The 144179-nt window shown below is 39.8% G+C and overlaps 3 protein-coding genes and 1 long non-coding RNA gene across 14 annotated transcripts in view; 1 reads left to right on the forward strand and 3 right to left on the reverse strand.

The window, feature by feature from the left end:
- SLC35E3 (solute carrier family 35 member E3) overlaps nucleotides 1-224 on the reverse strand; it is a 15674-nt gene extending 15450 nt beyond the window's left edge. For all 3 annotated transcript variants that reach the window (XM_058557671.1, XM_058557672.1, XM_058557670.1), the window contains exon 1: nucleotides 1-224. This exon is cut by the window's left edge and continues 200 nt beyond it. In XM_058557671.1, coding sequence (XP_058413654.1) covers nucleotides 1-202 — 202 coding nt within the window. In that variant the 5' untranslated portion in view covers nucleotides 203-224.
- A 3390-nt stretch (nucleotides 225-3614) lies between these two features.
- On the reverse strand, nucleotides 3615-51303 carry NUP107 (nucleoporin 107). Of its 7 annotated transcripts, XM_058557674.1 has the most exons (30): nucleotides 51151-51300; nucleotides 50323-50500; nucleotides 49695-49842; nucleotides 49402-49493; nucleotides 48542-48628; nucleotides 47764-47879; nucleotides 45041-45185; nucleotides 38180-38283; nucleotides 35188-35315; nucleotides 33435-33483; nucleotides 29271-29342; nucleotides 28777-28865; nucleotides 26732-26810; nucleotides 24892-25005; nucleotides 21907-21997; nucleotides 21412-21488; nucleotides 19545-19604; nucleotides 18732-18877; nucleotides 18579-18627; nucleotides 15663-15732; nucleotides 15228-15346; nucleotides 14474-14512; nucleotides 14019-14169; nucleotides 13592-13704; nucleotides 12873-12975; nucleotides 12243-12403; nucleotides 11265-11390; nucleotides 10727-10840; nucleotides 5930-6097; nucleotides 3615-5559 (listed from the first exon to the last, which is right to left on the reverse strand). In XM_058557674.1, the coding sequence occupies exons 4-30, from the start codon at nucleotides 49475-49477 to the stop codon at nucleotides 5452-5454; spliced, it is 2754 nt and encodes a 917-aa protein (XP_058413657.1). In that variant the 5' UTR covers nucleotides 49478-49493; nucleotides 49695-49842; nucleotides 50323-50500; nucleotides 51151-51300; the 3' UTR covers nucleotides 3615-5451. The 7 variants fall into 7 exon arrangements, with proteins under 7 accessions (XP_058413657.1, XP_058413658.1, XP_058413659.1 ...); XM_058557675.1 differs by lacking the exon at nucleotides 50323-50500; XM_058557676.1 differs by lacking the exon at nucleotides 49695-49842.
- Nucleotides 51304-51601: 298 nt separating this feature from the next.
- LOC131415827 (uncharacterized) lies at nucleotides 51602-87424 on the forward strand. 3 transcript variants are annotated; one of them, XR_009222516.1, is made up of 3 exons: nucleotides 51602-52930; nucleotides 83498-83629; nucleotides 87159-87424. It is a non-coding gene; the product is annotated as an uncharacterized LOC131415827 (long non-coding RNA). The 3 variants fall into 3 exon arrangements; XR_009222517.1 differs by lacking the exon at nucleotides 87159-87424 and adding an exon at nucleotides 85286-85625; XR_009222515.1 differs by lacking the exons at nucleotides 83498-83629; nucleotides 87159-87424 and adding an exon at nucleotides 68157-70240.
- RAP1B (RAP1B, member of RAS oncogene family) lies at nucleotides 71008-115683 on the reverse strand. Its single transcript, XM_058557680.1, has 8 exons — nucleotides 115591-115683; nucleotides 80432-80514; nucleotides 79367-79435; nucleotides 78202-78258; nucleotides 77330-77470; nucleotides 75460-75603; nucleotides 74663-74779; nucleotides 71008-72347 (listed from the first exon to the last, which is right to left on the reverse strand). Exons 2-7 carry the CDS (start codon nucleotides 80486-80488, stop codon nucleotides 74693-74695), a joined length of 555 nt encoding a protein of 184 aa, XP_058413663.1. The 5' UTR covers nucleotides 80489-80514; nucleotides 115591-115683; the 3' UTR covers nucleotides 71008-72347; nucleotides 74663-74692.
- Between the last annotated feature and the right edge of the window lie 28496 nt (nucleotides 115684-144179).

A 144179-nucleotide genomic window follows, 5' to 3' on the forward strand; every position in this document is an offset into this window, starting at 1 on the left:
CAAAGACGTCGAGCTTCTGGCAGACGTAGAGGCCCAGCCAGGTGACCACGAAGTGCACGAGCGTCAGGCTCATGTTGGGGAAGCCGTGGTGCACGTAGATCCACTTGTTGAGGAACACGATGCAGATCGACACCAGCAGGTTGAGCAGCAGCCCCGCGGCGATGCGCCCGTGGCCGCGCACCCGCTCCGCCAGCGACGCCATGGCCCCCGCCGGTCCGCCGCCCCCGCCGGCCTCACGGTCCCGCCGGGCAGCCGCAGCCGCGCGCACATGCTCCGCCACCGCCCCCAGAGTCTCGACGACGCGGCGGCACGCCCGCCCCGCCCCTTCCGCCGCCCCGCCCCTCCGCCCGCGGCCACGTGACTCGGGGCGCCCGCGCTTCCGCCCCGAGCTGTGGGCCGGCCGGCCTCCACCCTGCGCAGGCGCGTTGGGCTCTGGGTACCCAGCCCGGAGCTGGCCTGGCAGCGCCGGGCGGGGTTGGGACCCTTCCTGATGTCGGCGTTTCGGGTGTGACAGTTGACTCCCCCTGCTGGACAGCTCCCTTAGGCCGGCGCGGGTACCGCGCGGACACTGTCGGCCAGCTTTACGGACGAGACAGGTGCTGAGCAAACTGAGTCCCCGCCAGGGAAGGGAAAGCATTACTTCCTGAAAGCATAAACATTTTATTTAAAAAATCCGAACATACGGAAGAGTAGACAGTATGGTGAACCCCCAGATACTCATCATGGTTAGTAAACTGTTCAGATTTTCTTCTTTTTGAATCAGTGTTTGGCTTTTTAATGTTCTAGAAGAGTATCCAATTTAAGTGTTCTCATGTGCTTGGTTCGAGTTGTATATAGTATGCTACCATATTTTAAATTTATTTCCTCTGTTGTTATATCACTTTACTTATTCTAAACATTGTGCACTTGGGTTTCTTTGTCCCTTGATTAGCCTTGCCAGTAATTTGTCTATTTTATTGGCCTTTTCAAAGATTACTTCTGATTTTTGTTTCAAGTCATTACTGTTTTCACGCTTTTTTTTTTTTCTAATTTCTTGACTAGCATGTTCAGTTCAGTTATTTTTATTTAAAAATAAAAGGATTTAGGGTGTGAGTTAAGGCCTGAGAATAGCTCTGCCTGCAGTCCTCAGGACAATGTATTATTCTCATTGTCCTTAATTCCTGAGTAGGCTGATTGACAGTCTTAATTTCCTCTTCGATGTAAGAACTGTGCCAGCGTTCACTGACACACCTGCTTTGTGCCCTGCGCTGTACTTGGCACTTGGGAGGTAACGGCAAGTGAAACCAGACCAGACCCTCTCACAGAAGTTAGTGAGGGAAGACTGGTACTAAAGAATTATAAACCGTGACAAACGAATGTTCTGGTGACAAAATGGGGTCCTATGAACGTACCATAAAAGAACTTGACCTAAACGGGGGGGGGGGGGGGGGGGGGCGGTAGGTAGTCAAGAGCTTTCCCAAGGAAATGACTCCTGAACTACGATTTGAGAACAAGGAGCAGTTAATCAGGCAGGGTCGGGGTCCAGCTCTCCTACCGTGGTCCTCCTGATGCGTGTTATCCCCTAGCCCGCCACCAGACTCCAGCAGCTCCCGCTGTCCTGTACCTTTTCCGTGTGTATTTATATTGCCATGCTCCCTTCTCGTTTGGATCCAGGGGACCCTGCCTGAGCAATGCTTTACAATGTCTACCCTCCCCTGCTCCCCAGTTAAGAGCCTAGACACCCCGTCTTCATTTAGCCTACTCAATTCATGTCTCCTTGTGATTATAGATTTGGACTGATAATCTTAGCATGGATGGTAAATTATGTTTTTATCACTCTATTTGTTACAATATTTGAAAATAGTTAAAATATGAACTCTGAAATTTGGGTTAAAAGATAAAAATATCTAGTGGATTCCAGCTGCCAGTTGGGTTAGGGTCATTCCAGGCCTTCATGAGTCTGACCTCGTCTTTGACACCCATCCCGTTTCCAGTGTTCCAGAACTGGTCCGTCTCCAGGCTGACTCAGTCGGTTCAGTGACTTTCTCTGCCTCCTTCACCAGAGCACAGGAGCCCTAACCCTTAGTCTCCTGCAATGTGATGATTGTCCTTATTCTTATTTACAGATGTTGAAAATAGAGGTTCATGGCTGTTATCTTGTGGCTAGAATTGGATGAGACTAACACTCAAATCCAAATTTCTCTGGCTCCACAGCCCACTTTCACTCCTTTTTATTATGGAAAATTTCAAACTTGTGCAAAGTTAAAATAGTGTGGTGAGCAACTGCCATTCTTATTTCATGTCTGCCCACTCCCCACCCGTCCATTTGATTTTTAAAACGTAACTTGACATTCTTTCAAATGTGCAAATCTTAAACTGTGCAGTTTTTGACAAATGGATCCACTTGTGTAACCTACACCCCTGTAAAGATCTAGAATATTTTTCTTTTCTTTTTTTTTTGTGAGGAAGATCAGCCCTGGGCTAACATCTGCCAATCCTCCTCTTTTTGCTGAGGAAGACTGGCCCTGGGCTAACATCTGTGCCCATCTTCCTCCACTTTATATGGGACACCGCCACAGCATGGCCTGGCAAGCAGTGCATCGGTGTGCGCCCGGGATCCAAACCTGGGCTGCCAGCAGTGGAGCACGCGCACTTGATCACTACGCCACGGAGCCGGCCCCTGGATATAGAATATTTCTATCACCCCACAAAGTTCCCTAGAGACTCCCTCTACCCCACCCCCACCCCCAAGGAAGCCCCTGTTCTAATTTTTCTTCACCATAGGATAGTTTTGACTGTTCTAGAACTTCATGTAAATGGATCATACAGTATATGCTCTTCTTGTGTCTAGGTTCTTTTGTTGAGTAGATCAGTTCTTTCCTTTTAAAATTGCTGAGTAGTATTGTTTTGTATGAACATACCACAGTTTGTTTAGCCATTCTCCTACTGATGGGCATTTGGGTCATTTCTAGTTTGGGGCTATTATAAATAATGCTATGAATACTTCTGTACAGTGTTTCTGTGGCATTTATTTTCATTTCTCTTGGGGACATATGTAGGAGTGAAATTTCTGGGTTATAGGGTAGGTGATTCTAAGAAATAGTCAAAACTTCCCCAAAGATTGTTCCATTTTACATTTCCCCTGGCAGTGTATCACTCACGCTTGCTCAGCATCCTTGCAAACATTTGGTGTTGTCAGCATTTTTATTTTAGCCCTCCTGATGGATGTGTAGTGATAGTTCGTGGTTTTAATTTGCATTCACATTGATTTGAGCACTTTTTCTTGGGCTCACTGGTTATGTATATGTCTTCCTTTATAAAGCACCTGTTCTAGTATTTTGTCCACTTTTTTTGCAAATATTTTCTTCCAGTCTGTGGCTTGCTTATTTTCTTAATGGTGTCTTTGTGAGCACGGTTTTATATTTTGAAGTCTAGTCAGTTTTTTCCTTTATGGTTATTGCTTTCTTCTCTTGTATGGGAAATCTTTGCTTACCCTCAGGTCAGAAAGATATTCTTTTTCTTAAAAGCTTTACAGTGGTAGCTTTTATATTCAGGTTTACAATCTGTCTCTAACTAATTTTTGTATATGGTATAAAGTAGGTGGCAGGATTCACTTAGTTTCCATGTGGATAGTCAGTTGTTCCATCACGATTTATTGAACTCCACCCAGATCTTTTATCTTGAAAGTTTTAAATCAACAGAAAAGTTGAATGACTAGTATAATAAACACTGCTGTGCCCTTCACATCGATCCATTAGTTAACATTTTGCCCTATTTGCTTTATCTCTGTTGACTTTTATGTTAAAGCTAAACCATTTCCGAGTGCAGACTTCACGACCTTTAGTCTCTAGATATTTCAGCGTTCGTCTCCTAAGACTAAGGACACTCTCCTTCCTAGCCACAGTACCACTGTCACACCTAAGAAAATCAATATTAATTCAGTCTACCAACTAACAGACAATCTGTTTTCTTGCTGGAATTTTGCTAGGAATTGTGCTCAACTTGTAACAATTTGGGGAGAACTGACATCTTGACTACATGAGTCTTCCAGTTAATGAACATGGTGTGTCTCTCCATTTATTCTGCTCTTCTGTGGTTTCTTTCATCAGTATTTTGTTGTTTTCAGCATACAAATCCCATACATGTTTTGTTCGAGTTATCCCTCCATATCAGTTCATACTGCTCTCCCTCATTTTTTAAATGGACGCCTGGTGAGGTGTAAGAATTCAAGAGGCTTTGCTGAATGAACATTTCACCTCTGGATCACTTTGGCTGGCATAAATCCAAACTTGAGGCAGAACCCGTTGCCTCTACACCTCCTCCCTGCTGACGCCAAGAGGCCAGAGTTAGGACTGACTGCTGCCCTGGGTGCAGGACCCAGCACCCACCCCTGATTTAAGCCAGAAGGCCCCGAACCTAGCTGATTAGAAGCAGCCATGGCATTTATACTTAACAATGCAAATCGTGACCCCATCCCAGCCTCCTGAGCCAGACATCTCCAGGGGGAGCATCTATAAATAGGAACTGAACAAACTCCACAGGTGATTCAGATCATCGGCCAGCCGTGGGAGCTACTAGTCTAGACCATGTTTTCTGTCCCAGTCTCGCTCTCTCCCATTTGTGAGCCCTGCGCTCTCGTCCGTTTGGCACACTTGCTGATGCACAGACGTGCACTCACCAGTTCTAGGCCTTTCTCGTGCCGATTCCTTAATCTGCAGTGCCTTCACCTTCCTGTGCTTTATTCTCTTTGCTAATTCAGTGCTTTACTTAGACCCCAGCCCAAATCCTACTTCCTTGGAGACCTTTCAGCTGGAAATAGTTTCTTCCTGTTCCGATGACCTGCATTTCCCCTGCTAGGAGGGCTGGAGGGCTGGATTCGACCTCTCTCACTCTGTACCCCCCGTCTCCAGTGCTCACTGTGTGCCAGGTGCTACACTCAGTCCTTCCACGCTTCAGCTTATTTTAGAGCAGGTCTGCTGCATGAGAGTTAATACACTAGAAATGTCTTCAAAGTAAAGAAAATAATATTCTTGCTATGTTCATCTTCTTCACTGTAATATTTACAAAATACTAAATTTTATGATAAATGACAAATTACATACCTGGCTTAAAAATGAACCTACTTTCCATCCTCTTTATAATTTTAAGATACAGAGTACTTATGATCACAGGAAAAAAGTGGGATAATAGGAAATTTAATTTCTTATTACATAATAGATAATCCTGGAATTTCTAAGAACAGAAAATTTTAATTTTATATAATTTTATTAATAAAGAGAAATAGTGATATAATACATTAAATTTTCACTGTCACCATAATATTCTGAAAAGTACAAAATTTAAATGTCTAAATTTTACAAACATTTTCCCCATGATAATGCAAAAGAAAAAACCCAGTAATTACAAATATGTATATTTTACAAAAAATTCCATTTATCATGGAAATTAGTGAGATTACAAAGAGCAGATGAATTATGACTGAATTTCATATCCTAATGGATCAAGTCCCTGGTCTAGGAGCATTAGAGAGGATTCTCTTAACTTCTGTAGCAATTTCCTTAGTTCTTCCTTAGAAAATACCTGATTTTAAAAAAAGAGAAAAAAGTTAAGAATGAAAGAACAAAGAAAAGTATGAACTTAGAGTCACCTAAGCAACCTGATTAGCTTAATACGAGAAGAAATTCCTCATGAAGACTTATGCAGCCAGAGGCCAGTATATTAGCAGGGTCCAAGAACTTCAAAGCTATTTCTCTGAGCTAGTCTATGTACTTCTAACTGCTTAGGAATGTATACATATTTTGGAAAAAAAGGACAAACATTATAACCGGACCATTGTTTTAAGAAAATCTAAGAACAGCTAAAAAATATAAACACATCTCACAAAATTAAATATTATTACAGAGTTCATCAAATTACTAAAATTTGCAAATGCAGATGCTCTGGAACTCACCAGATACAGCTTGTGGCGCTCAGAGGACACCATGTCTGCTAACTGCAGGCACTCCTGATACTGACCCGTGCTGTGCAGTATGGTGTGAAGCAGGAAACACAACATTGGCAGACAGAGCTTTCGCAGTAAAACCATCTGATGTGTTCTTTCATGGTCTTCTTCAGCATCCTACAGACAGACATCAAGGAGTTGTTTTAAGAACTTTAAGCTAAATACCCTTATAAAAAAGTCAAGTACTGAATCAAAACTGAAATGCAACAGGTAGAAACTAAAGAGTTTCTCCAAAGCTTATCACGCCCATTAAAAATAAGACAAGGCCAGGTTCAATCATGGTATCGAGTGGACAAGATTGTTTGGCAAAAAAGCATGAAGATGAAGAAAATACACTACAGAGGAGTCACACGTCTGATAATGGACACAAAATGCTTCTGAATTTGTATTTCTAATAAACTTACTATGTCTTGAATAAAAACATGCACAGAAAGACTAAGAGAAACTGAAGACCACCAGAGCAAACATCAGAACAGAAAACAATCCCCACCCCTGGACACGGGCAGATGGAGGTGCAGACAGGTCCAAGGAGGGCTGAAGACCCACCAGACCACAGCAGGGACCGCTGTCATGGCGGGGAGAGATGTGCAGGGAGGGACAGCTTAACAATACAATGAAGGAGACAGAACTGACAGATATATGAGGAAAACTTAATGTAGAGAAAACAATTATCATTTCTTATAACTATACATGGATCTTTCTAGAAAGTTATGTGGAAGTAAGAGTGCAGAAGAAAAAAAAAGAAAAGTACAGAAGAACAGACCATTTTATGCTCACTATATCTTCTTACCACACATTTGAAAACTCAAATAATAAAAAGGTACCCAACTACACTGAAATTTCTGAAATAATCTTAAACATAGGAAGGAAATCCACAGAACTCATGGTGTAAAACAAAACAGAAAACAGGAGAAGCTAAACCAACAACTGGTCCTTTGAGAAGCCTAATACGACACCTAACAACTTTTTAAAAAGGCGGCCTTAGAAGTTTGGAAATTGTTTTTCCGGATGACGATTATATTAACCACTAAAAACATCTTCCTGTGAGAGGCTATGATAAGTTGCTAAAACACTTGTCAAAGGCAGACATAAGTGGAGGTGTGAAGCAGCACGATGTCACTGTAATTCTGCCAATGAATAACTGTACTACCTTAGTCTGACCTGGGTCAGGTTTCCACACGCAGGAAAAACCACTGTCCATCAATCTTTTAGTCTTGCTTTGAGAGATACATAAAAGCAGATATTAAAATGCATGCTTTGCCTTTCTTAGCTTTCAAAAGGAAAGCACCTCCATTTCTTTTCTCCAGTAGGCACTTGCCACCTACAGAGGTGGCTTTAACATACCTCAAAGTCTCACTCATAATTCATATTAGCGATCTCTGCAGGAGCGTGTTAAGAGTGAGAGGACTGTTTCTTTCTGGGTCATTCCATTTGTGCTCCGATGTTGTCTTTCCCCTTATTCGAGAGAGGCAAAGTACCCTTGGCTCCTAGACTCCTTATCACCTCAAAGTGGCTGCAGGATTATTAACAAGCTCATCTCACAGGGATGGATTCTGGACCTGCTTCTCCTAAATCCTGCTGCTGCCAAATGTCAGGGTGTGTGACAGGGGTCTCTTCTGATGACTATAATGGATCCCCACACCAGCACGTCAGCTGCTGTCAGCCATTCAGAACCACGCCTGATGGGCCCAGCAATGTGCCACAAGGAAAAGGGAGTACATTCTTCTGCCACAACCTATGATGTTTTTCTCATCTGAATGAACAAAAGCTTTAAAAAATCCTGTAAATAAAAAAAATGAAAAGATCCTTTCCATCATGGACAAATAGTGTCTCATATGTGAGAAAAACTCAACACATAACTGATATGTGCTGACAGCAGGAGTTGACCTGTCCTGATATCACAGGTATCCCTAACATGGAGAGTTGCATTCACCGCAATGATGTAGTGCCATTCATTTACCAAATACTTCCTGAAAGCCTCTTATGTTCCAGGCATTATTTTAAGTGCTGAGGCCAGAGAAATGAAGAAAACACCGTTGCTCCCTTCCTGAAGGTTACATCCTAATGGGGGTAGACATACAAAATGCAAATAAATGTACATTAGATCAGGGAAGTGCCATGAAGAAAACTAATGCAGGATAAGGACACAGAAAGTGACAGGTGGGGGCCTGCCCGTGGCGCAAGCGGTTAAGTGTGTGCGCTCCGCTGCAGCGGCCCGGGATTCGCCGATTTGGATTCTGGCTCGCACCGATGCATTGCTTGTTAAGCCATGCTGTGGCAGCGTCCCATATAAAGTGGAGGAAGATGGGCATGGATGTTAGCCCAGGGCCAGTCTTCCTCCGCAAAAAAAGAGGAGGAGTGGCAGATGTTAGCTCAGGGCTGATCTCCTCACAAAAAAATAAAATAAAATAAATAAAACATCAAAAAAAAAAAAGAAAGTGACAGGTGTGTGTGTATATGTACACATGCTATTTAGGATGGGGTTGGGGTGGGGAGGGTCTCTAAAGAGAGACGACATTTGAGCAGACTGCTGAAGGAAGTAGGGAAGCCATCCATGCAGACATCTCGAGGAAAGAGCGTTCTCAGCAGAGGGGCAATAGCAGAGGCCCAGAAGGCTGGACCATAGTGAGGGGAGAGCAGCAGGGTGCAGGACTGGGGAGGTAGTCAAGGTCCAGTGTGTGTGTGATCCTGGACGTCAAGAAAAGAACTCTGGGTTTTATTCCAAGTATAATGAGAAGCCATCAGAAGGTTGTGGGTAGGAGAGTGACATCTATTTCATTTATTTATTCACTGTTTATTCATTATTTCATTCATTTATTCATCTATTTAAAAGGACTACTAGCTGGTCTATATGAGGAAGGGACTGTAGAAGAAAGAGTGGGAAGCAAGGGAAAGACAGTTGAGGCTTCGACTAGAATGTGGTGGAGGCAGAGGTGGTGCCAAGTAGGTAAAGATGACCTGCCCGCTCCATCCTCCTGCCCCCACTGTCCCCATGTGCACCAGCCTCCAGCACCAAGGGGACCATTCTCCAGTTATGTAAACACCTGAGGTGTAGACATAGGGGACGGCGTAGACTGCCAGGGCGATCTTGTACAGCTATGCCTTGCACAGTGGTGGCTGGCCAGGTGAGTGAGTGGGGGCTGTGCTCTGTCCTACAGGTCAGGTGCACTTGGCATGGACTCTCTCGATATAAGAGAAGGGGTACTATTTCCTAATTCTTATACAAGTGATGTATGTGCTAGCAGGAGCCTTGAATAATTTCCTACTTTGTTGAACATGTAAGAATATTAAGCTAAACTCAAGCAAGGTGACTCAAAATATCATTACTTATCATTTGATTGTTCAAGAAGTCTCTTCCCTCTAGATTAGATTTGAAGAATCGATTGAGACTGAATATTGATTTTTACATGTTTGAGAAAACAAAATGGTATCATTCATTGCCTTCCATTTGAACTCCATTTTTACAATATGCCAGACTGTCTATTTTGTGGCTTTCATGATATAATCTACTAAGATTAACTAATAATTCGAGTAAAGATTTATGTATAAATAGGGCACTCAAGTCTTCAAAATTTAAATGACATTTAATTAGCTTTTTGCAACACTAAAATTTTATCTCCATGAGCACCAGCATGAATTAGAAGAGAAAAGTTTAGCTTTAGGAACCTGCTAAAGCTTCAAAACTATTTATGAAGTCAGCAGAGTTCTAGTATGAATTTAGGATAAGAAGTGGAGACGGTTAAGGTAATTACTCTATCAGGAATAGTAGCAAATAGGGGCTCAAATCGTCTCCTATGCCTAATGTTTTTGCTTCTGACCAGAAAAGGGAAGCCAGAGGAGCCAGAAACATGTAGTAGCCAAAAAAATAGGAGTGACTATATTGAGACACAGGGAACGGCGGAAGGGAAGATACCAAGGACACTCCTTGGTTTCTCTGTTCAAATAACACACCGAACAGCCAAGACCCCAGCATTTCAATTCTCCTTGCACAGATCACAGGTCTGCAGGGGCAAAACGAGTCACTCACTGTTTCCGCCACGCCCCAGGACCGGCCTCAGTCTTCCCCTCGCCTGACTACTACCTGCCTTCCCCCCCCTCAGCTCATCCAGATTCTACCCCATTCGTGCAAGACTCAGCGAAATGCTGCACCTTTCAAGCATCCTGTCCAGATCTCTTCCAGGAAGAAGCAACCTTTTCTTTTCTTGAACTCATAAAATATTTAATCTATGTGTTTGTAACTGGTTCTCAACCCAGGCTACACATTAAAGCTCTCCAGGTGATTAAAAAAGAAGCCCAGGCCTACCTCAGATGAATTAAATCAGAATCTCTAGGGGTGGAACCCAGTACTTTTTAAAAGCTCCTCAGGTCATTTAAATGGATAGCTCAGAGGTGAGAGCCACTGCTTTATATGTGTCTTACTCAAACTATCAGACTTATTTTCATATCCCTAAATTGAGTTGAATACATGTATAATTAAATTTTTAGGTCCTGACTTTTAAAAAATTAGATTTTAGTATTCTGAGTGAACATATTAAATCTGCAGAAATAGTTTACCCAAGAGTCAAATATTCCTATGCCCTAGCTAGTATCTTCCGTTTAGGCTTAAATTATGGGATGTTCAGTTGTAAGTACAATGGTTATATAAGATCCACAGATACTCCTATTCAGAGACAGAACTTTTAAAAAATGACATAGTTTGTTTTTTGGTTTGTTTTCTTTTAGTTATAAACCATGCACACAGCTTACCTCTCTAACATCCACCATCCACCCTCCATCAACAAACAACAAGACGTTGTACATTTTCTCCTTCACATCAGCAGTGAGAGCATCCAAGTGCCCTTTCCAGATGCTATAATCCATCTGCAAAACAGACACAGAGTAGACATATAGTGGACTGAAACCAACAAAGGATGGATTTGCAAAGAATACACAGGAATATATACAAGGAACATCATTCTAACGAGCTGACATTCAGTCAGCCAAATATAAAAATAAACATCGACAGACTGCAGGTAAATAAAACACTGCTGTTAACTTCGTAAATGAACGCTAATGTCACCTGAAGCTATGTTTCGTTTTATGTTTTGTATGTTTATGTAACTTTTATGTTTCGTTAATTATCTACAGAAAAGTAACTAAACAGATGGCTCTTTTTCAAAGTGGAACATTAATAGGAAGATCGCCTGTTACAATAGGAATATCACTGCTGAAGAAATGACCTCTTCACATACATGACGTGTATTTTTAAGCTGCAGCAGACATGTCTCATCTATATTCCACTTACTTCATATTTCTTTTCTTTGTGTTCGTGAGCCACTTTCTCAGTAAAAGTTGCTTGAGGTGTCAAAGTAGGTTTTTGTGGAGCTGAATTCATATGCTTAAACCACTCATTAAAGGTTTCATGGGCTTCCTAAAATGTAAAATAAAATAGAAAAAAACAAAAAAGAAATAAAACTTTTCACATATGTTCAACAAAGCTTTTAAAACTTGGTTATTAGAAATAATTTTGCAACATCAAGAAATAAAACTGTTTAATGTTTATTTTTTATGCAAAAGAAAATCATTGTGAATAAATGTTTTGTCAAGTGACAAACACCAGCAAGGTGTATATATACATGTGTCTGTGTATATTGTGTTTTCTGGCACCTACTCCTATCTCAGCACCCTGACCACATATGTATCTTGACATTCATCACCCTGTGATGTCGTCACTCTGTGATGTCCTTATTACCCTGTGATGTCATCACCCCGCGATGTCATCATCACCCTGTGACGTATGCACGTTTACATGTCTGTCTTCTTCACTAGCCTGTTCTAGCTTCTAGAGGGCAAGGATGGACAGCTGTCCACAAATTAACCCCTAGAACCCAGCCCAATGTAATCACTTCATTATTTGCTGAATGAATTTTGAATAAGTATGTTGTTATTTTAGTCATAACAAATATAGAATATCTTGCTTTTCTCAGTTATTGCCAAAAGCAGAAATATTAAAGTTGAGCCAAGCATTCAAAGAATCTTAAGAAAACCTAAGTTTCAGACATCACACACTGTCCACCATGGGAGATGTTCTTGGTCAGTCAGCACTGAAGGCTAATGAAGACCAGGTCATGACCTCTATGCCCTGTGGATCAGTCAGTACCACAGTCACAAAGGAGATAAGATGGTCAATCACCACTTCTGGAAAAATAGTTCAAAGTCTGAGAGTGAATCTGAAAAATCACCATGCAGACAGGCACGTTTGTGGTTTTCTTTACGATCTCACCAGATAAGCTCGAATGCACAAATGTTCTCTGATAGCATTATCATCTTCGGCAGGAAGTGGACTTTCCATTCCTTGTTCCTCCCACTGATTGTAGATTTCTGCTATAGAATCCTGAGGAATTTTCACAAATACTTCTTTTGCAGCTTCGTGCTTTTTTGATGCTGTGAAAAAGAGGTACAATTTTTCAATATATATGGATTTCTATGTAATGGTTTAAAGGAGTCAAATCACTGGTTTGCAACTTTTACAGTCAGCTGTAACCATTTCAGGTCCCAAGATACTTCTGTGAAAGGTCTCGGCGATCTTTCTACCTAATGGCTGGGCCTCTTCCTTATTTCAATGTGAGAGTCACAAAAGGATTCATTAAATGCAGTTACTTTTACATACTTATTTGTCTTAAAAAAAGCAATTACATTTTTCAAAGCCTTAAGAGTATATGCAAAATTGAGGCGGCCATGAAAATTCATTGTTAAATATGTTCTGTTTCATAATACTGGGTTTGATATATAAGAGTTGCTGATCTGTACCCTCCCCTACTGGAAGGATTAGAAAAACAAAAAACAATACAAAGTTCAAGAGTACATGGATTTCAACAAAAACTTTAAAAAAGAAAATAAAAATACAGCATACCCAAGAATTTCCTCATTATTGCATTGCCTTGTTTTAGTGCTTCCGCCCTCTGTGCTGGGTCAAATACCAACCAGTCAATTACATCAATCTTCAAACGGTCCTCCTATTCATTTAATTGAAAAATAGAAACATCAACTGTGTTTTTTCCTAAGATATTCTGCAAATTATAGAATTAACTTACACCTGGCACTTCTAGTGAACATCATTTTCCCTTAAGTTATACAAAATCATGAAAGAATCTAGCTTTCTTCGCTTATTTTCACATTTAATGGCTCCCTTTTGGATTACAGAGAAACGTCCTAGACCGTGACTCTGGCATCATATATTCTGTGTACTACCAACCTAACCACAGGCCTCCTTTAAGTGCTACTCTCAAGTTTTTTTCTTTCCTAGATAAAACTTTCTATTCTTTTCTGAAAATAGGAGTAAGCAAGCTACTGCTATAAGAGTTAGTGACTGATCAAGTATCTAGAACAATCTGATGAGCAAAAATCCAATGCTCAGGTTTTTTTTATTAAAGAAGCTTCCTTTAAGATAATACTACTATAAGTAATCCCTTACCTAAGACCTTAAATTTCCTGTCAATTTTTATAATTTAAAAGGTTTTGGCTGACAAGGAGAAATGCTTAAAAAAAGAAAGAAGCCAGAGTATTTGAAGGCAGAATTCACCAGAGAACAACCTGGGGGAGCATCAGGAGTTACATAACACCCCCCATCACCTCAGTAGTGCCGGTATCCAGGGATGGGGCCAGGTCATGATGACTGAATTCACCGTTGTCTTTCTTTCGAATATTCTCAACTACAGTTTTTGTTATAGTTGCAATATCCAAATCTGAAGAATTTTTTGAAGAGACAAAAACAAGAATTAATCAGTCATAATGATTTAGTAAATTTGGGATAACAATTTTTTAAAACTGTAACGTAAATTATGCAAGACATTATAAAAGAAAATGACAAAATTAAAAGACATTTTACACGAGTTACAGTTATCAGTTATTTTATTCCTAAAATAGAATTTCGTTGAACATTTGATTCTTTTTTTTTTCTCAAGAAAAATAAGATGTACAACTAGAAGGATAAATGTCACTAAAGCCAAATGATCATCTGCCTGCAAGGCCCAATAGAGGAAGCGCTAACCGTTTCTACCTGCTTCTTTGGCTAATTCCAGGCAATGGTGACGCTGTTCAAACTCTGTAACTCCTTCCAAAAATAACGCATACTGGGCAACAGCCAGGTCTTGAGGCAAATGACAGGTGTAAAATGCTATGAGATTTGTATGTTTCTCATTTATTAAAAGCTAAAAAATAGAAAAGATCAAAGTATGTCAACAATACAAGTTCTAGGATCAGCAGTGCTTTTTAAAAAGTTTACTTCACAATTTCAAACATATTTAGGAGAGAGTCATACAGACATGGATTTGTGCTGCTATAAAGCATAATTTTAAATTGAAAAAAATGTACTTAAGATAATTAAAAGATTTCTGATGGATTCTGATGACTTGCCTGCCACTGGGTAATAAATTATCATTCTGATTTTTGTTTTCATTAAAATAGTAAAAAAAAAAAAAAAAAAGAATCAAATTGTGGATTCTCAAAGTTTACCTGTATGTATGTCTTTAAAACCTCAATGGAAACTTCTTCCTTCATAGGAAAAAAAGATATAATTCAGTTATAAACACAACTGCTTATGCGTACCAGCAAGATATCTAATAAAAATTCTGCTATTAAATGATTTAGTGATTTTAATATTTACCATTGAGCAGTAACTGTATGCCAGCCTGGGTACTTAGCAAAGTTCATGTATCGCCTGATTTAATCTCACCCTAACTCTCTGTGGGTGGTTACTATGACTGTTCACATTTTACAGAGGAAGAAACCAAGACCTACGGAGGTTTTATTTGCCCAGAATTACAAAGCTAGAAGCTGTTGAGTAAGGATGGGAACCCAGATTGTTACTCCAAAGCCCAGGCTTTCAACTACTCTATCATTCTGCCTTCCACACATGCTCTGAAGAAAATGTGGAAAGAAGAAGACAAAGGTTTAAACTCTCACAGAGAACTTAGGCTGGTTCAGTTAGCAGCTTTAGCTGGTTGATTTAGAGTTGGATATTGATGAGCATTAAAGTTACGAATTTACCAAAAACCAGGTAACCATCAGCATTCTGCAGCCACGGATTGGAACCCTAACAGGTCACAACAGTCAGTTATCACTGAGGGACCATATGAGACTAGAGAGAAGACTTCTGCACCATTATCACCGTTTCTAGAAAACAACGACAGAAAAGCAGTGTGTTTTCCTGATGATGGGTATACAGCAACAGCCTTGCAGGGAAGGGTAAACGGTTTGTTTTATTTACTTTGGTCTGTAGTCCCAGCGTTCGAAAAAACAAAATGAGGTGAGTCATGAAGCGAAGGAGGTGTCCAGGTAGATTATTTCTGCTTTTGGAAAGCCACTTGCTGAACTCATCCATCAAACCTATGAGCATCAAAGCAAAGACGCAGCAATAGGGTAAAAATCAAAGGAAGAGAAAGAAACATTACCAAGAACACTGACTGAATTTCCACAGTGCAGTTAAGTCACTATCTCATTGTTAATAACCATCATACAAAACAAACTCTGGGTTAAATTCAAACTTTCTAACAGTTAGCTGAACAGCTGCACTCAAATAGGCGAATATTTATAAAGACTAAAAGATGTGGTGAGTTGTATGATTGTTTTGGTAACTTTTTACAAAACTACTATAAGAAAACAAAGAACTCATACAAAGTAAAATAAAACTATAATATCTTACCATCAATGTCTCCCAGGATAAGGAATTTTTGAACTATATGATAATGTTCTTGATTCTCTTCCAGAACTCTCTGAAAAAATTTTTACATTTTCCATAAATCTTCTGGTGTTCACTCTGTAGTATGTATTCATTGTCAAACTAAAAATGTCAAACTTTTTGAAATAACATATACAAAGAGAAAGTTGGAAATAAAAGATCTTCTGAGATCAAAAGAGAATAAAATGTGGGAAGGATACTGCCTTTGGAATATACTCAAGGCTTACAAATCCAGGACTGAACAATATCTTTGAAAGCAGAGAACTGTGATAAAACAATTTAATCTCTGTGAATGTTATTAAACTTCCATTTTTTATATATTACTACTGTGTTCCTTGGCACTCCATGGTGGACCAGAAAGGAAGGGCACTCGTGACTCAGCGAAATGAACTGTAAGGTTTCTTTCAACATGAACACACTTCTTAGAAGCATTCTTTGGGTATTCTCTGCCACACGTGGCACCAAGAGTAACACAACCCATCACAACATAATTAGACAGAGTTTAAAAAACCATTTACGAGTAACCTGCAGCTGGATTTTTTGAAGCAAACAGTTTATTTTTTGTCAAATATTTTAAATTTTTATTTGGTTATCTAAATTTTCTTTCAGCATTTATTCTTTTTAAACATTCAAGCCTTTGCTCCATCTGGAATTTATTTTAAAACATGGCATAAGTAGGGATCTAGCTCTGTTTTCTTTCCGGATGGAAAGTCAATTACACCCACACCATGTATCTAAATAAACCATCCCTTTTCCTCTAAAATGAAAGGTCACTCTGTCACCTGTTAAGTTCTCAAATACACTTGGATCTGATATGGGACTTCTGTGTTCCACTGATCTATTTGTTCCTGTGCCAATTCTATACCGTACTGCTGTTATCTTTATATTAAGTTTTATTAAGACAAGAATCCTGTAACTATTGTTCTTTTCCAAATTTTCTTCCCATTCTTACTTATTCTTCTGTTTGGAAATTTTCTGTCTAGAAATAATCCCCCAAAGCATTAGCTTTCTATGTTAATTTTGGAATGACTGACATTTACATTAAATCCTCTCATCCAGGAACATGTATATATTTATTCATGTCTTTCAATAAGATTCTATAGTTTTCTTTATAAAGGCCTTCAAACTCCTGGTTAATTTTATTTCTAGATATCTTATAGTTCTGGTCTATAATTTAAATGGGACTTTTTTGGGGGGGGCTATATCCTTTTCTAACTAGTTGTAACAAGTACAGAAAGGCTATGATTTTTTTTTCTTGAATTTAGATACTTTAACAAATTCTCTTATTAATTCTCTTATTAATTCCAGTCACTTACTGAGTCTTGAGTTCCTAGATTTATAATTTTATCATATATAAATGTTCTCCCCTTTGTAATATTTATATCTATTCCTTGACTGTCTTATTTTATTTTCATTAGCTGGAACCTCAAAATAATAGACTGCTAATAGACATTTGACAGAAAAAGCATTAATTTCCTTACTTTACAAAGAGTTCATATACAAAAATAAGGAAAAGAAAAAACCCAGCAGAAAAATAGATAAAAAATCTGAATAGGAAATTCGCAAATGGTCACTAAACAGGAAACTCGCTTAGTCTGTGAACAGACAAGAAAGGTAAGCAGCACACTGAGCTCTTCTTCCCACCTAATCCGACGGATTGGCACAAAATCAAAAGGGTGATGTTTGGGACCTCTGAGAATGCAGGGAAATGAGCACATTAATAAATTACTTGTGGGGGGCCGACCCCATGGCTTAGCGGTTAAGTGCACACACTCCACTGCTGGCGGCCCAGGGTTCGGATCCCAGGTGCGCACTGATGCACCACTTCTCCGGCCATGCTGAGGCCACGTCCCACGTACAGCAACTAGAGGGATGTGCAGCCATGTCATACAACTATCTACTGGGGCTTTGGGGGAAAAAATAAATAAATAAAATTAAAAAATAATAATAATAATAAAATAAATTACTTGTGGGACTATAAATTAACAGCTACAACCTGGTAATTAATATAAGCTTTAACGCAGCAACCCTGCTTTCAAGAAACTTATCCTAAAGAAACAGGACTGGTAGATAAGCATATAGGTATACAAGAATGTTCACTGCGGTGCTAGAAACAACCTAAATATCACCAAAGGAAATGATTTTAAAAATTATACATCATTCTACAGAATATTATGTACCTATTAAAAAGAATAAGTTAGGTTGTTAAATCCTTATCCACTAACCTGGAGAGAGTATCATTAAGTGAAAAAAAACCCCTCCAAGTTGTAGAGTAATGTATGCAGTACAACGTGAAAAACAAAAACCAAAATCCTACGGTGGAATATCGACATTATTTACACGTACTTGTGAGAGTGTGGAAAAGGACACAGAAGGGTACGTGTCAATCTGCTTTATCATCTCAGGGGAATGAGAACAACCACAAAAGGGTTTAGAGAAAGTGTTTATAAAGATTTTACTTATATTTTGGGATTATTTTGTTCCAAGGACATACAGTATTACTTTGGTTACTTAAAATTTTTTAAAAGAATATTACTTTAAAAAATACTAGATTATTTTGAGATCTAGGAAAAGAAAGCCTGTTAATTTTCCATTATGTGTTTTAATTTTTCAAAAGGAAAGGGATAAATTAGCTTACATGTATACCATATATTTAGATGAAACCAATCCTAAACCAAAGAAAGAGGAATGATGTATTACTTTAAATACATCTAAATACTTAAGCTTCTTCCTTTTAAAGAATGTCTCTCATGTGTATAATAGATGAGGAAAAGGAGGAGATGACAAGGTTTCACACACTTTTTGCCTTTCTGCTACCGTGCACAATAGCGTAACATTTATTGTTTCCTATTCCAGTTATCCTAAAATATTCATATTTACCTTTTTATCAGTAGCCTGAAGTTCTTCAAAAACCTTTTCTAAGGTCCAACTTTGAAAGAAAGAACAGGAAAGGGATAAAATAATATTAATAATATGAACAAAGGCTACAAATACAACTTCACAGAGCATACTACAAACCAACAACAAACTCACTTGGCTTCCAGGTACTCTCTAGGGAGTTCTTCCGTTTCATCCAGAGTCATGACTGATGTCCGGACCTCCTGTTCCACCAGACTGTCCACCATCACCCGAAAGTAGGCCCACACTGTGTCTTCCCAGGTGTCACAGACAGGAAGCAGCTTTTCCCCCATGCCAAAACAGAAACACAGACAGTCAACAAAAAGAAAGGAAAAGCAGTTACATCCACTGACGTGGACTATAAAGTCACTATAATGACATAAAACAGTGTGGATTGTAAAATATCACATTAAATAAACTCCAGCCCCCAAAAACCACATCTTCTAATCTTCTAAGAAGTTTGGTCTATTCAGATTTTTTTCCATACTGAGTTCACAATAGCATCAATTTTCCATGCTGATATAAGATGGTGTTTCAACTAATTATTATAACATCCCTCAATATAGCTGTAAAATGTAGGGTGCAGGGGGGTTGTAAGAAGCATACCCACAAATGTTAAGACCATCCACACAGTCACTGTGCCTTAGTGGTACACTTCTGAATAAAGCTATGGGTACTATAAGTCATCAATAGATGTATGCCATCATTAAATTTACAATTCTTAGAAACTGAAGTCTGATTTCATGCATTAAAACATCATTTGACGTATGGGACACACCATACGAAGCAGCTCAAGCCACTACTCTATTTCATGATTATCTCTATCATTGATACTCTTAGAAAGTAGCTTAAGTTTATAAGATTTACTATATACAATTATTAGAATATGTTATGTATCTGATTTCATTCCATAGGAAAAAAAAAGAATTATTAAAATAGATTGCATACCTGCTTAAGATTCCCACTTAAAGCTGCATAAATTGCTCTCTCATATCTATTAAAAAGCTCCTGAAATACAATGAATATAAATTTGAATATTGTTTTTCTTAGTATGTCAGTTTTTTTCATAACCTGGAGTTCTGCAATGTCTTCTAACTGAACTTATTCACTTGATAGCTTCTAAATTTTAGTAAGATTTAGTGGGGTAATAAGAAGGAAGGACCCCTTATGATATAGTCAATGCTGAAATCTTCAAGAAAAGTCAACCGACTAAATTTCAAATACAGGGTGAGAGCAAATCCAACTCTAAAAGATGCTTTATTTATAACAGTCAAATTTTATTCCAGATAGAACCTGTAGAGAGGTGCTTTCCCCTTGCAGGTTTCTAAATACCTAATACTACCTGACACTGACCTAAGAATAACATCAGAACAAGGTACTTGGAACCTGCCATGCATCAGATTGCATCAGATTCCTAAGTAGAATTAATTATATTCATCAAATTATCCCATTCTACTTTCACAATCTATTGATGGCATTTCAGTTTTCTTTTCATGCAAACAAGAGACTTCAGAGACTCACTATACAACTGAGTCCTCATCAGCCATCTGTCTCCAGTCGCTGGTTCTGACCGTCTTGCTCCCTCCTTTCCACTCCCATCCATGCTATCCTAGGACAGGCCCTTAGTGCTTAATGTCTGAAGAATTCTGACAGGTTCCAAACTAGCTCCTTGGCCTTTAGTCCACTAAATTTTAAGCCTGTTTTCCACTGCCATGCTAATCTTCTTAAAACACTGCTGTCATGTACCCTCCGGGTTTTGATGGTTCGTCACTACCCAGGATAAAAAAGTTCCCATTCCTTAGAGCAGCACCTGAGGACCACCACTGCCAGTTCTTAATTTACCTTTTTCGATCAGCTTTCCCACTACAGTCAGTTCTGCTACAATGCTTGTTTTGAAAAGGTGAATTTGTTCCAATGCAACTGCTATATCAAGGAACAACTTGAACATAATGCTAATTTCCCATTTCCTTACACACAACTTCGTCCACAAGAAACACTAGATGAATACAGAAAACTACACTTAGCTGAACCAAGCCACTTAGAAATACACACAAGTGACACACCTCAAACATCTACCAGCTACCTCAGTTCACCAGGGGTGTTATAAGCTAAACGGATCTGCATCGAGTGTTACCATTTTCTGTCTGATTTCAGATAACCTCCTTCTACCACTTTACAATAACTCATAAGCTGCGAACCCTCTGACACCCAATTCCACAAGCAAACTTCAGGTCTTTTTCAAAGTAAAGTGCTATATTTATTGTGGTATTTATGTATCTCCCAATCATTTAACAGTGTGAAACTGTGCTACTGTTTTTAGTAAGTCTCTCTTTTTATGTATCACTAATGGTTTTTGAGTATTGTGTTCTTAACTCCATTTTCCCCAAAAGCTCTGTGGGTTTTCTGCAGTTTTGCATGCTATGATTTTTAGGAATGCATAGGTCGTGTCATAACCTAGTGCATCCTACTTAGAATTCCTTCTTCTTTTCATCCCCAACAACCCAAATCCTACTAATTTTTAAAAGTTCAATTCAATTCTCTCTCCTGGGAAGCCAGCCTTTAGCACAGTGCTTATTCTCAGAATTTGGTACCTCCTTTATATGTTTTCCTTATATCAGTGCTTAATTCTTAGTACTTAGTGTCTGAATAATTCTGATTAGTAGTTAAGCCTCCAACTCCAATCTTCAGTTTGACTGGAAGTTCTCTGAAAACAGGAATTGTAGTCTCACACTATGAACGTTTCACAGCGCCTTCAGCAGGCCTTCAGTTGATTAGAGTAGAAATCAATATCAGTAAATACTTTATTATAGCTTACATCTTCTGCCATTCTCCAACAACTTATTTTCCAAATACATCTGTATGGATTCCCTTCAACAGGCTCTAATTCTGTTCCTATAAAACAGTAAAAGAAATAAAAATTTTTTTCTTTTTGAGAAAGATCAGGAAGACCGGCTCTGAGCTAACATCTATTGCCAATCCTCCTCCATTTTTTTTTCCCCCCAAAGCCCCAGTAGATAGTTGTATGTCATAGTTGCACATCCTTCTAGTTGCTGTATGTGGGACGTGGCCTCAGCATGGCCGGACAAGTGGTGCGTCGGTGCGCGCCCGAGATCCGAACCCGGGCCGCCAGTAGCGGAGCACGCACTTAACCACTAAGCCACGGGGCCAGCCCCAAAAGAAATAAAATTTATAGTTTAAAATGAGATTGCTTTATTTCAACGATTTCTAAAAATAAAAGCTATACTTCACAAAGACTGACACTTAGGGCTAAATCTATCCCCAACTCTCAGAATAAAATCGACTACAACACCTCCATTAACATTCGGGTCATGGTAGAGCTTCCAGCCTTCAAGGGTCGCAGCTCTCCAGGCCTGACCACAACGTTTACAGAGTCGTTGCGCCTTTGGAAACAAGAAAGAGTGTTAGTCACACAGGAGTGCGGTCCTGAAGAGGCCGCTGTGCCGTTTGGGAAAGTAAGTACGAGTGCTGTCCGACAGGAGCCAACACCTCGGGGCTCTCACACCTTACAGAGAATAAGGCAGACGACCAGCAATGGCGCTTCTCTTTAACACCACATGCACAGCTCTCAGGGGTCTCTGCCTTCCTTTCTTTTTTTTCCTAATAATCCCTTTGCTCTTTGATTTGGGGCTCACCAACAGGTTCCCATGGTGCCCAGAGGCACTGAATTCCACTAGAAACAAAGGGGCTAAAGAGGCTGATGGCCCTTGATTTACATAAAAGTATTACAAAACATGGTTAGTCTCCACAATGACAGAGTGCTACTGCTCCTTCAGCTCCTCCCCCTCCCCCAGTGATATTTATGTTAAACGTGACCAAGCAGAGGAGCTTGACATACCAGTGAGGTAGATACATGTTGTGGGTCCATCTTCTCTTTAGGAACCATCTCTTTTCGATTTAGTTCATATGGTTTGGGTAGCTCTTATGATCCCATCTCTGAACTCCAGGGTTAGGCATGTGATCTAACAAGAACCACTCCCAGGACTCTTGCTGGAGATACTGGGAAACAGACACCCTCCTTTCGCTGGGATTGCTACCTTGCAGGAGGATGTAAGCCTAGAGCTGCTAGGGGCCATCACTAACACAAGGAGCGGCTTCTTGAGAATGAAGCCACAGAGCGGAGGGCAGAGCCAAGAGCCTAGGAAAGACAGTATCCTAATGACATCTTTTGAGTCCCTGGATCCTGCTTAAAGCCAGATATAACCCTCCACACTTCCCTGTTCCGCGAGCCAATCAATTCCCCCCTTGTAAGTAACTTGAGTTGGGTTTCTGTCACTTGAACCTAGAAAACCTGATTAATACAACCAGAGTTGTAAAGAGTATCAGATCCCGAACAGCATTCTGGATTTATGGCTTTTAAAAATTATGAAAGCTATGTAGCAACTTGGAGAAAGTTTTGATAGGCTATCTAAAAAGGGCAGGATAAAAACTGAATGTAGAACCTTAAAAACATTTTTCTAAGTGAAATAAGCCAGATACAAATGGACAAGTATTGTAAGACTCCACTTACATAAAACAGCTAGAATAGGCAAATTCATAGAGACAGAAGGTAGATTAGAGGTTACCAGGGGCTAAGGGAGGGGGACATAGGGAGTTACTGCTTAAGGGTTACAGAGTTTCTGTTTGGGGTGATAAAAGATTTTGGAAATAGATAGTGGTGATGGTTTCACAACACTGTGAATGTAATTAATGCCACTGAAATGTACACTTCAAAATGGTTAAAATGACAAATTTTGTTATATATATATTTTATCACCATGAAAAACAATTAATAGTGTAATATATCAATATACTGAATTGTACGGTATGTGAATTATATCTCAATAAAGATGATAAGAGAAACTTGAATGTATATTATGATTGTTACCACCCAACATGGGGCCTTCTGCTTGCCACAAGACACGCCAATAGTCAAGAGGCAAGGTGGTAGGAGAAAAAGGACTATTATGACAGCTTGCTAGCAGGAGGGAAGATGGCTGACTCATGTCCAAAAGAACCATCTTAAGGGGGCATGAAATCTTGCAGCAGTTATATAGGCCATTGTGTTATTGGGGAGGGGGTTAGGAATGTTGACCTTCTGGTGTTACAGACTGGGAGTGCCACACCAGATCTTTCAGTTTTCACTGATGATGGCTATCAGCATAGACTCTCTGTTCAGGAGTCATCACATTCCTAAGGAACTCAAAAAAGCAAAGTTATCATCTTATCACAGCTGGGAGGTACATGCACAAGCAGGGGTAATGAAATCTACAGAGCAGTTAGATCTCCTGGAGGGTGCATATCCAGCTGGGTTAGTTTGTCAGAGGTCATTCAAAGTTACAATAGAGTTTTTCTTTTCTACAATATGGCTTCCCTTATGTCAACCTTGTCTTGAGCTGGTATCATGATTACGATTATGCTGGAAGAGGTACAAAAGAAAAAGGGCTGTAAGTAGAAAGCCCACTATCTGTGGTTGTGTAAAGGTAGTGGGACCTTGAGGTTTTTCAAGCCTTCAGTAATGTGGTCATATTCTTGTTTTCTGTTTTTTAAAACGCATCCTTGTTTGCCATTGCAATTCCTAGTATCCTGCACATCACCTGGCAGAGTGGCTGGGACTTAAATATTTTCTGAATAAATGTGATACCAACGTCTCTTAATTAAGAAATAAGAATGATGCTTAATAATCCAAGACTCACTACGATAAGAAATTACTTAATATGTGCTAGTGGTCTGTAATACAGAAGGAACAGCACTTTGAACAAACACATTTCCGTCTGAAGAAGATCTCCAAGAGTGCTGCAGAACGCGTTCCACGAGGCTGGAAGCTCCTGTGCATGGGACTGCTCATCAGAGTGGACAGAGCCCCCCAGTGAGCCATCCAACAGATACTTAACATTCTAGGTGTAAGATCTGAACTACTACCAAGACTGTAGTTAAAGAGGTGAGGATAAGTCTTCAAATGCTAAATAGTGTCACCCAGAAGAGTAATTAGGGTCTGACTTATTCTCAACTCTTCAAAATCAAAGCCAGAAGTAATGGGGATACACCTGGCGTATCAGGAGGCAAGTTTGACCTCTTAGAAAGACTCTTCTATCAGAGTTGTGCAAACCAGAGGGCACTGCTTGCTGAAGCAATGTGTTTCTTATCACTGGAAACGTTCAAACCGGAGTTACATCCAGAAATACCCTGAAAGAGATTACCGTGTCGAGGAGGCATGCCAGGTGGTCACAAAGATCCGTTCCAACTTACAGAGGCTATGACTTTCTGAAATTGGACATGCAGGGTATCCATGATTTACCTCTTCTGTCATTCCAGCACGGATTAGAGTGAAAAGATATTTCAGTAATCTGACTTCATCTTCTCTATCCAGATCATCAAGGGGCATCTTCTGTCTCATGGGAGCATCAGGGTCCTACCAAAAAAAATTCATCATCCATAAATCCTTTGTACATACATTTTAAACATCATCAAGAGATAATAAATCTCTCCTGAGTTTATATACGGAAATAAATTCATTTACAACTTAGTTAAGTGACAAAGGGAATGAAAGTGTCACAAGTGTTCCCAGTAGCCACCCAACTATCCACTGCCCATTCAAAACAGACTCCGTGGCTACAGAGGCACATGCCGAGGTCAGGCAAGGTGGAAATACCACTAGCCCAGCCCAGCCAGGTAACACTAGAAACGCTACTCATAATTCAAGATGACCTGAATTTTACCCTGTTGTAGCAACTACATGGCTAAGTTAATTCTAAACAGAATTAGGAGAATGAGCACAGAGGAGAAACTGAAGCAATCACAATGCATCCTGTGACCAGAAAGTGCTTAGCTGGTACCTTCTGAGAACATGTGAGAAGAGAGCCCATTATGGGAATAATGCTATACAAAACACACCAATGCCCAAGAAAAATTTTTTAAAAACATATTTCTAATGAATAAATAAAACCCCCCTAAAGCAGTTACTGCTACCTACTACCTTACAGGCAGAAAGAAACGTGCCTTTAAACACCTGGGGTGACACACTGTCCTCACTTTTGCAGAGAGCACACGTGGTCTGCATGATGAAGTTCAAACAAAAAACGATTTTAATGTATCTTAAGAAAGGAAGTAATTCTTATTCCAAATGTTACTGAGTGTATGGTAATATGAATATCAAGTCAGAAAATGGAATGCATAATAGTCAATTGGCTACTTTAACAAATATTTTACAGACAGATACAATTGTTCAATTTTGGAACATGGTCTTTCTGGCAAAAGGTAATCACCACTTTCTAGATGTTAAGAGTAAATGATTTTCACTTGCCTGCTACAGGGTAATTTTGCTACAATTTATTTCAAGGTCTTCCAGTAGTTTCCAAACAATTTTCATCAAAAGCGACTTTTGTTACCAAATGGAATTATTTTTCAATTGTTACTTAATTCTCCCACTCTTCACTACAAACATTTAATTCACATGCCCCTAGCTGTCACAAAGCTCTATTCCTTTATTTCTACAATAATTAGACTCCTATTCTTTTCAAATCCACTGTTATTCTTAGTACTCATATCCTAGAATGACCTTTCTAACCTCAAGCTAATTCACAAAGCTTGACATTTTTTTCCTGCTTTCTACATAAAAGAGCTTTCATATGTCACCACCTTATAGTTGAAGAATCAAACCTTGCTATAAAATCAAAATTAATTTGTTTTTAATGCTGGCAAATCAGGAACACTTTCTATACCTTCTTTTTTTTTTTTATTTTTTATTTTCCCCCAAAGCCCCAGTAGATAGTTGTGTGTCATAGTTGCACATCCTTCTAGTTGCTGTACGTGGGACGTGGCCTCAGCATGGCCAGAGAAGCAGTGCGTAGGTGCACGCCCAGGATCCGAACCCGGGCCGCCAGCAGCGGAGCACGCGCACTCGACTGCTAAGCCATGGGGCCGGCCCTATACCTTCTTTTACAATTTACAATTCATAGGCCATGGATGTGTTCAAATACATTCCATCAAATTCAAATGCAACTTAGCAGTTTTAGTTAAATAGTATGTGCAAACCTTTGGGAAACTAAAACAAGGATCCAAGAGAAGAAAAGTTCTCAGCCTTTAAAAAAAAAAATCACTTCATTTTAAAGACAACTTTCATTTCAAAGAACACTCACCAGTTCAGTGACAAGAGGACGGACACTGCCTATATAAGAAGACAGCTGCCGCTGTTTTAAGGCATGCAGAGTATTTTCCCTGAGAGAACAAGCACAAATTTCTTTAAAGGAACAATTTTCATAGGTCCATTAAGAAAACATCAAGTCAAGTCAAAGTAAGAAAAAGAGCGTATGCACTCAGAAAAAACATGCAAAAATGCTAAGTATAAAAGGGCATTTTAGGGACCGGCCTGGTGGCGCAGCAGTTAAGTGTGCGCGCTCCTCTCTGGTGGCCCGAGGCGGACCGATGCACCACTTGTCAGGCCATGCTGTGGTGGCATCCCACATAAAGTGGAGGAAGATGGGCACGGGTGTTAGCTCAGGGCTAATCTCCCTCACAAAAAAAAAAAGGGCATTTTAGCTCAGATGACTAAAGACGTGGAACACTTTTTCACGTTCTTATTGGCCATTCATCTATCTGCTTTTGTGAGCTACCTGTTCACATCTTTGCCTTTTTATTGGGTTATCTTTTATTACTGAGTAGTGGTTCTTTATGAACTACAGGTCCTCTACGCTTCTTCCAGCCTGCGGCTTGCTGCCAATTCATTTCCTCAATGATGTCTTTTAATGAGAAGTTTTTAATTTTGATGAACTCAAATCAATCTTTGCCCCAGATTACTGCTTTCTGTGACCTAAGAAACACTTGCCTACTCCCAAGTCAATAAGATGTCTTTCTATGTTTTCCTCTAAAAGTTCTATGGTTTTAGCTTTTACCTTGAGGACTGTGATCCATCTTGAAGTAACTGTTGGGTATGGAGTGAAGGAGGTGTCAAAAGTTAATCTTTTTCACATATTAGTCTGGGTCTGCTTTGGAGTTACAATATTATATGTTACATGTATTTACTTTTAATAAAGTTTCTGGTCCTTTTTACTTCTTATACCTTAACTCATTTGAATGTGGCTCCTTCCCACTTTAGGGTAACCTAAAAGTTGTCTTAAAGATATGGTGGGAAATATTAAAAACTTTTTCAATTAAAAAAAAAAAAAAAATCAGTAAAAAAGGGAGACCAACTCATAAAAAACTTGCAAAAAGCTTAACAGGGCATTTTAACTTAAAAAAATTTTTTTCCCTGAAAATGAAAATTTCTCTTTATCTCAGAAAAACAACAACTACTCAAGATTTAATTTTCAACATTCAGTATCACTAATTTCCTAGTTAAGCAGAGAAAATATAATTGACTTGCAGACTTTGTTACCTATATACTACAGAATTCAGAGGCAATCTGAACTTTTTCTTCAAGTCTTGAAATAAACTGTCCCTTCAACCTAGGGGTGCTTTCTGGTTTCAAGGTCCTACAATAATTTATAGTATTGAAGGATGTAGGGAAAAGAAATTTAAAAAAAATCACAACTATCTAGAAACATGGCAGAAATGTCTTTTTGATGATTAAATGATGATTATCAAGAAAAGAAAGCACGGTGGTTGTTTGAAAACATGAATCAGACCATATAACGTTGTTTGAAAACCTTATATGTCCAAGGTTTCCCACCACATTTAGAGTCAAGTCTCAAACCCTTACCTTGGCCTGCCTGTGCAAGTCCTTTATGAGCTGGCTCCCTTCAATCTCATTTCCTCCCATTCTTTTCTTTGCTGTGTTCACACTGGCCTCCTCGTGCAAATACTTCACCTTCTCAGGGTCTCTGTAGTTTTTGCCCAGAACACTTGTCTCCGAGATTTCTGCACGGCTTGCCTCCTTCATTTCTTAAAAGCCCCTTACTCTTACTACCTGTTACTTCCTTAGAGAGGCCTTCCCTGATCAACTCTTCTGCCCATTATCATCCGCTATCCATCAACTCGCATTCTTTTTTTTTCAAAGCTCTTAATACCCAATAGGATATATGTTTGTTTATGTGCTAACTCTCATAAATAACAATAAATTCCATAAAGGCAGGGTTTTTATCTGTTTTGCTGATAAACTGAATAAGAAGAACTGAATAAATATTTGTTCAAAGATGAATAAACAAAATCAACGTTAACAGACAAACAATAAAAGTTTAGTGCTTACCAATATACTGATTTTGCATAAAACTCAATATTATCGGAAAAATCTCCAATCTCATCTTTGGCAATGCTCTCTAACCAATCTACCACCAGCTAGGAAAGGGAAAAAAAGAAAGAGTATTAACTATAAAATCTGTTAGCATTTTATTTGAGGTAGTACTCCTAGCCTTAATTTCAAAAAAAGTTTCTGATTCAAAAATACCAAGTTAACAATTTTTCCAACCACTATTTTTACTTTTTTTAAGATATATAAATATTATGGCAAAAGAATGAAATTTTCTATAGGAATAATACTGTTTTTAACAGGCTATTGCTGGAAATACCAGGGCTATGATTTGAAAACAAAGAACAGGGTTCTTAATGTCTTTTAATTTCAAATAAAAAGATCAAAAAGAAAAAAATTAAGAAAAAAGTTTAAATTAAAAAAACTTCAGTTCTTTTATGTCATTTACCTTTTCTCCATGTTTCATAGAAAATATTTAAAAATTCTAGTCATACCTGACTTTGTCGGACAAGTGAATCTCTCTGAAATAACGCTTCCACAACTGTTTTTTCACTGGCATTAGGAGCCTATTAAAAAAAGTTATTTAAAGGAAGGAAAGAAAGAAAAGAAGATGCTCTGAGAATATTATTTCAACAGAAAGGTAAAAGTGAATCTGAAATACGTATCTTTAATCACCCATAAACATTTTACCACACAACAAATCTGTATATTCATCTTTGAAAAGTTTTTATAAATAAACTTCAATTTGCAGCTGCTCTTACTTGATATTTTAATTCTTTGGATATACTTGGAATTTAAAAATTCTATCTCCCCAGAGATACTGTTTTAAGAAAAAATAAAACACAAATCAAAAGGAAACAAACAAAAAAATCATAATACAGGGCTGGATGCAGTCATGTGACATTAGAAAATTAACATTTAAAAACTTTAAAATCTTTTCATTCTACATAGCAGAAGTTGATAAATGATAAAAAGTTAAGAACAATCCAAAGCTCTTATGATTGACTTTAAAAGACAACTTGCTAAAAATATTAGCAAGTAATATTAAGCAGTATGTTAAAAGGAGAACATATGGTGACCAAATCCATTAATTAATCCATCTTATTCATGGGTTCAAGGAGAAAAGCCACATGAACATCTTGATAGATGCCAAAATGTCACTTGAGAAAAATATCTTCATAGATTAGAAATAGAAGAATATTTTGCTAATAATAGACTATCTAGTTGAAGCCTATAGCACATAACATACTTAACTATAAAGAGAGACACTCCTTTTAAAACCCAGAAGATGAAAAGAATAAGAATTCCTGTAATTATTCAACTTTACTTTGAAAGTTCTAGCTAATATATAAAACTGGAAAAAGAACTAAGTAGTAAGTCAAAGTCATCACTATTTGTAGATAATAGGATTGCCTACCTAGACAATCAATGGAAAACTGTTAAAACTAATAAGTAACTTGAATAAATAGCCAAATATAAAATAAATAATCTTCCTAGATGTGCACATCTCTTGGTTCGAATGAAATAAGTAATTGTAGAATAAATAAATTAAAAGATAGAAAAGATATTCAAAAATATTTTAGGTGAAAAACCAGATTAACAGACATGTGGTTGAAATAATTTATTATAAAAATGTATATTTATTTTCTACTTTTTTGACTACTTATAGTTGCTTCAAACATGAATTACTTTTGTAATCAGAAAATAAAAAGTAGAAAAATAATAATAATAAAATAAAAAGTAATTAAACCCCAAAAGAGCATCTGGTCTTTATGCTTTTAAAGGCATATTTTTACCAAGCCTTCAAAGAACAGGTAATTCCTATATTCTTCAAGCAGAGCACAAAAAAATGATGGAAGATTTATGAAACTGTTCTGGAGAGCTAGCACAATCCCAGACACCAAAACTGTATGAGGATAAGTCACACACAAAAGGAAAATATATTTGAGAAAGTTCTAAATAAAATAATAGCTAATAAAATTTAGTAGTATATTTAGGAATACATCATGACTCAGAGTTTATCCTATTTGAGGATAATTCAACATTAGGAAAACTATTAATGTAAGCCATTACATTAATAAACGAAAGCAGATATCTATAGAAGCTAAAAAAAATTTCACTGCATTCAATTCCCGTCCCAACTCTTAGCTACTTAGGAGAAAAAGAATCCTTAATCTGCAGAAAAACAAAAGCATTCTTATCAAAAGTCAGTAACAAGAAAAGAATGTCTGCTATTACTGATCTAATTGTATGGGTGTGCCTAAGCAAGGGACTAAGGCAAGTAAAGGAAATAAGATATTAGAAAGGATTAAGGGAAACTCACTATTTATAGATAATTACTGCCAACATAGAAAACCCAATAAAATCAAATGAAAAACTTACTGGAGCTAATAAGAGTTCCAAAAGATGGCCAAATATGAGCTTTACACATCAATCACTAACCTTCTATTTGATAGTAATAACTAATTAGAAAATGTAATAGAAAAGAGAACCCATTCACAATAGGATTTACATAGACTTTTATAAAGAGCACAAATCTATATAAACTATAAAAGGTCTAAATAAATAGAGAGATATGCGATGATCATAAATAGGAAAATTCAACATAGTAAAGATGTCATTTTCCCCAAATTAGTTTATCAATTCAATATTACTTTGATAAATATCCAAGAGGACTTTTAAAAGATGGAACTTGTAGGGGCCAGCCCTGTGGTGTAGCGGTTAAGTGTGCGTGCTCCGCTGCTGACGGCCCGGGTTTGGATCCCTGGCGAGCATGGATGCACCACTTGTCAGGCCATGCTGCGCTGGCGTCCCATATAAAGTGGAGGAAGATGGGCGTGGATGTTAGCTCAGGGCCAGTCTTCCTCAGCAACAAAAAAAAAAAAAAAAGGAGGAGGATTGGCATGGATGTTAGCTCAGGGCCGATCTTCCTCACACACAAAAAAATGAAAATTGTAAAGTTCACCTGGGAAAAAAGTGTGCAAAAATGTTTTTTAAAATGAGGAGGGAGACTTACCCTACAAAATATCAAAACTTCTGAGCTAGGGTGACTCAGGTGTATAGTACGGGCTTTCACATGAATCACTCAATAAAACTGGAAAGATCCATGTATACGTATGATAAATATCTGTTTGATAAATGGTGTTGGGATAACTGAATATCTATATGAAAAAAGCTAAATCTTGGGGCCAGCCAGCCCGGTGGCGCAAGTGGTTTAGCGCGCATGCTGAGCTGTGGCGGCCTGGGGTTCGCCGGTTCGGATCCTGGGCATGCACCGAAACACCGCTTTTCAGGCCATGCTGTGGCGGCATCCCATATAAAGCAGAGGAAGATGGGCACGGATGTTAGCCCCGGGCCAGTCTTCCTCAGCAAAAAAGAGGAGAATTGGCAGATGTTAGCTCAGGGCTGGTCCTCCTCACACACACACAAAAAAAAGTTAAATCTCTTGATTCCTTCATGCACAAACTTACTCCAAATGAATTCAAGAGCTTATTATGTTGAAAATAAGATTTAGAAGAAAACACTGGAGAATAGTTTTTAAGTAGGTAGGAAAGGCCTTCCTTAACAAGACACAAGATAGTGAATGATAAAGGAAAATACTGCAGGTGTGATCAGTTAAAAATGGAAATGTCTGCTTGACAAAGACCCCTTAAACAAAGTTGAAAGACAAGTGACAGAAAGGAGACTAACATGTACGAGGAAAGAATTAATAAGAAAATAATTAATATGAAAATGCAGAGGATATGAATACAGAATTTATATATATAAATGCTTAAGAATGAAAAACACTCCACCTCGGTAATGATCAATGATATGCATTTTAAAATGAGGTAACTTCCCTCTAATTGCCAAAATCAAATGATTGATACCAGAGTAAACGTTTTCAGACACAAGGTGAGAGTGTAAACTGGTACATTCCACTAGGAAGGCAATATGACAATCTCGATCAAACTTTGACCCAACAAATTTCACTTCCAGAAATATAGGAAATACTCAAATAAGTAGCTAAGTATGAAGAAGAATGTTCATTGCATTATTGATTGCTACAGCAAAAATACTGGAAACCACATAAGTATGCCCAGCAGAATATCTGAAAAAATTATGATACATTTATACTCTGGCATACTATGAAAGAATAAGATAAACATATGAGTTGACATGAAAAAAAACTAAGAAATATTGATGAATAAAAAAAGAAACTCTCAGTACTATGTATCATTGAAATCACACCAAACGTTAAAAAAAAAAAATTGTGTGTATAGAACCAGGGAGACTAGATGAAAGCTATGGCGATAATCCTTGCAAAAAATGATGAAGGCTTCAGCTAAAGTGATGGCAACAGAAACAGAGACGAGTGGTCAGAACTGGGACAGAAGAGACAGAGTCAACAAGATTTGATGATGGATTAAATGTGGGAGACCAGGCAGAGACCAGGGTCTAGACCCACACTTCTCAAAGTACACAGACCAGCAACATCAGCATCACTTGGGAGCTTGTTAAAAATGCAGAATCTCAGGCCCCACCCAGACCTCCTGAATCAGAATCTGCTGTTTAACAAGACCCCCAATCTTCCTCACCAAAAAGAAAACCAAATTCTACTACCAAAAACATTTTAATTCTTAAGCATTTATAAAGGAAAAAATTAATATAAAACTTACAGTAACTGCAAACATATTCTCTTCTTCTAAAACAGACTGTATTCTGTCTCTGGGGAAAAATAACACAAAATGAAAAGCCTTATTTCACACAAGTATATGAAATCACCTTTTACGCTATGTACATGCACAAACCTGCATTCTACCCAGTATAAACAAATGAGTTTCCAATTAACTTAGCCATCATGCTTTAAAAACAAGATACAAGTACTAAATGCCTTCTGAATCTGATATTGACATCTTAAGAAAACTGATATTTACCAAAAACACACACTGCAAAGTCTTTAATGGCTACCTGCTAACACATATATCTAACTTTTTTTTTTTGCAGGGAAGGATTCGCCCTGAGCTAACATCTGTTGCCAACCTTCGTCTTTTTTTTCCCTCAGAGCCCCTCAGTGCATGGTTGTATACCCTAGCTGTAAGTCTTTCCAGTTCTTCTATGTGAGCCACCACCGCAGCACGGCAACTGACGGATAAGTGGTGTGGTTCTGCACCCAGGAAGCTAACCCGGGCTGCGAAAGTGCTGAGAGTGCTGAACTTGAACCACTGGGACATCAGGGCTGGCCCTACATCTTTTTTTGTGTGTGTGTGAGGAAGATTAGCCCTGAGCTAATACCTGTTGCTAATCCTCCTCTTTTGCCTGAGAATGACTGGCCCTGGGCTAACATCTGTGCCCATCTTCCCCTACTTTACGTGTGGGACGCCGCCACAGCCTGGCTTGACAAGTGGTGCGTAGGTCTGCACTCGGGATCCGAACCTTCGAACCCCAGGCCACCAAAGCAGAGCGCTCCAGCTTAACCACTACCCTACCAGGCCAGCCCCACACACCTAACTTTTTAATGCAATGTTTTCACATGGCAAAAATAAAACAATATGATTTTCTTTTGAGATTTTCTCATTAGAATGAGAAAGCTGGGACCAGCCCCAGCGACACAGTGGTTAAGTTCAGCACGCTCCGCTTCAGTGGCCCCGGTTCGGATCCCTGGTGTGGACCTATACCACTCATTGGTGGCTATGCTGTGGTGGCGACCCACATACAAAATAGAGGAAGACTGGCAACAGATGTTAGCTCAGGGCGAATCTTCCTCAGCAAAAAGAGGAAGACTGGCAACAAACGTTAACTCTAGGTGAATCTTCCTCAGCAGGGGAAACAAAAAAAAAACGAGAAAGCAACAGAATAAGAGCCATAACCACTGAGCATCTGAGAGAAGGAAAATTTGGTTAACTTCTTTCAAACTTCCAAATTACATAAAGTCTACCTTTCAGTTCTTTTTCTTAATCTATCCTCTCCTAAGTATTGTAGTATTTTTAGCACTTTCCTTAAATCTTTACAAATATCCAATTTTTGGTAGCTAGCAGCTTTATGACCTAATATTCCCCTCTTCTCTCCTAACTCACTCCTGACAATTAAGTCATTAGAAATGATAAGCATCAAAACCAGGACACATTTCCAAACACCTACTCTTTTAACTTAATTTGTGGGCTGGCCCTGTGGCCTAGCGGTTGCGTGCACGCACTCCGCTGCTGGCGGCCCGGGTTCGGATCCCGGGTGCACACCGACGTAACACTTCTCTGGCCATGCTGAGGCCACGTCCCACATACAGCAACTAGAAGGATATGCAGCTATGACATACAACTATCAACTGGGGCTTTGGGGGAAAATTAAATAAATAAATAAAATTATAAGTTAATTTGCCTATCATTATTTTGTTACCTTGTGTTTATTTCACTTACGAGTCCTACACAACCTTACCTATACAAAGAAGCCAGCAGCCTCCACGTGACCATCTCCTGCTGAAGGAGCCACAGCATACTGGCTGTTTTTGAAAACTTTTGAAGTCCAGGTGTTGCTCGGTTCACGATTTTACTCAGTATATTTACCTGAAATAAAAACACAAAGCTAAAGAGGTTTTCTATAATTCTGAGTCACAACTTTGTATTCTTCAACTACACAGTGCTAAAACTAACTATACAAATATATTTATATAATACATAATTATATTATGAATTTTCCCCACCTAGCCATTGTCTTTTTTAATTGCATATAGTATAACATTCCCAGTGGAGATGGCCTTACTTTGAAGTAAGGTGTGTTTATGTGAGCATATATGTAGAGAAGGATAACATATGTAGGTTTCAGATTCAACAATAACAGCCATGGGTACATTTTTTTCTTCCTGGATACCTACCCAGAAGATAAGCTAAATCTAACCCATACCTGACAAAATCATAACATGAATCATCAAGGTAGCAACAAAAATTAAAAATATCTTCAAATTATGTCTGAGAAATTTATACCATATAACAAATCAAGAAAAATATTTTCCTAAGATTGTTACCAAAACATTGTCATTTCTAACCAAAACGGAACCAAAATCCCTTCCCTCCTTGTTCTAAAACAGTAGTTATTAACGTTTTTGGGACTGAGGTACATGTGAAATCTAATGAAAAGTATGCACGTTCTCCCCAGAAACACACACACAATTGTTTACCAGGAGGTTTAAGAATCCAGGGTAAAGACAGCCATTCTCAAAGGTTATGAACGCACCTCCTTATCTTATCACGGGGAAACTGAGAGACAGGACTGTTCTCACTCAGAACATGAAGAATCCCCCACCTCAACAGGTTTTCCGTCCCTTTAAAAAGTATTCACAAAGCAGTGCTACTTCCATCTTCTTAGGGCCAGTGTTTACTAAGTGATCTGTACCTCTCACTCATTTATTAAATTCGCTATTGGAATCCTCACACCAGCGATTCACTAAGTGATTATTATTGCTTTTGTTATTTAATGAAGCTACTGCTTTTATAGTGGAACCATTCAGAGACTGATTACTGAAACAGTATTAAATACTCAAAAAATATTATTATTATTTCAATTATTCTTGAATGCAATAGTTTCTTGAAGCCCTTTCCCTTTTAGATAGACTTAATTTTTTAGAGCAGTTTTAGGTTCACAGCAAAATTGAGTGGAAAAGACGGAGCGTTCCCATTACTCTCTGCCCCTACACATGCACAACCTCACTCCCCACTACCAATACCCAGCATAAGAGGGTACATGTGTTACAAGAGATGAATCTACACTGACATGTCATTATCACCCAAAGTCCACAGTTTATAATGGTTCACTCTTGGTGTTGTACGTTCTATGGGTTTGGACAAATGTATGACATGTGCCCATCATTATAGTATCCTACAGAATATTTTCACTGCCCTAAAACTCCTCTGTGCTCTGCCTATTCACCCCCTACCCCACACTCCACCCTGGCAACCACTGATCTTTTTACTGTCTCCACAGTTTTGTCTTTTCCAGAATACCCAACAGTTGGAATCATACAGTATGAAGCCTTTTCAGATTGGCTTCTTTCACTTAGTAGTATGCATTTAGGGTTCATCCTTGTCTCTTCATGGCTTGATAGCTCATTTCTTTTTAGCGCTGAATAACATTCCAACGTCTGGATGTACCACAGTTTATCCATTCACCTACTGAAGGACATCTTGGTTGCTTCCAAGTTTAGGCAATTATGAATAAAGCTGCCATAAACATCATGTGCAAGTTTTTGCGTAGAAATAAGTTTTTAATTCGTTTGGGTGAACACCAAAGAGTATGAATGTTGGATCATATGGTAAGAGTATGTTTAGTTTTCTGAGAAACTGTTTTCCAAAGTGGCCGTACCATTTTTCATTCCCACCAGCAATGAATGAGAGTTCCTCCTGCTCCACATCCTTGCCAGCATTTGGTGTTGTCAGTGTTTTGGATTTTTGCCATTCTAATACATGTATAGTGGCATCTCATTGTTTTAATTTGCATTTCCCTAATGACATATGATGTTGAACATCTTTTCATATGCTTATTTACTGTCTGTACGTCTTCTCTAGTAAGGTGTCTATTAACATGTTTTATCCATTTTTCTTTCTTTCTTTCTTTTTTTTTTTGCTGGGAAAGATTCACCCTGAGCTATCATCTGTTGCCACTCTTTCTCTCTCTCTTTTTTTCCTTCCCAAAGCCCCAGTACATAATTGTATATTCTAGTTGTAAGTCCTTCTGGCTCTTCTATGTGAGCCGCTGCCACAGCATGGCTACTGACAGATAAGTGGTGTGGTTGCACGCCCAGGAACCGAACCCAGGCCACCAAAGCAGAGCACGCCAAACTTTAACTGCTAGGCCATCAGGGCTGGGCCTGTTTTACTCCCATCCCTCCCCTTTATTTTTGGTGAGGAAGATCAGCCCTGAGCTAACATCTGTTGCCAATTCTCCTCTTTCTGCTGAGGAAGATTGGCCCTGGGCTAACATGTGTGTCCATCTTCCTCTACTTTACATGTAGGATGCCTGCCACACCATGGTTTGACAAGCTGTGTGTAGGTCCACGCCTGGGATCTGAACCCGCAAACCCTGGGCCGCTGAAGCGGAGTAAGCAAACTCAACCACTACCCCACTGGGCCAAACCCCACATTTTTTAATTGGATTGTTCATTTTTTTATTATTGACTTTTAAAAGTCCTTTGTCTATTTTGGGGTTTCCTTTTTTAAAGCAGCAGAATCCTTCTGTCTCCAAAAGAAATCTTAAACGGACGCTCAATATGTGAAAAGCAGAACTGCTCTGGCTGACCTCCCAACCATGCCACCTGTTCCACTACAGCCCTAAGACATCTTCCTTAAAGACAGTATGGAAATTTACAGGTTGATGCTGTTCAACAACAACTAAAGAGTACCTAAGTCTGACCAACAATGAAGTGAAATTAACTTACCTGACTACTACAGATGTTTTCATACTCTTCTACAAGCTCAAAAACGGTAGTGGAAGAGTGCCTCAAAAAAGACTGCAGGAAATCAGAAAACATGCTCATGGATGCTAGAACACATTAACAACAAAAGAAACAAAAAAAGTTAAGTGATATACTTCTCAGTAATCCTGTTTGAAAACTTAAAGACACAGATGCAAGTCCTTTTTATTACTGCCGTATTTAAAAAAAAAATTATAATTCTCATAAAACACATATAACAAAATTTACCATCCTAACCATTTTTAAGTGCATAGTTCAGTGGCATTAAGTACATTCACACTGTTGCGCTACCATCACCACCATTCATCCACAGAACTCTTGTCATCTTGCAAAACTAAAACTCAGGATAGCCAAAGCAACCCTGAGAAAGAAGAACAGAGCTAGAGGGGTCACACTGCCTGACTGCAAATTATACTACAAAGCTAAAGTGATCAAAACAATATAGTATTGGCACAAAAAGAGACCAAGGAACAGAATCAAGAGCCCAGACATAAACTCCCATATATATAGGCAACTAATATTTGACAAGGGAGCCAAGAAGACTCAATGGGGAAAGGATAGTCTCTTCAATAAGTGGTGTCAGGAAAACTAGGTAACCACGTGCAGAAAAACGAAATTGGACCACTATCACACACCACTCATAAAAACGAATTCAAAATGGACTAAAGACTTAAACATAAGGCCTGAAACTGTAAAACTTCTAGAAATAATATAGGAAAAAAGCTCCTTGACATCGGTCTTGGTAACAATTTTTTGGACATGACACCAAAAGCACAAGCAAAAAAGCAAAAATAAACAAGTGGGACTACATCAAACCAAAAAGCTCCTGCACAGCAAAAGAAACCATCAACGAAATGAAAAGACAACCTCTGGAATGGGAGAAAATGTTTGCAAACCATATATCTGATAAGGGGTTAATATCCAAAATACATAAAGAACTCATACAACTCAATAATAAAAAAACACACAATCCTATTAAAAAATGGACAGAGAAACTGAACAGACATTTCTCCAAAGAAGACATACAGACGGCCAACAGGTACATGAAAGGTGCTCAACATCCCTAATCATCAGGGAAATGCAAATCAAAACCACAATATCACCTCACATCTGTCAGGATGGCTGTCACCAAAAAGACGAGAAAAACAAGCCCCGGTGAGGATGTGGAGAAAAGAGAACCACTGACCACTGCTGGTGGGACTGTAAATTGGAGCAGCCACTATGGAAAACAGTATGGAGGTTCCTCAAAAAAATAAAAATACAACTACCAAATGATCCAGCAATCCCACCCCTGGGTATAGAGGCATACCTCACTTTATTGCGCTTTGCTTTATGGCACTTTGCAGATATTGCATTTTTTTGTTTATTTGTTTGTTTTTACAAACTGAAGGTCTGTGGCAACCCTGCATCGAGGAAGTCTGTTGGCGCCATTTTTCCAACAGCATTTGCTCACTTCGAATCTCTGTGTCACATTTTGGTAATTCTCGCAATATTTCGAACTCTTTCATTATTATTATATTTGTTATGGTGATCTGTGATCAACAACCTTTGGTGTTACTACTGTAATTGTTTGGGGGCGCCACAAACCATGCCCTTATAAGACAGTGAATTTAATTGATAAACGTTTTGTGTATTCTGACTGCTCCACCAACCAGCCTTTCCCCTGTCTCTCTCCCTCTCCTCAGGCCTCCCTACTCCCTGAGACACAACAATAATGAAATTAGGCCAATTAATAACCCTACAATGGCCTCTAAGCGTTCAAGTGAAAGGAAGCGTCGCACATCTCTCACTTGAAATCAAAAACTAGAGATTAGGCTTAGTGAGAAAGGCATGTCAAAAGCCAAGGTAGGACAAAAGCCAGGCCTCTTGTGCCAAACGATTAACCAAGCTGTGAATGCAAAGGAGAAGTTCTTGAAGGAAACTGAAAGAGCTACTCCAGTGAACACATGAATGACAAGAAAGCCAAACAGCCTTATTGCTGACATGGAGAATGTTTTAGTGGCCTGGATAGAGGATCAAACCAGCCACAACATTCCCCTAAGCCAAAGCCTAATCCAGAGCAAGGCCCTAACTCTCTCCTATTTTGTGAAGGCTGAGAGAGGGGAGGAGGCTGCAGAAGAAAAGTGTGAAGCTAGCAGAGGGTGGTTCATGAGGTTTAAGGAAAGAAGCCATCTCCATCACATAAAAGTGCAAGGTGAAGCAGCAAGTGACCCAGAAGATCTAGCTAAGATAATTAATGAATAATGAATGAAAAATTAATGAAGGTGGTCACACTAAACAATAGATTTTTAGTGTAGACGAAACAGCCTTATGTTGGAAGACGATGCCATCTAGGACTTTCACAGGTAGAGAGGAGAACTCAATGCCTGGCTTCAAAGCTTCAAAGGACAGGCTGACTCTCTTATTAGGGGCTAATACAGCTCGTGACTTTAAGTTGAAGCCAACGCTCATTTACCATTCCAAAAATCCTAGGGCCCTTAAGAATTAATCTACTCTGCTTGTGCTTTATAAATGGAACAAAGCCTGGATGACAGCACATCTGTTTACAACTGGTTTACTGAGTGTTTCAAGCCCACTGTTGAGACCTACTCAGAAAAAAAGACTGCTTTCAAAATATTACTACTCATTGACCATGCACCTGGTCACCCAAGAGCTCTGACGGAGATGTACAAGATTAATGTTGTTTTCAGGCCTGCTAACACAACATCCACTCTGCAGCCCATGGATCAAGGAGTAATTTCAACTTTCAAGTCTTATTATTTAAGAAATACATTTCAGGGGGCCAGCCTCGTGGCATAGTGGTTAAGTTTGGTGCTCTCCATTTTGGCGGCCCAGGTTTGCGGGTTTGGATCCCAGGCATGGACCTAGACCACTCGTCAACCATGCTGCGGCAGGCGACTCACATATGAAATAGAGGAAGATAGGCACAGATGTTAGCTCAGGGCTAATCTTCCTCAAGCAGAAAAAGAGGAAGATAGGCAACAGATGTTAGCTCAGGGCCAATCTTCCTCAGCAAAAAAAAAAAAAAAAACAAAAACAAAAACAAAAAAAAACATTTCATAAGGCTATAGTGGCCACAGATAGTGATTCCTCTGATGGATCCGGGCAAAGTAAATTAACAACCTTCTGCAAAGGATTCACTATTCTAGATGCCATTAAGAATATTTGTGATTCATAGGGAAGAGGTCAAAAGATCAACATTAACAGCAGTTTGAAAGAAGTTGATTCCAACTCTCATGGATGACTTTGAGGGGTCTTCTGTGGAGGAAGTATCTGCAGATGTGGTGGAAATAACAAGAGAAGTAGAATCAGAAGTGGAGCCTTAAGATGTGACTGAATTGCTGCAATCTCATGATAAAACTTTAACAGATGAGGAGTTGCTTCTCATGGAGAGGCAAAGAAAGTGGTTTCCTGAGACAGAATCTACTCCTGGCGAAGATGCTGTAAAGACTGTTAAAACGACAACAAAGGATTCTGAAGATCACATAAACTTAGTTGAGAAAGCAGTGGCAGAGCTTGCCTCCATTTTTGAAAGAAGTTCTACTGTGGGTAAAATGCTATCAAACAGCATCACATGCTACGGAGAAATCATTTGTAAAAAAAAGAGTCAATCCATGTGGCAAACTTCATTGTTACCTTATTTTAAGAAATTGCTACAGCCACCCAACATTCAGCAACCACACCCTGATCAGTTAGCAGTCACCAACATCAAGGCAAGACCCTCCACCAGCAAAAAGATTGACTCGCTGAAGGCTCAGATGATGTTAGCATTTTTTAGCAATAAAGTATTTTTTAATTAAGGTATATACACTGGTTTTTTAGACATAATGCTAATGCACACTTAACAGACTACAGTACAGTATAAACATAACTTTTGATATGCACTGGGAAACCAAAAAATTCGTGTGACTCGCTTCATTGCAAAGGTCTGGAACTGAACCTGGATTATCTCTGAGGTATGCCTGTATATCCAGAGGAAATGAAAACAGGATATCGAAAAAATATCTGTACTCCCACGTTCACTGCAGCATTATTCACAAGAGACAAAATATGGAAACAACCTAAGCGTCCATCACTGGATGAACAGATAAAGAAGTGGTATATATATATACAATGAAATATTAGCCACGAGAAAGAAGGAAATCCTGCCATTTGCAACAACATGGATGGACTCGAAGGGCATTATGCTAAGTGAGATAAATCTGACAGAGAAAGACAAATACTGTACATAACTTCTTTGTGGAATTTTAAAAAGCCAAACTCGGGGGCCAGCCCCATGGCTGGGCAGTTAAATTTCCTCATGCTCCACTTTGGCGGCCCGGGTTCTCAGGTTTGAATCCCAGGCACGGACTTACATCACTCACCAGCCATGCTGTGGTGGCGTCCCACATATAAAATAGAGGAAGACTCAGGGCTAATCTTCCTCAAGCCAAAAAAAAGAGGAAGGTTGGCAACAGATGTTAGCAAAGACCGAGTCTTCCTCAGCAAAAATAAATAAATAAGTAAATAAAAAAAAAATGAAAAAGCCAAACTCGTAGAAACAGAGAGCAGAATGGGGTTACCAGGGGCTCGGGGGTCGGGGAACTGGAGAGATATTGGTCAAAGGGGTACAAACTTGCAGTTAGAAGATGAATAAGCTCTGGAAATCTAATGCGCAGCATTGATTATAGTCAACAAATCTGTATTACATACTTGAAAGTTGCTAAGACGTTAATCATAAATGTTCTACCACAAAAAGAAATGATAATTATGTGATGTGAAGATGTGATGAATGTGTTAGCTAACACTAATAATCATATTGCAATACGTAAATGTATCAACACGTTGTATACCTTAAACTTACACAATGTTCTATGTCAATTATAGCTCAATTAAAAAAAAAACCTAAAACTCTGTACCTATTAAACAATAACTCTCTGTTCCCCTCTTCCCCTAGCACCTGGCAACCATCATTCTACTTTCTGTGTCTATGAGTTTGACTACTCTAGGTACCTCATGTAAGTGGAATCGTATAGTATTTGTCCTTTTGTGACTGTCTTATTTCACTGAGCATAATGTCCTCAAGGTTCATCCATGTTACAGCGTGTGTCAGAATTTACTTGCTTTTTAAGGCTGAATAATACCCCACTGTATGTACATACCCCATTTTGTTTAGCCATTCATTCATCAATGGACATTTGGGTTACTTCTACCTTTTGGCTATTATGAATAATGGAGCTATGAACAAGGGTATAAAAATCTCTTTGAGATCCTGCTTTCAGTTCTTTTGGGTACATACCCACAGAGAGAATTGCTGGATCATATGGTAATTCTATTTTTAATTTTTTGAGGAACCACCATACAGTTTTACACAGCGATGCACCATTTTACATTCCTACTAAAAATGTACAAGGGCTCCAACTTCTCCACATCCTTGCCAATACTTATTTTATGTTTGGTTTTGTTGATAGTAGCTATCCTAATGGGTATAAAGTGATGTCGGTTGTGGTTTTGATTTGCATTTCTCTAATGATTAGTGATGCTGAGCATCTTTTCACATGCTTAATTGGCCATTTTTATACCTTCTTCGGGGAAATGTCTATTCAAGTCCTTTGCCCATTTTTTAATTGGGTTGTTTGTTTTTTATTGTTGTTGAGCTGTAGGAGTTCTTCCTACATTCTGGATATTACCCTCTTATCAGACATATGATTTGCAGATATATTCTCCCATTCTGTGAGTTGCCTTTTCACTCTGTTGATTGTATCTTTTGATGCAGAGAAGTTTTAAATTTTGATGTAGTCCAATTTATCTTTTTTTTCTTTTGTTACCTACAAGTTTTTACGATCTCAAAGACGTATTAGTTATTAGTCTGTCAACAATTACTAGAAAAATGTGAGCCAAATTTTAAAACATCTGAATTATATTTTAAGCACATTATAACAAAGTAGCTAAGAAAGTTATACTAGCTACTAAAATGACATGTTCTACTCAGGAAAAACACATATGCTCTACTACAATATTATAATATTTAGGGTCTTGCCCATTATTCATACTACAAATAAAATTCTTGTATTTTATAGATTAAGTACAAAGTATTTCTGAGTCACTCAGAATCCAAGTCTCTCTTTCTGGCAGACACTACAGGGACGCAGCAGCTACCACAGTTTAAGAGGCGGGCTCTGGAATCAAATGGCTCAGTTTCTCAGCTGGGGGCCATCCCTTCCTAGCCAGGCGAGCTTAAGCAGGTTACTCAACCTCTTTGAGCAGCAGTTTCCTTTCCCCTAAAATGGGAATAGTTAGTTTAACTATTTAATGGAGCATTGCACGAGTTAATGTTCATACAGTGGTAAGCATGCTGACTAGCACTCACACGTTAGCTCGTGATGATGGTAAAATGATGAAGAACCTATGTAACGTGTAGGTACAGAGACACTACAAGCAAATGTTTTTTTCCAAAAGAGAATGGTAATACCCAGCCTAAAACTAGAAAGGTCACAATACTATTTGAAAAAACAGCATCCAGGCCAAAACAGAACATGTCAACCATGTTAGATAAAAACTAGACCTAAAGAAAAAGAGAAGCTCTTTCAACAACACAAATCTGAATAGAATAAAAATGTTAGAGACCTGTCTAGTTACCTAACAGGCTGTTATCTACACCGAGAGAGAAAATGGCAAGATGCTGCTCCAACTGAGAACTAAGGTTCAACCTTCTAGAGCTACTATCATAACTAATTAGCTTAATGAAAAGTATGTTTCAGTGATGTTCAGGAATAGGAGACAGTCTTCTTGATCTTAGCAAAGCGACGAGCCGCTTTCTTACAAACAAAGCTCAAAGCCACCAACCAGCTTCTCCGGGGTCATCCTCACGTAACATCACAGCGCTGAGCGTGACGTCCTCTGTTACACTGTGCGGCTCTGCGCTCGTGAAGAGCCCCGGATGCTGTGACGAGAACGCAGCGGCCCAGTTACTGTCATCCAGGTGAGTCACCTTGAGAATACAAAGACGACACAGAAAAGTGATGGAGCCATGGCCAGTGAGTGAATAAAGACTTCAACACTGCTAAATTCTTTTAAACCTTATGTATGTGTTTTTCATTTTTAAAAGATAGCCACAAGGGTTATTTTGTTAAGGAAATTATGGCTCCTTTGATTTCTTCCTTATACTACTCCATACTTAAAAAAAAAACAACAAAGACTGCATTTTGTAATATATAAGCTGATATTAATAGGTAAAATACGGAAGTCATACGGCTCTAAGTTCACATCAGTTTTCCACTTTCGGCGTAGGAGAGACTGTACAGGAGAAATTACTCAGTTTCTTCAACAAATAAATGGTAATGGAAAAAAGGATGAGGGAGGACTGTATGGAGTAACAGACTTAAGGACGCATCAAGAGTGCAGTGTGCTTGGGCCGGCCTTGTGGCTTAGCGGTTAAGTGCGCACGCTCCGCTACTGGCAGCCCGGGTTCAGATCCCAGGTGCTCACCTACGGACCGCTTCTCCGGCCATGCTGAGACCGAATCCCATATACAGCAACTAGAAGGATGTGCAACTATGACATATAACTATCTACTGGGGCTTTGGGGGAAAAAAAAAAAAAAGGAGGAGGATTGGCAATAGATGTTAGCTCAGAGCCGGTCTTCCTCAGCAAAAAGAGGAGGATTAGCATGGATGTTAGCTCAGGGCTGATCTTCCTCACAAAAAAAAAAAAAAAAAAAAGAGTGCAGCGTGCTGATTTTGTTTGGATCCTGATTTGAATAAACCAGCTTAAAAAAATTTGATACAACTGGGGAAACGTGAATATTTAATGAAACATATATTATAATGACAAAATATATATATAAAATGGATATTTGAAATGATAAAAGAATTACTCTGCGTGTGTGGGGGGTTGGATGTGTTAGTATTGTGTTCATGGTAAACAAAGTGTCCTTATGTCTCAGAGATATGTACTGAAGTTCTTACGGATAAAACAGTATGAAGTCTGGGCGTTTTAAAGTAACGTGGGGGAAATGCTTGTGGGTGTAGACAAAACAAGATCAGCCATATGAAGAAACTGGGCAATGATCACATGGGGGCTTACTCATACTATTCTATTTTTGGACCTGTTTAATATGCATAAAAAGGTTTTTAAAATTCACCTTTATTTAAAATCCCGGTATGAGCAGCAATAAAAATGTACCTTTAAATCAGTCTCCCCAAGGAAAAATGCTCAAGATGGGTACTGGAACCTATATGTTCATGAGGTAGTAACTACGGGCTGAGGAGAGCTTAGCTTCAGCTCCTGGAGACTGACTAATAGTTCACTCCCTTCTGAGTGCTTAGTGTCATTAGTATAAGGATCAAATTGAAAATCTTACACAGCAATGCTATTTTGCATTCAGAAAAATCCTTTGGTCCACAATCAAATCTGGGTAGGCAGACATGGTAAAATTAACATAGCAAATAACCTTACTTCCTTCAGGGCAACCTACATGTCCAAGACCACCTCTCACAGCCGATATTAAAACTGGCAAAACGAACCAAGAAGATACCTCTTACTACAAAGTAATTTCCAAACATTTTATAGTAATCAATACACTTTTACTCTATCCCGGCCTTTAAAAGAGTAACACGTTTACTATTAATCTTGCAGTTGTGAAGCAGTAAATAACAAAAGTCTTCTTTGCTTAAACCCAGAGGCAATTTACTCACGTTTTTGAGTAGAACAAGATAAACATTGCCAAAATAAACCAGTTTCACAAGCAAAGTAAAACTGTTCAGTGACTAGATCATTGTTAGCTATGAACACTAAGAATCCACAAGACTGTAATAAATATTTTAAAGATCTGTTTAACATTCTAAGACGAGATGTTTAATATGCAAAACCATTCTTCAGAAAACACTTAATGTAGACAATGTGAAGTGCATGTAAAAATCTCTGTGCCTTTTTAATAAGCATAGAGCCAAATACAGGAGAACCGTTTTTATCTTGTTTTTGGAACTAAATGTGCTATAGTACTCTACTACTCCAACAAAACTCTTCTGTTTTCTTCTTAGTTAGATACAATTCTTTCATTTCCTACTGGGTATTTTAAACACCTGGGTCAAGTCATTCTGCACCACAGTTTACATGACTTTTCTTCTTTTAAATACAGTACCATAGTGATTCCTAAAGAATGTCTCATCCACTTTTTCCAAAATTTTCTCTTTTCTTTCCTTTACTGCATTGTCTCTCTTCCTTATAATACTCTTCACCAAATACTCGTGGCTTCCTACTCTTCTATGCTTCAAAACAGGGCTCAGCTTTTATAGTCATCAGCAACCACTCAGAATTTATTTCTTCTGATCAGCAAACTGTCAGATTAACACCTTATCTGCATCTAAATGTTGCTGGTGTCACAGCTTCAACCTGTGACATGAGATGCTTAAGGGTTTCAGTTTTCTGAAAGTCTGACCAAAAAATTATTTCAAGCCATATAACCTAGTTACTTTTATGATGAATATGACTTCAATTCTCATTAAAGGCTTTTAAGCTACATATTTTTATAAAAAGGGAGAAAAATTCAGCCCCATTTTTCTACATACCATAGACAAATTTCCCAAGAACCCTGAAGACTGTGTAAGCCGGGGAGACCTCCCTCCTGTTCCAAGAATGCAGGAGACATCCGGCTGCCTTAGCAAGCTTCGATTCGGTGGAGTAACTACAAACAAGAGGTTAGTAAAAAGAACCCCAAAGTGCATGAGCACTGATCATGAAAACAAAACAAGCAAACAAACAATAAAGAATAAATAATTTTCCGTTTTCAATTATTTACAGTCTAACCAAATAAATACTTTAATGTTAATATTTCCATGATATGAAGATTTAACTTATTTTCCTAAATTTGAGCTTTTGGTATTACTGAGCTCATTAGGAAAATTTTACTGCAAATAGAGATGTTTCCATTATAACATAACTGAGCACTAAAACAAGGACATAAGTGAGTCAATGGATTCTATTTTACAAAGCATACTGAGGAGGCAGTATATCTCGGAGGTCATGGGCTTTGGAGTAAGCAGATCACTGTGGGAATACTGGTTCCATTAATTACATACTTACTTAGCTATGTTATCTGCATTAACTTCTCTAAGTCTTACTTTCAGTTTTGGCAAAATAGAGATAATACCTATGTCATAGTTACCGTGCATTTGCGTAAGTACAGTGCCTGAAACATGGTTAAGAGTGCAACAAATAGTCACTACAATCATTGTTATTGTTCTTAATTATTGATACTGCAACCAAATGTTATATTTATTATGTGTATTATAAGAGTTAGCTGCTATTATTATTCTTATTAAATGCTTTAAAAGCAAAAAACCTTACAGGGTGGTCGAAATGAGCTGGGAGTTTGAGGGATACCCTGGTTTCTTGGTGTAGTATTGGCAAAAATTTCATCTTGGGATGCCCGAACTGTGGGAAGAGTTAAGAAAGTTTTCCATGCAGAAAAGACACCATTCAAGTTAGAACTAACCATATTTACACTATAAAAAATATGTGAATACATTTTTCAAAACCAAGGTATTTTATGGCTACCATTTTCTCTATGCCAAGAGTAAATAATTCCCTCTACGATTTAAATTCTCAGATATCAGTCTTTTTTGTGTGTGTGTGAGGAAGATCAGCTCTGAGCTAACATCCGATGCCAATCCTCCTCTTTTATTTTTTTGCTGAGGAAGGCTGGCCCTGAGCTAACATCTGTGCCCAGCTTCCTCCACTTTATATGGGATGCCACCACAGCATGGCCTGACAAGTGGTGCGTCGGTGTTCGCCTGGGATCCGAACCTGCGAACCCCAGGCCGCTGAAGCAGAGTGCGTGCACTTAAACCGCTTGCGCCACCAGGCCGGCCCCAGATATCAGTCTTAAGATTACTACACACTGAACTAAGAGTTCTCAGTCAGATTTCAAATAAAAAAAAGATGTCTAATCTCAGCAGAAGCTAACCACAATATGATAGCAGTAAAATGGAACATCTTTATTTTCAGGAAAACATAAATCTTAATTTCATTGAATTTCAGCATTATATTTGCCAAATAACATATCTGGAGAGTTGAAAAAACTAATTTCCACAGCATTTTATTATTATAGCTAGTGTTTAATACCTCTCACACACAAAAAATCTATAATCCTGATTCCAAACATGTTGCAGTTTTTTTAATAATGATGCTTAAAGCACAAAGGATACTTAGAACTCTTTTTTGAGCACTCTGTTTCCGTGCAGTCCGTGTCACCTCCGCCTCCCGGATCACAGGGGATGACATTTCTCCAAAGCCACTCCTAAAATGGCATAATCAAGCTCATGTAAATGAAATCAGAATGCAGCATTTGCAAAGAACTTTATCATCATGATTGGAGCAAAGAACCCTGAGTCAGTCAAGGTACAAATCATCCCAGGAGCCAAGTCTTTGATCATTTTGTTGACAATACCCTTCTGGCTCCAAATCCTGCTTCTCCCTCCAAGTCTCTCTCCAATTTTACCTGCACAAAGGCTTCTCTGACTTTCTGGCATTCACTGTGGTATTTTCTCCTTTGGAATTATTTCAACACTTGGAATCTATATTATAACACTGTTTTAGATAACCGCCTCACGAAGGTCAATCTTTCCTCTGATGGATTGAGGAGTTCCCTAAAATTTCAGGAACAATCTCTTAAAAGGATCTCCTATAGTCTCCAAGATACTTCAAACCATAGGTACTATGAAAAAATCTGTTGTTTGAGCTGGTGAGATGGGAAGATAGTAAAAAACCAATTCTAGTAAACTGGAGAGAAATGATCCTTCCAGTTATTTCTCCCCAGAGTACACTGAGGGTTCTCCTGTCTCAGCACTATTGTGGTCACAATGCTTCAGCCCTCCCCTGTCACTCTCAGACCAAGATCTACAAAATAAACTGTGTGAATTAGGAGACTTGTATTTTAAGTCAACAATCCAATATGCTTTTCCTCCACTTCAATCCTTCAGATAGCTACCTCTGGCCTACAGACTCAAGTCCACGGTTTTTACACCTGACCTCAAACTTATCAGTTCAGTCACAAACATCACCCCCATACAAACATATACAGCATGTGACTATTCAGCTACACAAAGCATGCAGTTTCATATTCTTACCTTTTCTTTTACCGGGGCCTATGTTTGCCCCCTTGGCCCACCTGGTGAACACTTGCTTACTCATCAAACAGCCTCCTGCAGTCTGCAGACACACAGCCAGGCTGGCAACTTGGTTCTTCTATTTACTAGCTTCCTAACCTTGACCCAGTTCCTTATCCTCTTTCAGCCCCAGTGTTACCTATGAGAAGAGGATCGTAGCACCCATCCTCATAGGACTGGTATGAAGATTCAATTAGCTAATACTACACGAAAAGGGTTTAAGACACTCGATGTCGGCTGCTATTATCATTCAAAGACCAACTAGAAAGTCGGCTCCTTTGGGAGGTCTTCCTGAAACCGCCCCCTCGTCTCCCCCCACAGCGCAGCAGGAAACACTTCTCACTTCGTGCTGCGCGGTAGTCTCCCGCACCACACAAGAACTCGCATAACTCATCTGCGTCGCAGGCGGCTAGCAGCGCCAGGGTCACAGAGAACTCAAGTCAGTGGCTGTCCGCTGCTGGAGCTGCGGTCAGCAAGCCTGGGCTGCGGTCCCCGTTCTCGCCGACTGGCCGGGACCTCGCAGGGCACGCAGCATCTCCTCCCACCCCGCCCCCCAGGAGCGGGAAACGGGAGAAAGAGCACAAGAGACGGCGGAGCCGCCGCGGGGACGCGGGGACTGTGGCCAGCCGTGTCCCCCCGACCCCGGCTGCAGTCTCCCCGCCGGGGAAGGAGGCCTGGGCAGCACCCGGCCCTCCCGGCTTCCTCTGCGCGTCGGGGGTCACCTATTTCGCTCTGCTGACAAGCAGGAGGGACAAGTCTCCCAGCTCAGCCGTCACCACCGCAACTGACCTGTCCATGGCTACAGCCTGCCCCACCGAGAGCCTTGCAGTCTCGGCTCCAGCTTAGCCACCGCGTTTCAGCCTTCCCGCTCTCCGGAAGCAAATCCTTCGACCCGGAAGTATGTCCTCGCTAAGCCGCCGTAGAGAAAAGACGTGGGGGGAGGGGGGACGGCGACCAACTTTCTCATCGAGCGCATGCGCACCTTCTTCCGCCTGCAGCCGCAGATCCGACCTGCGCAGGCGCGAAAGTGTGCTAGCGTGTGAAGACGATGCGGGGGGCCGGGCCGGGCCGGGCCGGGGCAGGGCCGGGCCAGTGACGCGCCGCCGCCACTGCCTGACTGACATGTGTGGGCGTGGCCCCGGCGCCGGGGTGTCCTATGGGAAACGGCGTCGGCTGACGGTCCAGGAAGACGTGCAGTCACTTCCGGGTGTTCTCTGTGAGAGGGGCCGGGGCCGGGGACAGGGGCTCTCGCTTGTGTGCGTCGTGTCTGTGGAGCTGTTACCGTGATGGCTCCTTGTCTTCACTGGGTGTCTTCCTCTTAAGGAGAAAGGGCTCCTCTTTAGCAAGGACGAGCTTTGGGGCAAAGCGTTGGCCAGCGTTAGTTCATGTGCAGCGCTTGTTGGAGAGGGGCCCGGGTCACGTCTACACAGTCAGCACACGCGCAGCGAATGTTTCAAAATGTAGTCATGTCAGCGCCTTAAAGCTCTATGGGACGAACTCCTGTGTGGTGCGCGTCGTGTACATCCCAGCCTCGTTGTAGGGCCCTGCGTTTCCTGACATGCACTGCGGCTACCTGGAGGAGGAGAGAATGTTCTAGAAGCCTGTCCGGCGCCCACGGAATGGTTCAGAAGCTGGAGGAGAGGCCAGGAAGCGGCGCCCGAGCGCCCCCCCACCCCCCCCCACCCCCACAGCGCCCCTGTAGCGCCCCGAGCCGGGCCGTGTGGAGAGAGCGCCCCCTCGCTCGCCCCCCTTCTCCTGCGCCCCCCCCGCCCCCACAGCAGAGGGGAGCAGACGTGACCTTGTCTTCCCCGACTGTTCGTTTTGAAAACTTGGAGACTACAGAAAGCTGTAGCGACAGCACGACAGGCGTCGATGCGCTCCTCCCTGGCCCCCCCCCCACTGCTAACATCGCCCCACGACTGTTCTCCCCTTTTTTGCCTGAGCCGTTTGCAAGTTAGTTGTAGCCGTCTTGACGCTTCACCCCAAAGCCTTCAGACTTCCCGAGTCAAGGACAAAACGTCGTGCCCCCAGTACGGTAAAACACGCGCCGGGAACGTCTCCCGCTGACGGAGTCCCGTCACCGACGTGTTCAGACCTGCCCCGTTGTCTGATAACGGCCCGTACGGAGCCCCCCTCCAGCGCGGGACCTGGCGGGGCGGGGTGCGTCGGTTGTCGCGTCTCCGTATTCTGCTCTCGTTTGGAACAGTCCCCTAGACTTTTCTTTTAAATCATTAATATTTCCAAGAGTTCAGGCCAATTTTTCCAGAATGTTCCTCAGTTTGGATTTGTCCGATGTGTTCTGAGGACAGGCACTTGATGAACGTTTGGAGGGACGCGGCGCGGGAGGCTGCCCAGGAGCTGCCCGGGTTTCACTGGATGCCCTGGAGGCACGTGAGGTCGGCGTGTCTGTTCCAGAAGCCCCCTAACCCTCCGTCCTCACAGGAAAGCGTCCTTTCCAGCTGTCTCTGCTCGGCGCTCTTCCCAGCCAAACCTGTGTTTTGGTAAACTGTGATGAGCTGTTTGCTGGTGTTCTTACCATAAATCCAATGGATGTGGCGATTACAGAACGGTAAGATAACAGACATAAGCAAATAGAGAAATTAAAGAATTCCCAGGCCGGCCTGCGGCTTAGCGGTTAAGTGCGTGCGCTCCGCTGCTGGCGGCCCGGGTTCGGATCCCAGACGCGCACCGACGCACCGCTTCTCCTGCGGTGCTGAGGCCACGTCCCACATACAGCAACTAGAGGGATGTGCAACTATGACGTACAGCTACTGGGGCTTTGGGGAGAAAAAAAGGAGGAGGATTGGCAATGGATGTTAGCTCAGAGCCGGTCTTCCTCAGCAAAAAGAAGAGGATTAGCATGGATGTTAGCTCAGGGCTGATCTTCCTCATAAAATAAATAAATAAATAAAATAAATACATTGTTAAAAAAGAAATTCCCATGATTCCATTATCTATATCTGACTACAGTCCCGTGAGAGACTCATCGGAACCACCTGGTGGGGTCCAGTGGACCCGCAGAGCCCAGCAAGTTGATGGTGTCTGACGCCACTCTGTCGGGGTGGCCTGCTGCGCCGCAATCCGTAGGGGAGCAAGTGGGGTCGTACTGTAAGAGTGTTATAGTCTGCTTTTTCACTTAACAGTGTGAGCGTCTTATCATATCAAATATCATTCATCTACATCGGGCTCAATTTAGGCAGACGTTGAAGGCGTAACCTTCCTTTTTGTCTCCGTTTACATTTACCGTGCAACCTAGTGCAGTCTGACCTCCGCCCTCGCTGCTGAGTGAAAACTGCTGGAAAAGGTCGCCAGTGATCCTCTGTCAGTGGAAGTTTGTTTTTCATTCCCCATCCTCTGTGGAACACTTGACACCCTAGACCGCTCTCCTCGCTGCCACCCTCCTGCCCCTCCCTGGCATGCCTTTACTCGGCTTCTGCTTCCTTCTGGCTTCTCTCCACTAGTCTCCTCCGTAGGCTCTTGAACTCTGCCCTTCCCTTAAACGTCAACTGATCTTCCCCAGAACTCTGCCCATCTACTTCCTACTAGATCCCAGCTTGGAGTTGTACCCCTGCCTTGCTTTTGTATTCCAGACTCACTGCACCCACTTGCTTCCTGGACGTGCCCACTCTTGAGGATACAGAGTATGTGAAATGTCACGTGTGCTAACTCTAAATTTGGACCCAGCAGGCCTACCCCTCCCTCACTTCCCACCGAAACAACCTCACAACTACAACCATACCTCTCCTCCTGTATTTGCCGTCTTAGCAAGTGGCGACATCCAGTTACCCAAGCCAAAAATCTGGAATCTACTCTCAATAGGACTGAAGTTTCACAAGGGTAGACGTCTTTATCTGTTTTGCTTGGGGTTGTATCCCTTTAAATATCGGTCTATCGGGCCGACCAGGTGGCGTGAGCGGTTAAGTGCGCACTCCGCTGCGGCGGCCTGTGGTTCACTAGTTCGGATCCCGGGCGTGCACCAACTCACTGCTTGGCAAGCCATGCTGTGGCGGCGTCCCATATAAAGTGGAGGAAGATGGGCATGGATGTTAGCCTAGGGCCAGTCTTCCTCAAACAAAACAAAACAAAACAAAAAATCAGGATTGGCAGATGTTAGCACAGGGCTGATCTCATAAATATCGGTCCATCAGTGATTCTCCTCTCATTCCCCACGTCTGCTTTGTTACCAAATCTTCAATCTGTCTTCCCATTTCCACTGCTACTTTCTTGTGCCTGACTCATCATCTCTTCACTGTAGCTCCTCCAACTGCACTTTTTTCTCCATATTGCTAAGAGAGTGTCTTCCAAAAATGCAAATCTGATCATGTCACTCACCTTTCAGTTTCCTCCTGATTTTAATTTTAACTCCAAACTACTTGACTCAGCCTTCAGCATCTCATTTGCCTGTCTGGCATCGTCTTGCCATTGTCTCTAGCTCAAATTCGATACTCCAGCTGTATTCAACTACAGTTCCCCAAACATTCTGTGGCCATTTGGCGGATGTTCCTCACTCCTACCAAACAGAGGCAGAGAGGGAATAAACCAATGCCCACATCATAGACTGCTATGCAGTCATTAAAAGGCTGTTTAGAGAGAGTTTGTAATAATTTGGAAATGTTTGTTTTGCTTTAAATGAGGGAAACAGGTTGTCATATAGTATGTAACGTTATGCTCAGAAACAATGTAAAAATGCATAAAGAAATACTGAAGCCCGGGGTGGGGTCATGGTGATAAAGGGATGAATAGGCAGATCACAGAGGTTTTCCAGGGCAGTAAAAACACTCAGTATGATACTATAATGGTGGATACATGTCATATATATTTGTCCAAACCCATAGAATGTACAACACCAAGAGTGAACCCTATGTAAACTATGGACTTTGGGTGATTGTGATGTGTTAATGTGGGTTCACTGATTATAACAAATGTTCCACCCTGGTGGGGGATGTGGATAAGGGGGGAGGCTATGATGTGTGGGGACGGGGGGTGGGTATATGGGAAATCTCTGTACCTTTCTCTCAATTTTGCTGTGAACCTAAAACTGCTCTAAAAAAATGAAGTCTTTTTAAAAAAAATCTGAATGAAGATCATACCAAATGTTGATTGTGGTTGTCTTTGGTGAAACTAGATGATTTTATTGTTTTATTTAAAGCAACTTATTTTCATAGCATGGTCCAATTGAAATTCAAAGGAATATTTTAATAAATTCATTAAGAATTCCAGTGAGTCAGATATGAATCTAGTGAATTAAGTTATGGTAGGTGCTTAATTCTTTTTTCCATGTCCAAAAGATAGAAGAATTTTGAATACAGTTGTAGGATACACTGCAGCTTATATAAAACAAAAGGAAGTACTTAGATTATTAGCAGTTTGTTCAGATATGAGATGGTCTTGGGTTTTTTAAGTTTTATTTTAATATTTGGGGAGTAGTTTTATTCTTCTGTCGGTTGTCATACTGTGGCAGCTGCATGTTGCTCTGATGCTGAAAGCTCTACCACTGGGATTTCAAATACCAGCAGGGTCAGCCATGGCGGGCAGGTTTCAGTGGAGCTTCCAGACTAAGACTCGGAAGAAGGACCTGGCCACCTACTTCTGAAAAAACTGGCCATGAAAACCCTATGAATAGCAGAGGAGGATTGTCTGATAGAGTGCCACAAGGTGAGAGGATAGTGCAGAGAGACCGGGCAGGGTTACACAGGGTCACTGGGAGTCGGAATCCACTCGACAGCACTAACAACAACGAGTTTTCTTCTTTGAGCTCAAAACATTGCAAACATGCTATTATAATTTCATAATGTTCTTTTTATCTAAAGAAGCAGAATTGCAGAAAGATGAAATAATTTACTTTAGATCATGGACTTAAAGTAATTGAACCACAAGCTAAAAGTATAGTAAATAGTGAATCGTGAATTGAATACAAATACCAGTGTTTGGCTGAACCGTGAACCGACCACCATGTGTAGGTTTTAAAACACGGCTTGGCTCAGGAGACAATGTTGCCTGGAGGGTAGGAGCACTGTCTTAGAAATTTCCTGGTTTGAATCTCAGTTCTGCAGTTTATCATCTGTTTAACTGCTCTAAACCTCATCTGTGTAAGTAAGAATAATCTCTTGGGGTAGCTGTGAGGACTAAATGTAACAATAGCAACAGAGCAAAGTGGTCAAAAGCCCAGACTTGATTGCCTGGGGACGCATCCCAGCTCCACGACTTATTAGCTGTGTGAACTTGGGTGCAAGTCTGTGCCTCAGTTTCTTCTTTTTGGGTGTAATAATAGTACTACACCATAAGGTTGTTGTGAGGATTTAATATGTGCAAAGCTTAGAAGAGTACCGGGCATTATGAATGGCATATTATACCTTTTCAAACAATCTTATTACTTTCATAATAATTATCAGTTCATTTTGCAACATCAAACTTGAGACCTAGCGATAGAGGCATTAGTAACAGATTGAACTGAACTAATTCCAATCCTTTTTTTCTATGATGCTGAAATAATAGCAGAAGGATTTTTTCCTTGTCTATATGAACTCAAAATAATACTTCATATTGATAAATATAAATATGATTGCAAAGTCTCCTTTTGTTCTTCATATAAAGCAGTTCAGTGGTTATAATCCTGAAGAATCCTTTACTCATCCATTCACAAACATTTGTTAAGTGTCTGCAATGTACCGGGCACTGTGATTGGACCTGGGAGAGATAGACTGGGGGAAAAAGAACATTACTTATAAAAAAAAATCGTGTGAACTTACCTATTCAAACATACTGATTTGATCATAGCATGGAATACATAAATATTTTAAATCAAATAAAATTTGGCCATTATTTTCTTAAAATATCCTTACTTAAAACCCGTTTTGAGGTAAAACTGTTACGTCTTGCCAATTGATATTAGTGCTTGGTTGGCAATGTTTTATTCTTTTTTCCCCCTTGATGTCGACCAGCTCTTTTCTTTTTTTACTTTTTAAAATTGTGGTAACATATACATAACATAAAATTTACCATTTTAGCCATTTTTAAGTGTGCAGTTCAGTGGCATAAAGTACATTCACATTGTTGTGCAAGGCAATGTTTTAGTTTTAGACATATATGTAATATGTATATATGCATCAAAATCAACCCAAAATGATTTTTTATTTAATCCAGCTTCCCGCTCAAGATGTATTAGAGCTTGGTAATCAGAATGAAATTTTGACAAACATTTTATGCATAAACAGCAGTGATATTGCAAAGTAGTTAAACATCAGTGATGTGAAGTGAAACAGACCTTTGCATGTATTCTAGGGGGAATCCAAGATGAGAGTTTGGTCCGGATAGATCAGGCAGTAAAAAAGGTAGAAAACAATGTTACACTTCAAGAAGAGGAAGTTCATGAGTTGGGGAGGAAACAAAATATTTAAGTGTGAAGCGAAAACTGCCAGTGCCCTGGAAGATTCGTATGTGTTATTTGATCTTCACCTACAGGAGAAAAGCTAATGGAAGGACTCAGTGAGACACTCGTATGATTCTAGGAAAGGATGTGGTTGTGGTATCATAGAGGGAAGATATTGATTGAGTACATTATGTCTTTTCAGATTGGACGTTTTTTGCAGGGGGTGGGGGTTGCGGGGCCAGTGGTGATGGTATCTGTCTGAAGAAAAATCTTTACTCCAAGGTCAAATGGGGTCAAAGTTTAAATGTGGAGCCTGAGTGACACTTGTTTGTCTGTCTTCCCAGTAAAGCAGTGGAGTGGAGTGGCGTGGGGAGGATCTGGGTCAGTTCACATTTGATGAGTTAATTCACCTCTCTACATGTCAGTTCCCTATTCTGTAAAACTGAGATAATAAGAGTATTGTCCTCAAAAGTTTGTACTGGCAATTAAATAATATTTATGTAGCAATTGGAGAGGTGGTACAGAACACAAAGACTCCTTGGGTTGAATCTTGGCTCGCACACTTACTCCATGGAGCCCTGGGCAAATTACCTCTCTGTGCTTCTGTATAACAGAAGTAATAATACCTACCTCATAGATTTATTATGAGGATTAAATGAGTTAACCTGTATAAATCAGAACAGTGTTTGGTATATAATAATTACTCAATAAACATTGCCTAATATTATAATGCACCACGTATGGTAAGTATTCAATATAAGTGTTTTTGCTCTTTTGTTCAGCTCCAAGAAGGCAGGGACCATATCTGTTTTGTTCACCTCAACCTTTTGTCACTTAGTAGATGCTCAAATCTTTCTTGAACGAGTGGGTCATTTCCAATCAATACGATTGCATTCAATTCCTCAAAAAATATTCTAGTAGGAGTATCTACATTTGTATAATCAGATTGAATTTCTTTTCATTTATATTCTATATTCTATCATATAGAGATATACTTCATAGTACTCTCTACCACTTCAAAAGATTTTTTATCATTTTAATCTTGTGGAGCTTAAAAACAGGAAGAACCCTAGAATACTTTAGGGGTTATAGCTTCTCCTCTTAATTCTTTCAAATTGTGCTCAATTTGAAGAGGAAAATAGAATGGTGAAATGTGAAACTTTGCAATTTCAAGTTACTCTTTTGTTGCTGAATTGTGATTTAAACATTTACATCTGGGAAATTTTTAACATGAAATCACAAATATATTATTGCTTCTTAGAATTCTAACAGTAAGAGTTAGCTCAATATAGGTTTCATTGTGGCTTGTGCTTATAGTGTCTTAAGCTTAGAGTAGTCAGTGACATTTTCAAGGTAGTGGTGAGTTTGCTGACAAAAAGTTTGCCAGACAAATAAATCAATTGCAATGACTCTTCTTCACAGACATCTCAGGCATCGTCAATAGTGGACATGATCTTGGGGCAAGTGAAAAACTGAAATCATTACCCCTGTTGATCTAGGACATTTTCCAGCTAAACCACATATCTATTATTGCAGTTTATGCATTTTACTTTGCAGCTTCCACATACTTCTCTGCTTGGCGTAGAAATCCTGTAAATCAAACACACATTCGCATTTCTGAGGAATGACTTATTAGGGCCCTTGAAAATGCATTGCTTTGTTCTGTTTTCTCTAAATAGCACAATTTATACTCTGTTTAGATTTTATTATGAAAAGAAGGTAGCTAGCCTGAAACTTATCCCATAAATTTGACTGGGTAAGAAAAGTCACATTAAAATTTTTCTTCTTATATGATCTTAGTTTTGACTGAGCCCTCATCCTGCCTGGTTTGGTGGGTTGAAGGCAGGAAATTCAACCTCACACATCACGCAGGTTCTCTCCTCTTCTCTGGGGTTTGCACAAGAATCCAGAGGGTGACTTCTGTGGTGCTAAGAACACAGATAAAAGCATTTAGCCTCAGTCCATATTACCTAACGCAGGTCACTGTCTAGACTTCAGTGTTTGGCTGAAGATGGGAGGCACGTGCTGCTTGCATACCAGGGCAGGGAGGGGGAAAGAATACAGGGAAAACACACATCATATTCCGACTAAATGACAAGCTTTCGAGAAACAATGTAGCAAATAATTAAAAATTTGAATGGCTAATTAGTTATGATATATGTAGAGTTATCTTTGTCTATAAGTAAGTATCTTCTAAGTAGAGGATCTGTGAAAATGCATCTTCGAGAGGCTGCATCGTGTGTCCATGATGCTATGAAGCTGTGCTTTAACAACAAATTTGTCAAGGTGTTATTTTAATGGTTGAAAAATGTAGCGTATTTAGTTCATAAATCAAGAGCAGGAATTGACTTTTGAAATACTTTAAGTATATGTTGAGCTACAAACATATTGACATATAAGAACAAACTATGCAAGTTCTGTAAATAGAAGTGTATTTACAAGCATAAAATGATAGAATGTAAGTACTGGCAGTGCAACATAATGCCAAGAAAAAGCTGTGTCCATCTTGAACATCACCCTTGAAACTTGTTTGGAAGCGTGAGTCTGTGCTGCAAAAGGGCATGAGGTAAATCTGTGCGTCAAAATCCACCCTGGCTTCCCATTTGCAATGTTTGTTTGTTTATTTTTGCGAGGAAGATCAGCCCTGAGCTAACATCTGATGCCAATCCTCCCCTTTTTTTCTGAGAAAGATGAGCCCTGAGCTAACATCTGCCAGTCCTCCCAATCCTCTTCTTTTTGCTGAGGAAGACTGGCCCTGGGCTAACATCCGTGCCCATCTTCCTCCACTTTATATGGGACGCCACCACAGCATGGCTCGACAAGCAGTGCGTCGGTGCGGGCCGGGAGATCCGAACCGGCAAATCCCGGGCCACCGCAGCAGAGCGTGCGCGCTTACCCGCTTGCGCCACCCGGCCAGCCCCCTATTTGCAATGTTTAAATGATTGAGTTTAATCTTGAGGAAACTGCCTGCCATCCTAGGGGAGTCCTTCTGCTTCTTTGTTCTTCACAAGATCAACTGAAGTTCTTTAGCTGTGTAAAAATGTTGAATTTCAGGTAATAAAAGAAAGCTAAACTCCTTTGGCTTTTTGAATGATTTTTTTCTGATTTAAGTATGAAGTTATGATGATAATTACTTAAAAATTTTAAATTTATTTTTACTTAAAGATAGCATAACAATGTTAGGGAAAAACAAATAACAATTCAGAAGTCATCCCTGTTATTACTGCTAGCTCGGTAATTTTTATCACACATTATCGCCCACATGTTTACATTCATAGTTTACATATAATAATATCATATAGCTTTGAAAATTTATATTCCAGAAACTGTTTTTTACTTGCTGCTGACACTGAGGATTCTCTGTTCCTTTGTGCTTCTGTTCCCCCCCGGACCCTGCACTGTATTTTTGCTTTTCTTCTCCCACCTACTCAGATCCCTCCACCATCCTCACCCCTCCCCTCCTCTGTAACCATATTAACCACCTGGCGTGTATCTTTCAGTACCTTTTCCAGGCTCATGTAACGCAAACACACGTGTGACACAGTCCTTCTCTGTATTTTGTGTTGTTCACTTTCAGTATCTCATAGAAATCCCTCTAAGTCAACCATTAAACATCAGACTCATTTTTTACACGGCTGCATAATGTTCTGTGTTATGCATGAATCATAATTTATTCAGTCATTCTGCGTGGACGGTCATTTACCCTATTTCTGTTTTTTCTTCTGCGGTGTGGCAGTACATTGTCTTGTGTACATATCCTTTCATTTCTTTGGTGTAGCTATCAGGAGTAGGATAGCTGGGTCAAATGTGCCTATTTTGAATTTTAGTAGATATTAGCAGACAGCAAATTAAAATTGTGTTTTACCCAAAGGCTCTACAGTGCATATTTCCGTCAGCAATGTAGGACTCCTTTCTTGCCCGCTACCCCCCCTCTGGTATTGTAGTGTTGTCTCTGCAGTGTTCACTTGTGTGTTCGGTGAGTGGCACTTGGCTTTGCATCTCCCTGGCTGCTAGTGAGTTTAAGCATCTTTTTACATTTATGGGCCATTTGGATCTGCTCTTCCCTGAACTGCCTAGTAACATCTTTCATCCATTTTCCTTTTGGATTGTTTCTTCTCAATCTCTAAGAACCTTTTGTATGATGTAGATATTAACCCTATATATTTTGTTATATTTTCCCAAATCTACTGACTTTGTAATATATTTTGCCAAACAAGTTTTAAATTTACATAAATTCTTTATTATTTTAACTATATAAAATATTTTAATTTAAAAATAGCTTCTGAGTTTCTTGAATTGTCTAAGAAGGTCTTCTCTATCTCTAGACTATTCTTCAGTCTCTTAGATTTCCTTCTAAGATTTTTGTTTTATTTTATAGCTTGAAAAAGTTAAATCTATCTGGAATATGCTTTTTCTGTGATGTAGGGGTTGAAATTTATTTTCTTCAGATGGATAGCTAGTTGTGCCAGCATCGTTTACTAAGTAACATTCTTTCTTATTGAAATATCTTTTTGTCATATATTAACTTGTTATAAACTAGAGTCTACTTCTGGGCTCCATTTTTTTTTTTTTTTTAGAGATTTTATTTATTTATTTATTTTCCCCCCAAAGCCCCAGTAGATAGCTGTATGTCATAGGTACACATCCTTCTAGTTGCTGTATGTGGGACACGGCCTCAGCATGGCCAGAGAAGTGGTGCATCGGTGTGCAACTGGGATCCGAACCTGGGCCGCCAGCAGCGGAGCACGCACTTAACCGCTAAGCCACGGGGCTGGCCCTGGGCTCCATTCTACTCTACGGATTAATGTCATTTCTAATTTCACTCAACTTTAAGATCATTTAGTTCAATTTCAACTTCAAAACCTCACCCAGTTGAAATTCAAATTGGAATCATATTACATTAAAATGCTAATTTGAGGAAATTGGCATTTTATGATACTAAGTGTTCCCACTCAAGAATATAGTATTTGTTCAGATCTTGATTTATGTCCTTTAATAAGACTTTATAACAGCTCTTTCTTGTTAGCTTTATTCCTTGAGATGTTTAGAGTCTTCTTCTGTCGTAAATATTTACCCCCATATCAACTTCTAAGTGCTTACTGTGAATATAAGAAAAAGCTATTGATTTTTGGGACATTTATCTTGTATCCAGCCACCTTCCCAAGTTCCTGAATAATATAATAGATTTTTTGAGCTATTCACTTATAATATCAGCAAAAATAATTACATTTCCAGTATTTATAATGAATATTTCATTCTATTGATTTAACACATCCATTAGCAGTATTAAGGGACACTAATAACTCCTATGTCATAGCATTGTTTTGAGGGTTAAATAAGATAAACACGTGTAAAGTGCTTAGAGCAGTGGGTGGCACATAGTAGGGCTTCAAGAAAATGATAACTAATATTATTACTTCTCACTATCAGAGCTTGTGAGTTCTTCAATCTAGAAATGTCTCTTTCATGGAAACACCATGCCAAAGAACAAGAATTTGCTATCATTTGCTGGTTTTTCTTATTATTTCCTCAATCCCCATTTTAACTGGTTTTGGGGAGCCTGGGTGACAGCTTTCTTAAACTTTTGTGATTCTCTCACCTGGATAGGATGGGAGGAAAGAAGAGCAGAGAGATAGTCTATGTATGGGGATGATTCCATAGATTATTATGTGATAACAACAGATTGATGATTATGTAATAATTGTTATTACTATTCCACAGATTATTTTCCTTTGGAAAGGAGAAGTTATAGTCAAACTTGGTTTAAGGCTAGATATTGACCATATTTTGGTTTAGCTCATATGGTGTTTCAGTTTATTTTTTGCAGGTCAAGACTTGTCACAAAATCTTTTGCTTCCTAGGATTTGTTACATTTCTTCTTCAAAGTGAGATAAAGCAGTTGAGCCAATTATGACTCAATACTGCTCCTCTCTGAGTTTTATGAGTAACTTGAGCTAAGAAAAAAGCCCTTCCTTATGAAGTCATAGCCTTGGGGAGATGAACTCTTGGGGAAAGGCAGCTGTCTTCTGACAGTCGGGGGGAGGTGGCACTGTAGGTTGTCTTCACTTCCCAGGGCTGACATGGTTTGGCATTTTACATCTGTCCTGTTTGGATGACACTGAGACCTGTCCTCTTTACCACCCCTGAACAAGGCCTTGGCAGGGGGCCCAGGGCAACAGTATCATTAATTCTGTATCTGGCATTAGCTGCATCCTGCCAAGGGGAGAATGCCCTGATGGTAAGAACATCCTGTACTGGTTAGGAGTGGAAGGATGAGGGGAGGGGAGGGGGTGCCTTTCTTCTTTGGTGCCATTCTCTATGACTGCACTTGTTGTTAGTGTCATTGAGTGGATTCCAGCTCTTAGTGCCCCTGTGGACAGCAGAGCTGAATGCTGCCCACTCTTTTTGTGCCATCCTCTCACCTTCCAGCACTCTCTCTGACAATGCTCCACTGCTATTCACAGGGTTTTCATGGCCAGTTTTTCCAGAAGTGGGTGGCAAGGTCCCTCTTCTTAGTCTGTCTTAGTCTGGAAGCTCCAATGAAACCTTCCCACCATGGGTGACCCTACTGGTATTAGAAATCCCAGTGGCAGAGCTTTCAGCATCACAGCAACACGCCACAGTATGACAACCGACAGACTGGGACATGAACGCGGGCTGCGACGGGGAGAGTGCCAGGTCTTAACCACTAGACCACCAGGGCTGGTGATGATAGCATTGGTGGAATGAAGTAGTGACACGGCAGTGGCTAAAACACTCTCTGTTTCTGAAAAATTAAAAGCTAGCTGTTAGGTGTTTGCTAAATAGTATCATCAGCTGGTCCAGCTTCTGCAAGGAGCCCAAGATGTATTTCAGGAATCATTATTGTCTTTTAGTGTAATAAAATAGACTCTCTAAGTCTCCAGTTAAAATCTTGTGTGATCCAACTCATGCTTTATTGAAGTCAGAAAATTCAAAGGAATGAATGAGTGAAGTGAGAACTTTTTCCAGAATAGTTCTAGGAGAGAATGACCGAATCAGCTTCTGGGAACTTTAAGTTTGTATCTTAAACATGTAAATCACACAGATAGTTACCATCTCTTTATACTATTATTTCAAATAATGAACAGATAAGGCCTATCTGGAGAAGGTCCAAATTCATTTTAAGAAGTGTTTACACAGACAGAAACCTCACCCCCAATGCAGGATGTACTTACAAATATAAAACCCAAAACTCATTGGATTGAATTAATTCCTAATTTGCTTGAATGTTCAATGTATGTCATTCCAAACAAATGAATTTTCATCATTTAATTTTTATGCCTGTCCATTACTCCCATTTCTAAAAACAAAAAAGCAGTAAATAAAACATTCATATCAGTGCAGAAGTTGAGTGAAATCTTCCAAATCATGACGCTGTTTGGTTTCAGATGCACCCATTTCCTTCTAAAATGAATCATGTACATAAGGCTGATTAAAGGTGGGGGGTGAGGTGAAGGGAAAAAATCTCTTGTTGTGTCTGAAAATGAAAAGCAAAGTAAGAAAATAAAGTTTGCTCTTTATATCACTCCTAAATCTAAGTCAGTGGAAGAGGGAAGTTTCTGTCATCACTGAAAAATATAAAACCCGTAGGGCAGACAGGAAGTATGCCAACACAAGTGGAGGTCGTTCAGTGGCATGATGGGTAACGGCATTCCATGGACACTATGTTGGTTCTGGAATGGTGGAACAGCCCTGACTGGACCTCTCATTGACTCTTCCAAGTCTCATCTGATTCTTGGCTCCCCTCAGAAGCAGCTCTGCAGAGTAGCTTAATTTTGGGGCTTTCCCAGGTGAGACCTCTCTCGGGAGATTCCTGGGTCTGCTGATTCAATTCAGCATGTTTTGGGATATCCTAGCGTAGACCTATGCTGGTTTTTGTTACCTCAAAATTAGTAAAACAGTGTGTGGTAGGCTGATAATGGCTCCCCAAGATATGTCCTCATCCTTATCCTCAAATCTGTAAATGTTACATTTATTTGAAAAAAGGGTCTTTGCAGATGTGATTAAGGATCTTGAGAGGAGATTATTCTGGATTATCCAAGTGGGCCCTAAATGCCATCAGAAATGTCCTTAAAAGAGAGAGCTAAGACACACAGAGGAGATACGAAGACGGAGGCAGAGTTTGGGGTGATTGCGGCCCAACGCCAAGGGACGGCAGCAGCAAGGAACAGACCCTCTCCTAGAGCCGACAGGGGAGCGAGGCCTTATCGACACTCTGATTTTGGACTTTTGGCCTCCAGAACCACAAGAAAAAGTTTCTGTTGTTTTAAGCCACCAAATTCGTAGTAATTTGTTACAGCAGCCCCAGGAACTCATGCATACTGTTTAACTAGGACACTGATATCTTCTTAGAAAATAATAGAAATAGATTGACAATATATGAGAACTCGGTTAATAAGAAATAAGAATTTATCTCCCTAACACATTTTTGTGGGTAGAACATCAAAGTGCCAATTAAGAAAAATGAGAGCAACAAAAAAGTTTTTATTATTGGCAAGGTACATGGAGAAATATTTCAATGACATTATTTGAAAGAGGCCTTGTGGTCTTGGTGTAGCTGAACTTGAAAAGTTGTTGTCAACACTGGCTCTGAAACAGACTTACAGTCACTGCACAGACATCTGTAGACCTGGTACTAAATTAGAGGACAGTATTTCCAGAACTCTCCTATCATCTCCTTAGATTCGTAGCCAACTCCTCACCATAAATTACGGTGCGTCTAGAGGAGGAAATTACTGCTGGCCTATAGCACGAGACAAGGCGTGAGGCGGCGGGGAGGGCACGTCTTGCCCCTTACCATCCAGGGCAGCATCCAGGATGCTGTCTGTGCTCTCAGGCTACAGGTGGCTATCTGCTGCCTCCCCTGCCCGTCTTTGTAATAGCAATCCGTACTCCCGCCCTCTTCTCCCCAGCCCCAGCCCACTTAGGCCTGGCTGTCTTCTTCCTCCACGCCTAATCCGTAGGAAAATAACCTCATTCACACCCACGGTTCAGTTGTCTCCTGTATGTCCATGACTCCAAGGTCCAACTGTTAAATCTTACCAAGTTCTTTTGCTCATGCAGTAAAAATCACAGTTCCCTGCCAGCTTCTCTATTTTATCATCATTGGTGCTCATTCTCTCTGGTTCTGCTAAAATAATCAGGTATTTCACCCTTTCCTTCAGCCCCCACATCTAAACCATTAACCAATCCCCCAGTTACTCCTTTTTTTTTGTGAGGAAGACTAGCGCTGAGCTAACATCCGTTGCCAATCCTCTTTTTGCTGAGGAAGATTGGCCCTGGGCTAACATCTGTAACCATCTTCTAGTTTTTACATGTGGGACACCACCACAGCATAGCTTGATGAGCGGTGCTTAGGTCCGTGCCCAGAATCCGAACCTACGAACCCCGGGCCACCGAAGCAGAGTGCATGAACTTAACCACTACACCCCCAGGCTGGCCCCATCAAGTTACTCCTTTTTAAAATTTCTTGGGCTACCCTTGTCAGCACAGCTCCAACCCTAACCACTTCATGCTTACAGACCCAAGCAGCCTCCCAGCTGGCTGTGTTCACTCTGGCTTGCCCATTCGTCCCCTTGGGCTGTCTTCCACACAGCTGTCACAATCGGTTGCTTTAGTGCTTTGCTCCCATTGAGAGCAGTCGAGTGGCTCCCCGGTTAACCCCCCACCCTCTCCTGTCCCATCCTATTGTACTCCACACTTCCACTATGGAGAGAGACTCATTTTCTTCTGCCAGCCATGTAGTTCTCCATCACTGGTTGATTTGCTCAGAGAATCAAATTAACAGTGACCTGAGTAAAACTAAGTTAGAAATATCAATTAAATAGTCCATACATTTTAAAACAAAATACGACTTTTACCTAGTCACTTGCATTAGAATGGATGACGGAGCATGACCGTCTGTGGTCAGATGTGAGTTGCTAGGTCTTCGCTCATTTGGTGTATCTGACTGGTCCTCCCCACACTGACACATCAAGCACCTTGCCAGCAGGAGCTGGGTGTATCATTTACTCTCTGCCACTCCCCCGCCCAAAGCAAGCACTCTGCACATTCTCAACTTAGATAGGAATCGAGTTTCCTGTTCTGAACCCAGTGCTCCCAGGGGCCATAAACTACCACACTATACACAGGAATCTGAGTGGGTAACAACAGCAGATGACAAAAAAATTAAAGGGTTTGATCTCTGCCTATTTAAAAACTGCTGTAACCTTTTGACTTCAGTGAATATATTATTCACATAAAAATCCTGTAAGATCTACTTGTGTTTAGTTTCCAAAAAAAACCCCTGAATTTTCACCCAAATGCTGAATCTGGGTAATGATCTCATTTACGTCACTGTATAAGGAACATCAGTTTAAACTAGGTTCATAACAAAATAGTAAAAATTCTCTCCATACCCTTTCAGACAAATCAGAATAGAGAAATTATTGACGGCCTATAAAGGATAAGAACCTCATACACGTTAAAAATGATACCATGCTTTTCTAACATCACTGAATTGTCCCAATGGAAAGTTCTGAGCGAGTTGAACAGACTGTCACCTACGGAGCTTTGTTCGTTTGCTGTCTTTCCTCCCAACAGCACAGAAGCTCCACGTGGGCAGAACATCTCTGCTGTGTCCCCAGCGTGGTGGACAGGGCCTGGGACGCGGAGGACACACAGGACTGAACACATCTATTGATTCTTAGACACAAAAAATCAGGAAGATATCCCTAATTTTGGATAAAATCTTTAATGCTTACAGTCAGTAATCTATAGGTCACAAACAAGGGTATTTTAAGGGAGGAAGCTCAAAATATGCAACATGTGGATACTTTTTAAAAAAAACATCTGCAGCATTTAGAAAACAGACCTATTTAGCAGTTAAGTATTTTATTTCTACCTTTCAAAGAAAAACTAATGTCAAGCCTACAAACTCAGTTGTTCCATTAATAGGTTTAGGAGCCAATTTTGACAAGTGTCATCAATAACCCAACAAAGACACATTTTTCTCTCCACAGTCAGTTAAAGGAACGTAGTTCAGTTCTACTCTCAGTCTATTACACTTCTCTCAGGCATCATAAAACACCAGATGTAATGATGCACTGTAACAAATTATAGAACAGGTTTAAAAAAAACTGAGTCCCATAAATCACAATTTGTTAAGGCTCACTGATAGTTTAAGAGAGATAAGCCTGCAAACACTAAGATTTCTAAGATAAGGTCGCAGGAGTATTAATTACCAACTACTCTAAGTCCTTTCCACATTTCCAAGATTTAGAAGCGAGGAGACGGAGTAGCAGACGGGTTAAACTCGGCAGACAGACTGAAGCGAAGGACAAGGAAGAAGTGCAGGGTGAGCCCCGATTCTAAGCTTGCCGCCCGCCTGCAGACGAGGTGATGAACAGAGGAGCAAAGCTCACCTTCGTGAATGGAGGTTTTACAACGTTCTACACGATAGCCACAGGTGGTAATGACGATCCATTCAAGAAAAAGAAGCTGAGTCAACATCCAAGTCAAAACAGCGTTTTTACAACTTTTCAGAAAAATTAAGTGAAATATCACTCCGGTTTTCTCCTAAATTCGTTTCTCTAAGTATCTTTGGGGACATGAAAATGAACTCGTGACTTTTCTGGCTGAATTATTTAGTATTTTTCCATTCAAGCACCAGAAGAGTCGACCTACATAGGACTTGCATTCCTACGCTGCAGTCACTTTTCTGTATGGGAAACAATGTGCTTTCTACCAAACCACAGCCCATTTCCATTAGCAAAATAGAAAAAAAAAACAAAAAAAAAAATACTGACCTAGAGGATGGCACTGGCATTCACGTCACTCTAACTCCTACGGAGTAGGTGCTATTATCACTCCATTTCACAGCTAACCAGGGTCACACGCTAGGGAACGACAGGGCTGGGATCAGAAAACCCAGGAAACCTGGTTCCAGGGCCCACATTCTTATTCACATACTCAATTGTCCATTTTGTACCCCCAACGCTTGTCTGTGCTTCACGTGTTGTTTCCCACCAGATCAGTGGTTCTCAGTGGGGCAATTTTGCCCTTCAACGCCGTCTCCCCAAATCTAACTGGGGGACGCTTCGCAATGTCTGGAGACAATTCTGGCTGTCACAACTTGGGGGAGGGCTGGTATTACTGGCATCTAGTGGGTAGAGACCAGGGATGCTGCTAAAAATCCTGTAATGCACAGGATGGCCCCTCACAACTCATTATCTAGCACAGAACATCCCTAGTGCTGAGGCTGAGAAACCCTATGACAGAGGATAAACTCTAGGAGGTCAGGGTCCAAGTTGACCTTGACTGCTGCTCTATCTTCAGACCTAGAACCATGCTTGACACAGAAGCACTTAAATCTATCTGTTGAATACTTATCTGTCTTTAAGAGCCTAGAACTCAGCCTGATGTGTAGCTGCTGGTAGGCAATATTTATTAAAGGTAACTGAACAAATGGTACTGCCCTCAAAGAGGGTCACAGGATGTTAACAGGACACAGTAAGTTGAAGCGATTTTAGTGCTCCACAATCCCACTTTTCTGAGGCTTAATTTTCTCCCAACGACTACAAATAAAACCAGTTCTGCTAAAACAAGTCTTTTAGTTAAGTGGGGCTTCTGAGAGAACAAACATTTCTTTTTTTTTGGATCCATGGAACCTTTAAATACACAGAACTCTGAGTTAAATATGTAAGCAACACTTTTTTCTTCTTAAAATGAAGGCCTTCAAATGTCCCATTCGAATAGCATGTATTTAGGGGATTAGCAGACACCCCTAAATGAGATGGTGTCACTAGCTGATTGCTGAGATGCTCCAGTGGCTGGCAAATACTTTGAGAAAGTTTGAGTTAAGATTTGTTTAAAATTTCAAAAAAGAACAGAATTACAGCACACATAAGACAAAAACAGATCTATTATCTAAAAACAAAGTAGTACCTGAGTCCACTCAAAAGATTTTACAGCTGTAATAGTTTAAGTAAAATTTCATCCTATATTTTTAAAAAATCCGTAAGCATAACATCTGTCAGAAAGTATTTTCAATTCTTCCTCCTACACCTCAAAGAGCTACTGAACATTCCCCAGAGGCATATATTCCTAAGTAGTATTGCCTGATTTACAAAACTCTTTCCCAAAGAAAAATTCAGAAAGTGGTCATGTGGATATTCAAACAATACTAGGAAAAAAATCTGACATCTTTCACTCATCATTTCTGTAATTAATGAATGAGTCCAGTTTGCCCAAATGTTAAATTATGAAACCATACTATGTAAAATGCACCTATTATATTTAATAAGAAGTTAAACGCATATTTATTTACTAGCACTGTTAAACATTACACAAAACACATTCAAGTGGCAAGTAATTATAATGCAAGCCCTTGCATGGCAATCCAAATTTATTGAACTACTGATGCTAAGTTATACAAAATTGCACCACTTTAATTAAGGCTTTTAGTTTACATTTGGCCACCTCAGAGTAGTTGTAACATTAGGTTGGTCAATTTAAATACTGTGGCTCCCTGTTGGATAGACACACAATCTTTACACCCAAACATTAATGCATACAAAGCAACAAGGCATTGTTAAATAAAACAGCAATAGTTACTGCAACTTAGGCCTTGTGACCAATTACACATAATTAAAATTACTTCCCACATTCACATCCACAGTACTCGTCCACCATTTAACATCTCAACCAAAACGTTACACATGTGAAACAATCACTAACAGGCAAAAATACTAAACCTGTATATTTGGTATTGCAAATACACTTATGCATGAGCAAGCAAGGGATTCACAGTGAGAATCTACAGCTGCAGAAGCCTGAAAATGATTTACAAAAATTGTTAAATCATTAAAAAATTGTTTGAAAATATACACTTCTTGTTGTAGACCCCCACTGTACACACAACTATAAACATTGTTCCCTATGTAAACAAAAAAGGAAACATACAATAAGAGATTTGAAAAGTCTGGACATTTCCTTCCCAACAGATATTAAAGGCAACGTCTTTCATCTAAGACATTATTACTGAAAGGACTATCATATTTTAAAGACAAGATCACTGTCTCCACAGGTTTTTTAAAAATTAAAAAAACTATATAGCTGTGTTAATCAAAGCGCTTATTTGTACAATACAATGATAATGACCTTGAATTTCTTAAAAAAAATTACAATAAGCTACAAGTATCAAAGAAGCGAAGTTATCTGGAGTAGTCTATATAGGAGCTCTTTGGACTTTCTTTTATTATGCTAAAATAGTGGTGCTTTTAGGATTTACATTATTGTACTCTCCAATACAAAGTATGGGGCATGTAAAGTATACAGTACACCATTTTCATACATGTACAACATTGGTGGATGAAAATGTCTCTTAGCAGTAATACTGGATAGTAGCCTCTGGTTTTACCAGCTGCATACTCTAGGACTATTCTATAAGTAAAAATCTCTCTTGTGATACTGGAAAGTGATTAGAATGTGCAAACTGATGTAGTAGCTTTCATCCGCCTCTTAAAGGGTACCACCACAGAAAGTCCATTTAAGATGTTGGTAGGTTTAACAAAGTTGGAATGCTGGCACTGTTGAATTGGGCAACAGTTCTTCAGACCTGTCAAAAGGAAAAATTAAATTAATTGAAAACATGAGTCGAAAATAGCACACTAAAGATCCAAAAAATGAAGTGTTAGAAATGAATGTAATACAGGCTCTCATCCTTGTCATTTACATTAATGACAACACACCACAATTCATAGCAAAGCAAAGCATGGGTAGATATTTTCATCTTTTTGGAATGACTTCATCTATTCTGCTACCCTCTGGAAAGTCAGTCAAATGAAAATTTTAGATACAAAAAGGGAATGTACCGTAGTGCAAACTTCTGTATATTATCCTCCAAAGATTAAAAGCAGGAAAGAAAAAAAAAAAACCCACCACATTAAAATTTTAGGTCAGGTCAACTTTATTAGAATTAGGATTAAAAGACAGATAGCAGTTAGTATTTTAAAATGGGTGATCCTATAAGAGTGTTTCCAATCCTAGAATTACATCCTAAGTGTAGAATGCCCATCTAACCAGGGTTTCTAGTACCAGAAAAATCAAGACCTTTCTTCCTTCCTCTGCCAAAAAGAGCACCTAAAAAGCTGCTTCAGAGAAGCAGACAAAATAGAATTTATTTTATGATGCCTCTTTACAGTTGAAAGTTATATACTTTCTAATTCCATATTTAAACAGATTCTATCAACTTTAAGATGGATGTCAAAAAAAGCTGGTATTACACTAAAATCATACGTAATTAAACTTAAAAACTTGTGAGTGATGTAAAAGAAGTAAAATCAGGACTCACTGTCTGCCAAATATTTATTTACTTTGGATGATTTTCTGCATACATGGCCAGGCTAAAAAAACATTTCCTTTTTTTACTGTTTTCCTCGGATCAGACTTATTGCAAGCTCCAGAAACACTGTTAATAAAGATGTGGCTGCTGAAACCATTTTCACAAACGCTTTAAACTTTAGGTCCTCACTTAGAGTCTGAATAAGTCTGCTAAGTTTTCTACATCCTAGCAGACTGACTGGAGCAAACTGGAAAGGACAGGTGGGCATGTGTGAGCTCAGGCACGTGTGCTGCTAAGAACGGGCACGTGGTCAGGAATGAGAGGGGGTCGGTCTCTATCAGATAGCCTTGGACGGAGGGTAGCGACAGAACCCTGAGAAGATACAGAATCAGGCCGCTGTGGTAGGACAGGGCCATTCAACATAGGAAGCAGCAGAGCCATAAACACCACAAGTTCCCAAGGATAAGATACAGTAAAATGTGGTTTAATGATCACTGAGCAGGAAACCATTATCTGGCAAAAAGCAGCAGCTAATAGTTGAGGGTCTACCACGCGCCAGGCACTGATCTAACTGCTTTACAAGTATTAACTCATTTAATATGATTGTTGTCGAAAACTATATCAAATGGTTGTACACTCAGTTTTCCTTTGCTGCCTCATCTCTGGGCTGTATTTGTGGTTCTCTGCCTGGAACTCTTCATCCCCTACACAACTTCTGCTTATCCCTCAGATCTCAGCTGAGATGTCTCTTACTCTGACAGACTCTCCCTGAATCCACAATTCACATGACTGGCTTGGTGCCCCAGTTACATGCTCCCATATATATTACCCATATTACCACATTATGTACCCGTAACAGCATAGTGACTAAGCACGGACTTGGGAGCTAGTCCATGGCTCAAATTTAGAGCCATGCACTCAGATCAATGGATTCAAATACTGGCTCTGCTATTTACTCACCGCAGAGCTTAAACAAGTAAAAGTCTTTTTGTGCCTCAGTTCACTCATCTGTAATATATGGGAATAATAATAGTTCCTGCCTCGTAGAACTGTTTCAAGAATTCAATTAATATATAGACAGTACTTAAGAGTGGCTGGCATATGATAAATGTCTCAGGAGTTCCTATTATCAGTACCATGCTGGATTTATTCTATCATAGCATTTATCACATTTTGCAGTTGCCTGTCTAACTCTTCCATTATACCTTAATTAGCTTAAGGCAATGAAGAGGCAAGAAGAGAAGGTTGGTTTTCTTCACCACTGTACTGTCAGCATAAACCAGTGTCCCGTTGGGGCATAAGCACACAAAGGACAGACTTACCCAGAATATCCACATATGTGGAATACTTTACTTCTGATGATGACAGGTACATGAAATAATTATTCTAAATTACTAGAATCTAGTAATCTGTACTAAATCTATACTAAATTACTAGAATCATACTAACTCATGGATATCTTAAAAAGGAAGTAACCATTTCTTTTTTAGAACAAAAAAATTCTATACTTGCTTTCTTGACAGAGTGCCCTTAATGAAGTTGAGGTTAAAAGAGGGGAAAAAAAAAAAGGAAAAGATAAATTAACATACCTGGCTCAGAGCTACAATGCATTTAGTATATTAAAGCAGCTGACATGATGACTTTTTGCGGGCCTTCCCAGGCACTGGAGTTTTTCTGTTAATTTGCCGCACTAGGTCATAAAAGATCTGCAAACATATTTTTTTTTAATTTACAAGAGAGAAAGTCCAAAAACAAAAAGTAAAATGAAAAAACTGAACTTTCCATGGATATAAATGAACCCCAGAAAGCAAATATTCTGTTCAGTTAAGGAATGAGTAAAACCAGGTATTCTTGTAACTGCCAAGTTCTTTTCTGTTTATTTTTGGGGAGGGCTAAAATTGTTCTCCTTAAAGTAAGTACCGAGCTGAAGGACGTGCAGAGATCTTATCTTAGTTCAGTTAGAACATTTACCATCATCCAAAGAAAACAATCCTTTACTCTTCTTCCCATCTTTCTGTATCTTTACTCTACAACCTGACTTTAAGCCCCTTCAAGGCAAGAACCGTGCATGCCTTTTTGAATCTGTCTCCATCTTTTACATAACATCCTTCACAAACATGAAGACTTCATTTATCTTCCTCACCCTGTCCAGTCTTCCCTTTTTTTCATGGTAAATTCCACTATACCAGCATTTAATAGAGGCTGAAACAGCATTGTGCTTATTAATATTAACATGCATATATTTAGTCTAAGATTTTTGCCTTTAAGATCAACCAAGCACCTTGAGTACATTAACTTGGGGTTGTGTTAATACACAAACATTATTTTCCATTAATTTTGAATGCTGAATTCCAAATCAAGAGTTTTTAAAGTATATTTACCATACCTCATTAACATTTATTTTTGATTTTGCAGAGGATTCTAAGAATGCACAGTTGTTCCACTGTCTTGCTAGATTTTGACCTTGTTCCTTTCCTACAACTCTTTCATCTTCCAAGTCACACTTATTACCAACCAGAATCATTGGAACCTAAAAATATATTTGTGAGGGTAAAAACAAATAAGTAAATAAATATGCTGTATAAATTCAAATCAAAAGAATTCTAAGAGTCAACCTTAAGGATTACTTTTTATATTATGTCAGAGAAAAATACTAAATTAATAATGTGTAATAAAATTTATACTTAAAAACAAAAGCCTTAATGTTAATTTAAGAAACTTAATCATGAAATTTTTAGAAAACAAGCTATGATCTACTTATAAAAGAGAGAAAATAACCCTTAAAAAGCATATCACAATGGATTTTTAACTAATTATATAGAAAGCAAAACAAAATTTTTTTAAAAAGGAAGTACAAAAGGGTGTTACTGTGAAAAGCCAATATATTTCAAAATTTTGGAACGTTTCTCTAAGAGATGTGAATCAACTTCAAGTTTTCTGGTTTCCTGACATGTATTTATCAAAAAACCATTCTCAATTTCATAACACAAAAAGGAGAAACTGGAAAGCCCCTAAAGTAGAATTTTTAGTTTCTCGTATAGTCTACAAAATCCAGAAAGTAAAAGCATCTTAATTTACTAAAAATCTAGACTACATTAATCACGTGTTTGGATACATGTGATGTTTGTAATTTTAACAAGGACACTATAGAAAAAATAATACTTATTCTGCAAAACAACTATTAATCATTTAGAGATTGGCTTTCTAGAGAATTCTTGGAAAAAAACCCAAACTAGAAAATCAGGAATTTGGGCCTTTTTAAGGACAGATATAGAACATTATATTAATAAATACTTGTTTAATGCAACTGATAGAAGAAAACTACAGTAGTTACCAGAGACAGTAGAAAACAGATTTACTACCTGAGAAATGCTCACTGAGGCTGCTTTGAACATGTCAGGCCCCCCAGTTCTCTGTTTTAGAAGTCCAGGAAACCGCAGCATTTCCTATAGGGGCCTCCGAGCTCTCACAATATTTGCTACAATTAAACTATATACTGTACAGTGGTTCCTAAAAGTGTGGTGTCCAGACCAGCAGCACCAACACCATCTGGAAACTTGTTAGAAATGCAAACTCCTGAGCCCTGTCCCAGACCTGCTGAATCAGCAACACTGAGTGAGACCTGGCAATCTGTTTTAACCAGCTTTACAGGTGATTCTGACACAAGATTGATTTCAAGAACCACTGCTATATCTAGTGTGATGAGGAATTCAAGTAATCCCTTTGAAGTTTTCTATAGGGATTAAGCTCCATTATGGTACATTCTGAAGGGGCATGTAAATTAATGTTAGAATCTAATATATTTGTTGGCTTCCTTCTAAAATTATTACTATTATGCTCCTTCTCTGTCAGCTATGAGATATGTTTACCTGTAAGTCCTGATTCTTGTTAAAAAGCCTCTTAAATCTACCAGAAATGTGGCCAGAACATCATTTGCTCTATTAGTAACATCTGCCACCCACATCGCTCCTTTCTCCCCACCAAACGCATGATTTAAAAATAAGGGTATAAAATTTATTTTATACAGGTTAAGGGGAGAGGAGGGTATATTTCTCATTTTCCACATTATATATATTTGAAAATATGTATGAGTGTTAAAGATATTATTTTTGCCTTTCAAGGAAAAAGTTTTTGAAAAACAAAAAAATCCCCCAAAATACATGAACTTTAAATTGGATTTAAATTCAATTTTTTAAATTGGCTATCACTACAATAAGAGTTTGAAATACAATATATGTATTAGGAAGTCAGCTTACATCATCAGTATCTTTAACTCGAAGAATCTGTTCTCTCAGATCCTGTAAATCATTAAATGTGGACTGTGCTGTGATGGAATAAACTAGTGCAAAGCCTTGTCCGTTCTTCATGTACAAATCCCTCATCGCTGTAAATTGTTCCTACAGCAGAAAGAAGGGATCATGAAAAAACAATAATGTGTTGATAGTTAACTTGACAACTTTCAAAGTCTATAATTAGAGCTCAATGAAAAATAAAGTATTATCTAACATTGCTTAAAATTACAGTCCATGGCAAGATGCTATTTGAAAAACTGGTATTTCAAGAAGTAAGTTTTTTATTTAAAAATAATAAACCAAAGCAGATTTATGTGCAATAAATATATTCAAGCGGGACAGAAATATCCTGTCTCCAAAAGAACAGGCCACAGCACCTCTCAGATACTCCTTCATTAGCTGAATGAATACCAAATATCCAGAATAAACCTCTCTTTCACTTCAGATACCAACAAATCTAGTTGGTCTGCAAATATTTTGAAGGAGGAAAGATACCATTCAAAATACTTCACATGGGCACTGAGGAATGAATGTAACCCCAAGGATTTTCCACATTATTTAAGATGTGGTAATATATCTTAACTTGTTTTAAAAGTGCTAATGAAACTATGAAATTTTCATCCCAACACATTTTCTATTTATTCAATAACTGACCCACTGCAATTACAAAGCACACACACAAAAAGTAGAATTCAAGAGAATAAAAAACAGCTTGAAGATTAAAGCAAGTGGTACCTTTAAATAAGCTTAACTAAGGTGTGTCTCTACAGTACCAGAATTTACAAGGTCAATACTGCATGAATTGTGCATACACTCTGGCACTTAGTTTTACATACCGTTCCTGCAGTATCCAAGATTTCAAGCATACACTGCTGTGCATCTACTTCAACTTGCTGGGGGAAAATTAAAATACACCTTCATTTTTTTATGTATACAAGACTACCTTAATATATACAAAAGCTAATATGATATTTAAAACAAAGAGGTCAATTATAGCCACTTTACAACTCATCTCAAGCAATACTTTAACAAATCAGGAGAAACAGAGCTAGCTAATAAAGGTCCACTGCCCCCCAGACTGTATTAGCTGCAAAAGTCATGTGTTCTTTTCTGTGTTCCAGTGATATCAGAAGTGATTCTATCTCTGCTCTGCCATACTGTAGACACACCTTCAATTCTCTAGACAACCACATCTCTGGAACAAAATTTCTGGTAGCAAAGAAGCAGAGGACAGCTACCAAATTATATATCTTTGTTACCCCTACCCTTTTCATCTAACATTTCCTAGGAAAAAAAAACTATTTAGAATTAGATGTAGAAAGAAAAGAGTAATATTGCCTTACACATGGGGTGCAGGAAGGGGTTTCCAGTTTTTCTGGAAGACTGTGGACACAGAGGGAAGAATGGAAACACAGTGTCTGCACAGCAGCAGGGATGAGGCTGGCTGCTCCAGGGTGAGGAGACAACTCTCTCCCTACTGAATTAAAAATGTCTGCACATTAAGTTTCATTGTCAAATGCTGTGTCAGCGGACATAGAAATAAACCCTTCTATTATGAGCAGTGGCACATTCTCAAAGAGTTATAAGTAGGAAGGTTAGGGAGACTTCTGTATTGAACATCTCTAAGTTAAAAAGAAGGGAGCCTAAGGGTATTCATTCTGGGGGTGGGGTGGGGGAAGAAACATGGAGTTACCACGTGAAATGGATGGCCTAGCTCTAAAGTCTGTGTGTCAAATTACAATTTTTGGGTCAGGATAAACTTAAAATTCTCTGAGAGAGAGAATAAGAGAGAAAGAGAGTGAGAGCAAGTGTTTAAGATTCTCATAAACTGGTAAACACAAAATGCCAGGAAATAATCAAGTGTGAACTTCCCCCACTAATCTTTTAATTAATGCTGCTTCTTCATCCTATTTTGTAAACATTCAATTATTATAAAGCTAAAAATAAGAATTTATATTTACAGTCAAGTCAAAAGCAAAGGCCTTCTAAAGTAACATATACCTTTCTATAAGAATCTTCTATCGTAGGATCATATTTTTCGACAAAAATTCCTTGAACAAACTGTACAGTCTGAAAAAAAATTAACATGCCATTATACTTCTAAGGAAAAGAACAAATCCAAATCTGTACATTTCTAACCACCGATTTCACATGGGTAGTTATGCCATTGATGAAAACACATAACCACTACTACATCTGAATGTATGTATTTGATGAGAAAATTACCTTAGAAAGCTTTTTTTGAAAATTAATAATCACTATGCTCCTTATTAGCTAATTCTAAATTTAGACATCATATATTTAAACCTTTAAAAATATCTCCTGTTTCAGTTTTAAGGGCTTAATTTGAATCTTATTAAAGTGGCTGTTTTGTGTACACACGTGCACACTTAAGACACCTCCCACCACTTTGGATATATTTACAAATGAAACAGCAGCTCACGCCCCATTGTATACATCTCTCAGTCTGACCCAGCATGTCAGGTTCTGTGCCAGGTGGTCACTCTAAGTGGCCAAGTGAGATGGTCAATCTCTCATAGTGTGGGGCTTTGCTAAACTCTGAACTATTCATCAAGTTATTTTCCCCAAGTTTCCCCCTTCCCACCCACCAAGTGTCTTCTTTCTTGTTATAATATCCCCTGATGACAAAAGATGGCTACGAAAATAATGTAAAAACTGGACAAAGGTAATTAAAGGTTTTATCATTTATAAGCTTTATTTAATATTTTCTAACATCAAATATATATTATAAGCCAACTCACAATGAGAGAAACCAAAATTCATTCCTATCTGGCTCTGAAATGCAGATAGACACATATTTACATGCTCTGACCCTCAGGCTTAGCCCAAAATTCTGGTATATCTCATGTTGGTCTGGAACCAATGTTCTAGAGAGAGCATAATCTACCCAGATACAACTAAAAGTTGACTAGAAGTACAAGAAAAATATTATATTGCTTCTAAAATCACTATGGGATTTCACCTTGACAAATAATCAAAACCTAAAACTCCCCAGAAAAAGAACAGGTCTAGGAGTGAGCAGCTTCGGCACAGTGAACGACTTACCAGAGCAGATTTTCCAACGCCTCCCGAGCCAAGCACGACTAGCTTATACTCACGCATGGTGCAAACTCGTCAGAAGCTAGTACCTTATTAAAGAAAAAAAAAATTCTTAAGTAATATCTTTGTATTTATGTGCTTATATAAATAAGACATTCAAGCAAGTAGATTTATTTAAAATGATTACTTTACCATACCAATATGGAGCATTCTATAAACAGACTTACTAAACAATGCTAAAGGTAGGGCTTTTGATAACACATCAGAGTAGAAAGAAACTGCAGAATTACAGACATAACTTTCAGCCCTATCCTAAATTCAATTAGAATAGAATATTTACTCTGTTGAGAATAAAAAAAAGGGAGGAGGCTGAAAACAGCAGGATGCGGTATTCTACTAGTTACAAGATGGCAGTGACACACGTTTACCCCCTTTCCTGAACCATCTGTAGCCGAGTCACAAGTAGATGAGTGCCTACTGAGTACAGGGCTGTATCCAATGAACAACAACAAAACCTTTCTGCCCCCGTTAGCTAATATTCTAGTAAAGATGAACAGGACAGGGCTGGGGTCTGCACACAACTCCAACCCACCACCTGCTTCTGTACATGAAGTGCTGCTGACATACAGCCACGCCCACCATTTGTGTACTGCTTGTGGTTGCTATCTTGCTGTTATGGCAGAGTTAAGTAGTTACGACAGAGGCCATCGGGTCCGCAAAGCCTCCAACATTTATAGAAAAATCTTGCCGACCCCTGGGGTACATGAATGGTGAATGAGTCAGTGCAGAAAGCAGACCAAATATCTCTTCCTGAAGTGGGGGAGCAAAGAGCCTGAAAATGGTCAGGAATCAGAGGCAGAACTCAGGAATATGAGTGCCCAGACTGAAAAAGTCTACTGAGTGCTCAGTATGATGAAACAGCTGAAACCAAAACAAAATAAAGAAACAACCCTTACCAAGCCTTATCATTATAAAATTTCAGTATCCTAAGGATACAGAAAGAAGATCCTAAAAGGTTCCAGGGCGGGGGATAATATGAGAATACAAAGCTCCCACATTCCTCGAAAAAAATGATTGGTCAATGGCCTGGCCATGGTACAAAAGTAGCCACCAGAACAGGTTTTCAATATTCTTAATCAAGAAAGGATAGATCTTTAGTCACAGTAACAAGTAACTACCAGAACGGGTTTCCACACATTTAATCAACCAATAACCACTACTATGCTTCTGCAAACTAGTGGACTATCGACGACCCCTCACTCCTGAAGGTCGTCAATAAAGAACGGACTCACTTTGGCGGAACAGCTCTCTGCGAAATCTCGTTCTATGTTCTCTCCTTCCAGCCCAGACTCTCAGATAAGACAGCCTCTGTTTCCCTCTCCTCTGTGCTATTCCTGTGTTTCTCCTTAGGACGCCATTCCAAAACTCCCTCCTTCATTTCCGCCTCTAAATTCACGGCGTATCTACTATATCTCCTCTGTTCCTAAATGGGGAAAAAAACCACAAAACCCCAAAACAAAACAAAAACCAAAAAAAAGTTAGCTGCTGACTTCCCCACTTACTAGTTGCTATATTTCTAAACTTAGTGAACCCATCACTTCCATAGATTTTTCTCCAGTTCTTCAACACCGTCTCCTTAACTTCTGTGAGCTGCATGGTTCTTACCAGATTATAATTTTAGGAAAAGGATATGAAATAAAAGTTCAATCAACTTTCAGCTTTAAGAATATGCCACATTGTAGGTTGCCTATAAATTTGGGACAAATAAAGAAAGAGTCTTCATCACTTTTTTTTTTTCTTTTTTTGGTGAGGAAGATCAGCCCTGTGCTAACATCTGCCAATCCTCCTCTTTTTGTGCCGAGGAAGACCGGCCCTAGGCTAACATCCGTGCCCATCTTCCTCCAGTTTATATGAGACGCCACCACAGCATGGCTTGACAAGCGGTGCGTTAAGGCGCTCCCGGGATCCGAACCAGCGAACCCCGGGCCGCCGCAGCGGAGCGCGAGCACTTGACCGCTTGCGCCACCGGGCCGGCCCCTTCATCACTCTTTGTAAAAATGTAACTGAAGTCAGGTTTATTTCTTTAATGTAAAAAATCATTTAAAAATAGGATTACTTAGATGACAATTCTATTATCAGTGCCATGTACACATTACCCAACCACACAGACGTATACTGATCTATTTGAGAAATATTCTTAGGGTTCTAATGAAAGACACCCCTAAATTTGTTTCTGAACCCAACTAGAGGAAATGTGGTAACTTTGGGGACAAGAATTTCCTAAACATCACAAAGAGCAAACCAAACACTTTAACACAAATAAAATTAGACTCATCTCCCTGCATTCTTTTATCCTTTATGTAGCTGGGCTGTATCACTTTTTTGATGACTTCTTTGCCATTCTTTATCTATAACTTAAGAAAAAAAAGGACTCACCTGGATAAACACACATCAGAATGCCAACCAATCAACAACTGTCTTCGCCTGAGTGACAGCACTTCTAAGACTGGCATTAACTCACGCCTGCCTTTGAACGTTTGTCAATCTTTGAATTCTGAAATTCCCTAAAACCCTTAGACTAGCAGTCTGCTCTGCTCAGGAGCAGCAGTGTCTGACCAGGATAGCTTTTCCTTAAGTAATCAATAACTTCAGCTTTGTGGGTTTTGTTTCAGGTACTGAATGGTGTCCTCTCATTCTTTTGACAGCTGACCAAAGACCCTCATCTGGCATCATTCCAAATGATGTCCTTGCACAAACGTGTGCTCAATGGCTGCCTGTGTCCAGCTTCTGTTTGTTCTTTGAATGTGCTAACAGACGGGTCAGTCTCAATAATGATGGGAGCTCCAATTGGTTCCTTGAGCTCACACTGCCAAACTGATTTTGTTATCCTAGGATTTGTACCAAGTAGGTCTCTGTATAGGAAAATGAGGCCTTTGGGTTTTGGCTTGGAGGTGTGCTATTTGGTAAATATTTTTGCCATTAGTTTATTTCTTCAGCTACTTGCTTTGCTTTTATCTATTTGTGCAAAATTCTGTTTCATTTTCTTTGTTCTGTCCTGCACTGCCATTTCAGTTTATTGAATAAGGGAGTGCTCCATTTGGAATGGAAGGAGGCATAGGCCCAATGAGCCTCCAATCCAACTCAAACTGGCCCCAAGCACCAAAGGCTGAAGATGAGTAAAACCAGTGACCACTTCAGGCACAGGTGAGTGACTGGTCAAACTTCTTCTTGGGTCCCTTACAAAATCTTCACGATAAGGTCAATAACTTACGGGGTTGTAGATTAGCGGCCCCTTCCTAACCTCTGCTCGGTCAGGGAACCTGAGAATCTGTTTGTAAGGACACGATTGTCAAAAAAATTTTTTAAAGCACTCAAATCATTTTTATTTAGGAATAATTTACATCCAGTGAAACAAGCAGTTTTTTTTTTTTCGAGAGGAAGATCAGCCCTGAGCTAACATCTGATGCCAATCCTCCTCTTTTTGCTGAGGAAGATTGGCCCTGGGCTAACATCCGTGCCCATCTTCCTCTACTTTATATAGGACACTGCCACAGCATGCTTGACAAGCAGTGCGTTGGTGCATGCCCGGGATCCAAACCCACGAACCCCGGGCCACCGAAGTGGAGCGTGCGCCCTTAACCACTGTGCCACTGGGCCCGCCTGGAAACAAGCAGTTCTTAAGCATTACAGTTAAATGAGTTTTGACATATGCTAATACCCTCGCAACGACAAACACAGCCCTCATTAAGATCTAAAACACTTGTATCACCCACCAAGTTCCCAATGTGCCTCTTCCCAGTTTATTACCCTGACACCTTTTCTCTCTCTTTTTTTTTTTGTGAGAAAGATCAGCCCTGAGCTAACATCCATGCCAATCCTCCTCCCTTTTTTTTTTTTTTCCCTTTTTCTCCCCAAAGCCCCAGTAGATAGTTGTATGTCATAGTTGCACACCCTTCTAATTGCTATATGTGGGACACCGCCACAGCATGGCCTGACAAGCGGTGCGTCGGTGTGCGCCTGGGATCCGAACCCGGGCCGCCAGTAGCGGAGCGCGCACACTTAACCGCTAAGCCACGGGGCCGGCCCTCCGACACCTTTTTTCTTGACTCTCGTGATCTCTTAAAATTATGAGACAAAATGACATTCAATAATCAACTTCTTTAATTGGTATTCTGGGGCCTGAAAATAAAATGACTAAGATAGTCTCTCTTTACTTCTCCCCAGCTCAAACCTTGGGAAACCTATCCTCTTTGAATCATTGTCTCTCTATTTAACTACCCATAAAACCCTTCTATCCTTTCTGCTCCTTCCTTTACCTCTGAAATGAACTACCTTTCTTGAGAGTTTCTCAGCAAAAGAACAATTATACTAAACAACAGCCTCTTTAATTGCTAGATTTGAAGGCAGAGCTATAGAAATTGAATTTAATACTGGTCTAGAATTTAGTTTAAGTTATGTTTAAGAATTTTCCTAAATCTCAGGAAGAGCAACAGAAATTTGTTGCAGAATCTCAATTAGCCCAGAATATTTAAAAAACTGGCCTTAAGAAAACAAGAACTTATCTAGGAAGTACATACACTATTTCATAAGTCTTTCTTAAGGGTAGATTGGTCAAGATTTAAATTGTAAACAAAATAAAAACTGACTTCAGGAAACTTTTAAAAATATTGGTAGACCCAACAGCTGAGGTAAAGGGAGATATGTCCCTTCTTTCTGTAAATGGGCTCAGACTTGAACAGGAAACTGAAAATGGAAAACTGGTAATTTAGAAAATCTACAACGGCTGAGCATTTTCAGAGACCCTCACAAAGTAAACAAGCTAGAAAGAAAAACTAAACTAAAAGGTCTTTGTTTTCTAAGAAATGGGAGCCTATGGACGAGGACACCTGTACACACTACAAGAAGAGCCACGGGGAGAACCAACGTCCCACGTTCACTAAGAAATGGAAGTAGAAAGATCCAAAATCTGTCCCTTAATCCCGCTCCAAGGGCAACAGTCCCCTCCCTGCCTTTTCTCCACTGGGGGTGGGAGTGGATTGACTATAGAGTCACACAGGAATTTTTGGGGGGTGATGGAAGTGTTCTAAAACTGGTTATAGTTCTAAAACTGGTTGTAGTACTGATTGCATAACTGTATAGTTACTAAAACCAAAAACACTGACACAACTGAATCAATAAAAAATTATGATTTATAAAAAGTAAACAAGGGGCCGGCCCGGTGGCGCAAGCGGTTGGGTGCGCGCGCTCCGCTGCGGCGGCCCGGGGTTCGCTGGTTCGGATCCCGGGTGCGCACCGACGCACTGCTTGGTAGGCCATGCTGTGGCGGCGTCCCATATAAAGTGGAGGAAGATGGGCACCGATGTTAGCCCAGGGCCGTCTTCCTCAGCAAAAAAAGAGGAGGATTGGCGGATGTTAGCTCAGGGCTGATCTCCTCACAAAAAAAAAAAAAAGTAAACAATTCTGGGAATTGCATTTTTTAATGAGATGGTTGGGGTCCTTTTCCCCAGTTGCTTCATTTATCTAAATGAATATTACATGTTGCTAGAATGAGTGAGGTTCATCCATATTATTGCTTCTATCAGTAATCTGTTTCTTCTATTTCTTATTATTGATAAAAAATACACCCACTGTAATGATATATGACATTTTCTTTATCCATTCACCAGCTGATGGACATGTGTTGTTTCCAGCTTGTGGATATTATAAATAATGCTTATCAATTTGTTGTAATTTTAGCAACTCAACCAAGAAGAATTCTTACTACTTTCCTATGGTCATAGGAAATTGAGGATATTTCAAATTTTGAAGTAGAGAAACATGATAAAGTCATCAATAGACTTCGAAATCCAAAAACGTAGTGACAAAACACATCTAACTGTACCAATAAGCTTTCTTTTTTTGTTTTTCCCCCCAAAGCCCCAGTAGATAGTTGTACGTCATAGTTGCACATCCTTCTAGTTGCTGTATGTGGGATGCGGCCTCAGCATGGCAGGAGAAGCGGTGCGTTGGTGCGCGCCTGGGGTCCAAACCCAGGCCGCCAGCAGCGGAGTGCGCGCACTTAACCGCTAAGCCACGGGGCCGGCCCCCAATAAGCTTTCGAACAAGGAACACTGATAAGAAGGAAATACAACTGAGCACAGTCATTATCTTTCATTACTTTTTTAACCAATATTTTCTTACATGGACCAAACAACAATCAAGTATTTTCATTTACATCCTGATAAATATCAATGGTAGGAATATTTTTTCCCTTAAAAAATTTTTTTAACAGTATGATAGCCAAGATTTGAACTAATATCTATTTTTCAAATCTGTGCTTTCTACTACTCCAGCTTTGAAAAACTGTTTACAGATTCTAAGACTAGGATCAAAAATGGATTTTATTGTGAAATCAACTCTGACTGATGGGCAATGGCCATTACTTCTGTCTTTAGGAGGACTGCACGGTTGCATCCACTTTTGGCAGAAAAGACAACTCTCCTCCATAAGTAACATCTGTCATCGGCTTGTTGAGAGGGAGGAGGGAAGACAGCAGCAGCACCTGTGTATTTGTGGGCAGTGTAGGACTTTCCTCTTCAAGTGTTCTTAACTGGAAGCCCATGAAGGAGCTTGGGAATCTGTGAATTCCTAACATTTCATGTAGAATTTTAAGATGGGGAGAGTTACATCAGAATTGCAAAGGGACTTGTGATAACTACCGTTTGAGACGTTGAGAATAACTGTTCTCTTTCAGAGAACCCCAAAGACGGACAACTTGGACAGCACAGCTCAGTGGTTCACAGCACCTAAGTTTCAAATTCCAGATTTGTACAACCTTGGGCAAGTCATGAAATCTTTCAGAGGTTCACTGTCCTTACAGGAAAAATGGAGGCAGTAATAGCTACACGATAAGGCTGTGAGGCAAATACACAAGAATGTAAATAAACTTCACAATACAAGGGATTTTTGTCTGTTTTATTCTTTGCTATATCCCCAGAACATGACACAATGCCTGGCATACAGTATGTCTCAATAAATTAAGGAACTAATTGTAGTAATTTTCCTTAAGAATCACTGGTACCTTGCACATAGTAACAATCATTAAAAGACAGCTTTTTAAACAATACTACTACTAATAGCAATGGTCTGAGCTACCACTCAATACAGTGTAGCCAAACTGCTTGCTGTCCCCTCAGGTGAGAATCCCTGCTCTACCAGCTCAATAAAACATGCCAGAATGCAGATGGGGGACTGCCGTCCAGCTCTTGTCTGATTTAGAAAGTCTCTTCTAGGTAATGTACAGGCTAAAACTATCTTCCAACCACATGTGGGTTTCTGTCCTTATTTTAGTCTTGTCACTAAAGCCAGTTTGGAAGATCAACGAAACTATATTATAATTCTTTAGCTATAGACTCTAAGGCTTACTAGTATATTTCACTAACTCTAAGAGGCACTTTTAAAATAACATTTTAACATCTCTGAAATTGAAATGTCTTACAGCAACCTCTCAAGTCAATACGAAAAAGCAAAAAGCTAAGTACACATCAGTATTTTGAATCATTTTTAAATGCAGTTCAGGAAAAAAAGATTTGGAAACAATTCTCTTGTTAGTCTTTAAAAAACAGATCACTTCACAAAAATCCCATAATACTGGTGTAATCTTTGCCCTTAACATTAATTACACAAGTCAATTTATTGTACCTCAAGTTATACACTGTAATTTCAACAGCCTAGGGAGAATCTCAGTACTACTACTCTGGGAGTAGTAAGAAAATCTTGAGATTGTAATGTAAAATGAATCTTAATTTCTTTGAACTGTAAAGATATATATATAAGGTGGAGGATCATTTTTCTCCTCCTTTTGCTTGTGTTTTTTGACAGTTTTATTGTATTACTAATAAACAGTAAATTTATAACACATACAAACGAAAATTAAAAACTGAAGGTAAAAGAGGAGTTGTGGAGTTGTCTTATAATTACCCCATGTTATTACGATTTAAAAATGTTGATAATTATGGGCATTATAAAAAAGTGGCCATTAGAAACTCAAAAATAGCAAGTTTAGGCGGTCACAACTCACAATGAATAAAAATTATAAAACATTGGTGCTGGCAGAAAAATGTATGTTTCAGGTAAATAATATACTGATGGCAACAGCATATGTTTAAAGAAAACAAGCAGGCAAGCTTAAAAGAAGAACCAATCAAAATTGCTTTAATCCGATTTTTTAAACCATAACAACTAGTATGCTTCTTCTCAAAAAGGGCTAAGACATATTTCACTACTGAAAATTATAAAATGAAACATTACTTTTAAGTGCTTTATAGAAAAAGAAACACCCCAAGCAATATAAATACTGACATTCTATTTTACTTTATTTTTTTGCTGAGGAAGATTTGCCCTGAGCTAACATCTGTTGCCAATCTTCCTCTTTTTTTCTGGTATGTCAGCGGCCTCCACAGCATGGCCACTGACACACAAGTGGTGTAGGTCTGTGCCCGGGAACCGAACCTGGGCCACTGAAGCAGAATGCACCGAACTAAACCACTAGGCCCCTAGGGCTGGCCCTAAATACTAACATTTTAAACATTCCCTCTCTTCTGTCAAAGCAATATCTGTCTTCATATTAATTAGCATGTCAAAAAGTCTACCTAGAAAGGGAAGATAAAATAGGGTGGCAAAGGATTTATGTTCTAGGTACTTTAACTGGAATGCTACAAGTAAATGATTGTATTCTAAGAAGCCTGCTGGTTTGCTGTATCTTCTCATACATCAGTAGAAAATAAGAATTAAGACAAAAAAGAAAAAGATGCAAGGTAAAATGAGGGTATCTGCTATTAAAAATTATCAACAGAGATCCATTAGGTATTATTGCCATGGACTGCCATTTAAAGAGATGGGAAGAACAATTAAAACTATTTTATGATCAACTAAATAATCAACATCGAAAGAAATTTTAACAACCTTCAAGAAGTTAAGGGCAACTCCATCAGAAAATGTTAAAAAGAAGATGTGTCAGCAACAGGGGATACTGGTTAAACATTTTGCCAAAAATTATGGTGTCACTGGTCAACTGTGAAAACACTCTAGTTTGAATTTCCAATACAGGTGATAGGATTTTCTTGGTTTACATATGTTCTCTTTTATGGTATTCATTGTAAATAATGGCATTTGCTTGTAAAAACTAGATGCAGTTTGGAAGTTAAGAATTGCTAATTAACAATAATATGCCTATATGTTAATCTGCAAATACAGCATTATTGAACCAAGCTTTAGTCTACAAACACACCAATTATATTAACTCATTAATTAATGAGGGACTCCCAGGTCCCCATTTTCTTTGGGTGGTTAAACAGGCAAGAACGTAGCATATACACAAAATGAACGTAGGAGTGTTATCAACAGTGCCACTTCTCACTTATATCACACTTCTTCACCAGCAAGAAAGGGTCACTTCTCCAACAAGCAGGCACTCACACAATTATAAATACAAAGCATGATGCACACTGCTTCTCCAAGAATCTAAGATTACAGATGAAGAAAACCAATTAAATATGTGAAGAATTATCAAAACACTGAAAATTCCACTACTGTTAAAACTGGAAACATTTTCTACACCAATTTTTCAAATGCATAAATATTTCTGCTGCTTATCTTTGACCAAAATTTCTGGGGTAATTCTGGGTATTATACGTCATTTACATTTAAAGACCCCTAATTTTAGTTACATATATAGATCCCCTAAAATCTGTGTGACTACAACCAACTCCTGATCAATCAAAGTAACTGATAGCTCTTACACTTTGCCATATTTCTTGCGAAATACTTGGGTGCCCTATTCACTAATTTAAAAGGGTTTATTACTGTCTACAACTTTCTCTATTCCCTTTACAGACTTAGCTTTGTTTGCATTGGTTCTTTTTATCAATTTAGGAAGTTGTTTAATTCTAGTCTCAAAGAAAAATCACAGCAAAGACATAGACGAGAAAACAAAACCTCCCAAGGGCTCCTTCCCAAGTCAGGTTTCAGTGGCTGCTTCATAATTGCTTGAAATGAAAGCTGAGGAAAGCAGACACAATCATATTCTACATTAAGTTCAGTAAATTTATCTAAGACAGTATTGCATCAATCAGAAATTATTAACTGGCATTTTCACAAAAACAATAATGGATGCTATAATGAAGCTAAGCAGAAAATTGTGAAGACTTATGAGTCAAAGAAAATTAAATTTAGTAAAGTTTTAGTCTAAATGTAAAAGTACATATGTTTACTATGTACACTTTATAAAGTACATATCAAAAAGTAGATAACTGATTCAGTTATCTACCATTCTGTATTATATATTTTTAATTAATAAGACCTAAGACAGACCCAACTTCAGATATTACTGCCCCTAATTATGAATTACAAGAGTAATTCTAAAAATCACTGGGGAAATTAAAAAGCATAACAAAATGATAAACTGATGTATTTAAAAAAACTCGTGGCTATTTACTTGGCGTTGACATTTACCGAGGACCTACTCTGATCCAAGAATTGTGTTAGAACCTGAGGATTAAAAAAGAAAATCTAAGGGGCCGGCCCCATGGTATAGTGGTTAACTTCATGCGCCCACATCGGCAGCCCGAGGTTCACAGGTTCAGATCTTGGGCGTGGACCTACACACCTCTCATCAAGCCATGCTGTGGCAGCATCCCACATACAAAACAGAGGAAGATCGGCATGGATGTTAGCTCAGGGACCATATTCCTCAAGTAAAAAGAGGAAGATTGGCAACAGATGTTAGCTCAGGGCCAATCTTCCTCATCAAAAAAAAAGAAAAGAAAAAAGAAAATCTAAGAAATGACACTTTCTATCAAGATTACTGTTACATAGCATTCAACACTCAATGTCAATATATAACAAGTGGGGCCAGCCCCGTGGCTTAGCAGTTAAGTGCATGCGCTCCGCTGCTGGCGGCCCGGGGTTCAGATCCCGGGCGCGCACCGACGCACCGCTTCTCCAGCCATGCTGAGGCCGCGTCCCACATACAGCAACTAGAAGGATGTGCAACTATGACATACAACTATCTACTGGGGCTTTGGGGGGAAAACATAAATAAATAAATAAAATTAAAAAAATATATATAACAAGTGCCTACTACACATACATGTTAGGCACTGTTCTAGCCAATAGGACGAAGGCAGTAAACAAAAGACCCTGCCTATCCTGAGGACTTACAATGCGGGGGGTGGGTACGGACACAAACAGAATCAATATAAAACATGTTAGATGTGATAAGCACAATGGAAAAACACAATAAAGCAAGTTAAGGGAGACAGTGTGGGAATGGAGGGATTGTTTTGTACAAGGTTATGAAGGATTTCTGTTAAGGTGGAAGTGCCCAAAGAGTCCTTCCAGTGGATTGATATTAAATCCTGCTTTCAACAAAAGGCCACCATTAGGCTTTGTTCTGTTTATTATTTTTATTTTATTTATTTACTTATTTTTGTGAGGAGATCAGCCCTGAGCTAACATCTGCCAACCCTCTCTTTTTTTTTTTGCTGAGGAAGACTGGCCCTGGGCTAACATCCATGCCCATCTTCCTCTACTTTATATGGGACGCCGCCACAGCATGGCTTGCCAGGCAGTGCGTCGGTGCGTGCCTGGGATCCGAACCGGCGAACCCCGGGGCCACCACAGCAGAATGCGTGCACTTAAATGCTTGTGCCACCAGGCCGGCCCCTATTTAGTATTTTTAAACCAACATCTTTGGTGGGGTGATGTGCCAATTAATTTGTGGCTGAAGTTAAGTTTGGATCTGGGAGAGTCACAGAGATCTGTCTAGGATCTACTGGAGAGCTCCTGGTTTCAATGCCCCTTCTACTTCTGCGAATTGAGGCATGACTGGGATTTCTGGAGGAATCTAAATGTAGTTGGTCTTATGAAGTACTGTTACTCAATAGCTATAAAAGGGCCCTCAGTGATTTCCCCTGCCAGCTCTACAGGAGGCTATTCATGATTTTCCACCCATTATGTAGCAAGAATAACACACAGATCAGGATAGAATGTTCCTGATTAGCAAATACTCAGGATGCAGTCCTTAAGTGGACAGTGCCAAGGAGACATCTCTGAAGGACTCTCCCAGCCCAGTGACTGGTCCCCTTTCTGAGAGGCTGCACCAAATACTTTAGAACTTGGTTATATACTATCTTGCATCATCTTCTAAGAGGAGACAACAAGCAGTAGAAAGCAATATTATCTTGGGATTTAAGAAGCTTGGCTCTATTTAAAGAATTATGTAATTTGACATAAACCAATTTATTCTCAATTTCCAGGTTCCTTGTCTGTAAAATGAGGGCATAAGGGAAGAGGGGAGCACTGAACACAAAGACACCTCACCTCAGCCAGACAGGCATGTAAATGCCTGACGCAGCAAGGTGTTAATATTAGGGAATGGTATGGATTGTGGCCAAGTAGACTGAATGCTTATGCAGCTAGTCATTCGAATTCTTAAAATTGTGAATATTATGAAAACCAACAAAATCTGTTTGAGGTATGGAGATCTGGACCCTGGGCCATCAGTTTTTTGCTTCTGGACTAGATGCTCTCTAAGGTCCCTTTCAATTCCACAACATACTGTTCCAGTATTATTACATATGCCAGGTTCTGAAGAATTATATATGAAAGAACTTGAAAAGTATCTTAATGTTATATTCCCTCTTCTTAATTAATGTAAAAAAATGATTAAAAAATTCAACATTGGCAACAAAATTTAATGATAATGAAAATATTCTTTTCCTAACTTCATAATAGTGGTTTGATATTACAGACAAATAGAGATAAAACTAAAATAAAAGAGCTGAAAACAATATAGGACAATCTTTCCATTCACAGGCTGCCCACAACTGGAAAAGTCCATTAATACTCCTGGGCACTCAACCAAAGCAAGATGCAGTGGCCTGCCACACTTTCTTCCTCCCTCTGGCATGTGAGTCCAACATGCTTTGTGCAGTCAAGGTCTTCTTTTGACCAGAAGATTAGGGCTTGGGCATGAGGTCCTCTCTCAGGAAACACACTTCTCTTCAACTATCACCCCAAATAAAGAGATTCGTTGTACAGGGGATTATACATATTGGTATGAGGACTAAGATTAGGAAGTAAAATATAAAAAGAAGCAAAAAGTGGCTGTAAGGGAAAAGTCTATGTAACAAATATGCAAAAAATGTGGACTAGGGAACCAAATGTCATCAAGCTGACCTATAAAACACTAAAATGAATAACAGACTATCTTTAAATACTGCTTTAATTCTATCCAGGATAAAACATAACATAACATCAAACGAAAGGAATTAAGAAAACTGTTTATATTAATCCACTAACAAAATCTGTATCCAAGGTTACCTTGAAAATGCCATCATCAAGATTATCTTGAAAAGCAAATAAATTGATTTATCTTTTCTTTCTTAAATGATGGACCTATGTTTAAATCCTATATTTTAAGAAGATGAAACCAAACAAATAACCAACTGACATTTTTAAAGACTTTCCTTAACCAAGAGCAGCCAATTCATTATCAATCAGTGAAGCTATCTGGCTAAATTTGAGGATTAAACTTAGTTTTTCCTTATACACAAAAAGTAAATTCTATACCACCTCTGCAGCCCAGGCTGGTAAAACATGGAAGCTGGAAAGATGACGACCTAGAACTGGCTATCTATACAATTTACCAGAGGGTTGTCACTTATTTCTAGGCTTGTATATTAATCTGTAAAAGATGGACCATGATACTACCAATTTCAGAGTTGATGGACAGATTAAACAAGAATGTATATTGTCTGTAACAGTCTTAAGTGTTAGTCATTACCATCATCAACCAGATGCAGAGCGGACCTTATTTAACTTTGGTGTTCCCTATTTGATATAGAAATGTTTGTTGAATAAAAGAATGACTGACTAAAGACTAATAATTCATTTCCAGCAAAGGAAAGAACTATTCAGATTTTTAAAAGACCATTAACAAGTTACCTTTTATAGGTACACTGCCATTTAAGTTTATATCAATTATTGACAGATATCATGAATCTCAATTGGAAATGAACTGCACAATCTTGGCATTAAAAAAAAATTAGTTCCTATACTTGCCCTGTAGGAATTGTACTTCCAGTAGAAAAAAAAATGCTCTAGAGCAGGAATAGTGTTGAAATCAACTTTTGGGTTCCTGAGACACCTGCTCTCAACCTCAGAATCTGATGTATTCTTTAAATCAATCTCATTAATAAACATAAAAAGTAGGTTATGATAAGAATCAAATTGTTGAAAAGTGATAACCGGCATTTAAAAAGCATAATTCCTTTCCATTAAAATATGTCAAAAGGTGTCTAAACAGCTATAGTCAAATTAAAATTTTTCCAAAACATTGGTAACTTGAGCAATTCTCCTATCCTCAAGCTGTTTAGCTACAACGTCCCCCCACCCAGTCTGAAATTCTGTGATCTTAAATTATAAATAAAAGGCTAAGTAAAAACATTTAACCACTGGTTCCTGAAATCAAGTGACATCACTGCTCCCACTGAGCACTTTCTGGAAGCTGTGACACTTGACTTCTCCTTTCTGCCTCCAACTCCCAAAGCTGGATATCAGCAGCTAAAGAGGGTATCTGTGTTCTCTTCTCACTCCCAGATAAAATTAACTAATACAAATGCCAGAAGAACCTGGTACTAATCTGTTGGACACAATGACAGAATTTAAAACTTCTGAGCAGATTTAAAAATTATTTTTGAAGAAAAAAATAAGAGGTCCAAACACTACCTCTCATAGTCTCCTTTAAAAATAAAACTTCTAACAGGGAACTACAAAGTAAACAGAAAGCTGTTAATATGAATACTGCTTATCACATTTACTTTCTGAGCTGTCTGCCTCTCTCATGACGAAGACAAATGGGAAGTGTTTCCAAGCTTACTGACATATTCTGCCAAGAAAGGTCTGCTCTCTGAACCAGACTTCTAGATCCAGTCAAGCGTCGAATTTGTAGACTACCAAACTGTTTATACAGCATTTTCTCTATTCTTTTTTTTTTTAATTTTATTTATTTATTTTCCCCCAAAGCCCCAGTAGATAGTTGTATGTCACAGATGCACATCCTTCTAGTTGCTGTACGTGGGACGCGGCCTCAGCATGGCCGGAGAAGCGTGCGTTGGTGCGCGCCTGGGATCCGAACCCGGGCCGCCAGCAGCGGAGCGCGTGCACTTAACCGCTAAGCCATGGGGCCGGCCCGCGTTTTCTCTATTCTGACCATATTTATAATACCTCGACTAGGAAAAAAATTCTTCCCTTGCCCTTTTCACAGATTAATATTTTCAGTAAATAAAGCTTATTCCAACATACACTTTGATGTGCAATTTAAGGTCAGAGGTTCTAGTTTTATTACTGGAGTTATTACTGTAGTTACCTTTCACTTCAGTACTTGATCACATCTCTGAGGGAATATATTAACTAGAGAATAACAATGTGTAAGTAATCTGACAAATGCAGAAGAATCAGTTTCTTAATAGATTTCTTAGCTAAGTCAACACATAAGCAAGGTAGTTAAGTGACAAAAAAAGGAGATTCCAACAATGTTTCAAAAGCAGGCAAGAAGAAATAATGTGGGCTCACGATCACCTTATTAGTTTCTACCAGTCCCTCCAAATAGGCTGGATTTGTGTAGAACTCTCCCCTGCTCCCAAGACATCTTTGGACATGACCTAAAATTTAACCTGTCAGTTTTTTCCCTCTCATCAGATCTAGCTGTAAATTCTATAGGCATACAGAGTGACTCAAAGACTGCTGTGTGTTCCAAATATAATTTAGGGAACCCGAGTATAGACATTAACTTTATTATTTGCTACATATCTTAGAATCTGAAATACACATGCCTTAGTTAACTACATTTTAAATTGAAAAAACGATAAAATACGAAAATCTAACAACAGTTAAAAGCGCAGGCTTTAGATCTAATTTCTCGGAGTTAGGACGCCAGTTCTAACACATATTAGCCAAGTGATCTTGGTCACGTTATTTAACCTCTCTGTGCCTCATTTCTCCATCTGTAACTGGGAATAGTACCTACTTAAGATTTTTAAGACTCAAATCAAATAACTTAACCTATGCAAAGTTTTTAACACAGTAACATGTAATAAGCAGTCAGTAAACGTTCCTCGCTCTTTTTTTATCCCATCTATCTTGTTATTTACAGTGCTTAAAACTTGAAGCACCTACAGGACCTCAAAAGCATACTATATTATACTATACTATACTACACTACACTATCGGAAACTGCACACCTGGGGGGGGGGGCTGTAATTTACTATGTCTGCTCCAGCCCATTACCAAGTCTGATCCATTCTACCCTGGCGTCTCTGGAATCAATTCCACTGTCTCTACTCCATCACCTATTTATAAGGGCTCTCATTATTTCTCATGCAGGGAAAGGGGGAGACAGGTGGCAAATATGAAGGGAAAACATTAATTTGTTATACAATTGAATTTCAATAACCAGATTAGAGATGTTAGTTTTAATCGTGAAAACAGAGAGGCAGTGCATCCCAGAAATTTGAGAAAAAACAAATGACAACCATATTTTAGTGGCCTTTACACCCCAGGAGATGCTTTGTTAGTTGAGAACATAACAATGTTTATCCTGTTTGCACTGTGTTCGTTCACAATCGCAGGTCTACAGAACAAAGCGCTGTGGGTGCACTGAAGGGTTTCTCTGTCTGTAAGGACACGCCATGCAAGGCTTTCTTAAGTAGACATTTGAACCAGACCAGTGGGTAGTGTAAGGGAAGAGAGGAGCTGACTGGGAGATTCTGGGAAAAAGGATTAGCATGAGAATTCTTCCCATCATGAGTGCACGGGGTGGGGGGAAGGGGCCCCTCTTTGCTTAAGAGGTTGACCTGCATTCTATAAGAAACTGAGACTAAGAGTTCGCAAGTTGGGAAATGATATGAACATATCTGTGTTTTAGAAAGATCACAGAAACTGAGTATTAGTTTTCTGAATTCTGGGAATTCAGTACGAGTTTACCACAGGTGAGAGATGACAACCTAAGTCAGAGCAGTGCAAGAAGGAATAAAAAGAAGGCATACTGGAGAAATTTATAAGTCAGAATCAAGAGAATACGGTGACAGACTACATGGGTGAGGAAAGAAAAATAGGATGCAGCAGGATCAAACAGATGGACAGTGAGGCCATCAGACCAGAGAGGGAGCCTACGAGGACAGACTCGGTTTAGTAGGTATCTTGTATCTTTAGGAACAGGTCTCAAAGACAGCAGAAGAAAAACTGACAACGATATGGACATGGCAATAGCATCTTTTATTCCTAAAGAGATGAGAAAGAAGATGCTCACTGCCTGTGTTCAAAAAGATTCAGGCATAGAACAGAACACTGATTTGTTTAGCGAGATTATAAATGTAGCATGTGTCATTTGTTTCACTCAATATTTCTGGGTTATTAATTTGAAATATATAATTTATTTAGATGATTACAAATCTCAATTTTAAGGTTTTATAGTTCTAGTTGTAAGGCTTCATCAAATGACCTTTCATGGAGTCGTCTGCCAGTTTACGAGAAATAGAAATATAAACACAAAAAATTAATATTGTACAAAACCAAAAATCTTTCTAGGCTTAATGAGTTTCTCAGCGTAGAACACTCAGTGACTAACTCTCACTGTACAATAAACCACTACATATAAAAACCATTTGCCCGCACAGCGCCACACAGTGTCTTTGGACTTGCTCCTTTTCCTCACTACCTGAGGCCTTTTCAAATAGGGCAATAAGCCTCTTACATCCCACTTCTGATTCCTCTAGGAATAAACAGATACTACTGCTACGGTGACACCATGCCAGTGTTTACTGCACATTCTTTTAAGGTCTAATCTAAAAAAAAAGTATCTACTAAAAATCAACCAAAAGTACTACAAGCAAAGAAGTACAGATCTCCTCCTCTTCTGTGAAAAGTACACCATTCTTTTTAAACTTTAATTTACATTTTCCCATTTTCTTGTCTTCTCTTTTCATCACCCAAATCTGATCTTTACATTTCTATATACGAGTATAATGTTGGATACATTTGCTTTAAAGGCACAAGTAATTTTTTTACAACAGTGTGGTCCAGGATATAAGCTGGCAAGTCTCACAAGCTGGCTAAAAGAACCATAAAAAGCTAAAATAACATCAAAAGAACTCTATTCACATTCTTAAAACAAGAAACATAATGAAAAGATAACAACCAAGCAAACCATCTCAGAAGAGCCTATTTTAGCCAAGAGATTAATCAAATTAAGGACACTATTATTATTCCACATAGCCCCATGAGGCACATTAAAATTTAATCATTACAAAATGAGAGGAACCAAAAAAAAAAAGCGGAGGAACCAGGTTTTTAATGCCTTTTTTGGTATAAAGTATCAATATTTTTAATGGATATTTTCCAACAATACTACCAGGCGTAGTGCATGTCGCAGAATAGTTACGTCCCACTATGGCTTCACTGCTGATAAATTTGCAAGGATTTTTAGTAGCTGCTTTATTTTAAGTCATATGCCAGCTATTAGAGAGATCTCCAGCCATGGAGTTCTCTGACTTACATAACATGAACACATACAAAAGCAAATTCTAGCAAAGGAATGACAAAGGAGAGACTATCCTAGGCATTTCTTTAAGAAACAGTCTCTGAATGGCCAACGTCTAAATCACTTTAAAGGGAACTAAGAAAAATTTCAGGCCATCTCAGACTTTGCTACATCTAATAAAGTACATTTAAATAAGGCATTAATCTGACAGATTATGCAATTTTTAATTAAAAATTTGACTAGCACCACCTTCAGGTAGGGCCACCATGATAGGTCATACACAAATATATGCCTAAATAGACGAATTAATTAATCAAATGCACTATTGTTATTTTCATTTGAACATTAAAGAATGTCCAAAATAAGCAATATTCAGAAACTTAAATAAAAGCCCAAGTGCCTGCAACACCCCTCTCCTACCAAACCAGTCACCTAGTCACCAGGCATTTATCATACTTTGCTGAAATCATACCAAGACAGTGATATGCGAAGGAGATGGCTACATCACAGAGGGGCATCAGGGTGACAGCGGTCCTGGTTTTAGCACTAAAAGTCTTGTGTTGCAGGAAATCCTTAGTCCTGAGCAAACCAAGATGGGTGGTCATCTTAGGTGGAACACGTCTTGATAGAAATTTGCTTCCTCTCACGTATCATAATCTTAAAGATGCAGAACTCTGAAGGCTTAGAAAACATCTTGCAAACATTTGAGGATACTACACAGCTTATGTTTTCTCACAACAGAACCATGCTATTTGCTAAATAAAACATGGAAATTAAAAACCAAACTGTGTGCAGCACTTAACAGAGAGCCACATTTGACTATTTATGGTAACAGACAATATTTGTATAGACTTTACAATTTATGATGTATTTTGACATGAGTTTTCTCATTTGGATAAAAGTCCAAGAACAGGGGCCGGCCCCGTGGCTTAGCAGTGAAGTGCGCGAGCTCTGCTACTGGCGGCCTGGGTTCAGATCCCCGGTGCGCACCGACGCACCGCTTCTCCGGCCATGCTGAGGCCGCGTCCCACATACAGCAACTAGAAGGATGTGCAACTATGACATACAACTATCTACTGGGGCTTTGGGGGAAAAAAAGGAGGAGGACTGGCAAATGATGTTAGCTCAGAGCCGGTCTCCCTCAGCAAAAAGAGGAGGATTAGCACGGATGTTAGCTCAGAGCTGATCTTCCTCACACACACACACACACACCAAAAGTCCAAGAACATTTCTCATGAAGATGCACTGTTCCTTGCTTAATTAGAAAAGTGTACCTTTCATCTAGTTAGTATTTGAATATGCATTAAGTGCAAGTCACCATGAAGGTTACAAAGATGAACAAAATATACTTGCTCTCAAGAAGCTTACAATTTTGCAGGAGAGATTAGACATAAAAATATAGAAAATATCATGAGAAACACAAAAATAGTGTGGAAATTCAGAAGAAGAGAGGTAAGGAACAGATTTATGAAGAACCTGGCAAATGAATAAAAGTTACAGTATATCAATAGGAAAGAGCACACCAGGGAAAACAGCAGGGGAGCAAAGGCAGAGGCAGCCAGACGCAGCTGGAAGATGAGACCATGAGAGCGAGCATGGCCTGTGGGGGTCTCAGGGCACAAAGGAACAGGGAGTCCAACAGCAAGGAGTCTACAAGGTAGGACAATGGAGATCGCTGAGCACCGGTCAAGAGCCTTGACTATTGTAAGCCACAGTAGTACTGGACATTCTGAAAAGAAACATACCAATACTGTGAAAATTAAAATTAAAGGTACTTTTTAAATGAATAAAAGGGGTTCTAACAGCAGAACTCTGAACAACACATCTAGACATGTTAAGCATTTTATTAAAGTATGATTAATAGGCAGCCTACCTTAAAAACGCATAACTTAAAGTTTCCAACAAAAATCTATAATAAGATGATGAAAACCAAAATTAAGTGGTCTGAAACAATATACCGCACAGAGGAAAAGAAACTGCAAGAGACTGACCAAAGCCCGTTAAGATGACTGGTGAGTTCAGCTTTCTTCTACAACACGGCATGAATACTAAGCACCTACTATGTGTAGGTGAGCACCACATGCACACATCTTCGCCTCTCTATTTTTCTAACAGGATGTTACCTTTGACACTCCAGCATCTCATATCTAAAGCATACCGAGATTACTTTTAGTTAATAGCACTACCGCAGAACATGGCACTTAGGGTTATTTGCCTAAGATCTCACTTGTATTGACGAGTGAGGCAGATATATGGGGTAAGCCACATTCTTCTTCAAGAAGCTGCTCTGGATCTGCCCACGTGCATAAAAAGTACCCAGTTAAAGCTTAAATACCTTACGGCCAGAGATCTACGTGTAAGGTTAATTGCTGCATAACCAACACTTAACACAAGGCCTAGAATACCAAAGGCAATTATTTGTTGAATGAATCAAAACCAGTTTCTTGCCCTAGAGCAGGGGTTGCCAAACTCCAGCCCGCAAACCAAATCCCATGTGCTGCCCGTTTTTTGTAAAGTTTTGTTGAAACACAGCCATGCAGTTGCATACTGTCTATGGTTACTCATACAACAATGGCAGAGTTGAGAGGTTGTGACAGAGACTGTATGGTCCACAAAACCTAAAATATTTATTATCTGGCCCCTTACAGAAAAAGTCTGCTGATACTTGCCCTAAAGGCTAGAGTCTGGAAGAGATAAGGATAGATTTTGTCCATTAATTCACTGGTGGCAAATGGGTTTTAGCTCAAACACCAACTCAAAACGTTAATGATATCTGGAGTGCAGTGTTAAGAATGATTCTGAGACCAAGTCTGGACCCAAAGGGAAACAGTACAGTTCTCAATTATCAACATCTGCTGTGGTCTAGGGGAAGGAGAAACAGGGTTATAACTTTAAAAACATTCGAAAACTTCTGTTGTAGAATATTTTATCTTAAATAGCTAGCACCGATGTCTAATACTTTTACAAGATGAATTAATTAGCTGCAAAATAGTATGCAAAAAGCCCCCCACAAAAAACCTCAAAGGAATCACTGAGAACAGTCTACCTGAATGCCGAAGACTATCTGCCAGAAACAATGATTTTGTTTCTGGCACAGCTGATGCTGCTCATTTTTACAACATTCATTCAAGGCACCTTATTCACTTAGTCAACACATTCACAGTTGTTAAGGCCATTAGTGAGGATGATAAAATAGTGCTATCAGGGCAAGAAAGTAGGTCCGAAACATATCCAAAAATTCCATCAAGCTTTACAGACAAAATGGAAATGAAAGGCATCTTGGGTAAAGAACATTTTTACATTTGATGCTAAATCTAATCTATTAAATCTGTCCACTTTGATTCTGGAAGTGGCTAATATAATAAACAGTCTAAAATTAAAGCCGTCATGCCACTGGTGCGCTGCAAAGTTTCCCTCCAGATTTTAGAAAAATCCTTTGATTGCCAGGTTTATGTCAAGTACTTGTGCCCTAGCTGCAAGGGAGGCTGGGACAGCTAAGTACCTGGCATTTTCATTTTCTATAAAGCAAGGTTGGCCATCAGGACTCACTTAGGTCTGTGTCTTCTCAGACACCAGTGAGTCTCTCTAAAAGACAATGTGAACACACACATCCATGCATCTACACAAGAAGACACTTTTAGTCAGATATTATGTTTCTGTGAGATGTAGTCTGGCAGTATGGGCCATGCCCTGGCATGACAGGAAGAAAGGAGCCACACACGGGGTATTTGAAGAGGTGGCAAAACAAAGTCATTGCTGGGAATGGGGGAGGGAAGGTCTGAAGGTCAGATCAAATTCAAATCTGAAGACTCAGAAGCTTAGGAGAGGTAGGTGATACTAGAGCAATGCTCATCAGTAACATCTCTCATTATAGCAGGGATTGTGCGCATGTGTAAGTTTTTAAAAGCACCTCTTGAAGACTCTGACAACACTTCCCCTCGTCCTTGAGACCCTAAGACCTATACCCCTAGCAAAGAAAGGTCAGGGTCCACCAGAGACGATCCTATTCATCTCTTTGCCTCCAAATAAGTGTCCCCCAGTTTAGCACAGGAAAGGAGGGTCTCTACTGTTTCTCAGGTCTCCAGAAATCAGATTCTTCAGTAATTTACATAACCCGCTCTCAATGTCTTAGGTTCCACAAGTCACAGAAAAAAAGAGACACCACCACTCCAAAGGTATGACCGTTACTGGGAGTAAGAAGGCTAACCAGATGTCTTTCTGCGTTCCTAGCTCAAGTCTGTTCTTCTCTAAGTCTCTTGAATTTGTGACTCCAGAATGTTAATTTAACATTAACATCAAAGATACTCAGTAATTTGTCAAACAGGTTGCAGAATGAAATAGCTCCATCAACCACACAGACATCTCCATTAGGTATGGAAAATATCTGCTTTCATGAATTTCGAGCAAATACTCTATTAAGTACAGTTTATGAGCTGTTGGGGCAGAGGTATAAGAAATCAGAAGTGAGGCACTTTAGTTCTAGCAGATAAATTAGAATTCAAGTTAAGGAGCTGGATTCCAGAATAAAACACACACATTTTCATGAATGGAAGAACGCCACAAATATTTTTCTTTTCCCACAAATATTTCTTTTAATATAAATACTCAGATTTTACAATACACTGCCCTCCTCAAGGATAGGGGAACATTTTATAAAAGCATACTTTTACAGTCTTTTTCAACATAAAACTGAATTCAGAAATAAACAGAATTATTGTCTTCCACGAGAGAAGGAATAAATGACTACAAAAATTATTTTATTTCATTTTACTGTTAACCTCCTAACTAGGATTAAATGACAAAGCTCAATATGACTGCCCCCAAATGCATTTGAAACCATAATAAGAATGCCATGGTTTTAGATTGTGGGTTCATAATTTGCATGACTACATTACATTCTAAATGAAATTTCAAGACCAGGATATTCCTAATGCAAAATTCCCTACTAAACCTGCCGAAAATTCAGAGGAGAAAAATTGGCCAACTAATAAAAAACCGTGGAAGCACAGGCACTTACCATACCTTTCTCTAGTTATTTTAAGATCTCAATCTCAGCAGCAGTTTATGCTAGCTGCTTAATGCCCACAGGGCATGTGCAGCTAATGGTCTTATGAAGTCGTTTTTGACTAATTTAAGTTCTTCCTTTTATACTCTAACCTCTTTGTTTTATTCGAAGATGTGCTTAGAATCCAGTAAAACAAAGACCACTTAAAAAATAAAAGGCATGCCACACTTTGGAAACCATAAATAATGCTTACGTTTGGCTTTCCCATACATTATTCCACTTACTTGCATAATTATTAGGTCAGTACTACCCCTCCCCACCTAAAGTAGCTTTGAAACATGCCTGTCCTGGCAATTCTATGAGACATAAGTCAGTATCCAAAAAACAGGGCATACACGTTTGCATTCTTGGATATTAGTATGCATATACCAATGAATAGATAAAGGCAATGAGAACTGAAGTTTGGGTATTAATTAGGCTGCTAGCAATAAGCAGAAGTGGCGAAAACACAAAGAGCGAGCAGGCACTGCTTGTAATCAATTCTGAGTTTCGAAGTAGCATCTTCAGATACTTCCTTCTTTCCTTGTCAATACCAAGTGATTCATCAAGGATTTTTAAATAGAGATTATACTAGTCCTATAATATTCCTATTCCAACCTCCTACTGTACTCTTACTTCACAATTAAATGTATTATACCATTCTTAGAAACCTTATTAATTGGGAGATTTAAAAATCTATCAAGAAGAAATTGTGGCTAAAATATGACCTCTCAATCAGTAAACATTTCTTTTTAACACTTACCAACAACTTTCCAGGCACCAATATACATAGGTACATCTTCACCACTTCCGAACACTTAACTGGACTCGCACTAAGGAATCAGGTAGCAGCGCACTCCGTTCTGTGTCAGCGCCAGAAAGAACTGCTCAGGAGACTGTTGCTAGGCTGCCCACTTCAAGTACCATTTCAGACCCTGGCATCTTCCCCAAAGACACAAAGTCACAGAGAGTAAGCCTTTCCTACAATTTCAGACTCATTTCTCACAGAAATTCTGAAATTCTAAAATCTCTAAAACCTAAAAGTTTCTCAACTAATTTGGGGGCAAAACCTGACCTGATATAAATTTTTTCACAGCAAAACCTACGCGCTGACATGAGGCTGTTCACTTTTTAATTATCCCATTTAGTGTGACTATGCATATTTCACTTTAGAAATAGTGTTTGATTACTCTCACTAAAATTCAAAACAAATCTTTCCAAAACATCCTGAATTCCAAAATACCTGGTGCCAAGGGTCACAGGTGAGGGATTATGGACCTATAATTCATTTCACAAACATCTACTAGAGCAAAAACTCCCTTGAACATACTTTGCACTTTCCAGTTTCTGTCCTGTTGCCTACCCTGACTCACTGTCAGTCTAACTGGCACAGCCCTTTAATAACACGTACACATCCCACCTCATCTTCAATGTCTCCTTGGACTACTAGAGCTTGAGAGTTTTCATTTCTTCCTCTTACTCTATAAGCACTCATCTATATCATTCATTTCAGTATTGATTATTATTATTTTGAACTGCTATTTACACTTTATATTGATTAACTTTTCATGTCTTTGCTAGGAACCTTTCGTGCATAATTAATTACTCAATTTAATCCTAACACACAGTAACTGAGAACAACTATCTCTCAATAACATGCAGTCAGATGAACGAGTCCTCAAGAGACAGATGCCCTAAATAATGAGGAACTATAGTTAGAAATATAACACCTAAAAAAAGTAGTGTAGGGAGTAGCCTATGATGGAAATTGATAAGGACAAATCATCGAGCACCTTATGTATTCTTTCAATTAAAATAAAAACTTTTGAGCACTTACCATGTGCCAGTTACTGGGCTAACCAATTGAGATTGTGGTGGAAAGGTGACATGGTGTTCTTGCCCTTTTGAAACAAACAGTTTAGAGGGGAAGAGAGGATAAAGGGAGAAATATAATTATTGATTGTGATAAGAACTATGAAGGTAATAGAGGGGGGATGCTCCTTTAAAGTGATCAGGAAAAAACTCTGTAAATGTGACACCTGAGCTAAGATCTAATGTTGAGACTGAGGCAGAAATGCAGACAGCCAGGGACAGACTGTGATAGACAGAGAGCAGTCGTAAGCACCAACTAGGTGGTGAAGGGCTTGTCGGGTCAGGATCAGAGAGAAGTCCAGTACAGCTAAAGCTCAGTGAAGAACGAAGGAGGTCAAGTTGTGACGGAAGCAAGAATTGGGTCTGGTTTTTATTATAAGCCACTGGGGGGAAACTGGGACTGGAGGGTATTACATGATCTGATTTGCATTTTTAAAAGATGACTTTGTCTTCTCGGTGGAGACTGAGGTAGAGGAGGACAAGAACAGAAACAAGTTAGAAAGTCCAGACAAGAGATGAATGTGGCATAAACAGAGGTCGTATCACAGAAACACAGGATTTTAGAGCTCAATAAGACCTGAGTAGCCATTTAATCAAACGTTCTCTACACAGAGGTAAGTTCTCAGAGAGGAGTTACTTGTTCAGTGTTTCAAGGCAGTGCCAGAGAGAGAACTGAAGCCTAGGTCACGCAGGTCACAGTCATCCCCTCTAAACCATGTTACTTAAGACAACAGGGGCAATGAAAGGTCTAGCAACTACTCAAACCTAGCACACCATTTCTCAGATTGACCCCTCATGCTCAAAGGAATCAGCTAAAACCTATGAGAAAAAATGAAATAAATAAGTGTTCAATTTGAGCACCTGAAGGTTCAGAGAAAAGTACATAAGGGCCTGTTGGGGAATAAAAATAGCAAAAGTACCCTCAACTCACACTGCTTAGTGACGAAACTTTTACTTTCACTCCATCATCTCTGATAGGAACACCAATTTATCCTCTACAGAGGGCCCTCAGGTGGACAAGATGTACCAACCACTAACGCATCACAAGGGCTTTTCAAAGTGGAGTTGATCATTCCCGTTCCACCAGAACTCTGAAGGGCGGCAATAGCAGCCCCACTCCTTAGCAAGAGAACCTCCTAACCGCCATCCTCACTCTCTTTTCTGCTCTACTTCCTGCCCTTCCACTCTTCACTGCCTATTATCACCATCATCACTTTCATGTAAGCAACAGAAAAAACGTCAGGAAGGCTCCTCTGTCATTAAAAGCTTGCAAATCCTGTCTTCTCTTTGTTGAAGGGTGATGAAGTAAGGCGACAGGGCTCTCGGAAGAAAAAAAAGTTTAACTACAAAAAATCTAGAGGAAATTTCATACAATTTTTTTTTTTTTAGCTAGCAACTAAAACTCCATAAGCAATAGCCAGTGGCCACCTTGTGACTATCTTGGATGTCCTGGACATAAAATATGATCTCAGTAGGTTTCCTAATTCAGAACAGCTGACCAGTTAATTATTTAATATCGGGAGAACTAAAGCTTCCTATTAAATTCCCTCCCTTATTGTGGGATTAACTCACGGGGGCAGGAGTTCTATGATGTTTAGTCCCTGAAGCCTCCCTGAAGTTAAATGACTCCACACCTCTTCCTCTGATGTCAGCCCTGCTCTTTCAAACAGTGATGCTCAGACTCAATACTCTCTTTCTTCACAGAACACACCCATTTTATTATCTCTCAGGAAATAAATGGCACTGAATTCCGAAGAAACTGAAACTGAGTACAGTATAAACTATAACTTACCTATCTTTTTTTTTACTTCTTTAATAATCTGAAACTTATTATTTGAAACAAATGCAGGTTAGCCTAAAAATCCTTTAAAATTAGGAACTGTCCTAAGACATAAAGTTTATAAAAATAGTTGTTTAACAAGGATTGCTACAATTGTTCTTAAACAAACATGAAAAAGAAACAGCTTTCTCCCAGAAGGTAAGAAAGAACATTATCATTTATCTTGGAAAAGTGTCTACTAAAGGTAGACAACATACCAAATTCTCAGGTCAAGGAGACATTATTAAACCCAAATGGGAAAAAGTCCATAGCTTTACTATAGGAAAGCTACTACATATCATAAAACTGTGACAGTCAACTATTAAAAATCTGCTTAAGATTATGTCAAAACTTGGACATACGTGCAATGTATCCATAAATAAGTAATCAGGTGTACAAAACAAGTATTAAAACCAAAACTAAGCTTAAAAAATACTGTGATCAAAAGTTGAATGAACTGCTCAAAGGAGAACACTGCAAAGAAATTAAACCTAAAACGATTACATATTAGAGATTTTGAGATAAAGCAGAGGAAAACACTGCCTCACATTATCTATGGTTCCCATTCTTCTCCTCCCCTCCAACAAAAATATAAACAAAATAAATCAAACATGTTAAACACTGAGAGCAAAGCATGGAAAAATGAGTGATACAAAAAGAAAAACGTGAACAACCAGAGAGGCAGTTGGGAACATATATATCTATTTTTTTTTTTGGTGAGGAAGACTGGCTCTGAGCTAACAACTGCTGCCAATCCTCCTCTTTTTGCTGAGCAAGATTGTCCCTGAGCTAACATCTGTGCCCATCTTCCTCTATTTTGTATGTGGGATGCCGCCACAGCATGGCTTGATGAGAGGTGTGTCAGTCCGCACCCGGGATTCAAAACTGCGACCACCAGGCCGCTGAAGCAGAGCGTGCGAACTTAACCACTATGCCACTCGGCTGGCCCAGTTGGGAATATTTTAATAACCTTTTTCAGTAAATGTGGATATTCTCTTCTGGTCCTACACCAAAACTCGACAACTGATTGCAATATACTGAGATGGGAAACCTTATCAATAAACTTTATGTTCTCTATAACATTAAAATCCACTAGTCTAGCTGTAACTTTGGAAGGATTTCTTACCCATGCATGATTTTGTAATATCATGCACTGGTTACCTGGAACATATCGGTTTACAGAGTTACAAGGATTTCAAATACTGACACATTTCATTATATATTAAAAATAAAAAACATATTCATTGACATTACCAATATCATCAGAAAAAAATCTCAAATATAAGGAAGCTGTGAACAGCACAGTGGCTGATACAAGTTTTCCAAAATTCTAATTTTCACTTGAAAACTAGAACTTCATCATTGACCATAAATACTATCAATCTTCTCCTTAAAGCAAAGGGCTCACTTTATTTTTGAGAAAATGTCAGTCTAATATTCAAGTCTGAATAACCACAGTTTGTCAGGCATTCTTTCAAGTAAAAATAGTGTTCATGAAAAAAGTGGCTGGTTCAGCTTGCAACTCAAATAATCACACAAATGCTTTTCCTAGAGAAAACCATTATACCTCAGTATGGCAGCAAAAAAGTGTTTTAAGCATACTTCCCATTTTGTCACAGTATATTAAAATGATGTGTACAAGAGTTGAGATTTGATAAAAAAACAAAACGAAACATGTTTTCTTCTTCATTGAGCACAGTTAGGTGAAAGTTTTTGTTTTTTTAAAATTTTGAGTGACTAATACAGTGTGGTGCCCTGACCTGATTCGTTCTAAGGTGCCAGAAGTCTGACCCACCACTGCTTTTCTACTATTGTTACAAATGTCAACACAGTGAAAAAGGCAAAGAACATACTGTATTACTATTTACAGTATAATTACAAAAATAGTTTTGTACTTGCAGACTCTTTGAAAACGTCTAGGCAATCCGCAGGGTACCCTGGACCATACTTTAAAAACCACTGAGCTAGACAATTTATTTGTTAAGCTGTTCACAATCATAATTATTCTTTCTTAGTCTTCATTCATACCTTAATGGGAATCTTAAAAATCAAATAATAAAATCAACTTCAATTGGGAGTAGCAATGCTATAGGGGAATGAAAGCTTTATAATAAAGAATAATGTAGTATCATAAATACTACATTAGTATATTCTTTTATAAACATTTATGAATAATGCTCCATTTAATCCTCAACAACTCTAAGTAGTATACGTCATCTTTCCCATTGAGGAAAACTTCAGAAAGGGAAGTACAAATTCTGCCTAAAAATTCATTCTACTGGTGGGATTACAAGTCGTATTACTTTTCCTCTTTATACTTTTCTGTACTCTAAACACTTTAATAAGAAAAATTTAAAAGACAAACATATTTGAAAACTCAGCCAGTCTTACCAATACAAACTTAGTGCTGTATCTCAAGTTCAACAATTTCAAGAGCAGTAGAAGAAAATAATAGATACACACATTTATATACCTCATCCCTATCCCTCTTTATTATCTGTACAGTACAGAATTCAAGATTCCTGAGGGATTCCTAAGTTTTGCTATTGTTACTGAGGAGCTTAATAATAACTTTTAAATCTTAGAAGCAGCAGCTGTAACTATATTAGCATAATCTAGTAATAGTAATATTCTCACTGCAACCTTAAAACACAAGGTAACAGTTGGATACAATATGCATACCACTTTGACAACTAAAAACTATTAATTAAATGAAAAGAGCTTATATTTCTAGTCTTTATTTTATTGATACCCTCAGTCCTATTAACTAAGAACTTTTAGAAAGTCCCCTATTTTTTTTTTTTTAGAATAAAGTGACCTAAAAATATATTCTAGGGCCGGCCCCGTGGCTTAGCGGTTAAGTGCGCGCGCTCCGATGCTGGCGGCCCAGGTTCGGATCCCGGGCGCCCACCGACACACTGCTTCTCCGGCATGCTGAGGCCGCATCCCACATACAGCAACTAGAAGAATGTGCAACTATGACATACAACTGCCTACTGGGGCTTTGGGGGAAAATAAATAAATAAATAAAATTATAAAAAAAAAAAGTTAAAAAAATATTCTAATGAGGATAAATTTTAGAAGACACAGATAATTAGAATTTTATTTTACGTAACATTTTCCATTTCCTTTCCAGAAGCTTTTGCCAAAATCTACTATTAAATGGACAAAACAGATTTTCTTTCATCTTTTTTTCCCTTCCCACAAGGCAAAGAAGAGGAAAGCAACAGGTAGAGGTAATCCACCAATGGGGCAATCAGTTCACTGTATATTTTCTAAATATAATTACTTAATTAAATGCTAAGTTTTAAATATAGGAGAAAAAAATCTATTTTATTAAAAGTACATGTTTACTGAAATGAATTTTCAAAGCAACTACTGAAAAACTCAGCAAGGAGCTCTGACGGAGTAAAAGTGATGATTCCAAGAAGTCAATAATTTAAAGTGATCAAAATTATTTATAACTGCTTTTAATAGATGCTCTCTTCCTTTAACATCTTTATTCAGTCTACTTGTACAACAGTTAAAAACATTCAATCCCCCATCACTGGAAAAGATTACCTAGCAAGTTATCTCATGAGATCAGAATCTGGTTTAAATGTAAAGGTCTCATTGATATATATCATATAATATTATCATATAATATATTATCATATAAAATATATATATTAGCAAAACTATAGAACAGCATAACTGTTTTATAATACTTACAAGAGTAAGCTTTAGGAACCAGCTCAATGTAAAACTCAAAATCAGAACATTAGATAATTACTCTCTATGGTTAGTGAGACTAAGATTCTTAATTTAAAAGGGAACATATTTCTAGTACTTAAGCACCTCATATACAATCAATTTTAAGCATAGTAATACTCCAGAATATTGTTCTGTATAATAAAAACCAGATGGAAAGTCTGCAACTCATGTTGCAAATATTTTTTTTGATAAGTAATTTAAATATTATTTTAAACCTAGTACATTTCCCCAAATTTTCATTTCTTTCTTTTATAAGTTTTAAGGCTCCTTGGAAACAGAGTTTAAAAAATTTTGATCCTCCACTGATGCAAAGCAAAAATTCTTTCTAAATTGCTACTGAAATAATAATCAATTTCTGTGTACCCTTAATTTGATTAACATTAAGAATAAACGCACTAGTGTTAGGAATTATGGAGAAGTGGTATTCTTTTTCTTAATGGTGCATTTTAAAAAGTGATTTTAATTTTTAAAAGGCAGCACAGGGCCGGCCCCGTGGCTTAGCAGTTAAGTGCGTGTGCTCCGATGCTGGCAGCCCAGGTTCGGAACCCCGGGCGTGCACCGACGCACCGCTTCTCCGGCCATGCTGAGGCTGCGTCCCACATACAGCAACTAGAAGGATGTGCAACTGTGACATACAACTATCTACTGGGGCTTTGGGGGAAAAAATAAATAAATAAATAAATAAATAAATAAATAAATAAATAAAATTATAAAAGGCAGCACAAAAGTTCCTCATAACCTTTCCTCTTTAAAATAGAAATTCTATGACTAATGGGATTGGTCTTAGATCCAGTGCTCAACTAAGTTCTAACAAGGTACAACAGATTATACAGCAAGCCAGTCTTTACTGCAAATGGATAAATTCTTCTATTCTTTGTCGCTACTGCTTCCATTGCGTTCATGAGATTTCCAAAGAATAAATTAAAAAGACTTAAGTCCTCAAATGGTAATTAGTACCTTTCAACACTGTTGCAAAATATCTAAGAACACTGAAAAACATTAGAGGCCGCCCCGCAGCTTAGTAGTTAAGTGTGCGCGCTCCGCTGCTGTTGGCTCGGGTTCGGATCCCAGGCGCTCACGGACGCACCGCTTCTCCAGCCATGCTGAGGCCGCGCCCCACATACAGCAACTAGAAGAATGTGCAGCTATGACATACAACTGCCTACTGGGGCTTTGGGGGGAAAAAATAAGTAAATAAAATTATAAAACTTATAAAAAAAAATGAAAAACATTAGGCTTTCAGCACAAGGGTAAGCCGTGGTACAGTACTCCTGTTTACTGAAAAATCCGTCCAATGTTACAATGAATCATTGCATCAGCCAAAATGTCTGTTTCTTAACTTTTTCTAAAAGAAATCATTTGAAAAGGCTAACAGCAAAAACTTAAGCCTAATCTCTAAGACCATGGTGGAGTCCTCAAAAACGATAGGAGGGAAATCAAACAAACCAAGCAAGGCATGTATTTAGTCACAACCTTATATGGTCTTACACACAAGGTTTAAGAGAGATCAATCTTTATCAAGCTTTTCTACAGACTGAACATGTGACATCACTGCCATAAGAAAAAAACCAGCTTTTGAATACTTAGCTCATAAATACTAAACTATTCCTGGTACCAGTCAAATCTAGACACTACAGATCAATATCCACCCTCTTTATCAATACATACACAGGAACACATTAAGTCTTTAGGAAAATGATGTGCATATCAGTAAGATATTGATATTCAATAATAAAATTGCCAATTTAAACTACAGTTTTAGAAAAAAATAAACATCTTTGCAAAATCAGCCAAATTCTCTTTGTATCAGATCCAGTTTTGATTAGTTCCACTCCCTTAACAAATATTTGTCAAGTACCTACAACAAAAGTCAAAGAAAATTGAATATGAGCAGTTTCTCATCCAAATCTTAGACTTATATTTAAAACAACATGTATAATTAGCTACCATGTTATCAATCTCTGCATAGGTCTTCTACCAATCTTGAATTACACTGGAAGATACACTTGATAAGATCCTTATGTGCATGGATCAAGGTTTTTTATGATCAATTCTTTATTACACCTCGCTAGACCCTCCTTACATGATGGCTCCTTACCATGGGGACTCCTTTATACAGCTAAGAGAAAATATTTTAATTCTATAGTAAAGGACTGTTTTGAAGATAAAATGAAAATCCATCTGTAAAGTTAAAAAGATCCCAAAGCCAATGTGGATACGTTTCCTTTTGAAGGAATACAAAGTTCTCTGCAAATATCCTCTCTTCAAATGTTCATTACAGTTAATCCCTAAATTTAAACGCTAAAGACTATGTGCACAGGCAAGGTTCTAGGAACTAAGAATATACTGGAAAATGAAAAGGATCCAGTCCCTACCCTCATGGTGCTTGCACTGAACAAAGTGGTGTTGTCTATCTGGCAGGCAGGTAACATACCTGCACTTTGGGGCATACAAAGAACACATCCTGTCCTTGGAACTTACAATTTGTCGCAACAGATAACAAAAATACATAAAATGATCACAGAGTAGGAAGTGATATGTGTCATAGAAAGGAAGAGAGATGAGGTGCAGCAGGGGGAGAGGGCAAAAGACGGAGCAGTCCGTTTCACGCCCTATACCACATTTTTAGATTAAGCAAGTTTATTATTATAGGGCTCTTCAGTTGTATTCTGAGACCTGGCACATTAAAACCAAACTGGCTACATGTGTTTCAAAGATTTACTTTTGGGTTTCCTCTGACGAGGTAGCCTCACAATTTATTGTGAATACCGACCAAGAAAATGCAAGTGAAAGCACTTTGTGTAGTGCAGAGTAAAAATGGGACGAGCTGAAACGACACGATCATTCAGGGCCCTGCATCCTGAGAGTTATTTAACCCCCGAGCTGCAACTTCTTCTCCTAAAACCCAGCAGTGAAACCACCCAAGTTCCACACTGTCTGACCAAAGTACCCACCTTTTATGGCTACGATGGGAACACTGCCCTCTGTAAAATGTCATTCACTATACAAATGTCGTACTTCTTCCCCAGGTTGTCTCTTACGGATAGACTACTGTCCTAAACGTCAGCCGCTAACTAGTTATCTTATCTTCTCTAGGCCTCAGTTTCCTCCTCCATGAAATGAGAGGGTGGGACGGGACGATCGAAATAGTTCTTTCCGGCCCTTGAAAAGTCCCATGACTCCATAATGACTCAAGTACTATGCAAGAGTCAGCTTTCAGGAGTGATCTGAGCTCAAAGTCAAATGAACGTCTCCCTTTTTTATAAGTCACTTCTCGCGGAGATAAGGTTTTATTGAGCAAGTCCAAACAGCACTCTAATTACAAAAAAGAGGGTTAAAGATGAATTTACGAGTTAAAAGCTTTAAGTTATCAGCACTCGAAATATATTACATGCTACCAGCAAAACAAAAATCCAATTAGACTGAACTCACTTTAAAATATTAAAACCACAATCTTCATTTCGTGCCAACTTCCTACCCCGTTAAAAATGCGATTTCCCGTTACTGTAACGCAGAACCGCTCGCGTTCCTATCAGACAAGAGTTGCAGGGCAAAAACGTTTTTCTAAACTAATCAAGAGGGCGGGGGGGCAGGCGGAGGGGAAGCAAACCACCCGCCCAAACTCGCCAGGATGAGCTTTTCTCCAAAAGGCAGATTTTTCAGAAGAAAGATCCGCCGCCGGGCTCAGGGGGCAGCTTTAAACGCCCCTCCCGCTGACAGCGCCGAGACGGCGAAAGCAGAAGCGGACCCACTTCCCGGATCCCGCGCCGGCGGAGGCCCGCGGCCCTCGGCGACTGGGCGGGGCCGTGCCCGCGGCCCGGCCGCTCCGGGAAACTTTCCCCGCGGCGCCCCGCGGGCGGGGCGGCGGCCGCCAGGACAACTTTCCGGCTTCCGCTCCAACTCGCGCCCACCCGGGAGGCCGGGCGGCGGGCGCCGGGGTCCCGGCCCGCTCCCTCCGCCATGTTTCCCACCGCCGCCCGTCCGCCGGCGCCCGCCCGCCGCCCGGCCCGGAGGCCGCGGCCGCGCCACCTGCCGCGCCGAGGCGCCTCCGCGGCCTGCCCGTCCCCGCCGCCCGCCGGCCCGCGCGCCCGGCCCACCTCTCCCGCTGCCGCCGGCCCGCCGCGCCCGCGCTCCTCCGCGCCGCTGCCCCGGCGCCACGGCGTCCGCTCCGCCGCCGCTCCGGCCCCTCACACGCCGACTCCGGGCGAGGTTTGGCGGCGGCGCCCTGACGTCAGGCGCTCGGCCTCGCTCCCGCTTCCGCCCGCGGGCGGGGCGGCTGCGCGCCGGGAAGGGGCGGGGTCGGGGCGGGGCGGGGCGAGGGCCGGGGGCGGGGCCTCCGCGGCGCTCTCCCGCCCGCGTCCGCCGGCCCCGGCCGCGCCTCGCCCTGGCGGCGCGGGCTGCGCGGGGCTGCCCGGCCCTCCCGGAAGGTGCCGTTAGCCCTCTGCGGTGCGCTCAGCGCGGCCGCCAGCCGTGGGTGCGCGCAGTCCTTTGTGCTGGGAGGTGGCCGGGCCAGTAACTGGGCGCGTGTCCACGCCCAGAGACCCCGCCGAGGGGCCTGGGCCACGGCTGTGTCTTGTTCCTTCCTGGAATGGGCTTTCTCTTGAGTTGACAAGTGTTCCATCCGCTAGTGTCTTAACCTGGTTGAGCTCTTTCCAAATTACCCTGCCAAACTCGGCTGACAAGTCGGTGGTCCGAAACAACTTTGTACCTAGATCAACTATTTATATGAATAAAATAAGATGCATCTTTAATGCATGACGCCGGCACTTTCAAGGGTTACTCATAGGTGGATTTATGATGTGACTCCTGGGCAACAGAAAGCACCTTCTGTTCCAAAAATGCCTTGTTCCAAAAAGGGCGGGACCTTAACAAGGGAATTTACAATTATTAGAAAAAAGACTAAAATACAATTCCCTTAGTACAAGATATTAGCTTTTTTATGAAAGCTTTTTTTATGAGGTTTTCATGGGCAAAGAGATTCAAAGAGGGAGCAAAGTGCAGGGAAAAGTCAGAGGTGGGGATCGTTGAAGACCAACTTTCCCTCACTTCATGGTTTAACGGGGCCCTGTATAAATTATTCTTGAAATAATTTTTTTGAACTTTGATAAATTTGGAAGATTAATGAAAAGCATGATTAATTTCACTCCTTTTAAGAACACTAGTAATTGAAAACTAACAAGGTAAAGGAATAGATAAGAATGAACTATGATTATCCTAAGTTTTCTGTATATGTGCTTTCTAGGTGTTTCAAAATTTAGTTTAATTGAATATGTTGCATATTTTGGTAATTTCTGTTTCCTTAGAAAACTCTTTTTTAATGGAACTATCAAAGGCAAATTTCAGAGCAGTCTGTAGCAATTATTATAAATTCTGAATGAATGAATTTCAAATAATTTGACTTTACTGACCTTTTCAATTATTGCAGGAAACTTTGAGAAATCAGAAAGCCTGAAACTCTGAGTTCATGGAAGCAGATATTACCTGGGTATACTGGGATTTTTCTTTTCTTTCTTTCTTTCTTTTTTTTTTTTACCTCTCTTTGACCTTTGCGCCATTGATTTTTTTTCCCACAAAGAGTCAGTTTTAGAAGATTGGAGCTAGGATTATTTAGAGTTTGAGAGAATGTGTAAAATAGTTTGTTTTGGTTAAAAACACATTTGTTTTCTTCTGTTAGACTGGAAATCATTACGCTTGTATTAAACTATTATCTCTATGCAGATTATACCAGAATCTGCATCTCTTAGCACTGAACTCACTTTTGGGTTTGAGTCCCTTGTTTTTATCTCCTTGAAATCTTCACCAGGATATTCCACTGGCAACTTGAACTGGTCATGTGTGCAAACTGAACTCATCATCTTTGTCACCGAACCAGTTTCTTCTCCTTTTCTTTTGTTAATTGTATCACCATCTTTTAAATCACCCGTCTTCAAGCCTGACTCTCCTTTCTCTGCCTTTTCTTGAACCGTCAGTCAATTGGCACATCTCTTGATAGTAATTCATTCCTACTAGGACCACACTTGTTGAGGTTGGCACTACCAGGACTTCAGCGCACCTTCCTACCTTGCTTGTGGCTTCCAGTCTGTTCCTGGTGTGATCCGTTCTACACGTTGTTGCCAGATAAATTATCTTAAAGCATGCAGAGCAAGTCACTCTCTTCCCCTGCCCTACCAAAATGAAGTTAAAATCCTTGTATCTTACTTTTCCCCTTCTCTTAAAACTGCTTGACAGTCAGAATGGACTTTTCATCTTGCCCAAATATAGCACTTCCACGCTTCTCTGGTGTGAGAGGTGATTTCCTCTGCCTGGAAGTCCCTTCCTACCCATGCCCGTTATTGAAGGTCCGTTTACTTTCCCCAAAAAAGGCATCTTCTCTGATATTTCCAATCCCACCTGGTCTCTTCTCTTTGGAATTCCCGTAACCCTCTATTGCTCCTTTCTTTTGTCACTTGTTTCCTACCGTCCTGCTAGAACAGGAGTTTGCAAACTTTTTCTGTAAAGAGCCAGATAGCAAATATTTAAGGTTTTGTGGGCCAGATGGTCTTTGCTGCAACTGCTCAACTCTGCCTTCATTGTGCAAAAACAGCCACAGGACACATAAAGAATGAGTGTGGCCATCTTCTAATAAAATTTTATTTACGGACGCTAAAATTTGAATTTCATATGATTTTAACATGTCACAAATATTCTTCTTTTTTTGTTTTTTTTAACCATTTAAAAATGTGAAAGCCATTCTTAACTCATGGCTGTACAAAAACAGGCAGCGGGCTGGATTCGGCCAACAGGCCATTGTTTGCCCTGCGGTACTCAGGGCCAGCTTCATAGGCGTGTGACAGGGCCTTGTGCTTAGAAAGGCCCATGATCAGTTTAATGCTCTCATGTCACCATCTTGAAATTTTTAATAATTTTTGAACAAGAAACCTGCATTTTCATTTTGCACTGGGTACCTCAAATTATGCAGCCAGTCCTGCCTATACTGGAAGATAAAATCCATAAGCTCGGGATGTGTATTTCTCATGTTCGGCACGGTGCTTTTCACATAATAGGCATGCACAATGTATTTGTCTATTTTCTGTTCCTAAGGTACTGTGGAATAGTGGAGAACACAAGAGTTCGAGTTCAGCACCATTTATTAGCTGTGTGGTCTTGGGCAAATTCCTTAACCATGCTGAGCTTTGGTTTTCTCATCTATAACATGGGGATAATAACCTCTGCCTTATAGAATTATGGTCAGATAAAGTGCAGAAAATAGCCATATCTTAGCCCCTGAGTCTAGAAGAAGCTCAAAATTCGTTTTTCCCCTTTTAGGGGAAGTGAATTAATAGTGTGCTCACCCATAACCCTTGCTGTATTTAACCTGACGCAGATTTCTGATTTTTCATATTATTTACCTCCTTAAAAGTTTTACTTCAAATAACATCTGTACTTCACTAGTTTGATTTCAAAAGTCCACATAAGTAAAGGTCTTATTGCAAATCCAAATTAGATTTGAAAAGACTCCAAATTTACAATTTTCCTAATTAACACAGTGATTATTAGCATTAACAAGAGTCATGCTGTTTAACTTCCAATTAAGCATGGTTATCAATAGCATTGATAGTCATTAACCTTAAATATTATATTATTTCATTCACAAATGAACAATGTTGAAACTTGATTCTTTCAAGGCACTTTCTCACTGGTTTTTCCCTCTGTTGTGTGTGTGCATGCAAATGCGTGTATGCATGTATGTGTGTGTGTGTATATATACACACACACACATATAGTGTATGGGATATCAATATAGTTCTTTTCTTGTGCAGTATCCTGCATAGCTGGGGTTGGAAGTTGAGAAAGATAAGAAGGCTGCTTGTTGATGCAAAAGAGGAAAAACCATGGCTTAAATCCCCAGTTAGTTTCATTTTGTTTTCTTGGTCAAAGATCGTGTTCCAAACTCTATGCAGTTATTTTGTAAATCCCAGCACTTAATCACACGAGAGACCGGATAAGAGCATATTAGACCATCGCTGCTATAGGAAAACAACTCAGAGCTCATACTCTGCTAGGGTAGTTCCTCTAAGATTTCTGCTTTGGGGAAACCAAGTACTTATATATAAGAAAAATGAGGCAGCTTGGCATGTCTTCTACTCTGCATAGTAACTATAACTGCTTATTTGTCTCAGGACATGTTTCATATTCTGCCTGTACTCTATTTCAGCACTTGTAGGCCTGACCACCAAACCTGCCTACACCACATGAGATAAACCTAACAGCTCTGTAATTTTGTCATGGCTAGTGTCCGTGAGGAAGGAACAGATCATACTTAAAATTTCACCCTTTCTTAAGCTGTAGCTGAGAAAAACCATGCAAATGAAAATGACATTCCCAGAGCCATCATGTAAATGAGTCTTAGAGCAGAAAACCACTGGAAGGACCGACTTCGTGAAATGCCCTTGTCATGAAATTTTCAAAAGAAATTTAAATTAAGAAAATCTTCAAAAGCCACATGTAGATACTTTCAGAATCTGGGCCGTCTCCAAACCAAACAGCTAATATTAATCATCCATAGATGCCCAAGAGTTACGCATCCTCTCAGGCTTTATCATTATGATAATATTTAGCTTCTAGTCCTAGTTATCCCTAAATCCTGTGTATGAAATCACATACCTCAATAATAATTCTAAGAGGGGGTTTCTAAGGACCCATTACACAGATGAGAAGGCTAAAGCTTGGAAAGGCTCAGTGATTGAGGCCATATATAAATATGCAGGCAGAGTTGAAATTTCTATCTTAGTCTGTCTGCCTTCTTTTGGCACCAAGCTGCCTTATTATTCCTTTATTAATGCTGCTCTTTCAGCCAGAAAATCTCTCCTGTCTCTTTTGTATTTATCTAAATCTTAGTCATTGTTCAAGACCCAGTGGTTTCTCGCTTCTCTGAATTTCTCTGATAATTATTGTTTGTAGCACTCGTTTGGTACTTATCAGACATTGCCTTACTTAAATTGCTTTTGTCTTCCCTCCATCCTGAGAGCCTTGAGAACCAAAACCATATCTTACACTTCTTTGTACTTACCACGCTGCTGGGCATCACATATTAGAGAAAAAATGTACTTTAGGGGGTCTTGCTAATCCTGGTTAGATTCTGCAAGTTGATCATAGTAGATTTGTGACCTCTGGCAGTATTTAACCTTTCTGAGTTTCTTTTTAGTAATCTTTGAAATGCTCACAACACTATCTATAATGTAGGGCTTTAAAATTTTTTAAAAATAAGAGACCAGATATAAAAATGGAAGAAATCCAGAGTAGCAGTTAAGTGGGTTGGCTCTGGAATCAGGCTGCAAGTGTTCCAATACCAGCTCCATTCATCTTAAGGAATTTACTTTTGGCGCCTCAGTTTCCTCATTTTTAAAACAAGTACAGTAATAGGAACTACATTATGGGGTTATCATGAGGATTAAAAGAGTTAACAGTGAAAATAGAATAGTGCCCACTACAAAGTAAGTCTTCTGGCCGGCCCCGTGGCGTAGCGGTTACGTGCGCACGCTCTGCTTGCTGCTGGCGGCCCGGGTTCGGATCCCGGGCGCGCACCGACGCACCGCTTCTCCTGCTGAGGCCACGTCCCATATACAGCAACTAGAAGGATGTGCAGCTGTGACATACAACTATCTACTGGGGCTTTGGGGAAAAATAAATAAATAAATAAAATTATAAAAAAACAAAAACAAAGTAAGTCTTCTATAAATGTTAGCTATCATCATCGAAAAGATTCACAATAAATGTTGGTTCCTACTACATCCTCTGGCACAATATAACCTTGTGCAAACAAGTAAGAATTCAACAAATGTTTGCTAAACTTTCCTTTTGCTTTGCTACGACAGTCCTTGATTAAGGATTGGTTGTATTCTAAAGTTTCTTTATGTCAGTAGCTTGTACCTTGAAAACATTTATGCAATGGAAACACTGCTATAAAGTTTATAGCATGGGTACCTTTCAATACGACTTTATTAAGGAAGCTCAAATAAAGCCTGTTTTAATCCATAGATACTAAAACAGTTCTAATGAGCATTATAACACTGTTCCCTTAGTTTTCACAGCACCTCATTCTTTGGTTTCTTCTTTTCTCTCTGGCTGTTTCTTCTCACTCTCTTTGGGCAATCTCTTCTTCCTCCTGACCTTGAAGGGTTGGAGTCTTTCAGGGCTTGATCCTGGGCCCTTTTCTTTTTTTGTATTTTCTTCTGGGTGGTTCTGGTTTTCCCCATGGTTTTATATGCCACCTAAATGCCAATGGCTCATAGATCTGTACCCGCAATTCAGACTTCTCTGCCCAGCTCCAGGTGCTTAGAGCCAATTGGCTCCTGGAAAGCTTTCCTTGGTTGACCTCCCTCAAACCTGCCTTCCTCCAGGAATCCTCATCTCAATAAATCGTGCCAGCTCCCCAAAACAGAAATCTAACACGTCCCTCAACCTTACTCCACATATCAACTTCTTCACCAAGTCCTATTGATTCTACTTCCAAAATGACTAAAACATGACCATTTTTCTCCATTTCCATTGTCTGCTTGGTTTATGTACTTTCTTTTTTGTCCCTCTCCCCATCCATTCTCTAAATAGTGGTCTTAATTTTTTTTTTTTTTGTGAGGAAGATTAGACCTGAGCTAACATCTGTTGCCAATCCTCCTCTTTTTGCTGAGGAAGATTGGCCCTGGGCTAACATCCGTGCCCATCTTCCTCCACTTTATACGGGACGCCGCCACAGCATGGCTTGACAAGCGGTGTGTATGTCCACGCCTGGGATCCAAGCCTGAGAACCCTGGGCTGCTGAAGCAGAGTGCACAAACTTAACCACTACGTCACTGGGCTGGCCTTGGTCTTAACTTTTTAAAAAACTTTTTTAGAATGGAAATTCCAAATATACATAGAGAGAGGAATATAATGAGCCCTCGTGTACATATCACTCAGTTTGAAAATTTTATCCTAATTTTTGCTATTCTTGTTTCACCTGTCCCCTCCACTTTTTTTTTCCTGGTTGGAGTAGTTTAAAGAAAACCCTATAAATACTTCAGTATGCATCTCCCATAGATAAGAACAATAAAAAAAAATATAACCACAATGCCATTATCATAGCTAACAACATTTAAAAATTCCTTAACAAAATTTAATACCCAGTCCATACTTAAAATTTCCTGATTGTATCAAAGACGACTTTTTACTGTTGGTTTGTTTAGTTCATCATCCAAATAAGTCCAAACACTACATTTAATTATTATGCCTCTTAATTCTCTTTAAATCTCTAATAGTCCCCCTTCCTTTTGTCAAGTGAATGACCGTTTGTGTTTTTTCTTTGGTGATGTGCCTTTTTTTGTCTTTCAGCTTCTTTATAAACGACATCACTTTTGGTCAATACGTTTATAAGTGTTCTGTGGCGAACATCATATAGCTTTTATATTACGCATCTTTATCTATGAATACAAGACTGAGAATGTGAGGCCCTCCCTTTCACATAATTACTTTATGTGAAGAAAATAGGGAAGATGGATTGAAAACTTCATTTGTCCCAAAATCCAGACAAATGCAGTTATTAAGCATATACTACACACTAGGAACTAATTTCATTTGATCCTTTAAAAAATCCTTTGAGTTGGGTATTTTTTTTTTATAATTTTATTTATTTATTTTTATTTTTCCCCCAAAGCCCCAGTAGATAGTTGTATGTCATAGTTGCACATCCTTCTAGTTGCTGCATGTGGGACGCGGCCCCAGCATGGCCGGAGAAGCGGTGCGTCGGTGCGCGCCCAGGATCCGAACCCAGGCCGCCAGCAGCGGAGCGCGCACACCTAACTGCCAAGCCATGGGCCGGCCCAGAGTTGGGTATTTTTATCCCTGTTTTCAGGTTAGGAAACAGATTGAGGGAGGCTAAATAAAAAAATTTGAGGCTACCGTGTCAGTCTGTGGCAGGGCCGGGACTGAAGCCCGGGTCCCTCTTTCCAAGGAGCTCACGGTCTTTCCGCTTGGCCGTGCTGCTGTAGTGATGAAGAAAGTATGAAGTAATGACTTAAGCAGGGGAAAAACTACCAAAGGACAATGCTGGCAGATGCTTCGCCCAGATAGAAAAGAAAGAAAAGAGTCCTACCCGGGTGTATGTTGGGGGAGTAGATTATCTTGGCTTAAGGAGAATATATTTGAGAAAATAATTACTCAGTGGGATTCTGATAAAAATTGGAAAAGTCTGATAAAAGTTCAGCAGTGGCAGAAGCAGCCTCCTAAGGGTGTTTATCTCTCAGGGCCCTGCTCTTGCTGATCCTGTTCATTTCTTTTGCTTTTAAAATTACATCCTTTTGGCTTTTTTAAGACTGACTTTAACATCACTAATATGCTTATACATTTCCTTCCTGCTTCTTGGTAGACCTCTGAACCACAGCTTTTTTTCACTAGGATCCCTTTTCCCTTCTAGCTGTCTCTATCTAAATTCTTCAGTGGCTTGTCATGTCCTTCATGCCTAAAAAAGCATGTCAAAAGATCATGTTAGCCAAGGGAGGGAAATTATGTTTAAAATATATTTGGCCTGAAAAATTCTGTCTGCTTCCCCAGTCTGCCAGAATGTGCCTGCATTTACCCAAACTGTGAGCCAGCCCACCATCCTCCTTCTGTTCTCCCTGCTACTAGCTTAAGATGACACAAGAATCTCCCTGGATAATTACATGTTTACAATTGCTTCATAAATGGAGACATCCACAAAAAAAACAAACAAAAGGCAGAGAATAACTGGCCAATAGCAAAGAGAAGACAAGTATGCAAAATGTCTTGGTTAGGCTATATTTCCCAAAGAATTGAAAGCAGGAAGTAGAACCAATATTTGTTGCACCCATGTTCATAGCAGCATTATTCACAATAGCCAGAAAGTGGAAGCAATCAAGTGTCCATCAATGGATAAATGGATAAACAGAGTATCTTTATATATGGCTATATCCAGAGTATATAGCCGTTCAACGGAATATTACTCAGCCTTAAAAAGGAAGGGAATTCTGACACATGCTACAACATGGATGATCCTTGAAGATATTATGCTAAGTGAAATAAAGCCAGACACAAATGGACAAGTATTGTGTGATTCCACTTATATGAGGTACTTAGAGTATTCAAATTCATAGACGGAAAGTAGAATGGCGGTTGCCAGGGGCTGGGGGTAATGGGGTTTTAGTGTTTAATGGGTACAGAGTTTCAGTTTGGGAAGATGAAAATATTATGGAAATGGATGGTGGTGATGGTTGCAGAACAATTTAAATGTACTTAATGCCACCAAACTGTACAAAGATGGTTAAATTGGTAAATTTTAGTTTATGTATATTTTACCACAATTAAAAAATTATGTCTTGGTTAAGAACTTGGGCTCGGGCTGGCCCCGTGGCTTAGTGGTTAAGTGCGCGCACTCCGCTGCTGGCGGCCCGGGTTTGGATCCCAGGTGTGCACCGACGCACTGCTTCTCCGACCATGCTGAGGCCGCGTCCCACATACAGCAACTAGAAGGCTGTGCAACTATGACATACAACTATCTACTGGGGCTTTGGGGGAAAAAAATACAGAAATAAAAAAAATTAAAAAAAAAAAAGAGTGGGGCTCTGAGTCTTGGAATTGAAGTTTAAAAAAAACACAACTTGGGCTCTGGATCAGAAAGCTTGGGTTCAAATTCTAACTCCATAACTTATTAGCTGTGAGAACCCATGTTATTTCCATATTCTAATTTTGAATTTCTTCACCTAAAAAATTGGAATAAGAGTAGTCCATACCTAAATATATGACAGGGAGAACGACTATTCCTAACCAAAGCCCCCTCCTCCCCAAAGAAACACGAACATAAGAACAGTCCACACCTTACAGATGTGTAAGGGTTAAATAAAACAATCCACTTAAAATCCTCTGCACGTTACCTTGCAGTGTCCGAATTCCACAGATGTTGGTCACTATGATTTTGTTATCATTTATTTACGTCTAGACTCACTTTTAAAGGCTTGATTGTAGGTTTTTTCCTAAGGATTTTTAGGAATTCACTCCAGATTCAGATCTCTTAATTGTGTGGTTCCAGGGGATGAGTTAAGTATCTACATGAGCTACAAAGGTAGCTGATTCAGTGATACTGAAATGGCATGAAGTTCTGACGAGTTTATAGAGTTTGGTGGAAAAAACATAGGTAATGGAATAATTAGAAAAGTAATCCTTTATGTTTGGGCAATGAAATTTTCAGCCACTTTCAACTGTTCAAAAATAAATAGCAAGGAAAACAATATTGATTTTTGAATACTCTGAAACTTTAGACAGTTTTTCAATTGTTTGGTAATATTTGATGCATAATCCAAGAAATACTCTCCAAGTTGAAACTATGGGAAGATTTCCTCTAGCTTAAACGATGGCCTTCTAGAAAGCTGGCACTGAGGACGTATCCGCTGACTTGAAGAATCACAGAACCAGAATTGTGAAATGTCTCCGTTTCACACTCAGAATTACGACCCCTTTGTGAATCACTTTATGTCTGTGTGTGTGAGAGAGAAACAACAGAAAGAGCTGTGGAGTTGCTGCTCTTTGAAAAGTGTAAACCTGAATACTACAGGGAGACAGTGTGGCAAGTTTTTACAAATGAACCTCCACTTGTCAACGTTGCCGCCATCAACAATGGCATCTTAAAGATGAGGAAACAGGCCCAGCACTCGCCTGTGTGTGCAGGGAGCTGGAATTTGAATATAGGTTGATTTGGCTCCACACTTGTGCTTTTTCTTTCAAACCCCATGCCCCAAACCAGAACTTCTCGCCACTGGTCCTGTCACTGGAGCAGGTGTCACTTTTGGAGCTGCTGCAGGTTCTGAAGTCGCCCTCTGGAACTACTGCGGTCACTGGTGGGGGGTCGTGGTGGCTCTTTGGTCCCCCGCCCGCCCTCTGCTAACAGGAAAGAAGCTGCTGCTCAGAGGAAGTGAGTGGAGGGCCTACAATAAGGCCCCCAGTGCCCAGGGAGATTCCTGCTCTTTCTTTTCTGACCTGAAATGGCCGCTATTAAAGCCACTCTTGGTTTGGAAAAACAAAAGTGCCGTTGTCTTCAGAAACCTCTCGTGACAGTATACACATGCTACCTGGGAGTAAGGAGGAGGGACTGAGGGTTTTCTCCAGCTCTCCCTCTCTCTCTCTTTAGCACTTTAGTTTATCAGATAAGCTGATTGTCTCCTAGAAAGCCTAGAAAGACTATCTCAGCGAAGAAACACTTAACAAGCAAGTGTCACCAGTGCTCAGGGGGCTCAGTGAGGCCAGCAGGTCTGGGTGGGGGTCCTGAAACCCACGCAGTGGAGGACAGCAGCCAGTGGACCCTGCACAGACAGATTGAGCCTCAACTATGGCTGCCTGTAGTGCTGATGGCTTGTTGCAAGTGACGGATGCCAACCCGAGTGGCCTTCAGCAGAAAGGGAATGTGTTAGAAGAATACAGAGGTGTCTCTGGGAACCATGGAATTACGGAACAGCCAGGCCTCAGGAAGGGGGGAGCCACGGAAAGTCCTGGGACTGCAGTGGCAGTTGTTAGAGGTCCCAGCCTATAGCAATCCAGTGACTTGACTTGGTTCGCAATTCTAGTATTTCTTAAACCTCAAGTGAGAGTGAGAATATGATATGCTCGGCTTAGGCTTTCCAGGAGACAGCTAGCTTATCTGATGCTTGGTTTAGGTTATTGTTCTCAGTCGGCCTAATCAGCAGTGGCTGTGTGTGGGGAGGGGAGGGATCGGTGCAGTGGGAAGTTCGAACAACAGAAACAGGAACCCTGCCTGTGGGCAGGGCAGGCAGTTTCCAGAGAAGACGGGCTGGGCTGATGCTATATTAGACATCCACCACACATACCCCACAGAAACAGAGCTTATTTGGAGAGTCATTCTGGAGGGGAAATTGCTTTGAGGCAGTGGAGCATAGTGGTTGTGAGGGCAGGCTTTGGAGCAGGCTGTGAGCTCACATCCCAGTTCTGCCACTTCCTGGGCAACTGCTGACTATTCAGTGTGTCTGCTTGCTCCCCTCTAGAGTGGTGATAATAGTAGTACTGACCACACGAGAGCATTGGATTAAATGAGTTAATACCAGCAAAGAGCTTAAAACAGTGCCTAGCACTCAGCAAGCCCTTGTTAAATCACTATTATTATCTGGCCTTTGAGGCACCATAATATTTATTGAAATTGTCAAATGGGTCCACCTCACTTTAAAAATACCCAGTAGAGCTCTTTTAATGTGTAATTTTATGAAAGAAAGAGGAGTGCAATGAGATAAACACTTGCTTATGAAATACCTACTTAGTTTAACTTAGGCATAAATATAGGTGCAACAAATTAAAAAATATATGGATATTAAAATATTAAGAAAGAAATAAAACAAAGAAATTAAAAACAAGAAAAGAAAAAATATGGATGCAACACCAAAAGCACTGTCCATAAAAGAAAAAAATTGATAAATTGGACTTCATCAAAATTAAAAACTTCTGTTCTTTGAAAGAACAAATGTTCTTTGTCATTAAAAGAATGAAAAGATAAGCCACAGAAGAGAAGAAAATATTTGTAAATCATGTATCTGATGAAGGACTTGTGTCCAGAAAAAACGAACACTTAAAATTCCATAATAATAAGACAAATAACTAAAAAAATGGGTAGAAGATTTGAAAGATATTTTACCAAGAAGCTATCAGAATGGCTAATAAACACGTGAAAAGATGTTCAACATCCTTTTGGGATGTCATTTGGGTTTGGGAAATGCTAATTAAAAATCCCAGTGACATCCCACTGTAAACTCACTGGCATGACTGTGATCCGAAAGACTGGCTTCATCCAGTGCAGGAGACTTGGGGAAGCTGGAACGCACACCATTGCTGCTGAGAATGTAAGATGGTGCGTCCATTCTGGCAAATAGTTTGGCAATGTCTTAAAAAGTAAAACATAAATTTAGCATGTGACCCAGCGATTCCTTTCCCAGACATATACCTAAGAGAAATAAATAACATGTTCACACAAAGACTTGTATAAAAATTTCGTAGAATTGTTGTTCATAATAGCTAAAAAATGAACACAATCCAAATGCCCATTGACTGATTAGGCAAAATGTGGTATTATACAATGGAATACCATTCAGCAATAAAAAGAAACAAATTATTGATATATGCACAACATAGGTGAACCTCAACAACATCATGCAAAGTGAAGAAAGACAGACACAAGAGACCATATCTTGCATATCCTATGTATATGAAATTTCTGGAAATGGCAAACTTACAAAGACAGAAGAGCGGAACGGTAATTGCCCGGGCTTGGGGTTGACTGCAAAGAGGAATGACAGAAATTTTGAAGGTGATAGAAATGTTGTAAAACTAAATTGTAATGATGGTTGTACAACTGCATGAATTTAGTAAAATCATTGAAATATGTACTTATTAACAGGTGAATTTTACAGTATGTAAATTATACCCCAATAAAGCTCTTTCTGTCCTATATTTAGTCATTTTGTCTGAGTTACCAGTAAAACCTATAGCTAAAAATAACTAAGAAAGAAGAAATCTCTGTTTTAGTCTGACACTATTTGCTGAAGCTCTTTTAATTTCATAGTGTTTTATGCCCAGTCCCACCCCGTCTCCTCCACTGACCTGCCCTAGAGTAGTGACTTTCCATTATCTGGGTTGGTAAATCATCTCAAGACAAGGGAATGTGAGAGTACTCTGCACTGAGACTTGAGGTAGGGAGTCTTTATGAACTGTATTTATATAGCGTATCTGTTCCCATTCCTATTTGCTATTGTACAGATTTAAACATTACTGGAATGTAAGAAACCATTCTCCAAGGAAAATTCTCCAGTGCTGATTTCTACAGCTGTCTGCTAATACCCAAGAATTTCTTTTCTTTCTCCTCAATGTGTCATACTGCCATAACCTTGACAGGAAGAAAACAATTTTCAGGTTGAGTGCTACATCAAAAGGCTTCTCCTGTTACTAAAAAAAAATTCATTTGCTTAAGTTATTTCCTGTGTCAAACTATCAAATGTTTCCCCTGACTGCAGCCATCTGGGGGTTTGTTATTTGTTTCAAGCCGACATGTTAACATAAGGTACCTGGGGGAAACAACATCCATCCATCCTTCCTTCCTTCCATCCATCCATCCATCCATCCATCCATCCATCCATCCTTCCATCCATCATCTACACATTTGGCAATGTTTCTTGAGTACCAGCTATGTACCATGCACTGTGCTAGATATTAGGGATGCAGAAATGAGTAAGGAAGTCATAGTCTCTGCCCTCAGAGAGGTTAGAGTCTTTTTTAATGACAGCAAAAGGCCGGTACCGAAGACACATTTTTCTACTTTCCAGGTTTTCTTGGGCTGGCCTTGGTTCCTACAGAGGCTGCACTGGTGGCATCTCTGGTGACCTGGTGACGATGCAGTAGCTCTGATAGTGGAGGCGAGGAGCTCCCGGCTGCTGGTGATGGTTTTGATCCATTGACAGTGGTCACTGTGGCAGCCTCCAGAGGGACAGGCTTTGAAGAAGCCTCCACTTTAATGGCAAGTACAAAAGTCTCGGAGGTGGCCACAGGAGCTCTGGCGGTGGTAGCTGCAGCTCTGTCATTGTCAGAGGTGCCTCTAGCACCTCTGCAAATTAAATAGAACACTAATGCAAGTCACGAGTTTTTTTTTTTTTATGAAAATGTGCTGCCTGTGCTTGTTTGGAAGCACATCAGATCTGTAAGGTAGAGAGGAGAATTCAGTTGTTTCTCCAATATTTCATATTTCTGTGGATAGTTAGTAAATCAAGGTTACTTTTCAACTCTTGCAGTATTTTTAGCTCAGAGGTATGTGGTAGCTAGACAATGACATTAGGTAACATTGTTTTTAGAGATAGAAATTAAAAATAATGTGTCTAGTTGGGACTCCACAGAGAAAAAAAGACGGTAGGCAATTAGCTAATTTATAACTAGGACCAAAAGATAGAGTTCCAACCTTTACTTTTGAGCGAAACAATGAAAAATGTATAAAAATGGAACAGAGCTTCAGATAATATATTGAGTTAAAACCTCATTAGAAGACTGCATTTGCTGGGTAGATTTTTGGCCTAAACTGACCCTGCACGTGGAGGAGTATGAAGCTTCTTGAGTTAGAGAATTTGCAGGCTGCCACAGAGTCTGATCTACTTAAATATGTCAGTCGCACGGGACAAGGGCTCTGGTAGTTCCTTTCCTCCTTCCTCCCTGGAGATTCCTACCATTGAAAGCACTTCCTGTGAGGTTGGGGATGACAAGTACATGGCAGACATGTCCGTGCCCAGGGCACCTATTACAGGGCACCTGAGGACTGTAATAGGCCTCAGCATCCTATCAGCTCAGCATCCCAGGCCCCACTACCAGTCAGTTGGAATTAACTCAAGATGAAGCCTACTTGTCTTCCCTGGATTAGAGAACAAAAACAGGAGCATTAGCTTTGAAAGGCTTTAGTGAAATGAAAACATATTTCTTGGCAAGGAAGAGATTGCATGTACCCAAAATAAGAGCTCCTTTTCTATGAGACTAATGCCTGGTGTTGAAGAATCGGAGAGAGAGGTTGAGGGAGAGGCCTATAAGAATGGTAGGACCAGGTCTGGCAGCCTCAGGGGCAGGCAGGGCCAGGGAGGCTGCACAGAAAAGAGCTGGAGGTGACAGAAAAGCCCAAAGTGACTTATTTTACATTCCCTGGGGTCATGATGCTCCTGCTCCGTTGTTTTCTTGGCGCTATGCTGAGCAGTTGGGTGGAGGATGACTCAGGATGAGGGCTGCTGACAGTGAATCACCTGCCGCTCCCTGCGTTACCTGCACTTCTCGTGAAGCCTGCCACCCAACCATGGGGAGAGCAGCCCAGCCCATCCACCTTGTGATGACTGACAGCATCGTGCTTTCAGGCAAATCTGAGCAAATAGAGTCGAACATCCCTTGGCCGATCATTCCGATGAAAACGGAAATAAAGCTTTCAGTGACCTCAGAGGCTGTGAGGTTTGTGGCTTTGCTGTGAATGGCCTGAAGTCACGTGAGTGTGACCAGCCGAATCTGGGAACTTCCGCTTCAAGCTTTCTGACAAAGTAACTTAACGATGGGGGGTATTTGATTGGCTCATTTAATAGAATGATAAAGACCGTAAAGCAAACTTGCAAATTGCCACTTTCTTCTTCACTAGCTGTGTGACGTTGGGCAAGTCTTGTTATCTCTCCATTGCCTTATCTGTAAAGTAGGACAATCCTTTTGTAAGAAGAAAAATGATAGCAAAATGTGTTGACTATATACTGTCTACCAGACATTGAAGTTGGTCCAGGGACGTAATCAAGGATGGAATAAGCGCAGACAGTGCTCTCAAGGAATTTAAGACTCAACAAGGAGAATCAAGCCAAGGAGAACAACAACAACACAGGGCAGACAGACAGGAGACGGGTCTCAAGAGAAATGCAAGAACTGAAGCGCTGGAGAGTAGATCACTGACCACTTGCTCGTTGTCTGACTTATTCTGATTGGAAAGGTGTTCAGCAAAGGCTGGTATAGGTGTTTTCTCATTTTTATTTTTGTTTTTGCTGGTGGAGGAATAACAGGCTGATTCCATTTATTTTATCCTCTGATGCATTGTTTATGGAAGAAAAAAATAGTGAGCTGGTAGTTTGAAATTAATCTCTATGAGGCCGTGGTGTACGTTTTAAAATTGTAAAGAGCTCAACTACATGCGTTAACGCTGGGAAAGGTAAAACTTCCTCTGGTATCAGCCCGAGGCTTGGTGATGGTGGAGAACAGGGAACAGAACTCAGGACGGATGTCTACACATCACACTCTCTGTTCCTTGGAACAAAGCTGCCCACGTGAAAGAGACTTTCACATTTGTCACTTTAAAAAACGTTTCCTCTTCTTTTGACTCCAAGCTGAAAGACGCACTGAACAAAATAAAACTAATCTGTGGTCCTCCTTCTCTCTGCAGTAGGATTCTAACCCAATTAACAAACTGATTTAAATGCAAATAAAATTGTGATCAGTTTGAGCTTTCTCCTCCTCCTTACTCTCGAATCCCACCGTAATTAGCATTTTCATTTTTTTATATCTAACTTTAGTCAAGAGAACAAAATTGAGGAAGTAGGCTGTGTTTTAATTTGCTAGCACTTTTATTTTGTTCTTGATTAACATTCTCCTCATCCAGTGGACTTCATATTTCCACAATATTGCATACATTTGTTTTCCAGAACATGAAGAATAACCCCAAGAGAAGAGACCCATTAGCAAGAGTTCTCCGTCTACCTCTCTTCTTATTCACCTTAAACATATTGAAGCAAACTACCACGTTTGAAACAGACATGTTTAGCCTCAACTCGCCTTACATACATTGACAGCAAATGAAGTCAAATAGAAGTGGAAAGAAATCATGTGGCTGATATTTCATTTAAACTGCTCTTTCAAATTAAGATTTTCAAAGGCACTATACAGCCTAATTGTTGTTGTATCACCATTTCTGATGCATTAAAAGACTTTAAATAATTTACTGTAAACCACATGGTAACTTAAGTAGCAGGGCTGAAACAGAGCCCAGAACTGGTGATTTCTAACTGGAAGGGGCACCTCTGCCCTACTGCATATGCTGTCACGTCACATTGCTAGTCTAATTGCCAAACCCACGAGCCTGCAGACTCCCATCCCAATTTCTGCTAAGTAGTGCATTTTATTGGCAATGAAACCACTTACTATCTGTTCTCATTTGCAGGACTAGATGTGTTCTGTCATCATCAGAGCTACAGAATATATACCTGAATTTTAATATATATCATAAATAGATGAACAGTGTGTTCTTGTCTCAGTAAGGTAGTTCATTTGTTTCATTTTTAAAGTATTTGATGGACATCTTTATTTATTTGCCTTATTTATTTATTTATTTTTTGTGAGGAAGATCGGCCCTGAGCTAACATCCGATGCCAATCCTCCTCTTTTTGCTGAGGAAGATTGGCCCTGGGCTGACATCCATGCCCATCATCCTCTACCTTATATGGGATGCTGCCACAGCATGGCTTGACAAGCCGTGCGCTCGTGCACGCACGGGATCCGAACTCCAGGCTGCCGCAGCGGAGTGCACACACCCAACCACTATGCCACAGGGATGGCCCCCTTTATTATTTATTTTTGAAATATTCTCTTCTTGACTTGAATGTTTGTGGCTATATCATTTTGCCTTAGCTTGAAGCTTCCTCCCTCCCTCCCTCCTTTCCTTCCTTCCTGCCTCCCCTCCTTCCTTCCTTTCTTTCCTTTGTGGGATTTGTATCATTTGACAAAAATCAAGTAACAAAAAATTAGAAATCTAGTAAGGGTTCCAGATGCCTAAATATTTTCCCTAAACTGTGATCAACCTTGATTCATATTGTGTTCAAGCTCACAGGTCAAGTTCAGACTAAATTATTTGGTATCAAAGACAAAGGCAATAGCAAAAGTCTGTTTACCAAATGTGAGAGAGCAAATCAGTGGGTGAGATGTCCTTCCTCTCTCTCTGTCTCTCTCTCTCTATCACACACTCACACACACACGCACATGCATGCACACACATGCTGGTAGCTCACATGATAAACCGTTGCCAATTTTTGTGGTGAATACTCTAGGGCATCCTATTTAAAACAGACCTTATTTAAAGCTTCTTTGCTTGAAGTAGGTCATGCTATACTTTCCAACATTCAGATACAATATGCTCTACAAAATCTAGGACTTTTAAGGCTAGAAATTAAATTCACTTCATCAGATAATGTGTTGACCAGTTTCTTGTTATAAATCTCTTTATACTTATGTGGGGGTAAAAGAAATATATCTTTACTGAGTTTCTCTTCTATGTCAGGTACCTTATGTTGAGTCTAGGCCCTGAAGACGGACTTCCTAGATTGAAATCTAGGCGCCACCACTCTCCGCGTGCACGACTTGGGCAAATTACTTAATCTTGCTGTATCTTAGTTTTGTCATATGTGAAATGGGGATAATGACAGGACTCAGTTCATATGTAGGTGAGGGGATTAATTAGATAATACAATAAAATATTTAGCACCAATAGCCTAATTGCGGTGCTTAATCAGCATTTATTCTTACTGTTGTAGCTCTCTTCACTTACATTAGCCCCTCCTCCCTGCTTATTATTACCCTGAGAGGCAGGCATTGTTGCATCTGTTTCACAGATGAGTAAACTCATTACCAGGGAAGTTTAGTAACTGACCTCAGGTCGCAGAGCTTTTCACCAGCAGAGCTGATATTTGAACTCCATCCTTCTAGTTCCAGAGCCCATGCACCTCCCTGTGCCGAGTTCTCTGTCTGCGTGTAGATCATGAATCTTTACAGGACATTTTCTATATGATGTTTGACTTTTAGGATAAATCAGTAAATTTGAATTTATCAGGTATTCCAACAACCAATTAATTCTAGTACCAGGAATATTTGTAGCCATTCTAAATTTTTATTTTATCAAGAAGAAACAGATGATAAACAAAGTCAATTTATAGGGAAGTTTAGCTGAAGAAGAAGGAGGAGAAGGAGGAAAAAAGGGAGGAAGAAAAATACACACACACACATGCACACACACATACACACACACACAAATTCCAAGGTATATTTCAAATTTGGGACAGATTGAAACCAATGTCTCACCCATTTGCATTATGCAAAATTATTTTGGAAACATCACAATGTGGCTTGAAGAACATAGACTTTGGACTCAGATAGAGTCTAGTTATCTGAATTCCAGCTCTGCTGAGTTTGGGAGCCTGAGCCTTAGTTTTCTTTTCTTTTTCTTTTTTTTTTTTGTGAGGAAGATCAGCCCTGTGCTAACATCTGCCAATCTTCTTCTTTTTTTGCTGAGGAAGACTGGCCCTGGGCTAACATCTGTGCCCATCTTCCTCTGCTTTATATGGGACGCCGCCACAGCATGGCTTGCCAGGCGGTGCGTTGGTGCACGCCCGGGATCAGAACTAGCGAACCCCAGGCCGCTGCAGCGGAGCGCACACTTAACCAGTTGCACCACCCGGCCGGCCCCCCTCAGTTTTCTTATCTCTAAATCAGGGCAGGAGTATGTGCTTCATGGGTTTGTTAAGAAGATTAAATGAGACCTCGTTTGTGAAATGCCTGGAATGGTGCCGAGGACAGACACATGCCCAGTGAATGGCAGGCTATCATAACATAAGTGGCTTCCGTAATAATTTTTTGAGGTTGTATAAGATTCTAAAAATGTTTCTCCTTGATAATGTTAGAGGATGTTCAGTATGAGTGTAATCGCAACTTTGCAGGGTTTTGGAGATGGATGGTAGATTAGAGAGCTTCCTAGTTCAATTACTTGATTTTATATTTGAGGAAAGTGAGATCCAAAGAGACTAAGGGCATTGCCCAAACTCGCACAGCTAATTATCATCAGAGTCAGGACTAGAGCCTGGCCTCTTAATTAATGGTTCCCCTAATATTTTTAAAGTTATCAGTGAATGATCACACCACTCCAGCAATAAATTTTGAAATGTGAATACCTGTGAACAGAGTTTAGGACTCCAATCAAATAACACTTCTAATAAAGTTAGACATATATTTAATGATAGCCAGAATCATTATTGTAGTGCATGATAACAAGGCATACATGGTAAGTAGTTCACATTAGCATGTCGTAATTATTTTGTGCCACCAAGCGGAGGAAGGAAAAGATAAAATGAAGACGAGCAGGCAGCTGCTCTGAGGGCCTCTTTGAAGGCTCTGGAATCTGTTACTCAGGGGTCCTTCTAGCTGTGTTTTTCTGGCGAAAGGTGGAGGACTGAGAAGTGGATTTGGAAGGAGGAGGGACGAAAGTGCCCTTGAACTCCTCTTCCCGTGGGAGGAGGGACAAGAGCTCACCTCCTTCCCTGTCAACGGAGGAGTCGGTCTCCTCTTTCTCCATCGGGTCTTGCTTGGATCTGGAAGTGTCAGCTACCAGAATCTAACCCTCAGTGAACAACGCAGAGTCAACACACCGCAGAGTGATAGAATAGCTCTGCTTCTAGCAAAGCTGATGCCTGTTTTCTGTCATCACTGTGTTCTCTTCCCAACACTTGGTAGTCACTGCGCTGACACGCCGAGGGCCTCAAAGAATGCTTGGGGCGTGGAGCACCCCTGACCAGCCACGTAGGGGACTTGGCTGCATAATTACCCTGCAGGACTTGGAGAAAACCCCGGGTCCTCCAACTCCTCCTTCTCTTACTCCCACCAGGAGTAGGTGAGACCTCCCTTTTTCCACTCTCTACCAGGACTCGCTCAGAGATGTGGGATGAGGGAAAGGCTCTCGGCTCAGGGATATTTTCTCCACAAGGCTCGCATGGCTCCTGTCAGACACTCGTCTGGAGGTTCCCTGATGTAGTGTGTCTTTCACTTACAGCTGGAATAGGTGAGTTTAACCAGACGGCTTTTCTAACACTTCCGCTGAGGAAAAGGACTTCTGAGGAGTGTGGGGAAGTGAGGGAGGAGGAGTATAAAGAGAACATTTTGAGTGGTGGGAGTTTTAGGGAGAAGCCTCTATTGGGGGCCCAAGAGGGGAACTTTGATCAGCCAGCTAGCAGGGATGAAAGAGAAAATGTGCCGAGAGAGGGGAGGTGCAATGCACAGAGAAGAAAGTGAAATTCTGAAGACAGACTTCACATGCACCACAGAATCTTCTAGGACCTCTCCTCCCCTCACTTCTGCCTCTCTCTACTCTCCCTCACCGCCTGCCCCCCCCCAACATCTAAGTGTGGTCAAGTCCCTGACACATCTCATTCTTGGAGGGGTGAGACCACACAAATTGCTCACTCAAGGATGATTCACACAAAGATCTTCGCAGAGACAGACCCAAGACGACCTCTGGGCAGTGGGCGAGTATGTTTGTTACAGAGCGCATAAGGATGTTCTCTGCCTGGGTCTCGTGCATGTGGCTGGCTCCGTCTCCTGTAACATTTCCCCTGCACCTTGCTACCTGGGTCTTACTGGCACTTCTGCTCATGGTAGGTCTGCTTTCTGGATTCAGGTCACCCAGTCAGTGTGTGTGTATCTAGGTGGGGCGTGGGGAGGCGGAGGGTGGCATTCTCTAGAGCTCTGCACTCGAGTCCTCCTCCGAGCTGCGTTACTTGGGCCTGGTGGCAATGTAGCTTTCCCACAGCTACTGTTACTGTCCCAGCTATCTTGTGGCTGCTCCTGTCACTCAAGCAGCCATTTGTACTGTTCTTGCTTTATTCCCCTTTGTCCTGCCCCCACCAGCAGAGTTGTCAGCTCTGATACCCTACCTCAGCATCGCTGACCTGCTCAGCTGACCCCGGAGTTAGAAGAGAGATTTGCCCCTAGATGGTGATGGCTCTTCCTATCAACCTTGGCTAGTTTAACTTTTTAGTAGGGGGTGGAGTAGGTTTTGAAGCTGGGAAGACCTGGGTTTGAATCTTAGCTCTGTGTCACCCTGTGACCTTGGGAAAATTATTTAAAATTTGGGACTTTGTTTCTTTTTTTTTTTTGGTGAGGAATTTTGGCCCTGAGCTAACATCTGTGCCAATCTTCCTCTATTTTGTATGTGGGACGCCGCCACATCATGGCTTGATAAGCGGTGTAGGTCCGTGCCGGGGATCCACACCTGGGCCACCAAAGCTGAGCTCATGACCTTGACCACTATGCCATGAAGCTGGCCCTTGGCACTTTGTTTCTTTACTCATAAATTGGAGATAATAATGCCTTCTTCACAGGATTGTTATGAGAAATAGGGGTATTTTATGAAAGACACCCTGGCATAGTGTAGGCACTTAGTTAATGGTGACTGAGACCATTATTTACATGGGCCTGTTTCTTTTGGCTGATATGAGACAGAGAGCTCTGAGTTCCCAAGGTGGGCATAGAAGCTAGACTACTTCTCATGACCTTGTTATGTTGGATTCGTGATTTATGGATTGTTTCTAGGGTAATCTCTGTTCCCAGGGAATGTAGCTCAATTCAAGATTCTGTTTGTAAGGGATTCTGGATAACGAGATTTTATGGAAAAATTTTTTAACTACTAACAAATTAATAAATCATTGGACTATTGAATCTTTCCTTAATGAACTTGGCTTGAGCACAGAACTAGCTGGCCTTTTCAGAGCTGGGCTGGCAGCTGTAGGGACCAAAGGCAGTGTGACTGTCCAGGCATGTTGGGTTCCTTGCCAGGAGAGTGTCACTGAGAGAGAGCTGGTTATTAGTATTGCATGGCCCTGTTGTCTGAACCCAAAGACAATGGCTTTAAGTCTGTGGCCATGGCTGTACACAGCCATGGAACTTTTGGTGTGGGGTCCATTTCTAAGATATGTCCAAGGAAAGATGGTGGGTCCAGCCCTCAGTCTTCTTTGGTGCATGACAGGAAAGGAGTTCCTCAGAGCCACAGCATCCTGAGGAGGGGCTCCTCATCCTGACACACATTTCAGGATAACACCATACTATACTGATACCAGTATTGATATTCAAATCAATACTAATGCCCATACTAATACCAATACTGTATTAATGCTAATTCCAACACTAACTCCAATATTGCTAAATGCCAGTGCTAATAACATCTACTATTTCTATACAAACTACCATTTATTGAGCATTAAGTATATGCCAAACACTATGCCAAGAGCTTTGTAGGTAATATCACATCTAATGCTCACAAGAACTTTTTTTTTTGTGTGAGGAAGATTGGCCCTGAGCTAACATCTGCCAATCCTCCTCTTTTTGCTGAGGAAGACTGGCCTTGAGCTAACATCCATGCCCATCTTCTTCCATGTTATATGGGACGCCTGCCACAGCATGGCCTGACAAGTGGTGCGTCAGTGTGTGTGGGATCTGAACCAGCGAACCCTGGGCCGCCGCAGTGGAGCGCGCACACTCAACTGCTTGCGCCACCGGGCCAGCCCCCAGGAGAACTTTTTGATGATAAAATATATAGTGGTTAGTATATACCAGGCACCGTTTTAGGTGTTTCACAGTTATTTACTTACTTAATTCTCACTACAACCCTAAGAAACAGGTACAATTATTATTCCTATGGATGAGGAAATTGAGGATCAGAGAGGCTAAGTTGCCTAAGCTCACAGTTAAATATGCGGCAGAACAAAGGTTTAAAGTAGGTTTCTCCAACTCTAAATCTCATATTGTGCAGTGCATTTTCATGTTCAGAGTTGCCAGGACACATTTATAAATTTTCTCTATGATTTCTGCGTCTATTAATGAAATTTCTGATACTAAATCGTCTCAACAGAAGGCACCTCTTGGTAAAAGATAATTTTACCCTCAAATTTTCCTCCCTTTAAAAGTATCTTTTAAATCAGAAATATTTTCTCTTGATTTTTCTCAATTTTGCGGAACTGATCTGAATATAGGCTTCAAAAATTACTCGAAGGCTGGGTTATAATCCACTTTTATGAATAACATTGAGGCTGTCTTTTAAAATCTCCGATAGTTTTGAAAAAATTTCAAAACATCCTCATTGTGCTGAGCACTTCATCATATTTATTTGTTATGTCTCTTTAATAGTAGACAAAGACACCAGAACTATTTCCTTAAATTGTTCTTGTCGAGGACCACTTTATTGCAGAATTTCTTTCACTAAATCGGATTTTGGGGAGAGCTTAGAGCTGAATGTTTATGGGGAATTTTCAAAGGACTTTGATTTTTATTATTTTTCTTAGTTTCATGTTTGATGTTAGTGCTCAGAGGGACGTCCCAAATAAGGTCTTTGAGACTGAGGTCTTTTTTCTGCAGATGGGCCAAAACATAATCTGTACAGAGTAAACGCACAGCCGTTGTCCCGGGTCTCAGTCCTCCACTGAGGACTATCCCGGGTCTCAGTCCTCCGCTAAAGAGGTGCTCAAAGGGCCCACTTGTGATTTTTCCTTTAATCCATGTGTTGGCCTATAACTGTAATCTGACGTCATTTGTCATTTGTGGTCGAATTAGCATTTTACAACATAGGCCTTTCTGGCTGACAGTGACCCGAATCAGACATCCATACGTTACAGCTTTGGCAAGGTTCTTCAGCTGTGAAGGGTGCTGAAATCCTGGACCCACCCTGTCGGGCGTCTAATCACATCACAAACCAGAGCTCTTATGAGGTCTCTGATGGAACGCAGAAATGACAAGGATTCTTTCACGATGTAAAGTAGAGTTCTTAACCCAGGATTCGTAGACTCCCAAGGCATCTGTGTTTAGGATTGAGGGGTCCATGAACCTGATGAGAAAAAAACCTACATATTTATTTTCACTAATCTCTAGCTAAAACTTAGTATTTCCTTCCCTTATGAATGTAGGCCACAAACCACAATGGTGTTAATTCTACCTGCGATTCTGTCTCTAATAGAATCATGGGTATTTTCCTTTTATATCACAGGTTACCAGTATCACAAAATATCATTTCTCCTCCTTCCTACTTTAAAGTCATGGTAATTACTAGACATACTGCAACATCTTGAAGTTTAATGCTTTAATACAGAAGCACATATATTACAATATCAAATTCAAAAAATATGTTGATAACTGTATTTCAATATAATTGGTTTACAATCCCATTAGTTTAATTTTATAGATTTAAAAACATTTTTCTGAAAGGGCTCCACTAGACTGTCAAAGGGGTGCTTAGCACAGAATAGGTTAAGAACCGCCGGAGAGCTGGTTCAAAGGTTTGTGGACCGAGGACCCTCTGGTCAAACACGGCCTCCTCTCCATGTGGTGGCCAGAGAATCTCATAGAAGAAGAGAGACCCATTTGCCTTTCCAGCCTTCAGCAAGGATGACTGATCCTCAATCTAACAGATCTAGGTCAGAAATCTTGAACATAAAGAAGACCAGTAGGCCCACAGCCAGGGGTGTGAGCAGGTCCTGGGGGTCAACAGCCCAGGGTGCTCGTATCCCCAGTATATCAGGTATGAACCCAGGTACACTGTGGTGTTTCTATGGACCATGCCAAGTAACTGCCCATGTGATTTCTGCACAAGGTTACCTATGTTGCTACGTACTCCTGCACTCAGATTGAGGGGGATCCATAACATGTAAAACACGCTGACTCAACTGAAGTCCTTATTCTTAAAGAGGCATACAGGAGAATCTAGCTTTTATGCTTCGAAATTTAATAGGGAGCCAACAGTATGTCCAGAGGTGGACTCTGTAACTTGGTACAGCTATGATCTTGAGATAGTCCCTCCATTCTCTGATTACTCATTGGTGAAAGCATTTATTTAAAAGAACATAACCTTAAAATAGAAATAATTTGGTAAAATTGTGTGTATCAGTTAGGATTAAGATCTGCTGCATATAATTGGAAACCCTAAATCACAGTAGCTTAGACAAGCTAGGTATTTATTTTCTCTTGTATAACAAGAAGTCCACAGGTAAGCAGTCCAGGAGCAGCATGACATCTCTGTAAAGTCGCTGACCCAGGCTCCCTCCATCTGTTTGCTCTGCCATCCTTAGCAAGTGACATCTAGTCTTATGATTCAACGTGGCCGATGAGTTCTTGCCATTACATCTGCATTCAAGTAACAGGAAGGATTTGAGGAGAAGGATGTTCAATTCGGGACACCTTGGATTTAAGGTGCCAGAAGACATCCAAGGGAAGGTGCCAGGAAAATGGTTGGACATGCTGGCTCAGAGGAGCTGCCTGGTGGGAGGTACTGGGCCGGAGTCAACTGTGCACGCAATGATGGGCACTAAAGCCAGCATGAGCTGGCCCAGATAGAGTGTACACCGTTAGAAGAGGGCCAAGGAGATAACCTTGGAAACATTAACAAAATTAAGTATTTTTTCAAATGCAGAAGGATAAGAGCTCTTCTCCCAGCTGAGTTAGCTTCTTTTTAGCAGCCTTGTCAGTCAGTGAGCCCTTCAACACTTCTGCTTATATTTCATTGACCAGAACTTGGTTACACGGCCGCACCCAGCTTTAAGGGAGAATGGGAAATGTAATCTCAAAATGAGGTGTATTGTTGCCTCCAATAAAATTGGGGCTCTATTTCTAAAAAAGGAAAGAGAATGGATATTAGGTAGCAACTGTGGTCCCTGTGACAGTATATTCATGGGGACTTAAGTGTATGCGTGCTTCAGAGAAGTCCTCAAGAAAGAGCTCTGGACCAGCAGACAGAGACCTAGGGCCCAGTCCTGCCTCTGCCTTTTATCCACAGCGCCTTAAGCCAGTTACTTAGCTTCCTTGAAGGTTTAGTTCTCTCATTTTTAATGTGGATGTGACCATTCTTTTCCTTTCTGCTTTCTAATTGCTGTGAGGCTGTGCGTATGTGAAAGTGCCTGTACAGCTCTGAAAGCATTGCATCAGTGCAAGTGCATTGTGCCTTCAGGATGCCTGGGAGCTGCAATCAGAGAAGGGTAGTTTCAGCAGATCTCACTATCACACTTAAAACCCTGAGCCAAGAAACAATCCCATCTCTGTGTTGACTGGTCAGCTTCTGATAGTGCATTTTCTAAGTTTAGGTGGAAATTGAACTATTGTGTCATCACACTGTTAAATGATGCCAGCTACATGTACTATAATTGTGATAAGGGTCAAGAAAGTAATTTTCGATGACGGTGTCATGTCTGATGAACAGTATCTTAAATGGAAGTCTTGGTCACTGTTGAGAGACCAGAATCAACTCCAGCCAGCAGAAGCAGAGTGGAATGTATTACAGACTTTAAAATGGCTTACAGTCATTGGGGACAGGGAGCTGAAGAAATAGCCTCTCAGCTGAGCTTCTGCAGACAGCTCCCAAAGCCCCTCCCAGAACTGCACTGCTGCTCCTGCCGTGACGGAGAGGCCATCTGTTGAATCAGGAGTCTTGCTTGAGGTTCTGGCTCCAGAATCACACTGCTGCAGCCTCCGTCAGATCCAGCCTGGTCCACACCAGAAGGGCGCCTCCTGCTCTTTCTCCCCGCACTTAGCCCCATTCCAAAACCACTTCCACATGACTGCATCTGGTTGGTGAGTCCTCAAGCACCCGGAACCCTAGTTTCAAGACAGTCTAAGAAATACAGGTTTTGCCTATACAACCTCTGCTAGAAGTGTGTTGGAACATACGTTATACGTGTCCGTTGTCAATCCACAGTATCTGTTAGAACGAATTTTATGTGTACCTGTGAAATGGAAATTGCTGTTTGAGATCCAAAAACATTGGCTACATGTCTTAGAAATGAAATCATTTCAATACAACATAATATAATTAGGGCAGAGGAAATTCATTTAACGCAAATATGGATTGAACGAAGAGTCAGAAAGCATAGGAAACGTTCATGTACATATATCTGTAGCATGTTATTCTTAAGTTAGAACGTTTGCCCCAGCATTAAACTCAAGTTAGGCATGTGGGAGTTTCATTAAGAATATTTGTTCATAAATATAAATTTCTGCTTACTTCCATTGATTAGGACTAGAATAACTTACTCATTTTAATGTATTTACACATCATGGCGAAACCACAGTAACTAAAGTTCAACATGTGCATAGAGATGATCTAATGAAATTTTATTGACTAGGAGAATTCCCAATAATTATCGTTCTGCTTGAACAGCTTAGCTAATAAAACATAAGGCATTCAAAAATAAGAATGAGCTAGAGTCATAGAAAAATGACCACAGTTTTCAATGATTCTAAAAATATTGAAGAAAAAAAATGTACTCATTAGAGTGAGAAAATAGTTTTGTTGTTGCAGGTCAGACCAGCTTCTGAGAAGGACAGA

Source organism: Diceros bicornis, chromosome 17 (genome assembly GCF_020826845.1).
Source record: "Diceros bicornis minor isolate mBicDic1 chromosome 17, mDicBic1.mat.cur, whole genome shotgun sequence".
Classification (NCBI taxonomy): Eukaryota; Metazoa; Chordata; class Mammalia; order Perissodactyla; family Rhinocerotidae; genus Diceros; species Diceros bicornis.

Bases quoted from the DNA above. Each gene is read 5' to 3' on its own strand.
- NUP107 (XM_058557673.1), bottom strand. The intron at 26,811-28,776 runs GTAAGCACTAAA...TTGTTCTCTCAG, and splicing joins TATGCAAAATCAGTATATTG to GGAAAATACTCTGCATGCCT. The intron at 19,605-21,411 runs GTAAGCTATAAT...ATTGTATTTCAG, and splicing joins GTTGGAGAATGGCAGAAGAT to GAGCTTTTTAATAGATATGA.
- RAP1B (XM_058557680.1), bottom strand. From the start codon at position 80,488: ATGCGTGAGTATAAGCTAGTCGTGCTTGGCTCGGGAGGCGTTGGAAAA. The intron at 79,436-80,431 runs GTAAGTCGTTCA...ATTTTTTTTCAG, and splicing joins GCGTTGGAAAATCTGCTCTG to ACTGTACAGTTTGTTCAAGG. The intron at 77,471-78,201 runs GTATGTAAAACT...TTTCTGCTGTAG, and splicing joins TCTTGGATACTGCAGGAACG to GAACAATTTACAGCGATGAG.